General features: G+C 44.4%; 1 protein-coding gene and 2 long non-coding RNA genes across 5 annotated transcripts in view; 1 reads left to right on the plus strand and 2 right to left on the minus strand.

Annotated features, from left to right (window-relative positions):
* The first annotated feature begins 8329 nt into the window (after positions 1-8329).
* On the plus strand, positions 8330-67212 carry WDR11 (WD repeat domain 11). Of its 2 annotated transcripts, none has more exons than XM_059398712.1 (29): positions 8330-8867; positions 9846-9957; positions 14832-14985; positions 15911-16084; positions 18409-18595; positions 20918-21083; positions 21947-22061; positions 22896-23091; positions 23591-23694; positions 26916-27092; positions 30354-30438; positions 35257-35363; positions 37453-37528; positions 41828-41936; positions 44010-44134; positions 44819-44966; positions 48792-48898; positions 49762-49876; positions 50180-50351; positions 57951-58059; positions 59146-59208; positions 60680-60745; positions 61520-61697; positions 62297-62392; positions 62935-63100; positions 63392-63489; positions 63837-63982; positions 64925-65004; positions 66258-67212. In XM_059398712.1, the coding sequence occupies exons 1-29, from the start codon at positions 8782-8784 to the stop codon at positions 66413-66415; spliced, it is 3675 nt and encodes a 1224-aa protein (XP_059254695.1). In that variant the 5' UTR covers positions 8330-8781; the 3' UTR covers positions 66416-67212. The 2 variants fall into 2 exon arrangements, with proteins under 2 accessions (XP_059254695.1, XP_059254696.1); XM_059398713.1 differs by lacking the exon at positions 8330-8867 and adding an exon at positions 8992-9046.
* Positions 67213-74769: 7557 nt separating this feature from the next.
* Positions 74770-85546, minus strand: LOC132016834 (uncharacterized). Of its 2 annotated transcripts, none has more exons than XR_009404019.1 (3): positions 84647-85546; positions 78826-78978; positions 74770-77994 (listed from the first exon to the last, which is right to left on the minus strand). It is a non-coding gene; the product is annotated as an uncharacterized LOC132016834 (long non-coding RNA). The 2 variants fall into 2 exon arrangements; XR_009404018.1 differs by having other exon boundaries at positions 78826-79169.
* Positions 85547-101743: 16197 nt separating this feature from the next.
* The window catches only part of LOC132016836 (uncharacterized), an 82337-nt gene continuing 39901 nt past the window's right edge, over positions 101744-144179 (minus strand). The window contains exon 3 of the long non-coding RNA XR_009404021.1: positions 101744-102775. This is a non-coding gene — a long non-coding RNA (uncharacterized LOC132016836). The remainder of the gene's footprint in view (positions 102776-144179) is intronic.

Below are 144179 nucleotides of genomic sequence, written 5' to 3' on the forward strand. Positions count from 1 at the left end.
ACATTAAATTCCTGTATTTCAAAAAAATTCACCAGAAAAGGGCAGATTAAGTTAGTAAAATACTTGCAAATGACAGTATCTTGTTCCCTAGTGGAGTATATTTACAAATAATTACATCGGATTACTGAGTGGGAAAGAAGGGAGTAAAAATAGTGCTTATGGTATGACCTCAATTTTATAAAAAGTAAAACATGTATATGCATTTTGAAAGGAAGACACAGTCACTTAAAAGAAGCCCATCTGACCAGTGATCATATAATTGATTTTTTTGTATTTATGCTTTTCTAAAGCTTCCACACTTTCTGTGTAATGCATTCCCACATTTACTTATTTTGTGATTTAGTAATTTTTAGCAAAACAGAGATCGTTATACTCCCTCCTATGAATTATTTTAGGGAAGTAACCTAATAGGATGGAAACCAACTATAGGCATAAAGATATTTACAGCAGCTTTATCTTCATTATTTAAGAAACTGGAAATGACTTCTATATCAGGCAACAGCAGAGTAGCTAACTAAGTCCACTCTACCAACTACTGTGGAGTCATTCAAATGATAATTATGATGACTACCTACATATTTCAAAAATAATTTTGATAGACTGATCAAAGAAAAAGATTGACAAGATGTGGAATATTATGCAACTATGTAAAATACATCTTCATTTGAACAACTGGGAGTAAATGTGTCAAGGTGATAATGGATACACCAGCAAGTGAAGATTACAGACACATTTCTAAAAATTATATTGTTCTTCATATTTCAAAAGAGTGAAACAAGCATTCTGAATAAATGCTTTCGGTATAGGTCAGGGTGGTAGGAGCCCCCTTGGTTTTATGTTGGTATTTGAGTCTCCTGATTCAGTCCATCTGCATTCAAGCCTCATCACAGGGCAGATCTGACTTACAAGTCAGTCAGTCACCTACCCTGGGCAGAAAGACAAGTGCAACCTTAGAGATTCAAAGTTAACAGAGACAACCCGGCATTTATTTTTAATTACAACAATTAGTGGAGCCTGTGAAAGACCAGACAGCGTTATAGAGTCTGTAAACCTGTTAGAGCGGCTCACAATCTATCTCCACCCAAGTCCAAGCTTGTGAAGAGCAAGAAATCAATGGGATCATTTTCCCTCCCAGAAATCATGATCATGTACCAGATACAATCTTGTTAGGTTAATCTAATTTATGAAATGCTATTCTGTGAACACATTGTTAAAGCACTGTTTACTTGGACTAATAAAATCTGATGAAGAAATCAAAAAAGAAAGTCCTCTAGTTTATTCTTCCTTTAAAAACAGCCAATAGCTAGATAAACGTGCACTGACAGAACCCACGTGGCCCCAAGAATGAGATAGGCTGGCAGGTCAATTTTGTAGACTGGCTGGAAAGAGAGAAAGGGCCAGAATGGGATACTGAGAGGCAAAGGGAGACCTGGGTCCTCACCCTTAGTAGCCAGGACAGCCATTACACTGGAGAATCTCACATGCATTTTTATCCCCTAAAATCACCCGGAGTCACAGATCTCGTGTCTGTCCAACTGCAAAGCCCTCCCCATTTCTAGCAACACCCTTCTTCCCCTCCTGTGCTAAGGGTCTAAGAGAAGCACATCCCTCACGTGACCTACTTGGGAGAAATGCATTTTGCCATGACTGCTTTCCTCCAAAAACATCCTTTAGTCTAATAAACCTCTATTACCATGTCACAAAGTGCAGCAACTAATCCATTGCATTGATATAAGTACTTGCAGTTTGTACATATGAAAGGCCATCAGCAATGACAGCGACCAAATAACAAGTCAGCCTGATGGTCATTCCTAAGGAAGGAAGGGGTGGGCAGAAGGAAAAATCTGAGGAAAGACAAAAAAGATGCCAAGTCGAGGCTGTCAGTCCAGTGCTCCCTTTAATGTGGCACCCATGTAACTGGGGTAATTTCCTTTAAAATGTTTTGACTGTGCTAAGCGTGCTCTCCTGGTCCCCATATCATCCCCTGGGAGAATTTCACAGCTATTTCTGTGTCTCATGAGGAGTGACTCTGTGTCCTGGACAGAACCTTGGCTTTGGAGTGAGAAAACCTGGGGGATGGAGTTTCGCCTCTGCCTCTGGCTAGAAGTGGGATCTTGGGTCAGTCACTTAACCTGTCTGAGGTTAAGTTCCTTCATGAGAACATGGAGTTGGTGATACCTACCACTAAGAAAGCAGGTTGGGTTTGGAATTCAAGAGCTTTTGTTTAAATAATAGAGGACTGCCTGATTGAAAATACTAATGTGTTAAGAAAATAACAAATGCGGTTGATGTCTTGGCACATATTGATGCCATGGTTGGTGGGGAACTGAGCAACCAACATCCAGAGATTTTGAGGGAGGACACAGCCTGAGAAGAGAGGCTCGGAGGACCCAGGTCTGGAAGAGACATGCGGTAGCATCATCCTAAAGGCACTCAAGCCAGTCCCCGCAGCCACCCAAGGTGAGCCCCAAGCAGCATCTACTATAATAGTAGAGTGTGGTTCTCAGGACAGCCATCCCTGCCGGTGGCTCCTGGCAGAGCACCACACGGAGCTTGCCTGGCAGCTCTAACAGCCCATGTCTTTGGCTGTGGGAGGACAGCTTCATCTTTTAGAAAGTGCTGATTTGTTACTCCCACCCCAGGCCCACCTCAGCATGGTCTGTCCAGAACTGTGATTTCCAAACACTGCCTGTTGTGTTCACTGTTGGTGACCCTTAAGCCTTTTTTTTTAAATCGCTGGTTGCCATGGTTTTGGTATCCTTATGACTGATAACAAATTCAATGCCACTTTTACCCAAATCCTTTTTAGTACTTCTCTCTCTTTTTTAAAAAAAGATTTTATTTATTTATTTGACAGACACAGATCACAAGCAGGCAGAGAGGCAGGCGGGGGCAGTGGGAGAGGGGAGCAGGCTCCCTGCTGAGCAGAGAGCCCGATGTGGGGCTCAATCCCAGGACTCTGAGATCATGACCTGAGCTAAAGGCAGACGCTTAACCCACTGAACTACCCAGGTACTCCAATTAGTACTTCTCTTGCAGGCTGTCCTTTAAAGAGGGAAGACCTTTCTTTGCATTCAAGGTGTTATAGCTTAGATAGGCCAGTGCTGTCCAGGAGGTCTAGATTCATTCCCAGTTCTGTCAGTAAACAGGAAGGTGCTTAGGAATCTAAGTGCTACATTAGCCTTTTAAAATATATTGTCTATTGTAATGCTCTTAATCATCCACGGATAATTATTCCCCTGCCTCTAAATAATAGGAGAAAAAGAAGAGGTTTATGGAGGTCAAGTATTCTGTCTGTCCAAGGTCACAACAAATGCTTTTCTTTTACTGATGATAACTGTCCATGACTCCCCCAGGAGAGGAGGGTCAGGAGAAGAAAATCCAGAGCAAGGATTAAAAAGCTTAGCTAACTTGGAAAGTCCTTATCTCACTGCCTAACACATGATTAAATCCTCAAAAAATGAAACTTTGTATTAGTAATAGAAGGGCATTAAAAAGACCTGTAAAGGATTACATACCATGCTTGGTTTCCACGGACTCATGCACACAGGAGAGCTAGAAGACATTTGGACAAGTGTGAAGGTCAGAAATTGAGCATGATTACCAACAGTGTGCCTGAAGCTGTTCATTAGCCTGCCATTTCGAGTGAAATAAATTAAAAGAAAAACACAAATTAAAGCTGTACAAATAGTAAAATAAGAAAAATAAAATGAAGGAAGTAATAAGTGATCCACAGATTTTTTCTCTTCGATCAATTTCATTATTCCTGGCGGGGGTGTGTGTGTGCCCTGTTCTCATACACAGAATTATGTTCCCTTACCTTTCCACAATTAGTCCAGAACCAGGTCACTGCTATCTTTCTTAGTTTGGGGAATAAGATCTTGACTGCACTGCTTAAACTTATTGGCAATATTTGCTCAGCCAAGTGGCTCAAATCTATGTTGTCACCTACAGAATGGGAGAAAGTTTTTCAAGTCTAATTAGAGACAATGTATCTAGAGCATACAAAGAACTTTTATAACTCAATAGTAAAAGGACAATCAAACTTGAAAATGAGCAAAGGATCTGAATAGACATTTCTTCAAAGAAGATATATAAACAGGGATTGAGCACATAAAAAGATGCTCAGTATCATTAGCCATCTGGGAAATACAAATCAAAACCACTTCACACCCACTAGAATGACTATAATAATAATTAAAAAAAGACAGAGATAAATAATGTTGTGGTGTGGAGAAACTGGAATTTTTATATGCTGATGAGAATGTTTCCTCTTTGGAAAACAGTCCTGCAGTTCCTCAAGAAGTTCAATATAGAGTTACCATATGAGTCAGCAATTCCACTCCTTAATATAAACCCAAGAGAAATGAAAAGACATGTTCACACAAAAAAAGTGTACAGGAATGTTCCTAGCAGTGGCGTTTGTTATAACTGGAAAGTAGAGACAACACAAATGCTCATAAATGGGGGAGTGGATAAATAAAAGGTGGTATATCCAAACGATGAAATGTTATGCAGTAATGAAAAGGAATAGGGTACGGATGCATGCTTCAACACGAACAAATCTTGAAAACATTACGCTAAAAGAAAGAAGCCAGGCATAAAGGGCTATGTGGGATATGATTCCATTCATATGAAACATCTAGAAGAGACATGTTTATGGAGACAGGAGAGCAGTGGCTGCCTAAGGATGGGGAAGGGGCCAGGGAGGTCGGGAAGAAATGGGGAGTGACTGTTAATGGGGGCAAGGTTTCTTTATGAAGTGATTAAAAACATCCTAAAACTGATGGAGGTGATGGCTGCAAAACTCTGTGAACATCGCCAAATTGTGCATGTTCAGTAGATGAATTATAGGGTTTATGAATCCTATCTCTATAAATCTGTGTTCTTGATTAATCCTGTGCTTCCAGGCAGCTGGAGTTCACTGCATGTGGGCTGTGGAGTGGGTTGTGTTATGGAGGGCAGCATGCTGTGGCCGGTAGTTAACAGCTTGAGTTTTGGAATCAGACTCACCCGAGTTCCAACACTGGCTCTGCCTCCTGTTGGCCGCATAACTTTAGACAACTCTATGAATCTTCATTTTTGTCATCTATAGGACACTTGTGATCATGGTCTTGTGAATTTGAGTCAATTAAGGGAGCTGATACAGGTAAAGGGTAGATCATAGCACCTGACATTTCAGGAGTCTTCAGCAGTAAGGTATCGACTTCATCATCTTCATCCTCAACATCTCCATCATGTTCAAATCTCCATCATGTTCTATTTACCATCATTTTTTCTGACACAACCTTGGAAAGTTAATGAAGTAAGTGCTTTGTTCAGTTATCTATTATTTCCATCTTTATCCCTAAGCAGACTAGCAATCAGAAATATCACCATTGGGGTAGCTCAGGTCCTAGGATCTAACCCCCCACATTGGGCTCCCCACTCAGCAGGGAGTCTGCTTATCCCTCTCCCTCTGCCTCTCCACCCCTCACCCGTGTTCATACTCTCTCTTACTCATGCTCTCTCTTTCTCTCTCTCAAATAAATAAATAAAATCTTTTTTTTTTTTTAAAGAACTATCACCATTATACACTCTACACTTGAACAATGAGGGGTTTGGAGTGCCAACCCCCATGCAGTTGAAATTCTGCATATAAATTTTGGATCCTCCAAAACCTCACTACTGATAGCCCACTGTTGACTGGATGCCTTACCGATAACATAAGTAGTTTTTTTGTTTTATTTTTAAAGATTTTATTTATTTATTTGACAGGCAGAGATCACAAGTAAGCATAGAAGCAGGCAGAGAGAGAGAGGTGGAAGCAGACTCCCTGCTGAGCAGAGAGCCCGATTTGGGGCTCGATCCCAGGACCCCGGGATCATGACCTGAGCCGAAGGCAGAGGCTTTAACCCACTGAGCCACCCAGGAACCCCTAACATAAATAGTTGATTAACACATATTTTGTATGTTATATGTTATATACTGTTTTCTTACAATAAAGTAAGCTAGGGGAAAAAAAGAAAACCATGAGGAAGAGAAAATACATTTACAGTCCTATATTTACTGAAAAACATCTGCATATAAGTCGAGTCCAAACTCGTGTTGTTCAAGGGTCACTCATACTCTTATCTCCACCAATTTTAAAAGAAAGAGAGGAAAAAAAAGTCACTCTAATTTACGGATGCAAGTTATATAGCACTGGATAGATGCTCTGGGTCCCCATTACCATGATTTGGAGTTGATGTCTGCATAGGCATGAGGCAAAATAGTAGTTTTTCAAGAATGGAAGAGGAGTGTAGGTTCTGTCCTATTAAAGAGATCAATATTTCAGCCTGTTCAATAATCTGTCTCCACACCGGCCAAGACAGATGCTTCAGAGAAGGCCATAAATATCCATTAACATATTTAATTCATACTCTTGTACCATGGGAAACATACCCTTGTCCCAGTCCCAGCTGGTTATCCATCCTTGCCCTGAGTGCTCAACATTCATGTCCTCGAGGTAGCTTGCAGATTTAAACTAATTAATCCCTCTTCCTCCAAGAAGGTTACTTGCTGTTCTTCTCCATCTGTGAGCACCATCACTGACTCCTCGTTGTCACCTCAAACCTTGATTGACCTTATGCTTGTGGTCATTTAAAACTCCCACTCCTGGGGTGCCTGGGTGGCTCAGTGGGTTAAAGCCTCTGCCTTCAGCTCAGGTCGTGATCCCAGGATCCTGAGATCAAGCCCTGTATCAGGCTCTCTGCTGAGTAGGGAGTCTTCTTCCCCTCCTCTCTCTCTGCTTGCCTCTCTGCCTGTCAAATAAATAAATAAAGCCTTAAAAAAATAAAACTCCTGCTCCTTTAATCATTTATTGAGGACCAACTGCATATCAGGATGAATGGTTGGCATTGTGGACAAAGAAAGATTGGGATTTGGTTTCTTTCTGAAAGGAGTTCAAAGTCTAGAAGGGTGTACTTTTTCTCTGTTATTGCAGTTACCTAAAAATACATTAGTCTCCCTTTCTAGACATACATATATGCAGATAACAGTCAAGTAGGGTATGTATATTGAAATAACACAGTATAGCACAGGAGAGTGATTTCACAGAGGTCACTATAAAATATTTCCACTCATATCACATTGGCTAGAATTTAGTCCTATGGCTTGATCTAGTTGTAAGGGAAGCTGGGATATGTGTTCATTTCATAGAAGGACAATGTGCTCAGATACAATTGGTGCTTCTGTCCCTATGAAAGAAGGGGAAAATGAATTTGGGGAGCCAATTCATAAGCTCTGTCACAGGAAGCATCAAAGAGTTTTAATAAGGGAGTGATAAATTTAAACCTATGGTTATTGGCATCTCTGATTGCCCCAAAAGCAGTAGGGAAGGATGTGGAGCAGGACGGGAAAGGGAAGCAGCAGCAGTTGTCAGAGAACAATTAAGAGACAAAACGCACTCACTGACTTTAACTACTAAGACACTTTTGGAGATGATCTTTGAAAAAGCTGTTTTCTCAGAGTGAAAGGTGCACACACACACACACACACACACACACACACACACAACCCTGAAGTGACAACATCACCAATTATTTTGTCCTTTGTGTCAAATACATTGGGAAGAAACAGACATCTGCCAAAAATTATTGCTGGGAAAATATCATGGCAAGTGTTAACAGTAAAGGGTATTGTGAAAGATTCAAATGAGGTAAGGATTGTAAGAGTGTCCCTAAACAGAGTGGGGTGGATGCCCATGCAGAAGTAGTACGACCTCTGCCCCTCTCCTGCTTCAATCCTCCCAACACCAGGAACTTCTGACTTTTGTCAGTTCCAACTCCATCACTTCCTGGGATGCATCATTCTATTTTGAACCAAAATAAGGAGAATATAACACCTGTTAGCTAGATAGCTACACGTGTATCAGATGGTGACTGCAAACTCTGCCAGCACCAATCTTAAATCTTTCCCAACAAGTATGTAACCTTGCGGTTTTTGCCTTTTTCAGACTGAGCTCCCACTCCCTGGCAATTCAGAGAATACATTTGATTTCAGCGAACTCTGTGCTCCATGGATTACAACCCGTAAAATCCCAAATAAATGCTTTAGTTGCTTTACACACTCTTCTTATGGATCAACAGTGTAGATGATGCCCTGAGCACAGAGGAGAGAGACAGAGCAGAACGTGCAAAATGAAAGCTGCCCCCCCCCCGCCCCCCAGCAGCTGGCCTCAGGAGTCATGTATTTTTTCAAGTATTTTCAAGACCAGAAGTGGAGTGATCTCCAGATTTAGAAATTGTTTATTTTAGAGCCATTCATCTCATTCCTTCTATCCATTTCACCCCGTCATGTTCCTCTATTTGTTCTATAACTTCTTGAGAGCCGGGGTTCTCCGCTTCTCCTCTTCGCCTCACACCCGATGCCTACGACAGTGCCTGGCATTCGGTCGCTGTCCTGAGCTAACAGACCAAAGTCAGAAAGGCTAACTGGGGCTTTCAGCTCTTGCTTTTCAGGATTTCCTGCAGGGTACAGAGGCCTACGCAGTCCCAACGTGAAGAAAAGAGTGGAAAGCAGCACAGCCCCTCCCTGCTCGGGCTGGCAGCACCAAGTGGGCGGCGGGCGGACTTGGAAGGAGCCTGAACAGGCTGAGCCCGGAACCTGAAGAAGGCGGAATCCAAGGTGGTGGACACTTGCACCCGACGGAACCAAACGGCGGCGCTCACGGAGCCACCCGGACTCTGTTAGGAACGGAAGCGCAGGGGCCGCCGCTTCCTGGTTGCCGGTGGGCGCCGAGGGCCCGGCTGAGCTGAGGCGATGTTGCCCTTCACTGTGAACTTCAAGGTGTCGGCGCGCACCCTCACGGGGGCCCTCAATGCTCACAACAAGGCGGCGGTGGACTGGTGAGGGCGCCGGGCTTGGAGGCCGCCGGGCTGGGCCATGAGTGTGTAGGGGAAGGGGAACAAGAGGTTTCAGCCCCTGGCGCCTTTGGCCTCGCCAAGCCTGGGTGCTGCCCTCGCGCTAGAGGTTTTCTTCCAGTGCTGGGTTTTTGTTGTTACTGTGAAAACAGGAAATGCCCCAGGTGTGAACCTTCCCTGTGCGAATGGAGTGGCCCTGTTTCTCCCGGGCGTGTTTCTCTTTCCCCATCCCGTCCGCCCGTCTTCACCTGCGCTCCCCCCTCCAGGCTCCTCTCCCTCCACCGCCAGCTCCCCTGTCCCCGTCTCCTCCCCAGTTTATCTTTCCCTTTTCTCTCCTTCATATCCCCGCTGCTTACCTTTCGTCATTCCACAGCTTGCCCGGCCCCGTGCCAGGCGCCTGTCCCCGCACCTGTCCCCTCCCCTTGACCTTCTCACTGTAAGCTAGCACTGCACCTCTGGACGTTAGTGCTTGGATGGAAAGCGGAATTCTGCGGGGGGCGGGGGGGGGGCTGCTGGGAATGTTGGCCAGAGGGAGGAAACCTTCTGTCCAGTGTGTGTCCTTGTATCTGGTTGGAAGGGCCAGGACTAGTCACAGATGCTTACGGAACATGATCTCGGGGACTTTGGTGGTGGGTGCTCAGGGGTCCAAGTTGAATAAGACAAGGTGCGCGTCCCTAAAGACAAATAGACGGCAGGGGTTTGTCTATACGTCTTCAGGGGTGTATGTGCATGTCACTTAGAGCCTTTTTTTTTTTTTTTCTCCACATGAAAAACGAATGTCAGCATTTCTAGGTTAGCCGGACATTTTATTTAAAGGGATAAGGCAAAAAACTGGCCTGTATGCTTCGATAATGATTTTGTTCATGGTAGTACGTGTTAGATTTGTGATTGATTCTAGCATGCCTCTTGGCAAGAGAGAAGTCTTTGTTTTGTGCTTAAATTTTAATATCACTGTTTTGTTAGGGGCTGGCAAGGCTTAATTGCTTATGGATGTCACTCACTTGTGGTAGTGATCGATTCCAATACTGCCCAAACTCTTCAAGTTTTAGAAAAACATAAAGCTGATGTGGTCAAGGTAAGTCAAATCCCACTTTCATCCTATAACATGTTGCCTATTCTGAAGTTTTAAATATCACTAGATTCTTATTAAGTGATATATGTAAATGTTAAATAGCTTTTAAACATAATAATTCATTTGGGGTAGCCTCACAGTTCCATATAAATGATTTAATGACAATCCAGGATGAGCTATTAAATACTAGGTCTTAGGTGATTTTAAAGATGATGGATAACACCTGTTCTGCCATTTACCAGAACACTCATTCATTCATTAGTTTTGAGCACTTAGCATATGCTAAGGATATAGAGATGAAAGTCATCAAGCAATCCGTTGTCTAGTGAGGAACAATGAAGACACAGACATACAGTATGCTAAGTGAATGCATAGGGACAAAGGAGGCTACATAACACCTAGTTGTAGGGATCAGGGGAGGATCACAGGAGTCTTTCCAGTTTAGGGACTGGTAAACAGTAGTTAACCGAGTGAAGAATGGGAGGAGTACCACAGGTAAAAAGAAGACTGTACACAGTGGTAAGTAGTGGGGTATAAAGATGGCTAGAAGTTGGGATATGGCCAAAGGATGATAGAAGGGGAAGCATCCAGGGAAATTGATCTGTCCTAAAAGTGTTAGAAGGTTCTAAAGGAATTTGGATTTTTAACTAGGCAATTGATAAGGCTGTGTTTGTATTCTAGAAAAATTTACTCTGGCAGCAGTGGAGGATTTCTTGCAGAAAGGCAAGATGAGGCAGTGGGATCATTTAGGAGACTTCTGCAGAAATTTTGGCAGGAAATTCTAAGGGCCTAAAATAAAGCTGAGGCAGGAAGGAGTCATATTCAGGAGCTGCTGAAGAAATAAACTGGATAGCTTTTATAGTCATCAGCTTAAGGAGAGTCAGGGACTAGAATGATTCCAAGTTCTCTTTGAATAACCAAATGATAGCGTGGCTATGACAAGGGGAATAGGTGTGAAATCAGTGAGTTTAAGTTTTCAACATGCAAAGTCTGAGACGCCTGGTGCAATTGAATTACAGTGATCTGAAATCTTAGGGAAGATTAGAGATCAAGATCTGGGGGTTTTGGTTTATTTCTTTTTGATAACAGCTTTATTGAGATACAGCATAAAATTTACCAGCTTATAGTGTACAATTCCATGGTTCTTAATATAGTCAGAATTATGTAGCCAGCACTGCAGTTACATCACACTGAGAAGAAACCCTGCATCTGTTAGTAGCTGCTCCCCATCCCCTCATTCCCGTCATCCTTAGGTATCCAGTAAAATACTTTCTGTCTCTAGATTTGTCTATTCTAGACACTTCATATAAATGAAATGACACAATATGTGTCCTTTTGTGCCTAGCTTCCTTCCCCCTTCATTCAAGGTTCATTTGTGCATTAGCATGTGTCAGTACTCTGTACCTTTTTATTGGTGAATAATATTCTACTCTACCAGTATACCACATTCATGTATTAATGGACATTTAGATATTTCTCACTTTTTAGGCATTATGAATAATGTTGCTGTGAACATTAATTACAAGTTTTTGTGTGAACATGTGTTTTCATTTCTCTTGAGTATGTAAAGAGGAGTGAAATTTCTGATTCATATGGTAACTTTGTGTTTAGCTTTTTGAGAAACTTCCAGATTTTCCAAAGAGGCTATACCATTTTACGTTCCTACTAGCTGTATATGAGGATTCTAGTTTCTCCACATACTCACCAACATTTGTTATTATCTGTTCTTTTGATACTAGCCATCCTGTTGGATGTGAAGAGGTTCTCACTGTGGTTTTGGTTTCCATTTTCCTGGTGGCTAATGATGTTGGGCATCTTTTCATGTGTTAATTGGACATTTGTATATCTTCTTTGAAAAGTGTCTGTTCAGTCCTTGGCACATTTTAAATCGTCTTTTAATTATTGAGCTATTAGAATTCTTTATGTCTTTTACATAGAAGTCCTGTATGAGATGCATGCTTGGTAAATATTTTCTCTCATTCTGTAAGCTGTCTTATACTTTCTTGATGATGTCCAGTGAAACAGTAAAATTTTTAATTTTGATGTCCAATTTATCTATTTTTCTTCTTTTTCTTCCATTGTTAAGATTTACACCTTTGTTTTCTTCTAAGAATTTTATCATTTTAGCTCTTGCATTCAGGTTCTTGATCCATTTTGAGTTAATTTTTATATGTAATGTGAAGTAGGGAGAAATGCAGCTGATTTTTACATATTGACCTATGTCCTGTCGTCTTGCTAAACCCATTAGATCTAGTAACTTTTGAGGGGATTTTTTACATAGACAATTATGTTATCTGCAGATAATGACAGTTTAGTTTTTTTCATAATCTGTGTGCCTTCTATTTTTTTTTTCTTGTCATATTGCATTGGCTAGGGTTGATACTATAACATACAGGAGTAGTGAGATGATACTCTTGTCTTATTACTGAGCCTGGGGTGAAGGCATTCAGTCTCCTGCCATTAAGTAGACATAGGGATTTATTTTGAAAAAATATATTCTCCCTCCCCTCCATTTCCCTGATCTTTTTGGCATTTCTGGCATTTTTTTTTTTCTTTATGTGGATCCAAGTTTCAGTCTGGTATTATATTCCCTTTGCCTGAAGAATTTCCTTAAAGTTCTTGAGGTGTTTATCTAATATAGGTTGAGTCTCTTGGTTTTTATTTGCCTATGAAGATGTTTCACCCATTTTTGATCCTGTGATACTTGAAAGATATTCCACTGTCTTTCAGCTTGCATAATTTCTGTGAGAAATTCTTATCTTTATTTCTCTACCTGCAATGTATGTTTTCTTGTCTGACTGCCTTCAAGACTTTCTCTTTATCCTTAGTTTTCAGCAGTTTGATTATGATATATCTAGGTGATTAAAAAAATACCACACACACACACACACACACACACACACACTGCTTGGGGTTTACCTGAATGGAATTCAAGCACTTATATACATAGATGCAATCAGTTCTTATCCTTGATAGTTTTATTCTGTAAAGTTGCTGCAAACACTGAAATGTTGATTGCTCATAGGGGAAATACAGGTTAGGTTCCTGTTAGCCTCTTGTCACAAAATTTTCATCAACTGAGCAATTTTTAACTTTGTTTTGTGTTTGTTTTGTTAATTCATTAACATTGAACTCAGAGGCAGCAGCACTACAACTCCTGTCTGAACAGAGCTTATCCCCCATGTTTGTTCCATAACACACATCAGAACTTCTTGTGCTTGGGACCACTAGGCAGCACTTCACCATGTGCTTGGGGACCATTTTGAATTTGAACAGTGAAATCATCAGTAAAGAGCACAGAAATGCACCACCCCCCAAAAAAGTGGTGCTGTATAGACCACAAAAAAGATACTCGTTTGCATTATGAGAGCTGAAATAAGAACATTTTGTTTCACCTGGGAATACACATGTATGTTGGGTTACTGAAATTATTCACCACTCTGCATGTGTCTGATTGTGGAAGTACTGCAAGTATTACTTTTTTAAATGAAATCACAAATTTCAGTGAGTGGTCAAACACATCAGCAAAGAATGCAGATTGAATATACATACACTAAATATAAATGAACACACAAACACACATTCAAACATGTGCATGTGTGCATGTACACACTCTTACACATTTTATTTAAAAAAAATTCTGGCCTGAGGAAAAGATGTATTATAACAGAATCTTAAGGCTTATCAACACTGATGTTCAGAAAAATTTTTATTTCCATCTTTTTAATGAATTCTTTAGAAATACTATAAGAAAGGCACATGCTTCCTACCTTGGCATTACGTATGAGTGTGCGTTTACATATATGTACACACACGTCTGTATACATACATTTATATATGTATATATTTGAAGATTCTGTGGTGTTTGGGTTCATTTATTAAATATGTGCTCGTTGAGCACTAGCTTTGGTGGTGGATAGATCTGGGGATAGAAATGTGAACAAGGCCTGCGTGACCCTTCCCAGTGGAGCTTATAGTTCATGGTTGGTGATGGGTCTAAATGGGGTAAACAAAGCCATTACAAATTGTTGTTTGTTAAATGCTTTGAAGAAGACAAACTGGTTGCTGATCTAGAACAGAGGGAAGGTTGTGGCCATGGAAGGCGATGGCTTAGGGTGAAATGAAGACATGTGTTTTATTCATGACTCTGTCAATATTTAATGCTCAGGATTAACCTGATTGGTGCTGGAATCTTGTGGGTTTTGTTGTAAAAACTCTATTCTTATGATATTGCTAGAGGTATGAAGCATTTTTTTTTTTTTTTAAGATTTTATTTATTTGTTAGAGAGAGAGAGACAGAGCGTAAGCACAGGCAGAGTGGCAGGCTAGAAGCAGAGGGAGAAGCAGGCTCCCTGCCGAGCAAGGAGCCTGATGTGGGACTCGATCCCAGGACGCTGGGATCATGACCTGAGCCAAAGGCATCCGCTTAACCAACTGAGCCACCCAGGCATCCCGCATTTTTTTTTTTTTTAAGGAAAAAATTAACATCTTTTTTCCAGTTTCATGAGAAGGACAGCTAAAGGGCTTTTTGCTTGCTTTGTTTTTTCCATTTTTTTCCTCTGCAAGGCTTTGGTAGTTCGAAGTTGTCTCCTTTTAATTAGGAGAGCAGAATACAGAAAACCGTTCTGCTTAATAATTCAGGCTTTTAGATGTTTTGTCATGATTAGATTTTATGATTGTATTGCAACTTAAAAAAAATCACAAATAATGAAAGTCTGACTTTTGAGATGGAAAACAGTTTCCTCTTAATTCTTTCTAAATATTTTTATGACATAAGTGTAAAATGTAGTATGGGTTCTGGTTGATGTTTTATGAAAATTGTGTTTAGTTTCATTGAATACAAGTATTTACTTGATATGATTTGTTCTTGATACTAGGTTAAATGGGCCAGGGAAAACTATCACCATAACATTGGCTCGCCATATTCCTTGCGCTTAGCTTCTGCTGATGTCAATGGAAAGATCATCGTTTGGGATGTAGCAGCGGGAGTAGCTCAGTGTGAGATCCAAGAGCATGCCAAACCTATTCAGGGTGAGAAAAGACTGTGCTCTGCTAAGTGTTCATATTATCACACTTGCTCTTAGAATGGTTTTTTTCCCTTTTAATTTCATCACTTCCCAGTTAACTCTTGATTTTGGTTAGTGTGTTTTATTGATCTGTCTAGCTTTCTTATCAATATATTTCCATGCTTATTTCCTCAAATCTCAGCTGATTTTTGCTTTAGTAAATTGCATTAATTTTAGCGTTGGCCTCAATCAAGCATGATGAGAAAAATTAAGCTGCTGTAAAAGTCTTATAATCTAAGCTGTGATAAAGTATACTTGGCTGAATTGCTATTTTAAATTAACCCTCGATGCTTACTTTCCATTAGTAGAGATGATCCAGATTTTATTTTCATTTTCGTATAGATCATTTGCTTATGTTACTGACCTAAAACCAATACAGTATCTTTCGACTCAGAGCTTTGACTAAGTGGCTATCTTGACTGAGTGAATTTTTTAAATGACTGTTTAAAAAATATTTGTTGAGTACTTTGTACTAGGTACTGAACAAGATATTTATGGTGTTTATTATCATGTAAAAAACATGAAACTCTGCAAAGTTCCATTAAGTAATTTCACAAAGATGTTAGGAGAGTCTGACGTTGATCATGGCCAGCACAGTCTTTGATGCAAAGTTTTAAGTAAGGATTAGTGAAAATTGTCTTGTATTTTCTTTAAAGTAATTTGAAAATGTTTCTCTTGAGATTCTAATGTCCAGACAGCTCATCTTAACATAAAACTATACTTTTCCTGTGCAGTCTTGACATATATACACATATATGGAACATGGGGAGAGAAGTTAGGATTTTAAGAACTTTGGGGGGAAAAAACAAAACAAACCCTAAATGTCAAGTATTCATTAACCAAGTGTTCTGAAGTGATTTCTGAATTTTGCCTTCATCTGGTCTTTACAGATGTTCAGTGGTTATGGAATCAAGATGCTTCCCGAGATTTACTACTTGCTATCCACCCACCAAATTATATTGTGCTCTGGAATGCGGATACTGGCACCAAACTGTGGAAGAAGAGCTATGCAGATAACATCCTTTCTTTTTCTTTTGACCCTTTTGATCCCTCCCATTTAACTTGTGAGTAATAATACATCTAATACAGATACTAAATCATAATCCCATATCATTTGCAAGTATTTTGATGGCTAGAACTTTAAATGCACAAGCTGTACCTTCACTGTGTTGAATTTCTAAATAGACTTCGATTAGCTGGGGAGAGAGTTGCTGTGCTGTTCTAATTCTGGCTTAATGAAATTTGTTTTTCTAGGAACACATAAAGAACTTGAGTCAAAGGTTTCGTTTAGTATGTGGCCAAATTCAGTTCTTCCCTCTAAAAAATCATTTAAATTCATGCTTGTGTTTTGAGTGCCATAAACAGACGCATGTGTGGCACAGAATAAGCCCAAGGGAATTTTTTCTTGCAGAGGTTATTTTTGCCCGTGTGCTCTTAGTGTTTTCACTGAGCCGCTGATCTAAAAATGTGATTTGTTTTTAGACACATGTTTTGTTTTGTTTTGTTTTTTAATTTATTTTTTATTTATTTTCAGCATAACGGTATTCACTATTTTTGCACCACACCCAGTGCTCCATGCAATCCATGCCCTCTATAATACCCACCACCTGGTACCCGACCTCCCACCCCCCCACCCCTTCAAACCCTCAGATTGTTTTTCAGAGTCCATAGTCTCTCATGGTTCACCGCCCCTTCCAATTTCCCCCAACTCCCTTCTCCTCTCCATCTCCCCATGTCCTCCATGCCATTCTTTGGAGTATTATGCCTGCATCAGAAAGGACGAATACCCAACTTTTGTAGCAACATGGATGGGCCTGGGAGAGATTATGCTGAGTGAAATAAGTCAAGCAGAGAGAGTCAATTATCATATGGTTTCACTTATTGGTGGAGCATAACAAATAGACACATGTTTTTGTGATTAAATGATTTGGGAAATATTCTTCATTCAATTATCCAACGGGCATTCCTTGAGCTATTACTATATCCCAGGTATACAGAGAATGAAGGGGAATGGGAGGGACGGGAATGGGCAGGTTGTTGTAGTAGATGAAGTGGTCAGAGTAGGCTTGATTTTGATATTGGATCAAAAATTGGAAAGAGGTAAGGGAATTAGTTGCAGGAGAGAATGTTTCTCCTGAATTTGAATGACTCAGAATTCTAACTTTTATCTACCAGCATTTGTTATTACTGAGTGTATATTTGTGTGCTGAAGAAGGAAGAGAAATGCGTACCTGCAGAAACTAAAATGGGAAACCCAACTGTGGAGTTTCAGTGGTGTGTGGTTAGGTGTTGTGTCTATATACACGTATATGGTGTGTATGTGCACGTGTGCGTACGTGCACTTACTCCTTAGTGTGCTGTGAAGTGCAGTGCTGTGGGATCACAGAGGAGGGCTGCTTTAGCTGATCCACTGACTGAGGGAGGGCATCCCAAAAGAAGAGGAATGAGTGAGACCTTGGAAGGGAGTCCTGTCATCTGAAAAGGAGATAAGGCCTCAGGCTAACTTTACTGCATCTCTAATTTGGTTGATGAAAGCACAGTATATTTTAAAGCGTCCGTTCACCTAACATCTTTGATTTACTCATACTGAATATGCTAGGGCTGTCATAACTCTTGAATACTTCTTTGCTCCCTGTGCTTAAACCTAACTGCAGGGAGCCAGGAGAGATGAGATTTCCGTTATCCGTGTATTAGCCCCAGTTTTGAGGGAGATTATTTTCAGTCATAAAAAGGCAAAATTTGTTTTGCTAAATGTGGTGCTGCCTTGTTGAATACTTCTGTTTCCTGTACACATAGTAAGCCATTGTTGGCTCTCTATTTTTACTCTGGATATAAAGAGAAAAAGAACACACTCGTACTTCCTAAGGTTCAGTCTGATGCTCCAAAAGAAAAAAGGAAATGTATATTTAGACTGAGCAGTTCATGATACTTGTAAAAAATTAGTACCACATCAAATATTTGAACTCAGAACTAAATGTGATATGCAAAGCCTCTTAGTATGGGATTTTTTTTTTTTCTTCTGTGAATTTTATATTCTGAAAAGTCTTGGATTTGAAGTTACAGGATATAATGAGGAAAGGTTTTTAATGAAAGTCTGTGCACTGAATTTATTTGGAAGAACAAACATTTGTTCTTTCTGCTAGTAACCTTCTGATATCTTTTTAATATAAAACATTAATTTAGAAAGCTGAGTGTAGAGGCCTCTGATGAATTGTAATGAACCACCTGTTTCACTTCAACTTGGAGAACATTTCAGTTACGACTACATTATACTGCCAGTTCTATATTATTAAAATTATCATTACCTTGCTTTCAAAATTGTATTGGAATAAAACTCTGTGCTCAACTTGATTAAACTTTAATCAGAGTTTTGCTTCTCTCAATACAGTACTCACCAGCGAGGGTATTGTATTCATCTCAGACTTCTCTCCATCCAAGCCTCCTTCGGGCCCCGGGAAAAAAGTTTACATATCCAGCCCACATTCCAGCCCAGCTCATAATAAGCTGGCCGCAGCCACAGGGGCCAAGAAGGCTCTTAATAAAGTAAAAATCTTAATCACGCAGGAGAAACCTAGGTAAGTTACAAGTATAAAACTAACCATTTAGTTCATCTATTTATCATCCATTCAAGAAACGTCATTGTTGAAGATGTACGAATACGGATTTTATTCTTTACCTCACCCTTTCTCCTTTCCAGTTTTGAATTTATATGGAGGAGGAGAATATTCTCTCTGTCTCTTCCCCAAGGAGGAGGTACCACTTTGATGTGGCTCCTTTGTTTTCAGTTATTATGCTAACCTCTCCCTTACTGATTTTTGCAGATGACAGTTTCTGACTTCTGATTTTTAAATCTGAAAACAGAAAATGAAGATTCCACAGTTGGCAATTGAATACATTTAAAAAATTGGGGACAAAAGCTGGATTTTCATTTTAAATATGTTTTCCTGACTTAAGTGCTCCGTCTCATTAGCTAGTAAAATATGGGTGTTTTTCTTATGCATGTAAAGATGTTTCTCATACTGGTTAAGAGCCAAGATTCTAGGGGAAATTATAGCCGTGTGACTCAGAATTCTTTTTTTTTTTTAATATCTTATTTATTATTTATTTGACAGGCAGAGATCACAAGTAGGCAGAGAGGCAGGCAGAGAGAGAGGAGGAAGCAGGCTCCCTGCTAAGCAGAGAGCCTGATGTGGGGCTCCATCCCAGGACCCTGGGATCATGACCTGAACTAAAGGCAGAGGCTTAACCCACTGAGCCACCCAGGCATCCCAGAATTCTTTAATCTTGCATAAATTTCACTTCCCCAATCTCTAAAACAGCATTTTATAGGATTTTATATGGTTGTTGTAAGGCTTAACATACAGTAGCTTAGGTACTTAATGTAGTGGCTAATAATTTTAGTAACCATTTATTTGGTAAATGCTACCTATTATTGTTTATTTCAGAAATGGCAACTGAATAAAATTTTATTTTAAGTAACTAATCTTATGCATTGGAAATAGACTTCAGTTTTCTTTCCTAGAGAGCTATGATCTTATATTTTTATTGCTTTGGCAGTTTTTTGGCATTCATTTTAAAAAGACTCTTACTTTAAATATGCTAAGATTATTCTGTCTAGATTTTGTGGGTAATTATCTGAAAAATCTATGGTCAAATACAAATTGTTCTGCAAGTATATTCTGAATTTATATATAAATATCATCTTTATGTATTAAACCATAGGCTCATTAATTTCACCAAATTATCCCCCACCCTGTGCCATAATATTTGGATTGCTCCTTACGTATTTTAAGAGAATATTCTATTTATTTTTCATTGGTTCTATGTTATAGATAAATCTTTTAGAGTCTGAATTGTTTGAATTGTTTTATTTTATGATTTGTGTGTATTATATCTTCTCATATGAGTCATATGTTCATTTTGAGTTTTGGGGAAATGAATTATTAATCCCTTCAAATAGAACTGCTCCAGGTGTTTTACATTCATTATTACATGGGATCCTGCTGTAGTTCTGGGCAGTAATACTGTGTCTGTTTTATAAGTGAGGAAATTGAGCTGCACATTGTTTTAAATATGTTCCTCAAGCTTACCCAACTAGGAAGTGGCAGAGCCAAGATTTTAATGCAATCCATGTTCCTGTTTTTAGTCCTCTAATCTAACTTTATTTTATTTTATTTTTGGCACAAAGAGGTGGTTTTATTAAAGCCTGGGGACAGAACCCATGGGCAGAAAAGAGCTGCCTAACTTTATTCCTATTGAAATAGGTTTAAGAAGGTTATGACTGAATATATGCAAGTCACAAATGGCTGAAATGATTCTTGAGACTCTTGAACTATCTACAATCTTTATAAAGTTTTATCAATTTTATTTACATAGAAGAAAATACTGTGATAAGTGAATAAAATACCCCACTTTGTTTCAAAAAAGATTTAAGGTGGCTTAGAAGTGAATGAAGGCAGAGGGGAGGAAGTGACATGCCCAAGGTCAAACAGGTAATCCATTGACTCCTGGTCCAAGGGCCCTAATTGCCCAGATTGCTTTGTTCTGATGCTGAGTATTGATTTCAGCAATCTGTTTGGTACTTCTAATTGCAAAATAAAAATAAAACTACTGGTTTTGTCACTTTATAGCCTTACTACTTAAATTTTTAAAAAAAATTTAAATGTATCTCTATCCAATAGTCTGTGCATTACCATTTGTCATAATTTGGGTTTTGGCACATAGTAGAGATCTTAGTTTTAGATGCTAGTCCCTGTTGGTCATTTCAGGAAACAATTGTATCTTCTCATTGACAGTTATGTGGAAAGGACAAAGTTCAGTCCTTTATTAGCTTTTTCTGATATGAATAAAGTCTTTGACTTATTTCTTGATGCCTAAAGTATGTTTACTTTTTTCAGTGCTGAATTTATAACTCTAAATGATTGCCTTCAGTTGGCATATCTGCCTTCCAAGAGAAATCACATGTTGTTACTCTATCCTCGGGAGATTTTAATCCTTGATCTTGAGGTGAATCAAACAGTAGGTGTGATTGCAATAGAACGAACAGGAGTTCCATTTCTGCAGGTATGTTTGATCTAAAAGTTCTATCCCTCCAAGTTGGTCATGAATATTATAGACAGTAAAAACATAATCTTGCAGAAATCCTTAGTTCCACTTTCTCTTTTCTATTTATTTAAAAATTAACAATGTTGCCTGGGTGGCTCTGTTGGTTAAGTGCCTGCCTTTGGCTCAGGTCATGATCCCAGCGTCCTGGGATCAGGCCCCGCATTGAGCTTCCTGCCCAGCGGGGAGTCTGCTTCTGTCTCTCCCCTTTCCCCGCTCATGCTCACACTCTCAAATAAATAAAATCTAAATAAAAAAAATAAATTAACAGTGTTACTGTATTCCTATTTTTCTGCACTTTTGATTCATATGATTTACCTTAGAAATTCTTCTGACTGATCTGGAGATATTTATTGAACTATTTAAGTTTCCTGGATAAAGGCAAATTTTTATGATTATGAATGGATGGTTTTTCTTTGTTTTTTAGAGATTTATTTATTACAGAGAGAGTGAGCGTGCACACGCACATGCGTGTGAGTACGAGCAAGCCAAGGGGTGGGGGTTGGAGGGTACAGAGGCAGAGAGAACCCTGAAGCAGACTCCCTGCTGAGTGTGGAGCCTGATGGCAGGGCTTGATCCCAGGACCCTGAGATCGTGATCTGAGCTGAAATCAAGAGTTGGCTGCTCAAGGGACTGAGCACCTCCCAGGTGTGCCATAAATGGAATTTTTGAATAATTCATTTAATTTTCAAGCTTGGGGATTATGTGTGTATTTTTGTTTTTGTTTTTGTTTTTTTTTCTGTCCATATTCTCTAAATATGCTTCCCGGCATATACTTTTTAATCTATTGTGTTTTTTAAAATGAATACATTATCTGTTTAAAGGTAATACCCTGCTTTCAGCGTGATGGGTTATTTTGCCTACATGAAAATGGTTGTATAACTTTACGTGTTCGAAGATCTTATAATAGTGTTTTTACCACTTCAAATGAGGAACCAGGTGAGTTTATATCTTAGAATAATACTAGAATATTTTTCTCCAGAATTTCATAAGCCGTCATGTGGCGGATACCAGCCAAAGCATAGAGTTAATGGTAATCCTGGCTTTGGGAAAGTAGAATATGATTGTAAAAAAGCATAAAGCCATGGTTAATTTCATGGTTTTATAATAGTGCCCCTCCTATATGCAGCAAAGAAAGTAATATTTTGTAATTACTTAATTGTATCCATGAGCCAAGTAGATATTATCTTTGCGTCTTTTTCTTCAGCACAAGTGGAGCCTTTTAAAATACCTTTATTATTACACCCCTGACTTTTCTGCTTTAGGAACGTCCATTGTAAAATTACATAGGTTAGTAAGTCTCCAGGGTATTGTCAGTTTCCGTCTTATCCTGGAGAATGAAAGCACTGTGTTAAAATGATGTACTTCTAAAAGCAAAAGCGACTTTCATGACTTTTGTAGAGTACCATTATTTTCAGGCTTACTGAGGCCACTATAAATTCTGATGACCTCTAGTGTACTGTACATTATTTGGTCATATCACTGTTGATCCTTTATCAAAGCTGTTTTCTTTGTTTTAATAATATTAAAAAAATATTGATTGTAGTTTTTATTTTGGAAACTAAAGTTGGTGTGGACAGCCACTAAATGAATCATATTTATATTCTGAAGAAATTAGTAATACTTGTAAAAGGAGAAGGCATTTTTGACAAACTGTGTGCTAGTGAAGGAATGATATTCTTTTTAGTTGAGGTTTTATTTAAATTAAAGCAAATAGTAGTGATATTGCTGTGTTGCTTTCTGATATTTAAAAGAAAACAATACTATGTTAAGATCCAGATCCTGTCCAGGAGCTTACCTATGATTTACGAAGCCAGTGCGATGCAATCAGGGTGACAAAAACTGTCCGTCCCTTCAGTATGGTGTGTTGTCCTGTCAATGAGAATGCAGCCGCCCTCATAGTGAGTGACGGCAGGGTCATGATATGGGAACTCAAGTCCGCCATTTGTAATCGGAATTCACGGAGCAGGTAAGTGAGTGAATAGGATTGTTCTCTGGTTTGCTTTATTACCTCTTTTTAGAAAATTAACTAGAATCAGGGGCGCCTGGGGGATTCATTCGCCTTCTGCTCAGGTCATGATCTCAGGGTCCTGGGATCAAGCCCCATGTCAGGCACTCTGCTCAGTGGGGAGCCTGCTTCTACCTCTCCTTCTGCTCCTCTCCCCTGATGGTGCATGCTTGCTCGCTTGCTCTCTCAAATAAATAAATAAATAAATCTTTAAAAAAATTAGCAGAATCATGAAAATAGCAGGGACTTAAATTTTTTTTAAGTGAGAATTTAGATTATTAGGGAATTATGTAAACCTCCTGGAAATATTTCACTGTGGGCAAGATTAATAAATACTATAAGATTAATAAATACTATAAAAATGGATAGAATGCTATGATCTGAAACTAGTAATTTGAGTTACTAAACTGTGACAGAGGTTTTAAATATGTAAAAACATGTAATTATTATGTCTTTGCAGTAGTTCTGGTGTATCACCTTTATATTCACCCGTGTCTTTCTGTGGAATTCCTGTAGGAGTGCTACAGAATAAGCTCCCAGACCTCTCCTTAGATAATATGATTGGTAAGCTATTTTTTTCCTCTAACATTTATGTTAGGTATTTCTCTTGAAGGGCAAAATTAATAGTTACTGATTTGCAATTATTATAAAGTCAAAGTTAATATCTGAGAAAACTGGATTGTGGGATCATTTTTTTCCTCAATAAATCAGAGGATATGAAATATTTAAGCCAAAAAACATATATTGGCATTACAGTTACTGGTATTAGAAAATGTTCATTCATGAGAGACTCTTGATTTAAATGAAGGAGATGACATTAGGCATGTGAATACTAGATCTGTGCTGTGTCCAGCTATACCCCACTCCTCAGGGCCTTCCTGCAGTCTGGTCCCCGGTCTCAGAACTGAATATGTACTCCTCTTTCTCCCTTTCTGCTACTCCTAATTTAAAATTCAACTCAAGCGTTGCTTTCTTTAGTCTTGTAGCCTGACTTAAATGTTCTTCATTTGCAGTCCCTGATGGTTATCTGTTGTTGGAATGGTGATTCTGTTTGTTTCCTCCAGTGAATTATAAACTCTGTAAGTGTGGGACAGTGTTTGATTGCACTTTGTATCCCTAGCACCCAGCAAAGAGCCTTGTATATTCAAGATGTGCAATGAACATTTATTGAAGGAATAAAGTGACTGAGCAGTATTAGAAAAAGTAATTTTAACATCATGACGTGCATTTTTAAACTTTCGTGTTGGGGATTCAGCAAATTTATTTACAGATAAAATATTGTTTCAGAGGGGCACCTGAGTGGCTCAGTGGGTTAAAGCCTCTGCCTTCGGCTCGGGTCATGATCCCGGGGTGCTGGGATCAAGCCCCACATGGGGCTCTCTGCTCGGCAGGGAGCCTGCTTCCCTCCTTCTCTCTCTGCCTGCCTCTCTGCCTACTTGTGATCTCTGTCTGTCAAATAAATAAGTAAAATCTTTTTTTAAAATTTCATATTAAATTCATATATAAAAAATATATATATTAAAGGAAGAATGAAGATTTGTGATTTCAGATATTGTACAACTAGAAGTTGTAAATATGCCAAGCAATTTTGAAGTCTTAATTCTTTTAAAATTGTGGCCGTGGCTTATAAAGGATTTTCTTTGTCATTATTTGTTCTTTCATAATGTAATTGAAGATCAGTATTATTTTGTTTAAATGCTAGATTCATGATAATACTAGGAAAGGCATTACCTTATTAATCTTAATCATAAATGGCATTTATTGCGTACTTAGTACTGTGTTAAATACTGCACTAAATGCCCTATGTATTACCTTAATAACCCTGCGAAGTAGGTAATATTATTATTTGTTTTATAAAGTAGAAACCGAGATCCAGAGAGATTTAAAAAAACTTGCCCTATACCAGAGAGCCAAGAAAAGGTCGCCCTAATCTTGACCCTCCTTGGCCATGGCCTCTAGTCCTGGCTACTCCACTTTGATCTTAGACAAGACCTCACCTCTTCCAGGCCTTGGTTTTCTTGTGGTTCTTGCCATTTGTAAAATCCATCTGTTCAGTGATATTAACTTGTTTATTTAAAGTTCTTTCTCTTCACCTTCCAGACATAAATCTATATGAGGAAGTTTAGACACATACTTGTTTTGCAAAATTCATTTTATCAGTAATACAGTTTTCTGAGTTAATTGACCTTATCTCCACTTAATATAAAATATTAAAGTGAAAAGAATTATAAACAGTCATGCACAGAACTAATCAGTAATACAGAGCCCATGGGAGTTTGAAATTTCATGCTGTTTAAGTGTCTAAGTGATATAAATTACATTTTTTTAAAAGACAAGAGGATACAGATTGTATACAGTTCCTGACAATGTAGTTGATTTGAAAGCATTAAATAAATAAAGCTCTGTTACTCAAAAACATTTTAATTAAAACTTTTAATTAAACTTCTAATTTGATATTCACGATGTCCTTAGTGATAGTTGAAAGCAATTCAGCTAAATATAGAGGCCTGATTTATATTCATTGGGTACAGCCTACTGCTTTTTAAGGCCTAATCTGCCCTACCTTGTGAATTGCCTGTTATGGAAGAAGTTTGAAGAAAAATGATGGCCATTCCCGGGAGTCCATTCCAAGCTGTGGAGGGTTTGTAAATGTGGTACTTCTCTGTTGAACTCCATGTTCCTTTAGACTCCCATCTTCTGTTATCAAAGATTGACAGCAATCGTATGATATCATGGGATCTTCTTATTTGGATTAAATTGATGGCCATTTTTTTCTGTACATCTTATGAATTTCAAAATACCCGCAGTTTGCCGCAGTATTAAAACAACTTTATAGCCTCAGAAGGTTACAGTATTCACAACCCCATCACTTGCTTATGGTAATTACTGACATTTTTCCCTTTCACGGGTGTGTGTGTGTTGTGGGTACGTACACACTCAGGTATCCTTTATTATGTATTTTTGACGACTATATCCCAGTATTCAAAAATGGTTTATAGGCAGGAAATTTGTGTACCCTTTTTAGTGAACGGTCTGGGTTTTGTTGTACCCACATGTTCACATTTTGTTAGAATGGTTTTACTGAAGCCTTTTAGTTTGAAACTTAATAACCTGAGTATAATCGCTGTATCTGAAAATAATGCCCATTTAAGATTTAACTATCAGCAGTGAACTTATATATTCTTTATATTATGTATTTGTATATTCTTTTTTATGTGTAATTTATGTTACATACATTATTTTGTATGTTATATCATTTTGTATGTTGTTATATTATTTATCTATGAAGTATTTAATTATAAAGCTTAGATTTTGTAATTACATTGACACATTGAAAAGATTTCTGATTAGAAACCTAAATGAGTTCCTTGAGCCTACAGTTGGTGATCACCAGTGTTATGTATGGTTTAGAAAGTGCATTAGATTGAAAAGCGACCCTTTAGAAAGGTGGGTGTTAAGTTGGGAATGAGCTGCAGCGTCCCACTCCCCAGAAGCTGGTCTCTGACCTGGGTCCCCTGATGCGCCTTGTTTGGTGCCTCATACTGGGAACTTTGGCTGACAAAAGTCCCTGAGTTCTGGACAGCAGTCCTCCAGAGTAATCTGTGGTTTGAGGTGGCAGACAGTGCAGTTTCCGTCCGAGAGCCAAGTACAGAGCCATTCTTCAGCTGCGGCCCATGGAGTGCCACCGGATACCTTGTAGACCTGAAAAGGGTTGCCGCTGCAATTTTCTTTACATTTCAGAATACATTGTAATGAGTGTATTTGTACTTTTGCTTACCCCTCAGGACAAAGTGCCATTGCTGGGGAGGAGCATCCCAAAGGCCCCATTCTGCAGGAGGTACACCTCCGCTTCCTGCTGACGGGGCTGCTTTCAGGACTGCCCTCCCCGCAGTTTGCCATCCGTATGTGCCCGCCACTGACCACCAAAAACATCAAGGTGTATCAGCCACTGCTCGCCGTTGGTAAGCATTGGATCTATTCTTAATCCTTCGTGCCTGTTTTATGTTTTAGAAGACATTTAAGTGTGGTAGTGATTAGAAAATCCTTTATTTGAGGATAAGGAGGAAGAGGCCCCATGAAATCATATATATATACTCATCTGAAAATATTTTTCTTCTTTTGTTTTTCTGTCCTTTTAATCCATCCATCTTTTTATTTATTTTTTAAAATTTTTAAAATTTAATTTAATTTAATCTTTTCGTGTGTGTTCCAAAATTCATTGTTTATGCATCACACCCAGTGCTCCATGCAATATGTGCTCTCCTTAATTCCCACCACCAGGCTCACCCAACCCCCCACCTCCCTCCCCTCCAAAACCCTCAGTTTGTTTCTCAGAGTCCACAGTCTCTCATGGTTCGTCTCCCCCTCCGATTTCCCCCAACTCACTTCTCCTCTCCATCTCCCCATGTCCTCCGTGTTATTCCTTATGCTCCACAAGTAAGTGAAACCATAGGATAATTGACTCTCTCTGCTTGACTGACTTCACTCATCACAGTATTAACTCATCCACCTGACACTGGGTGATAGAGACACTGACCACAATGGGTACCTTTCTGAAATGTTAGGACAATAATCTCTGTGTGATGCTAAATCCAGATTCCTTGTGTTTTTTAGTCCTAGTTAGTAGTTTAGTAATAGCAATGTTCTTCATTTGCCAAGAATTGTATATTGAACGTTGTTTAAAATGGCTATGGTCTCTTTAAGATTTGCCTTTTGGGTTGAAATTACATAGTTTTATATTTTTGATAGAAAATTGGTCTTGGTTTCAACCTCCTGTCACATTAATTTCATAATAATGTGAGTAATCTTATCTCCTTCATAGATAAAAAAACAAATTTTATTTGCTATTATGTACAGAAGGTTAAAATGGATTTCTCAAAAATTTCAAAAAGTAGTATATTCATTTGAAATTGTCAACATTTTTTCTTAAGATGCTGTTCGTTGGCTTCTGGCTTTCTCTCTAGGTCTATAACATGGTTTTTGTTTTGTTTTGTTTTGTTTTTTCCTAAAATGAAAGCCTCATCCACATTTATTTTGTTGCTAGTAGGTCTTAGTTAGCTAACGGCCTACTCATGAGTACTAAAGGCTCATTTGACTAATCGGTTTTGGCAATATTCTGATTTTCCCAGTTTTTCCATTACTGTCTTCTGAATGTAGTTTGCATTTTAAAGTTTGGTAGTCTGTGTGTACATGTGTCCAGATTTATATAAAAGCAGATAAATATTTAGTTTTTGCTTTAGAAACTATTGACTTATATTAAACCTCTTAGAGAAATTTTAATTGAAATTTGCTAATGTACATTATAGTACATGTATATACAGTGTCCGTATACATAAATTGTCAGTTAGGATTTTGTCAGTTTCTTGGAGAAAAGTACTTCTTGCCATAGCTAGATAATTGAGAGCTAAGTCAGGGTCTGAGATTTCTGTTGTAGAATAAGCTGTATTTTACTTGTATGATGATCAAGTCATTTATTGAATTTAGTATAATCACAAAGTAAAAAGAAAAAATATAAAATTAGTTCCTAAATTTTTGCACTCACGAGGGCAAAGAGTCAGAGTTCCACTATGGAATTACTGCTCCTTGTAGAGCCCCTAGAATATTAGATCATAGGTTCAGCATCATTAAAACCTACAGAATGTAGGGGCACTTGGGTGGCTCAGTTGTTTAAGCATCTGACTCTTGATTTTAGGTTAAGTCATGATCTCACTGTCATGGAATCGAGCCCTGCATAGAGCTCTGTGCTGTTCATAAAACCTGCTTAAGATTCTCTTTACTTGGGGCACCTGGATGGCTCAGTTGGTTAAGCATCTTCCTTCAGCTGGGGTCATGGTTCCTGAGATCGAGACTGCATTGGGAATCCCTGCTCAGCGGGGAGCCTGCTTCTCCCTCTACCTCTGCTTGTGCTCTCTCACTCTCTCTGTCAAATAATAAAATACTGAAAAAACTTCTCTCTCCTTCTCCCTCTACCCCTTCCTTCCAGCCCCCCCCCAGTTGTGCAAGTGTGCAAACATGCACGCATGCTGTCTTTCAAAAAAAACTCCCAAAAACCAACCCCCTCAAAAAGCAAAAAGCTTGCAGAATGCAAAAATAATTTTATTATGATGATCTGTTAATTGAAAAGTTTTAGTAATTCTTTAGATATTGTCTCAGTAATAGAAGGTATTACTGTGGAATAGATGATAAATGTAAACAAGTCTAATACTGTATTTTTCTAGAATAGTTCTGTAAAATATTTAATAAAGCATTTAGCAGCAGGTACGCTAAAATTGAAACTTGCCTAGTGTTTTTATTTCTATTACTATTCTATCATTTCTACATTCTGTCATTCTGCGTGAATCCATTCATTTTTTTAAAGTCATGTGCAGTGAGAAAGTGATTGTCCAAGCAATTATATCGTTCCCTTTCTTGCTTAACTTATAAAAACATTTTGAAGACTAAAACATTACTTTTCCAAGAATGGCCGTGTTCCTCCAGATTAAATTATAGACACACACTCTACCTGAGGCCATGAAAAGCTTTAGACATAAAATAACTACAAACTGAATTACAACAATAATAGAAATAGTGATAAAAATGTGCTTAGTTTGTGCCAGGTACTATAGTAAATGTTTGAACTGTGTCTTCTCATTTACTCTTCAGCAAGTAGATTTTCTATTATTCCCATGTTAAAGGAATTAAAAACACAGATTTAGTGTTGGCAAGTAATTTGTACGAGTGTAAGACAGAGCTAGAGCTTAAACTCAGGCTAGTTTAACTGCAAAATCCATAGCTAACCACCACACTTGTCCATCTCTATGATTTCTAGAATATGAAGACAAAACAAAAATCTTTGGAAAGAAAAACAGAAAAGATCTGGTTTCTGAGTTCTGCTGAGGACTGAGGACTTGCTGTTGTAAACATTCAAAATCTGAAAAAGTAGAAGTTCCCATGTGTGAAAAAGCTTATTAGCAAAGTGCTTCTTCAGATTTTATGTGTATTGAGTTAGATGTTGAAGTCTTTCATAAAAATCTATCCCTGGATTTAGGAAGATCTCAGAGCACATGAGATTAGGCCCATTTTTGAAAAGAGAGTAGACCAGAGAAATTGACTCTTAACACATAGCTTGAGTCCCTTTTGTAAAAGATACATTTATAAAATTATTAAAATCCTGAGAAAAGACTTTTTGGAAAGATCTGGAACTACGGCTTGAGTAATTCTATTCTCTCACATCGTTTCGATAGGTACAAGTAACGGTTCTGTCCTGGTGTACCACCTCACCAGTGGGCTGCTGCATAAGGAGTTAAGTGTCCACTCCTGTGAAGTCAAGTGAGTATGCATTGTGACGTTGAGATCACAAACAAAGCATACTGAAAAGAAGTTCGGGACACTTTTCTACATTGAATATTATGCAGTGGTGATTATTTGCCTCAAAGTTTTGAATAATAAATATTCACATTTAAGTAATGGTTATGTTATTGAAGGCTGAACACTAATTGTTTGCTTTGTAAAAGGATATCGTGCAGTGGAAAATTTTGTCTGACTTCTGTTGCGGCATCTGATTGTGGAGGATATTTTCTCACTGGCTGTCCCTGCGTTCCTTTGTTCAGATGGATGTAGCTTGTTTTTCATTTCTATAAAGATCCATTGGTAGGACTATTCCTGACAAATTTGAATGAAGTCATGTTAATTATTAACTAATCTCATTTGTTTTTTGTTTAAGCACCATGAGAAAAGAACCCAACTGGATAGCATTTCTAGTTTCATTTTGAGGTGTTGTGTTTGATGAGTGCTGTGCGATCAGAGGGAGCTGAGGGGAAAAGTTGCTTGGTTTTGAAGCACATGCGTCTCCACAGCATTATTTTGTTCATGGCGGGGCTGCCCCCCCCTTCCTTTGTTCTAGTCATGGTTGATTGTGAAGTTACATGTGATAACACAAATTTATTACATCTCCCATATTTTTGGATGATCTTTTAACAAATGTACAAGAAAGGCCATTTTCTCTCCTCTGAACGTTATATAATCACAGGTCTATGCACATGTTAAAATTCGTAGTTAATCCTTCCTACATACTTTATTCTGAGTAATTGTATTTTCTGGATGGGGAAAGGTTAACCCTTTAAGTATGACAACTGATTGTGATGGAATTTCCAGAAGAGTCTACATTGCCTTATTCTGTCAAGTACATTGTTTGTGGTGCAGCCCAGGTAGCTGTTGGTCTCCACCTCCTGCTGAGCCCTCCAGTAGCTCTCTGAGTACTTCTGCGTGGCGTCCTAATGTCTTCAGAGTCACTAGTCCCCTGGGTGCAGTGACAGAGGTCTGTTTGGGCCATCTCAGACTGTTCATCTTTCTCTTCCTCCATGAGACCCTTCTGCCACTGCTGCTACCTGCTGTCTCCCTTTCTTTCCTGTCTACATTGCTTTTCTTTTCTTTTTTTTTTTTTTTTATTTTTTAAGATTTATTTATTTATTTGACGCAGAGAGAGAGAGAGAGATCATGATTAGGCAGAGAGGCAGGCAGAGAAAGGGGAAGCAGGCTCCCTGCTGAGCAGAGAGCCTGATATAGGGCTCATTCCAGGATTCTGGGATCTTGACCTGAGCCGAAGACAGAGGCTTAACCCACTGAGCCACCCAGGTCCTCTACATTGCTTTTCTTAACATTTCCTTTCACCCTTGGCTTAGTGTATAGTGTTTGCTTTTGTGGCCAACACCCACCAGTCAAATTCTTCATTTAGTCAGTACTTATTCCAGGGACGTGTTAAGTGTTAATACTTTACATGACCATTTCTTTGACTCCCCACTTCTCTATGTGGTAGGCACTATTTTTATTCCCAATTTATAGAAGAAACTCAGTATTGTAATCTGTGAAATTTAATCTGGGCCTTTCAGGCATCAGAACTGACCTTTCTACTTAAAGTGCATGTGCTCTATCTCCAGCTAAAAAAATGCACCTCAGGCACATTTTGGCAATAAAATGAAAATGTTGATTGAGCCAGGATTCATGCTAGAAATTTATACCTGCTTCTGGAAAATCAAGTACATTTTCATTTTTTTCTGAACACTGAAGTCTTTAATAAAGACTCAATAGCGAGTTTATCAGCAAGCTATTAGTTTTAAATAAGATTTGTTTTCCTGGAACATTCAGATGGTAGATGTCACTAAATACATGACTTACACATGCTGTGATAATATTTGTTATTGAGTAATACTTGAAATTATAGTGTTACTTGGGATACGAAATAATGGATATACTACAAAGGCTGATGTTGTGAATGATCACACAAATGTGCTCCATTTTTTTATGTGAATTTTCCCTCTTAATTACCATTTTGAAGATAATTCACATTTTATATTCAGAGATGATGCCCAAGAGGATGTTAAAATCCTGCCGTCTTTGTGTTTCAATTAATGTGATTATAATATTACAATTAAAAGCCATTACGAAAATTTCACAGATGTGTCATAAAAATTGCTGAACTTATTAGCAATAAACCCAACATATTCTAGATTTTCATACACAAATTTAAGGTCAACTTTTTAAAAAGTTGCTTTTACTTTGTACTAAACATGTTTTTTAAAGATCACTTACATACTTGAATCTTATGCGTATACATGGGCAGGGACTGCCTAACTGCAGCTGGTTTTGCTGTGGGTTGTTTTCAGAATCATGGTGCTTTAGCCAGTTTGATGTTACAAATACATACTGAGCAGCTTCTGTATTCCTGTAAACAAAACCTTTGATGCTTATAATCCAGTGGAAGATACCAAGGAATAAATAAATGGTATGTGGAGGTTTTCTTAGATTATTAGACTTTTTTAGATTATTAGTTTATGTCTTGTTCAGTAGGCTAAATTTACAATAATAAAGCACAATGTTCTTTTCAGTGTCAAACTTACTAAAATAGCAGTTTTCAGGGCTATCAGAACATTGACTGACTCAGTATTGCTTTTAGTAAATTGATTTGTGCAAAGTATAATAATCTCGGTTTTGTCTATAAATTTGCCGAGGTTATTTTCATAGAATTATAGAACTTCAAGGCCTTCCAGAGGTGGGTGCTTCCTGCAGCCCCCCAGGGTGGAGAAGTAGCATCTACAGCAGCCCCAGGAGAAATCAGCAGGGCCAGCCTGGGAACCTGTAGGAGTCAGAACCACAAATGCCTGCTGACAGTCTACGCTTATGGTTGTTCACTAGTTAAGAATCCAGCAGAGCGATCCTATATCGAGTCCTAAAATGAGCTGCTGTGATCACAAGTTTTTTGATAGATCTCAGTGTGTAGGTAAACCCAGACAATAGCTTTCTAATTCTGAGAGCCCTGGGTGAGTGCTGTGTTTGATGAGAGTTTTCATTCTTTTCTATAGAGGGATAATCCCACCCTTATTTAATCTTCTTTGAAGTCCGACTTGACTTTTATTTTCTTCAAGTCGATCAGTAGGACTCAGATAGGGAAACCGCTGCTGGAATCTGCTCGAAGACGGCATGCTAATAGTGCCGCACTACACATAAAAGCCACTCCACGTTCTGTTCTGTGCTCTGACCTTAGCAACGGGGATGCCTTTGTCTTACAGGCAGGGGGAAAGCAGGCTGAGTATGTGCGACACTAGAAATCATAAGGAGGAGTGCAAGGCTTTGCTCGGACATCATTCATTAAATCCAACCGAGTTTATTAAGTGCCTTTCACGTGCTGGAGAAGCATGATGTGGTACCTTCCTTCAAAGAGAATGCAGCCCAGTGTAGTGTTTCTCAGCCACACTATTTCCGCATGCTTTTTAGGCAACACCCTGCTTGCCCTTTGGGTCTCAGTGGGCCTCAGAGGCCAGATTTTGTGCTACTCTTACAAGTCCTGATTGAACTCTGTACCGGTGCTTTTGTAATAGGGAGTCCAGGACGCACTGGTGTAATGCCTTTTTTCTGCTAGATCATAAGCTGCAGAAGGATAGCAGTCAAATTGTTCACAGTGGTAGTCCTGGAGCCTTGCGCAGTCATGGGTATACAGTAGGTACTTCCCAGACAGATTTTTTTTTTTTAAAGATTTTATTCATCTATTTGACTGAGATCACAAGTAGGCAGAGAGGCAGGCAGAGAGAGGGAAGCAGGCTCCTTGCCGAGCAGAGAGCCGGATGCGGGACTCGATCCCAGGACTCCGAGACCATGACCTGAGCCGAAGGCAGAGGCTTAACCCACTGAGCCACCCAGGCGCCCCCCCAGATAGATTTTTAGAAATAATGAAGAATGGGTGGCGGGGATTCTTAGTGTCCAGAGATCCTGGCGTCACTGTGTAGAGCATAGGTGTGCAGATCAGCAGCTATAAGTCTTGGAGAGTATGTCTTGGGTTTCTGTGGGTACACAGATCTGACTGACGCTGCCAGACTTACATAGAGAGCACAGTGCAGAATGATTTTGTACAGTGTTCTCCTTTTTGTTTTGACTCTGATCAAACTGATGGTCGGTTTATCCTGTGTCTCTTTCTCTGCCCCCACCCACCGCCCCCGGCCTCGGTTCTCCACAAGCCATGGTGGTAGCACGTAGTTAACGTCAGCGGGAGAAACTGCAGACTGACTTGCTATCAGTCCTCATGAAGGAGACTCGCATCCGGCTGATAGGTTGCTTGCTGTCTTGTCATCATTTCTTTGAGATTTTTCTTTTGTGCTTTTCTCTAATTAAGACACCATTTTGAATGGTCAGCCACTTCCAAATCTCATTGCTCAGTTTGAATTGTTTACTTCAGGAATTTCTCCCTCCTAACCAAATAGGAAATTTGATAAATTCCTCAGTGTACCCATCTTTAAGCAGTCGGGCTCAGAATATTTTAATACCACTTTTTCTTAAGGAATGGAATTCTTGAACACTACTGCAACATGTGACTCTCTTCTCTGCCAGATTTTGATCGTCATGTTAATGCTGCTGTGAATCCTGGCAACTAAACTCTCTCGCCCCCCATTACATGTGGAGATAAAGTGGTTTGAATTAGAAATAATTTCATGTATATATTGGAAACATATGGTAATTTAGTCTCAAATGAAAGGTCATATTGATATTCTTAATTAACTTGTATAATAGAATTTAGATCGTAGGGAAAACTTATTTTTCAAATAAGTTGCTCAGAAAAAAAGGGTATTTGACTGAACTCTACTTAATTTCTCACTTTAGGGGTATCGAATGGACAAGTTTGACTGGTTTTCTTTCCTTTGCTACTTCAACACCGAACAATATGGGATTAGTGAGAAATGAACTTCAGCTGGTGGATCTTCCCACAGGTTTGTGTATTTAGGCTACTAAAAGATTGGAAAGGGTTTGCCATATTGGTCAAAGATGTTGCTATGTATAGAATGTATTCCAGAAAACTTTCTTTCAACTTGGAAGGTTTTTTTTAGATCTTCTTTGTATATTCATTTTGTTGTTGTTTTTCTGAAATATTTGCCCTGAAAAGAATCCTGGTGGTGGTTTGTATGCACATTATGTAAACCCGAGTGCGTGGCAAGTCGAGTACCATAAGCCTCAACAGACAGATTCATAAGTACGTAGGGTATCACTTCTAAGTACATTGTTACAGATAACCAGAAGCATGGTTTTTACACAAATCTTTGTGGTAGGCTTTGTTAGATTTCTCTTCTAAAACTTTTGGCCTTTGTTAGGAAAACCTTTATAAATTTTTAAGTAAGGACTGTCTTTAAGAGCTCTTAAAACTTTTGATAGTCTCTGTCTAAAGAGGGAAAGAGCTTAGAGACTTTCCAGGAGGAGGCATTCCAGTAAAGTAACTTGTTCAGAATTGTTTAAAAACCTACAACTCAATGAATTTCAAAACGAACTTTGAGATAGAATAAGGTGAGAGTTTCAAATTATTTTATGACACCTACATGACTTCAAATAGAATTTGTAACAAAATTGTAGTGAGTTTCTTTAAAATGGTGTAGCAATAAGAATATATGTAGATAGTTTGAATCCTAGGATATATGTGTGTGTGCACGTGTGTGTAGTAAATCAAATTATTTTCTCAATATGTATTTCCAATATATGGTTGTTCTTATTTACTGAGTATGTCACTAAACCTCAAGAATTAACCCCACTGAAATCAGTCCAGTGTTGTTCTGGTCTCATTGGAAGTGACCTGCCCTGTATTGGGGTCTCTCTGATGACATGGTAGCCCAGGGGCAAACTGCTGTTTTCTAGTATCATTCACTTCAAAATTTAAAAAAAAAAAAAAAATCCTTTTTATTTTTTCCAATCAGCTCAGACCTGTTAGATAACTTAAAATCTTTCTTTAACAGATTTATTTTTGAGCAACAAATTTGTAAACCATAGTTATTAACTTGCTTAACTTAAGTTAAATTAACTTGCTTAATATTTGAGTTCATAGGTTATAGACTTTTCTAGCCTGTCTTACAAGGATGTTCAGGAAAGGATGCGGGTGTTTGGCAAGGCCCCATTCGACAGCACTGTGGAGTGGGGAGGCGTGACTCAACCCCACTGAACTGAACGTGCTTTCTTTTGCATCATGTAAATAAAAATGCGGGAAAAGTTACAAAAATGTATTTGTTCAGACGTAAAGTAGAATTTGCCTTTTTTAATTAGAGAAGACCGTTTAGCTTCTTTGGTAGTTAGCTAATTCTTATCATTCCCTAGTTTCAGTCTGTGGAGACCTTTTGATAGGAACAGGTCAAAAGTATTTCAGTTGAGCAATTTGTACCTGGGAGAGAAAATCTTAAATATCTGTTTAAAGTGGGGCACCTGGGTGGCTCAGTGGGTTAAAGCCTCTGCCTTTGGCTTGGGTCATGATCCCAGGGTCCTGGGATCGAGCCCGCATCGGCTCTCTGCTCAGCAGGGAGCCTGCTTCCTCCTCTCTCTCTCTGCCTACTTGTAATCTCTGTCTGTCAAATAAATAAATAAATATTTTTAAAAAAAATATCTGTTTAAAGAGTGTTTTCCCTGCTGGTTAGTATTTATGAGCATGAGAGTGTTTCTGTCACTTTAAATATAGCAGTCGTTTCCCAGTAGACCATTTCTTTACCATAGATGTATTGAAACTCTGGAAATTGGTGTTTTTGAATTTCTAAAATATAACTATTTGAAAGAAACCACTGAAAATATTCAAGAAACTCTGTAACAAAGGAAGATAGCATTTTATAAGAGATATTTGAATACAAGTAGTATATTATTGGTCTTCGAGGATGATGCTTTTGAGAATACGTTTTGAATTTAGATAACTTGAAAGAGCTTAGAAGCAAGTAGAAGAATGAATGGGAGAGTAGAGGCAGCACTGGTCAGATTCCTTTGGTGTGTATAGCTTTTTGTGTCTTAGATGTTTCATCTGATATTTTACATTTTCTTTAATATTTGCAATTAAAGGTAGGAGCATTGCTTTTCGCGGTGAACGAGGCAATGATGAATCACCCATCGAAATGATTAAAGTATCTCATTTGAAGTAAGTGTGAATCAAAAAGAAATCTGTGGTGTTACCACAATAGAACCTTAAGGATATTTTTTAATCTTTAAGAAAGTAAGACTGTGCTAGAATGCATATAGAATTTCTTAGTGACAGTAAATGGTGCTTTGCAGCCATTCCCAAGAAAATACTTTGATCACAAAATTAAACTGCTATTGCTTTTAATTACTACTTTTTAGAAAGATGAGATAACTTTCGTATGAATCTTAATATTATACTGGGTGTGGTGCATAAACAGTGAATTTTGGAACCCTGAAAAGAAACAAAATAAAATGAAAAAAAAAATTTCATTATATTGGTAAAACCAGTAATGCTGTTTCATTCTACTATAGCAGTAGGAATATAAATGCCTGTCACCAAGAAGATTTGTTATCTAGTGAAATTCATATGCATTTCTATCTCAACATGGGTTTGTTGAATCAAGGAACTGATTTTCTTTGTTTATAATTTAGACCTATTTTAATTTCAGTAAGTTTCTGAGTTTTTCATTCCAAGGGAAAATACATGTAAAGCACGATTATTAAACAGAGACTGGATGAAAACCAATTGGAAGAACAAAGAAGGAAGGAGTAAGCTCTAAAAGAGTTTTCACAATTGCTTTAGCTTTTCTAGGATCTTTGCATTTCCATATAAATTTTAGAATTAGTTTATCAGTTTTACCAAAAAAGCTTCCTGGGGTTTTGAATCCATAGACCAATGTGGGAAAGAATTGATGCCTTAACAAGTGTTGTGATTTGTGAACATGGTGTATTGTTCCACCTATTTAGGGATTTAATGCCTTTCAGTAATTATTTCTTCATTGTCATTTGGTAATTATTTTTTGTTTTTTTTTTCTTCAGTGCTATTATACATGTATTTTTTCCTTTTTAAAATTTCAATTACCAATTACTCATTACTGGTATACTGAAATAGTTAATTTTTCGGTATTGACCTCATGACCATGCTAACTTAATTATTATTTCTAATTGCATTTTTCTTGATTTTTTAGTATCTTCTCTATAGACATACCATGTTGTCTGCCAGTAAAGACTCTTCTACATCTCTGTTTTCTAGACAGTAGGCCTTTTTCCCCTTGCTGTGCTATACTGAGTAGGATCACCAGTACAATGTTGAATAGAGCTGATGAGAACTGACATCTTTGTTCTATTCCTGGATCTTACTGCAAAAGTGTTGAGTCTTTGAACATTAAATATGTCCGTAGATTTTTTTGTAGGTGACTTTTTATTACGTTGAGGAAGTTTTCTATACCTAGTTCACTGAAACTTTGTATCGTTGAATAGCTGATAGATTTTGTCAGATGCTTTTTCTGCATTTAGGGACATCCTCATAATGATGGATTTTTGTTTAAGGTTGCCTAATGGGGTGAATTACATTGACCGATTTTTTGTATGTTAAACCAGCTTTCCATCCCTTGCATAAGTTCTTCTTGGTGATGATATATTACTAGATATGATTTGCTGATATTTTATTAGATCTGTGCTCATTAAGCATATTGATCCAGTTTTCATGTAATATCCTTGTCTGGCTTTGGAATCAGAGTAATGTTGACTTTGTAAAATGAGTTGTGAAATATTCCCTCCTCTTCTTTTTTTTTATGGAGGAGTTTGTGTAGAATTGGTATTATACCTTATTGAAATAGGAAGAATTCACCAGTGAACCTACCTGGGCCTAGAACTTGCTTTGTGGAACAGTTTTTAAGTGCGTACTCAGTTCTTTCATAGCTGCAGGACTATTAAGGTTTGGTTGGTTGGTTTCACTGAGTTTCGTTAGTGTCTTTCAAGTAATCTGTCCATTTCATCAGAATTGTTGAATTTATTGATTAAAAACTTGTTCATGGTATTCTCTTAATCTTTTAAGGTCAGTTTCATCTGACCTTATTTTATTATATTTTATTTCTCATATCAGTAAATTATATTGGTCAGTTTTGTTGATTTTTTCAAAGAAACTCTTTTAGTTTCTCTCATTTTTCTTTATGGTTTTCTATTTTCTTTTCATTGAATGCCATAGGTGTCTTTTTTTCTTTTTCTTGCTTACTTCTGGTTTAATATGTTTTTCTTTTTCTAGTTTCTTAAGATAGAACTTTAGATGATTGAATTAGGCTTTTCTTTAAAATTTAATATAAGCACTTAATGTCACATAAGCACTACTCTTTGTACCTACATGTTTTGATATGGTGAGTTTTCATTTTAATTCACTTTATAATAATTTTAAATTTTCATGAAATATTTATAGATACTTTGTTTAATTTCAAAATGTTTAGGGGTTTTCCAGATACCTTTCTGTTAATTTATGGTTTCCATTAGAGTCAGAGAGCATATTTTATGTTATTTTTGTCCTTTTAAATTTAAAGTGATTGTTATATGGCCCAGACTGTAGTCTTAGTGAATGTTCCATATGCACTGGTAAAGATTGTGTATTCTGCTGTTAGTGATTAGAATATTTCATAATTGTCAGTTCAGATCGGTTGGTAGTTATTCAGATCTCATATTCATACTGATTTTCTGCCTGCTTTCCTGTCTATTACTGAATGATGAGTGTTGAAATTAACTTTATTCTGGGCTTCATTTGAAGAGCTCATGTTCTTGCTTTGGGTATTTTAAAGCTCTTTTATTAGGTATGTACATATCTGGTATTGTTATGTCCTTTAGATTGACTTCTTTATCATTGTGAAATATCCTCTTTATTTTTGGTACTGTTCTTTATTCAGGAGTAAGTTGGATTTGTCTAATTTGTATAGCCATTCAGCTTTCTTTGGATTAGTGTTTGCATAGTACATCTTTTTCTTACCTTTTACTTGTGTCTGATCTATGTCTTCACATTTAAAGTTGGTATCTTCTAGAAGGCATGTAGTTGGGGCTTGTTTTCCTATTTGGTCATCTGTGTTTCAAATTGTAGTGTTTAAACTATTCATGGTGAGTATAATTATCAGTGTGGCTTATATTTAAATCTACCATCTTGCTAGTTATTTTCTTTAATTTAAAATGAATTAATAAGCATAGTTTTTAATTTATTAGACTTAATTTCTAATATGCAAAATGTCAGTTGTTATAAACCACATAAACAAAAGTTCTTTGGGGGAGGTCCTCAGTAATTTTTAAAAATGTGAAAGAGTTTTGAGATTACAGGGTTTGAGAGTTGCTCAAATCATTTGGATTCCAGTCTCTTCTGTTTCCAGTCAGTCTTGACTTTACACACACCTGCTATGTTAATACCTCGAAAGCAACTGAGCACTTTATCCCGCCTACTTTACAACCTTCAGTGATCCACTGTTCTCTGCAGAGTGAATCTCTGCACAACCTAGCATGGCATATTCATAATGCGATCCCAAATTCACACTTCGATCTTCTTTCTCATGGTGAATGCTCTTACATGCTCTACATTTTCAGGTAGCAGGTTCCCCCACTCTGTGTCCTTTCTTGTCTTGGCCATTTGTCACATTTGTAACTCTGCCTAGAATGCCATTGCCCAGTTGTCAAAATAAATCTCCTCTTTCGTAGTGAATCTTTGTAGCATTTACCGGATTCTGTCTTACATTAGTTATTTACGTATAAGCCATTAGATTCCTTTATGTTAGCTTTAATAAAAAATGTAACATACTGCCTTTGTATAATCCATAATGATAGAATAAAATTCTTTCATGTGTGCTATTCCCTCCCTTTTTTTATTCTTAGAGCATTTAGTGAGGGAGTAAGACAGATGTTATGAACACCATTATAAAAATAAGTAGAATAAAACTCAAAAAGATTACGTGGTTTATCTGAGGCCACATAATTATCAAGTGGCAGACTTTGTCCTGAGTGAGAGAACCTAAGGCCTTTGGTACACTGAGGATATAGGGATCTTCCTGCTCAGTCACATTTCCTTGGTGTCAGCATGATAGGAACTTTGTGAAAACCTTTATCTTCTCATTTAATTTTTACCAGAACCTGCACACCAATCCATTGGGATAGATAGTGGTGTTCTCATGTCATGTATGAGAAAATGAAGCCCTGGGACAGTTACTGTAAATTGATAAATTTACAGTGAAATGTGGACTTGTGCCTTTTCTCATTTTTCTTACCTGGCTCCTTGCTTAATTGTGGCTCTATGGCTCTCAAAGGTCGTCTTAGGGTTTTACCTTCTTAATGACTATTAATAATGAGAACTAAATATTAATTTATATGGTCTGTGTTTAGAATAAATCATGTGACTTTTCTGATTTACTTAACTGTTTATTTATATTACTTATGGCAAAAATTTTGCAAAAGGGGGTGTATTTAATAATGTTGTTTATTTTAGGCAGTATTTGGCAGTTGTATTCAAAGATAAACCCCTGGAGTTATGGGATGTGAGGACTTGTACCATTCTTAGAGAAATGTCCAAAAACTTCCCTGCAGTAACTGCTTTGGTAAGTTACAACTGAACAACTAGTGTATCTAGGCATGTTCGTATGTGGTGAATATTTTTCTTTAGCTTGAGTTGAAATCATTATTATCATTTATTTCCTTGCTAAAAATGTGTGTTGAGAGAAAGAAGATGATCTAAGTACCTGGTGATAACCCTTATTTTCTTGGATGGGTTAAGCAAATATTGCATTAGTGCGATTCCAGTTAAGCTTTTACTTCGATATTTTAAGGAACATGATAAACATATGCATGTTTAAACATGATAATCATAAAAAGATTTGTGAAAGAATAAAGGTCATAAGAGCTACCTCAACCTTAAAAAAAAGGAGAGGACAATACTGAGAAAATGGTCTCACTTTATGGAGAAAAATACTGGATCTCTACCTAATACCATATTCAGAAGTGGGCTCCATGGGATTAAAGACCTAAATGTAAAAATATAAAGCTATATAATTAATATAGTAAAAAATAGGAGATATTTTTCTGTTCTGGAGCAGGAAAGGACATTAGAAGCTCAAACCAAATGGCAAAAAAAGAAAAAATGTATTTGATTAATCAATATTGATGCTTTCTATTCAATGAAGGACCCCAATGTCAAAGTTAAATAGAGAAGACAAGTTGAGGACACCTGGATGATTCAGTCAGTTAAGCGCCTGCCTTTGGCTCAGGTCATGATGCCACAGTCATGGGATCAAGTCCCACATCACAGTCCCTGCTCAGCGGGGAACCTGCTTCTCCTTCTCCCACTGCCTGCTGTTCTGCCTACTTGTGCACGCTATCAAATTAATTAATTAATTAATTCAGTCTCTTTTAAAAAAGAGAGAGAAGACAAGTTGGAAAAAGAAATTTGCCAATATCTGAAACCAGCAAAGGACTAATCCCTATAGGGAGTTAGGATTATGGGAACTCCTGCACATACACAGTGAAAAGACCAACCCCAGTAGAAAGAGGGCCCAAGTACACGAACAGTTCGCGAATGGTGGAGAAACCTAAAAGGCCAACAAGGATATGAAGAAATAGTCAAACTCAGCAGTTTTTAGAGATGGGCAAAATAAAATAACCATAAAATAACTAGGATGTAACTTTGAAACTAACAGAAACTGGGAAGCCAGATAGCATCAGATGAGGGTTTAGTGCAGGTAGATGAGGTAGTAGAGGGTGTAGTGCAGGCTGCAGGAATCGTTATGCACTGCGGGGAGGAATACAGACTGGTGAGGTGCTCTGCAGAGCAGACTGACAGCGCCTGGGCAAACAGACATCCCCTGGGCGCCAGCTCTTTAGCCCCTGGTCCCAAAGGAGCTTCCAAGGGGCTATTGACTGCAGTGTTGTTTGTCCAAGAGTTTGGAGGCGATCAAGGTGTTCTCTGCTGGGAGAACAGGTAGACTACAGGCTGGCGGATGCTCTTGCAGTGTTCGGTAGCAGACACAAGCAACAGAGATGGGCCTGCCCCTGTGCTGAATGAAAAGAGTTAGAGACGGTGGGATATGAGGAAGCCTTATTTATGTAAGTTACGAATACAGGCATGTAAAATAACTACTGGGAAGAGTTGATGCATATGAGAGGATGTTAGATTGAATGCATTAGAATGGGAGGGAAGATAAAAGAATAAATCAATCAAGTGAGAGATATGAGATGCCTCTGGAGGACAGTGAGCCGTGGTTGGAGGAATGTGATCATCTCACCCTGTGCACCTATGGGGGACGGCTAGAGATAGGGAAGAGAAGATACCATAATTGCATTTATTATTTTTGTTTTGTAAAAAAGAAACCAAAAAACAAGGCATCAAAAAGTTAGAGCTTTTGGAAGTTTGTCATTAAACTCTTCTACCTTAAGCTCTCATTAAAGATTAGAAGTAGAAGGAGGTGGAGGGTAGAGTATTAAAATCTGCCTTAAGCACTAATTAAAATGCATTTGTGCAGCCTTTCTATAAATAGATAAAACCTAAGAACAAATTATAAATTCTTGTGCAGTAATAAGTGATGCCAAGCAGTGGCGAGAATGCCCAGCTGTTCTGGAAAGACTGTTGGACAGGAGTAAACTGAGCACTTGTAGGTGTGCCTATCTTTGCTTCTCAGGAGTGGTCCCCATCTCACAACTTGAAGAGCCTGAGAAAGAAACAATTGGCCACCCGAGAGGCCATGGCCCGCCAGACTGTGGTGTCAGACACAGAGCTGAGCATCGTGGAGTCCTCCGTAATCAGGTGCGGTGTGCTGGTTCCTGCCTCTCTCATTCGTGATACCAGTGTCCTTGTGGGGAACTTGCCAAGTGCCATCCAAAGGCATCAGTAGTACCTTGTATTTCAGTCCATACCTGGACAACTGAAGAGCTAATTTTATTATTTCACTGCTTAGCGCAGTCAGTAATGTGTACAGTAATAACCTCATGTCAGCGTCCATTAACAAGCATGACTATTCTTACTACCCTTCTGTTCCCTAAACTTCAGCTTCTGGAATTCAAATGAATGTTGCGTGAACATCCAGGTAGATCATATTGTCATTTAGACACAAAAGCAAATGTGTAGCAAAAGCTAGATTTACATGGACTGTCCTCATTTCTATCCCCACCAGTGTTATAAATAAACCTCAGCGAGAATGATGGGTAAAGGTAAGGCCTCTCTTTCTGCAGCAGAAACAGTGAACAAGTTTCTTGTGTGAAGTCTAGATGACTACATCTCTCTGTCTGGGGTATATGACCTGTTGGGTGTAGTTTGTGCTTTCCTATTATTAGTTGGGCAAAGATTAGTGTCAGTGCTTTTTTTTTTCTCTTTTTAGGCAAATAGTTTTGGACCTTTTGTTAATTCATCTGTATTTTGGGCAAGTTAATTAATGTGTGTGTCGCTCTAGGGAAAAGAAATATCTTTATCTTATTCCTCTCTATTCCGAAGCTTGTTGCAGGAGGCAGAAAGTAAATCTGAACTCAGTCAGAACATCTCTGCCCGGGAGCATTTTGTGTTTACTGATAATGACGGCCAAGTCTATCATCTCACAGTGGAAGGAAACTCGGTGAAAGATAGTGCTCGGATTCCACCAGATGTGAGTCCAACTCTTGATTACATCTTCATGAAGGGTTCTTATCCAAGATTTTGTTGATTCCATTTCCAGTGAAGCCATAGTTAAGTTGTGAAGCTATTCCAGGAAGGTTTAATGTAAATAATAAACTTGATTATTTAAGGAGATATTATCATTGATTAAACTGTTAGAGAATAACATTGTGACTACTTAGATTAAATACTTACCATGTGCTACTTATTTTTTATCCCCTTAATAATCCATGAGGAATTCTTTCCGTTTCAACCATGAGAGAATCAAGGGAGAATCAGTAACTCTCTCGGTGTTACCCAGCTTAGTGACACGACAGTTTTAAACTGAGGTCTGGCTGTTGGATTCCATGGTCTCTCCTCTTTCCACTTCAGGCATTACCTTGGAGGATTTGACTTACAGTCTAGCATCATTTTGGGGTAATAGTAATCGGGTTGTAGGTGCCGTAGCACAAGTCCTTCTAGGACCTTGTGAAGTCCTCTGATTGAGGTTCTCTAGTTCGTAATTTGTGTACACATGTATCTTATAGGTTGTTTCTAATGGATAGAGAAGATGTTTTTGTTAACTAGTACTGTTATAATGGTTAAGTGGAGGCATGAGATGATCTCATAAATGTATTTATTTAAAATGTCATCTAAAAATAGACAGTTTTAGTTGAATGCTAACCCCTGAATCTTGCAGGTGGCTCAGGACGGTGGCTGGGGTGGGAGGGTCCACTTCCAGGGCGGCTGACTCACCTGGCCATAAGTAATGCTGGCTCTTGGTGGGTGGCCTCAGTTCTTCCTCGCAGGGACAGTCTCCATAGGGCTGTCTGAGTGTCGTCACCACATGGCAGCTGGCTTCCCCCACAGTGAGTCATCCAGGAGAACACAGAGAAAGCTGCAGTGTCTTTTAGAACCCAGTCTGAGAAATCACACTTTGTCGTTCCCTCAGTGCTGCTGGTTCACGGGTCAGTCCTGTTCATTTGGGAGGTGATGCCAAGGGACATGAATATCACAAGGCAGGATCAGTGGGGGGTCTGTTAGAGGCTGCTGCCACATCGTCCTTAAAAACAACATGAGAAGAGTTGAGGCCATCCAAACCACCTTCTCTACTAAAAATGGAAATTAACATGTGAAAGTTTCATTTTTACTATTTTTTTTTTTTTACCATTATATAGAACAACTCATACCTGAGACTTAGTAATGTCTGTTTTGAACTTTCTCTAATGTCATTAGTTTGAAAGGTGAAAGTAGTAATGCAAATATGAAAGGTTGGTATTTGGTCATAATAGGAAAAGGAACTTACTTTAAGTGTATCGGAAGAAAAACTGCTAAGGAGAGCAGACCTGTGAGTTGCAGTGTTAGTGTAGCTGTCCTTTGAAATACGATTTGCTGTCTTGGGAATATAGAGAGTTCCTGCTCTAGAACAGCGGAGAAGGCCTTACCTGAAGTCTTCCAGCACCTCGCACAGGCAGCTCTGTCTGTTTCTGATCACTTTACACTTGCGATTAGGATGTAGAAACAAATCTAGTAATTTTTTGAGATGCCAATTCCTCCTTATCCCAGAAAAAGTTTAAAGCTTTTAGACCGTAGATCCTACTTTTCCTTTTTATAGAAGTTTCTTTCGGGATGGTAATTGTGCCTCACAGCCTTTAAGATTCTGTCTCTTTTTGTGGAGGTCCAAAGTCAGGGTATAGCAGGTCTCTAGCTGCCTGCCAGAGCCTTTTATTCCACAGCTGGAAACAGCTTTCCTTTCTCAGGGAATGAGCAGCCTAATATAGATGCAGTCTCCAGTGAAAGTAGTGCATAGGGAAAATTCCTTCCCCTAAAACCAGCTAGGTTGCTTTTAGGGAAAGGTGTTTGAACAGCTACTGAATAATACACGAGAAATTGGCTTTGGTTCATTATTTTTATTTTCTGTAATTTAAATATTTCCTAGGGACTGTCATATAGAATTTAGGCAGAGGTTTTGTTTGATCATTTTAATCCAGTATTTATCTTACTCTCCTCCCAAACATAAAGTATTAAACATTTGCTTTGACTTGACTCCCTCTGCATTATGGCCCCAGAGCTATAGAGTATATAAAAATGATAAAAAGAAAAGGAAAACTTGGCATATTTTAAATTTTGGAGCATCTGTAGTTGACTGTCTTTATTCAGAAAACTGAAACAGTAGGAGGGAATGAGTATCTCGATGTTGCTGTCAGCCTTCTGATCTTTTGAACATCACATTTTATATACAGAAACATAACAGTGTCAGCTAATAATACTCTGTTGAGTTTTAATCTTAAATTGATTCTCTTGGGATTATTTGGAGCCACAAAGCGACTTTATGCCACATCCTCTGAAAGCTCCTTGGTGTCTGCATATGGTTTGTATCCTATCAACAAACCCTCAGGTAGAAAGGTCTGGATTGTTTAATTATATAAGTCTTATTAATATGTCACTTACAAGCTGACTTCTGAGCTTATTTAAGCTTTAGTTTTTAGTTTTAGAGGTTAGGAAGTAAGATTATAAAATGTGGAAGTTTTCAAGGCTAAAAAAAGTAAACTGAAAGGCCAATTCTGAATTAAACATTCTGTTAATGTGGTCAGGAAAATGGAAATAACATCTTGAAGTGTGGCTTCATATTATATAGAACTCTATTTAACATAATTTTCTAAGTTTTTTATTATTGAGTTCTTTAAAATACTCATTTTTAATCCAGTTTTTTTCTTTAATTTCTTGACTACCACGAGGATTTGTGTAATATTTGATGCATGGACCGGTCTATTAACAGTCTGTTTGGCCATCCTGGAGCTTTCCCACTATGAACTGAGCATGTGGATTTTTATTTTTATTTTGTTTTATAAATGCAACAAACAAGATTTCTGTTAATAAGTAAAAAAGTAATTGAGCAATATTATTTAATAATGAGCAATTTATTGACTGCTGTGTAGCACGCGTTGTTTTGAGCCCTTTCCTGTATAAATGTATTAATACTAATAGGAACTCCCCAAGTTTCATGAGCTTAACTTTCTTTATTGATAACAAGTCTAAGACTCAGAAAGATTAAGTAAATGTGCCCCAAGCCACACAACAAATATACAGGATGAAGTCCAGATCTGAGCCCCAGTAGCTGACTATAGAGCCCAGGCTCTTAAGGTCTTCGTCACGTTATCTCTGTGCATTTGTTAGATAGAGCTGCAAGCTCCTTTCTCCCCTCCTTACCCCCCCTCCTCCCCTTGGACTTACCTCAGTACTGTTTCATTCTTATACTCCGGTTTCCATATGTCTTTGCAGCGTCTTCTGTGCATTCAGATTGTGCAGATGCCTTTAATCTACAGTATCTTTTTACTGTCATTATTCCAGAAGGTATCAGGGAAGCTTTGGATCCTCTTTTCAGTAGAAAAACTGCTGCACAGTTAATTATGGAACAGCTCTGAGTTTCTTCTGGAACAGACTGATTTATCCTTTTGCAGTGAGTGAGAAGTTAGAGACAAGGGCCCTTTAGAAAGGGTTTTCTTTTCTTCTCTTTATTGCTTTTAATTTGCTTTCTTTAAGGTATTTCTTCCTCAAAAAGCACCTCTTCTCTACAAATTTAGTTCAGATAACTTAATGGCCATCAAACTGAAATCTCCGGTTTCTTTATGGTTGAAATTGATAAGCTAGGTAGCTCTTTTAGTGTCCCAAGTCTGTTAGTATTTTATGGCATACATACCAAAGCAAAACCATTTATAATTAAGTTTTATTAAAATATCTTTATTATTTTATCACATTTATTAAGTAAAAACATTACTCTGCTATGATGACTTATAAGTGGTGAAAACTATGTGTATCTATTGCTTTTGTTTTCTAGGGAAGTATGGGTAGTATTACCTGCATCGCTTGGAAGGGTGACACATTAGTTCTTGGAGATATGGATGGAAATTTAAATTTTTGGGATTTGAAAGGCAGAGTATCCAGGTATGAATTAAGAATTCAGTATTATTTGGGGGCACCTGGGTGGCTCAGCGAGTTAAACCTCTGCCTTCGGCTCAGGTCATGATCGCAGGGTCCTGGGATAGAACCTCACATCGGGCTCTCTGCTCTCAGCAAGGAGCCTGCTTCCCCCTCTCTCTCTGCAGGCTTCTCTGCCTACTTGTGATCTCTCTCTGTCAAATAAATAAATAAGATCTTAAAAAAAAAAAAGAAGAAGAATGCAGTATTATTTGGGGCACCTGGGTGTCTCCGTTGTTTAAGCCTCTGACTCTTGGATTTAGCTCAGGTCATGATCTCAGGGTCCTGAGATCAAGCTCTTTGTCAGGCTTTCTGCTCAGCGAGGTGTCTGCTTCTCTCCCTCTCCCTCTGCCCCTACCCGTGCTCCTGCTTGTTCTCTCTCTCTCACTCTCTAAATAAAATAAATAAAATCTTTTAAAAAGATGCAATATTATTTGTTTAAAAAAAAAAAAGGAACTTCTTGATATGGTTGCATTGGAGGCTCATGACCCTGCTAAAGTAGGATCATTAAACATGACCAAGTATAGCTCAGACCCTGGGTCTCTTGTCCCTCAACTTGGGAGGAAGAGCCTTGAGCCAGGCTCTGGGTCATTCATAAGAGACACTTCCCTGCAAGTGGCTCATGCAGAAGTGTTGGGGCATTATTCCCTCATCATTAAAAGGCTGACCCTTTCTGTCATATTGGACCCCTCTCCCTGAAAGCAAAATGGTTCTCACGTCACCAGACCTTGTCAAAAGCAGACCTAGAAAAAGTCATCGGACATCGTTTCCAGTGACCAGGTATTACTCTATGTCATATTGGCATCTTGTTTTTGTTTGTCTGTTTTCAGAGGAATACCTACACACCGAAGCTGGGTGAGGAAGATTCGTTTTGCTCCCGGTAAAGGAAACCAGAAATTAATAGCCATGTACAACGATGGCGCTGAAGTGTGGGATACTAAAGAGGTAGGCCCAGCTCCCTGAGGGGACACTCAAACCGAGCTGCTGGTCACAGGAGCTGTAATTCTTTTCTTCCTTCTGATTTAGAAATGAAGCCTATGAAATGGGTTTGTCAAACTTCTTAAAATGATTTTCTGGCTTTTAATGGTCTCACTGTCTTTGGGATCTTCGGAATGCAGTCTGCATGTGGAAGAGAGATTGCCAAAGGCTGTTCAGGTTTAACTGGCACTGGGTCTTTGCCAATGGCATTGTCTGTGATAAACATCTTCCTTTTCTTTCTGAAAATGACCACCAAATTCACTCTTGAAGGTTCAGATGGTGAGCAGTTTAAGAAGCGGAAGAAATGTGACCTTTCGGATATTGGATGTGGACTGGTGTACATCAGATAAAGTGATCTTGGCGTCAGATGATGGGTGTATCAGAGTCCTGGAGATGTCCATGAAGTCCACTTGCTTTAGAATGGATGAACAAGAGTTAACCGGTACGGAGTGCCAATGAAAGGCTCAGTGACGCCTTCTTTATTTTGCACAGACTGCTCTCTTCTGTTTCATTTTAGTCTTACTTTCTAACAATCTGCGTTTAAGGAAATAGATTAACTTCAAGCTTGAGGGTTTTTAACCGCTGAGATGCTGGACTCTGTAACTGCAGATGTCTGTCATTCTCCGTCTCCAGGTTGGCAAGTGCTCCTTGAGGAGTGCTTTGTCAAAGATCAGAGGTGTTTACATAAAAACGATTCACTTAGAATTTAAGGAGAACTCAGGGCTGCCTGGGTGGCTCAGTTGGTTAAGTGCCTGCCTTCAGCTCAGGTCATCATCCCAGGGTCCTGGATCAAGGCCCACATTGGGCTCCTTGCACAGTAGGGAGTCTGCTTCTTGGCCTTCCTCTGCCCCTCCCCCTCCAGCTCATGCACATTCTCTGTCTCTCAAATAAATAAAATCTTTTCTTTTTTTTTAAATTCTTAAAAAACAGGATTTAGGAGAACTCTGATATCAGAGGACATGAATCTAGTGATAAGGTGCCACTCTTATTTTAATAATGTGCTTTCTATCTTTTGCAATTCGCTGGGTTCACCCGGCTGGCTCAGTCAGAAGAGTGTGCAACTCTTCCTTTCAGGGTTGTGTGTTGGAGCCCCACATTGGCAGTAGGATTACTTAAATTAAAAAAAGAAAAGGGCAAGCATCTGTCACTGAAAAGTCACTTTGGAAAGTGTTCTCAGTATCGTGAATGTTGATGCCTATCTTAAGACTTGTTAAATGGCCCCATCAAAATAAAATTAGATGATTGTGCTATTGTACCTTTTTTGTAAGGTTGTTTTGAGATTTTTTACCAGAATGAAGAACATTTTAGTAAATGTAACCTTGTATGTGACTTAAAAAAAAAAAAAGAATAGGATTGTGAACGCACCCATCAGTCATTTTGAAAGTCAGCTTTTGTCTGATGAAATGCAGTGTCCATCCTTGCAAGATCCTTTTGGGTAGAGACAGACATTCTGACCCTCATGGGAGTGAAGCAAGAAACTTCCTTTATTAAGTATTCTCCAGGCATCCCTTTGGGGGTACACACCAGCCTGCTGAAAATTTTCAGAAGAAACTTGTTTAGTCACTTACTGGGTTTCAGTATAGAGCTTTCCTCTCTGGAACTGTGTGTACCTTTGTTGGATTGGTCTTTGGCACCTTCAGGGGCAGTAACATTTTAGAAACCCGTGTTTCCCCTTGTGTATGTATTCAAGGCATTCCCAAGTCACTGCCGATGCCGGCTGGGCTCCCTTGAAGCTGTGGTAGATACGCGTTTGTTTTTGTCGTTGTCCCAGCTCTGCTGGCAGCTTTGGGACCGCCACTTCCCCCTCTGTGACCTTGACCACCACTCGCCGAAGCCAGAAGCTGTGTGATGCTTTCCTGTGTCTGTGCCCGAGATGCTCAAAGGTGCTGTGGAAGTGGCAGCATCTCCTCCTTCTGAAGCACACTTAGTTATTAAGGAAATGGAGGGAACTTCAAGGGTGGTTTTCCTTTTAAATTAGCTACTGGTTCAGGGTTAAAGAGGTGTGTGAATGTAATCAAAATGTTTGGAAAGCTTTTCTACCCCTTTTAATTTAAAATTTCAATCTACCAAGGCCAGGGTAGCTTTTTCTTAAAGTGACTACAGAATTGGAGCCCATCATTAACACCATACTTGAACATCTGACCTGCAGATGGATTTTAGATTACATTTTCTTTTCACCTTTAAAAAAAAATCATTCCTACCCAGTCTGTAGTGCTGCAGCCTCATCCAGAAAGGGAAAATTTTTGAAATAGTAACAGGGAAGTTCCATATTGACCTTTCAACTCAGAATAACATTTGATACATATGAAAGAATAAAAACTGGTGGTATGTGTAACTACGGAGTTAGCATACAGATGTCTCTGTGTTCAGTTACATGCTGACTTGATCTTAGAAAGATATGTTCAATATATTTTTATTCTGGGGAATTAGAAATAGAGTTTAGACTTACTAAACTTATCACATATGGGGTAAAAATCATTTTAGGTCATATGCAGTGATACATTTAATAAATTTTCTTTAATTCTCCTTAATAACAAGTAGAAAATATCCTAAAATACTGGGTCAAGTCTGTCAGTTTTCTTAGAACAGCTTAGATGTCCTGTTCCTCCCCCTCTGCCCTGTGTTGACATCTGTCTCAACCCTCCTCCAGCTCCAGTAACCGGGAAGGTCAGACACATGTAGATGAGGATCCCTGTTTTTGAGTTGGAGAACCCTTCTTGTCTGCTACCTTACTTATCAGGGTCATAAAACAGCATAAAAAAATCATAATACTTTTTTTTTGTAGCAGCCTCTGGAAGGAATCCGAGAGGGTGAGACTTGTTTAATAGCATTCAAGTTGCAGTTTCCACACACTTTACATCGTATCCACAGGGTGTTAGACACTGTCCGGTGCAGCTTCCTCGCAGCTGCTCGGGCCATTGCCTAACAACACGCCCCCACAGAAAGAAGCTTTCTACAGTCCGGTTTATATGCACAGCTTGCCTCTTCGTCTGCCTCTGCTTTCCACTCATTTCCACTGGTTTTCATCTGGGCTGTCTGGAGATGTGTCAGGATGTACAGGTGTTGGGGCGGAGGGACATCTGGGGTTACTAAGCCGAGTGCAGTGCAGGGAACAACCTGAACAATGAGAAATGGTCTTGCCCAAAACATCAGGTGTGTACCTTATCTCCCCTCCTCCCTCCCGCCACCCGCATTGTACCACAGCGACGAAATTACCCAAGCAGGGTCCTCTCCTTCCCAGACTGCCTGCTTACTGTGCCGTGGGCCACCTCCAGGTGCTGGAGGAGCAGTTTTCCTACTGTTCTTCTTGGCTGTTCGGTTCCTGATTTTCTGCATGGCTATCACATAGGCAGCCAACAGTCTGGGTGTGTTTCTGCTTAACACCTCAGAGAGCTATAGCCCAGACTAAGCAGAGTCTGTGGGAGAGAAGTAACAGTGATGCCAACTGCCTTTTTATTCGAATTGTAATGTCCAGAAGTGAATGAGCGTTTGTAGGTGAGTTTCTCCAACTGGAAGATGATCACCTATTATTTTTTCATGGCTGATCTTTGCCTTTGAGGAGAAAGATCTAAATTCATTTGAAGGTAGGAGGGAATAGGGTTCACTCTCAGTTTGTTCATGCTCATTGGGGTGCTATCAGCAATGTTTTGTTTTGGAGAAATAACACATTTGTTTTTAAAGATCAGGTGTTTCCCTCAGTTTACCCTGGCTTGGTCATTGCTGTCTTGCTCATGTTATGTAAAAACTCTGGAGTGCTGCTTTCTAAGAACATTCTTGTGTCTTTTCACTGTCTGTTGATTAAGAAACTACACATAGCACAGAAACTTTCTCTGTTTCCAAGCTTAATTTGTACCATTAAGTTTTTGTCCCCTCATACTATTTCCAAACATTTTGTAAGCTAACGCTAGCAGCCACTGTCATCTTGAGAGCTGGAGAGCTCCTTGGTTCTCATCTAGTAAGGATGACTAGAGAGAAAGTGCTAAGTAAACCTGCCTTTATCCTTTCCAGTGCTGGTTTTAATGGTTCTGTAGGTATGTAGGTGAGTCTCATTCTTACCAGGTATATTCTTCCCTTTATAACCTGAATGTAAAAGATAAATTTGACTGAATAGAAAATGGAAAAAAAAAAAAAACCAGCAAACAACCAACAAACCAAAAAACCTTTCATAGCACAGAAACTATAAGCAAAGCAAAATACATATGATAACCTGGGAGAAGGTATTTGTAAGTCTTTAGTAGATTGTCCACAGAGAAGAAAAAAATACATACAAATGGCCCTTAAACATATGAAAAGATGCTCAACTTTATTCATAATAAGAAAAATACAAATGAAAACTACACTAGGAAACTGCTTCTCAACTATCAGATTAATAAAAATTCAGGAGCTTGAAAACATGCTCTTGCAAGTCTAAGAAAACATCCAGTGTTCATGAAGGAGTTCCTGTAGGAAGGAATCTGGCATTACTTAGCAAAGCAGTCTGTATATTTACCTTTTATATTAATCGATTCCAATACCAAGAATTTACATTAACTTGGGCATCCATATATGTGACCATAGCAAAATTGGGGAAAGAATAAATCTGGAAACATCCACACAATGGAGTAGTCTGCAGCACTTAAATAGAATGAGGAATGTCTCTGTGAACCGTGGAATGCTAGGGTATGAATAGGTGAGAAATGCAAGTGTTCAAGTATGTATAGTCTGCAAAGGTGTTTGCTTATTTTACAAAACAAGACAATTTAAAAAACCCAGAATAATCCAAGAACTAAGGAAAATGATTATTTATAAAAGGTAGACAGATTAAAAGAATGAAGATGAGGTGAAACTTCAATGAATACACTAATATATAGTTTCAGCTTTTGAGTCATTTAAATGTTGCACATATTAAAAAAAATACAGACTTGAACAACATGGGGGTTACAGCTGATGAGGTTACATCAGGCTACTACTGCTCCTGATGGCCTACCATTGCCGGAAGCCTTACCGATGATGTATATAGCTGACGAATACATATTTTGTATGTTACATGTATTACATGCTGTATTCTTAGAAAGTAAGGTAGAGAAAAGAAAATGTTATTAAAATCATAAGGGGTTTTCATAAAATCATCATAATTTGAAATTATAACAAAATACATTTATAGTACTGCGCTGTATTTATTGAAAAAAAATTGTCTGTAAGTGGACCTGTATAGTTCAAACCCATATTGTTCAAGGGTCAACTGTATAATGAAAATAAGAAGGATCAAAGAAAAAATAAACCCTAAAATTGGACAAAGAGACCATTGAACCTCACCGTATTAACAAATTGGTAAGAAGCGTTCTCATAACTGAAATGCAGGATTCTCACAGTGCCCCTTAGTGGTTCATACTTTGAGGATGAAAAAAAGCTGTCTGCGGTTTTCAGCTTCAGTAGTTGGCAGTAGTCGTTGTGAAACGGTTTTGTGCATATTGTTGACTGGAACAAACTAGTAAATAAATTACAATTTAGGGGAACCAGAGTTCCTACTGAGGGAAGCGGGAGACACAGATGTGGGGGTGAGGGGTGTGGGGAGGAAGAGCTCTTCAGGGTGGGTCTGAATTGACTTTAAATGTTATTTATTTCCTGGCTGTGTGTACTAATTTCAGGCATAGAAGCAATGACATTTCAGTGGCAGGAAACTCTCTTAGCACCCAGATTTGGTTTATAAATTCTGTTTCTTGACCTAAAAGAACCAGGGCTCCTTGGGCAGTTTGCGCCAGGACAGAGGCAAGAAAGCTGCAAGATGAGTTTGGGGCGTTTTGTGGTGCCGGCAACTAAGGAAGGAGTTGAAAAACCAGTGAGGGCCCGTCACAAACATACAGAAATGAGCATTTAGAAGCTTCTGCTGCCAAAGCTGGGGCAGTCTGAGCATCGTCAAGAATAACATTTGTATCGATAGCAGTGTTGGACTTCTTTTTTTTTTTAATCCATTATTCCGTAGTAATATTCCCAGCGAAAGAGGAAGGGGCCTGGGCAGGAAGGGAAAGCTCATGTTTACAGAAGAATGCCAGTTGATAAATGTAGACAGAGTGATAGAATTAGAGAATCACCAATTCCCATTCCTAATGTAAGAGTTGATTCAAGCCAGGATCACTGGTGGGTGTTAGATCACTGGGTGGAAGGGCGTTGACGAATAGGAAATTCAGCCTCACAGTATCTCGCCGTAATTGTGAAGGGGAGAAAGGTGCCTTGACTTTGAGAGAGCCCATGAGTTCATCTTAACCAGATGACCACATTTCGTGTTACCCGGAGGCTAGCTAACATGCCCCCTCTGCCCGGATGCAGTAGGAAGTACGCAACATCCCTTGTGTCCGCTTCTTGCCCAGAATGTTTAGCCTGAGTCTGATGCTCAGTGGAGATCATTTCCTACGACACTGAAAGATAAAAAGATGAGAGGACTGTTCTAAATTAAGGGAGACTCAGGAGACATGAGAAGCCAGTGCAGGCAGAATATAGCCCTCAGGATAGGGAGTAACAGAGGACCTCTGAAAGTGGACTGCAGTTTAAGTGATTTTAATGAATCAGTCTTAAAACTCTTGGGTGCAGAAAAAAAATAATATTGGAAATATTTCTGGCCATTTTATGACTCTGAAAAGTCCACATAAGATATTTTATCTAAGATGTAATACTTAGCTAACTACATACAATGATAGTTTCTAAAGCAGTAGTCTCTAACAGAAACGTAATGTAAGCCACATATGTTTACATTTTCTGGTACTCAGTGTTAAAAAGTGAAAAATGGATGAAATTAATTTTAATAGAAATTTTATTTAACCCAGTATATCCAGAGTTTTATCATTTTCAACCTGTAGTCAGTATTAAACATTACTGATGAGAAATTTCAGTTTTGCATGCTCAGTTTTCAGAACCCAGGGTGTACTTAACATTGGAACATGGATCATGGGGCGCCGGGGTGGCTCAGTTGTTAGGTGGCTTCCTTCATCTGGGGTCATGATCCCAGGGTCCTGGGATTGAGCCCTGTGTCAGGCGTCCTGCTCAATGGGGTGCCTGCTTCCCCCTCTCCCTCTGCCTGCTGCTTCCCCTGCTTCTGCTCTCTCTCTCTCTCTGTCAGATAAATAAATGAAATCTTTAAAAAAAAAAAAGGATCAATTTAGGGGATGCATTTTTTCAACAGAAATACTTAAGCTGCATTTATATTTTATAAAATTGACAACTGAAAAAACAGTTATGTATCCCTGAGTAGATATAAAAGTTATCCAATGACTGAATCAAGTATTTTCAAATTTGAGTTAGTTAAAATTAATTAAGGTTAATTAGTTAAAATTAATTAATGAAGTCCTGAAGAACTCTACTGGTTGAGCGTTTGACCAGGTCGGGCTGTGTTAGGTAGTCACGACACGGTTGCCTGGGCACTGGGACCTTTGGGCCTTCGGCTTCCTTGAATTAGAATATGTTATTAAAAAAAAAAAAAAGAAGAAGCAAATCTTGTTTATTATGTCCTAAGTAAGCCCACTGCTGCATGTAGGGGATGCTAGGGCCCATGGTCTCGGGGGATAGGAGCTGCCCTTGTGAGTAAGACCTAGGATGCCTTTGCTGAGCAGGGTGACCTGATACCTCTAGTGACAAGCTCAGGGTTGTTGGGCTGTGTTAGTTGAATAGTCTCAGAAAAGCAAAGACATCAAATGGTGTAAGAGGATACAAGTAAATATTATTTTTAGTATTTTAAAATAATGAGCTTTATTAGTGTCTGTTGAGTCATTGCATTAAACCTTTTCACGTAGGATCAGTGTTTTTATACCATACAGAACACTTAAATTTTAAGAAGGGGAAGAAAGAGCTATTCATCAGTTTGAATGAAGAGAATCTCTGCACTCTTAGCCCGTTTGTCTTTAAGCAGCGATGACATTGAATATACTCTCTGCTGCCACCAGATTTATGCCTCGCTGTCTGTTGACTTTTCCGTAAACTGCTATAGCTGAAGCTTCACAGCAAAACAATAAAATTCTATTTTATTAAAAGAAAAAACTTACTTAATTTTTTTTTTCTAATTTTTATCCAGAGCCTGTGTGGTGCCCCTATCTCCTTGTTCCAAGGGCCTCCCTTGCCTTGAAAGCTTTCTTACTACACCAGCCGTGGAATGGACAGTATTCTTTGGACATTTCTCAGGTGTAAGTTTTTACCATTTTTATTTTCCTTTCTTAATTTGCTTGGGGTTAAAAGGCACCCACGAAAACCAGCAGGCGCCTGTATTCTGGGATTTAAAAGGATTGGAAAAAAAAAACAAGCTGAGGCAGAAATAGTAGATGCACTGAAAGATCCTTCATCCTGCCTTGCTGGGGTCTTTGGGAGCGGGCAGGTGTGGGGCTGGGGTTCGTGAGCTGCTCTCAGCAGTTGTAGTCAGAACATGGGGATGCCACAGTGAGTGCGAAGAGAGCCAGTTAGGCCAAGAGGAAGTTTAGGCCAGGCTTCAGATTCTTTTTAAAAGCAGTAAGAGGGGTACCCAGATGGCTCAGTCGGTTAAGGAACCAGCTCTTGATTTCGGCTCAAACTATGATCTCCGGGTCCTGGGAATGGAGCCCCATTTCAGGCTCCATGGAGTCTGCTTGTCCCTCTACCTGTGTGCCTTCCTCCCACGCTCTCTTTCTCTCAAATAAATAAAATATATAGAAGAGAAAAGCAGCAAGAATGAGCTTATTACAGAGATATTTTCTGTTTTATGAATCTTACTGCCTGCCTCATTACAAAAATATATTCACAGTAACTATTATTAGTAGTTATTAGTTAAACCGACAAGCGTTACTGAACTTAGGCCATGTGGAGAGCACAGATAGGCATGGGTTAGGGGAATACAACAAATAATGGGGTGAGTATCTGGATACTTCAGGAAGTATCTACTTAGAGAAAGGTACGTCCATTTTGCAGAGCAGAAGAGCACATCCCTTCAGTCATTGCTGGGTTTCTTATTAACGTGAATCTAAGCATGATGGTTTTTAGAGCCCGCTGATAAATTTTCTGGTTTCTTGAAAGCCAGAGAGACGTTCATTACTCATTCCTTTGTTTTACCTAAAGGAGGTGAAAGCAGACATGAAAGGTGGTTGGTGGGTTCTTGAGTAATTGCTGTTTGGTCTATAACCAGCTTTTTAAACCAGGGACTGCAGAGAGGTTATTTCTCTATTGGTACAACTTTTTTTCTGGTGAAGAAATGTGGTTGTAAGTGAAAGAGAATGAGCTTATTCAAAATCTTTTCTGCACAGTGATTATCCAGAAAATGAAGAAATAAAGAATCTCCTTCAAGAGCAGCTGAATTCATTATCAAAGTAAGCATCCCAGCTATGTTTTAATAAAGGGTATGACTATGAAAAAGAAAATAAAGTCATTTAGGCTTTTTGAAATTAGAGTAGGTTTTGTTTCAGAAAATGTTAGTAGCCCAAGGAGAAAGGTTCTATTCAGAACCATTCTGTTTGGAAGCTTATTTCCCTTGAGAATCTTTCTGTTGTAGAAAACATAATTATTTAGTAGTTACGGTGACAGCATCTACCTTCACCAAGATCCTAATAAGTGATAGACGGCTGTGGTCCCGTATCAGTGCAGGAATGGAAGCTGTGGTGTGAGCTTCATCGTAGCTCAGCCCGCCTCGACCACAGATGCCCCACGAAGCTCCTCAGGTTAGAGGCCATTCACAGCACGGTTCTTCTGTGGCAGCTGCCTTTTCTAAAATAAATTCTTCGCATCAGGTGCTATGTGTGCACAGTTCTAAGAAATTAATATGTTCCCTTGAGCCAACAGCATTTAAAAGGATATATTGGGAATAATATTGCAAAGGAAGTAGAAACATATGGGTCCATCAGTTCTTGGTTAAATAGAATACATTTTTGCAATCTTAGAATCTATCACATGTAACCACAATATTTAATACATTTTCCATGTTTTATTGATGCCAAATTCAAAATAATTATTGTTTTCTGTATCCAAAAAGTAACATTTGTATTTAAGGAGAAAATATTTAAAGAGCATCTTTCCCCCTCCCGATTTATGAATATTCTGTATGTGGCTATTTTAGGAATACCAGTTTATAAAATCGTGTCTTTCTTCCTTAAATAGTTTTTGGAATAGTTTCTGAATCTCTCTCTTTTCTAAAGTACATAGTGTTTCTGATGAGTAGCAAAGTCATTTTGCCAACAGTGACATTGTAATTCCTATAGTGAGATAGCTGTTCATGTTTTCAAAACCATGAGTTAAACTCTTGCAGGACTATAAGCCAGAATCAGAGCCCTCACCCCCTGTGATGGTTGACAGGTACCAGTTCTCCAGGCCTAGACCCACTGTGAGCCTTTTAAAACATTTGTCATTTCAGGGTCACGGCAAAGTAACTTCCTTTGTCAGTTCTAAGCATACTAACTAGTTCAAAAAGAACAAAATATTTCAGGAATAGCAAAACTTGGGCGCCTAGGTGGCTCAGTTATTAAGCCACCTTCGGCTTGGTCATGACCTTCGGCTCGGGTCATGATCCCAGGGTCCTGGGATTGAGCCCTTCATCAGGCTCCCTCCTCCTTGCTCCGCAGGAAGCCTGCTTCTCCCTCTCCCATTCTCCCCTGCTTGTGTTCCTTCTGTCTGTGTCTGTGTCTCTGTCAAATAAGAAATAAAATCCTTAAAAAAAAAAAAGAATAGCAAAACTTTAAGTAGATTAACAATTTTGAGTGGATTTCCCCTTTCAAGAGTATACTGATTTATCTCCTTTATGTTTGATTAAAAATTTTGCCTTCCCTTTGTCTGGATTCCTGTTTACAGTGACATCAAGAAGCTCTTGCTTGATCCAGAATTCACTCTCCTGCAGAGATGCCTGCTGGTTTCAAGGTAACAGTCAGTGTTCTGTGTAAGAGACAGAATTTCAGATGAACTCATTTCTCTTATTGAGGGTTCTCAGTTAACACCAAACAAACCCTTTTAGATTTTAGAACAACGTATCAGTTCATCCTTTATATTTGCTTTACAGTTAATTTTGAAACTAGTAATACAAATAGGAAAAAAAATTCACATTTTTAATGTGAGATCTAGGCCTTCTCTATTGAAAAGGCTACCTTCTACAGACAACTTTTTAAAATTTGTGTTTCAAAATATCAGTTACAAAGAGCATGTCCTTAGTTATACCAGTAAATTATATTTAGAGGCAATAATCTGTACTTCCTCTTTGAATGGTCAAGTCACTTACCAAAAAGAAATTTCCATCCATTATGCCCCAAAGAATAAATTGCAGATATTTCTATACCTTATTTAGCCAATTTTCCCAGAGGAACTTCTTCCTTAATGTGAAGCTGTGGTCCAGATTAAAAGGTGTGTGTGCTCCTGACAAAGCCGGTGAATCAGAGCCCAGGCCTTGGAACCATCATGCTGCTCTTAACACAGCACAGGGGGGTTTGGGTGTGAAGGGGCTGTGCCCTCAGGCTCTTGGGTTGTCTGAGACAACCCACTTAGGGCTGGAGAATGGGCTGCTTCCTCTGTCACCCTGCCAGGCACAGGCCAGCATCCCAGATGCTATGCTCCTGGTCCCTGAGGCTTTCGTGGAGAGCCCCTGTCCACGCCCAAGTCTGCTGTGTGCGCTCAGTGGGACTCTGGTGTCACCCTTCTCAGGCTTTATGGCGATGAGTCAGAGCTACACTTCTGGACTGTTGCTGCCCACTACCTGCACAGCTTGTCCCACGAAAAGCCAGCAGGCACCCCAGCCTCTAAAGAAACTGTGCCTCGGGACAAAGTGAATAACCCGCTGGATATATGTTATGATATTCTCTGTGAAAATGCCTATTTCCAGGTACTGTGTTGCATATATTAAACTCTTTAAAGCTCCCATCTTGTTGACTTACGTCTTTGTAAGAAGTATCTTAAATTTGGGAAACTTTCCAGCTAAATGAAGGTGCACATAATAGAAATAAGTCTGTTGGCGCCACTGCATTAAAAAAGGCCTGACTCGGGACTTGAAAAGCTCACAAATGCTCATTGAGTTTTTTAATACACATTAGAATTTTACTATTAAGTCCTTATTTTTTTCTTTGTCTTAAAATTGTTAACTTAGAAGATTCACTATTATTCTCTAATTTTATTTTCTATAAATAACAAACATTTCTTTCACTCAATTTGAATTTGTTATTCTGAAAAGGTACTTTCACCATGTTTTCACTGCAGGAGAGTCCTTCAGTATGTGGAGGGCCGGCTTCTGTAAGCGGGCAGACTCGCACACAGATGAGAGTTCGTTTCAACATTTCTCTAATCAAACTCTTATTATGTTGTGAAGTTGATTAGCTAATAACTTCAGAAGGCAAAATAATATTTATAAAAGGATTTTATTATAGTAAAATTTAACTCAAGTCTTAGATTGACTCAATTTTTTCTTTTTTTCTTTTCCTACTCTAGAAATTTCAGCTGGAAAGGGTGAATCTACAGGAAGTAAAGCGGTCAACTTATGATCATACAAGGAAATGCACAGACCAACTACTTCTCTTGGGTCAAGTATGCCAGTCTTTACAATTCCATTCACGTTTCCCGGAATCGCTAGCTGATGAGTGTTTCAGAGCATCATGTACATTATGCACACACACGCGCACACACACACATATACACATGCTTGCACAGATAGTAGATCATAGTATTTCCCTGAATGAATACATGTAAATTTCAGCTTTATTTCAAAAGACCAACAAATCTTGTGAGAAAACAAAAATCTATGGTTGACTAGATTAGAATTTTGGCTTGCGTAATGTCAGATGAGACCTGACTAGTTTGGTTTGTTGTAGTTTTGTGTCTCTGAATTGATGCAGAGCTAGAGTAAGCAGTTTCTTGAGTGTCTGTGTTAACCAGACTGTGGTTTTACCTTTATTTCAAAGAAGCAGGCAGACACGCTGTGGTCACTATATATAAGCAAAGCATTGACAAGCAAATTTTGAAAGTGAAAGTCTTCTCTAAGCTATTAATTTCAGTGTACAAATCATAAATTCACTAAGATTATGGTGGAAGAAAATGGTCTCATAATTAGAAAAACTCTTTCTCATTAGACAGACAGAGCTGTGCAGTTGCTGTTGGAAACAAGTGCGGATAACCAGCATTATTATTGTGACTCCCTGAAAGCCTGTTTGGTCACAACTGTCACCTCCTCGGGCCCCTCCCAGAGCACCATTAAGCTGGTGGCCACTAACATGATCGCCAATGGCAAGCTGGCAGGTGAGGCACGCTTTGTGGTAAGTTTGTGCGTCCTCTGGACAATCAGGCCTGTTCCCAGCAAAGCATTTGATTATATAGTAGTTGTTCCTTTTTTTCTGTATGAACCCGTTGTCACACTGTCCAAGAGCACAGGCCCGAGGGGACGCAGCCAGGCCGGCTGACACGGCGAGAGCACTGAGCCCACGCTCTCCCACTTTGTTGTTGGGCTGAGGCGGTGCCGCCTCCACTCCTGACTCCGCGGGGCCGTGGTGTCACCTGGCCGTGGTGACAGGCTATCGTTCTGTCTTCCAGAGGGAGTGCAGCTGCTCTGCCTGATAGACAAGGCCGCGGATGCCTGCCGCTACCTGCAGACGTACGGCGAGTGGAACCGGGCCGCTTGGCTGGCGAAGGTAGGTGATTTCCTGAGGCTCCTTGAGCATGTGGGGTAGAGTTCAGTCTTGAGCTTGGACTTGTGATTGAGAAGCGTGTTTTGGCTGCAAAGCTGCTATGCAGATACTTTCTTGCAACTCTAAGGCTCCCGTTCTTTATGAAGAAATTACATTTCTTCTTATGGAGTGTCGGATGTCTTTGGTAACAAGTAAGTGAAAGCAGCTGGCCCCTTTCCCTTCTGGGGTGCTGGGATGTGAGCCCAGACTCTGGCCTTGGTCGCACAGGCGCAGAGCCCATGTTGATCCCATTACGGTTTTCTTTACGTAGTGCAGGACGTCTTTGTTTTTGATGTGGGCATCTCTCTCAGGTCCGTTTAAGCTCTGAAGAGTGCGCCGATGTTTTAAAGCGCTGGGTGGACCACCTTTGCTCTCCACAAGTCAACCAGAAGTCAAAGGCCCTCCTGGTCCTCCTCTCCCTGGGCTGCTTTTTCACGGTGGCCGAGACACTTCACAGGTACACCCAGAGTGCTCCGCGCCTTGGTCGGGGGACGGACTGCTTCGTGCTCTCTTGAGTAGTCTCTGCTGGGTGGATGGAGCACTCTGTGTAGAGCGAATGGAAAACTTACCTTTTAGGGTTATTTCAAAACAAAACAAAACAAAAAAAATACCTCTACAGAGAATGGAACAGTCATAGTCCAGGTTAAGTCGTCTTCATTGGGCCTAGGAGCTCTGTTTTCCTACCAGTATATTCACCAAAACTAACAGGTGTCTATTTAAAAAGAATGTAAACGAAGACTTCAGGAGCAGTTGCGAGGAAGGGGAGAGAGCAGTGGGAAGGATGGTGGAGTGCTGCCGGTGGGAGACGTCCCCTCTGAAAGTCATACCTAGAACCGAGGGGATATTTTATTTTATTTTTCTAAAACTAAGGGATGTTGAGGCATATGGCGAAAGACTCTGTGTTAAATGTGGACAGTGGGTATGTGGATACTTGTCCTATCTCTGGATTTGTGTATATTTAAGTATGTTACAGTTTTTGTAAATATTAGTTAGAAAGAGCCTGGGGCTGGGGTACCAGGTGGCTCAGTCAATTAAGCATAGGACTCTTAATTTCAGCTCAGGTCATGGTCTCAGGGTGGTGAGATCGAGCCCCGCATCAGGCTCTGCACTCAGCATGGAGTCTGGTTGTCCCTCTCCCTCTGCTCCTTCCCCAGCTCTCTCAGATAAATAAAAAATAAAATCTTTAAAAAAGAAGAAAGAGCCTGGGGTTAGGGACATGAGTATTGTCCCCTGCTTTCTTCTGTGAGCCAGGGCTTGGAAAGGTGCTCGTGTAACTTACTGGCACTCAGGTTTCCAGGGAGAATGGGTACCACTCTTTATTTGGAGATACGCCCTCGGGTGGGTCTTCCCCCAAACGCGGTAAATCACGAAGCCTGACTCCCTGTGTTCTCTTGAGCAGCATGAGATACTTCGATAGAGCTGCCTTGTTTGTGGAGGCCTGTCTCAAGTACGGCGCGGTCGGGGTCACTGAGGACACGGATATCCTTTGTTGGGATGGTTATGCCAAGGAGGAGACAGATGGCACCGTGGGTTCCTCTTAGTCGTACTGCCTGGGCAAGAACTGTGTCATATCAGGGACGAGCCACACTCAGATTTGCCAAAGTCACTGAAGAGCGAGAAATGACCGAGAATCAGGAAGAAAATGAGTGCGTTGCTGGCCTCAGGTCTAAGACGGATGGGGAGGCAGCAGAGGCTGTAAAGGAATGGGACTCTGAATTTTGTGAAGGTTTGTTTGAATGTCAAAAAAGATAAAGGAAATAATTTAGGAAAGGTGTAGGAGCCTGATACTTCAAAACAGTACTATTTAAGAGAATGCACTCCATGGAATAAAATATATAAAATGTATATAAATATATATAATACAATATATAAAAATTTATATATTTATCTGGAATATACATTCTGGAATAAATAAAAAAGCCATTGTTATCCACAGTGACAGTCTAATGTGGGACCAGACGCAGCACTTCAAAGATACGTGTCACGCAGGCAGGTCCCGGTGGCTGGCTGCCAGTACCTCTTGAGTCCCACATTCTCTTTGAAAGGGTCGGGCTTGAGGACGCAGCCCCCAGTCGCTTGAGTTTGCTGAGTCTCGCTTGTTCACATCACATCTTCATTTCCACAGGTCAGATACTTGCTCTTCTGTGTGTATGTTGTTTTGTTTGTTATAGAAAATGAAACAACTTGAATTTCGTCAGTGTCCCATATGTAGGCACTGGTGGAGCTGCCTCTAGTTGGAAGGGGCTGCTTGGAACCTCGGGGAAACAGGGCTGCCCGAAACTCCATGCCTCCAGGCAGGCTTTGTCTTCAGAACCTCTCGCTGAGCGCTGAGCAGTGTCTGCCCCCAGACCACCCACCGCTCAGCCTTTCCCATGCCAGACGGTGTGCACGTGAGTCCTCTTTCTTTGTGTAGTCTTTAGTTGTGTTAGGCTTTGAGGTAGTCTAGGAGGATGTTAGCTGGATTTTCTAGAAGGAGGTGCTTTGTACTCAGCTTCTGCAAAGTGTAGTGGGTGACACTGCAGACTGAGACCTCGCCTCCCCCAACCAGGAATCACCCTCCCCCAGGAAGGGTGCCCGTGCTCAGCTGTGTTGTGCTCGTCTCCTGCTGCCTTCCTGTGGGCCCCCTTGTCCCTCAGAGTAGCCCCACAGAGCTGGTTTTTTCCTGCCTGTGGGAACGTGGTGGCATGTAATCACATCTCTCTCTGGCCTTCTTTTCCTTAACTGTGGCTTACAGAAACTCATCTCTGCTATATACGCAGATTATGCCCGAAGTTTGAAGAACCTCGGTTTTAAACAGGGAGCGGTTCTTTTTGCTTCAAAAGCTGGAGCAGCCGGCAGAGATTTATTGAGTGAGCTGGAGTCCCCCAAGCAAAAACGGACCGAAGAGTGACAGGTCAATATGTGCTGGGGAACCTGGCCTTGCAAGCAGGACGGGGGCCAGTCTGGCGGTGGTCAAGGTCATGGTGTGGGCTGCTGAAGATGCCGTCCCTGCCAGGGTCCCCGTGAGCTGCTCCCCACTTTTCTGAGGCTGCTATGGACAGCAGCAAACGAGCATTTACAGAGTTAGGAGCAAGTCCCATGTCCTGTGTCTATCTCCGGAAAAAACACGAATGTTTCGGATTTTGAAAGGGTAGAACATTTTACACTTTTGGAGACAGCTTTAAGAGTCCCTGGAAATACTTTTAATTTTTTTAAACAAAATTCAGGTGACTGAATTTTTTTCTCATTGACTGACTGAAAAGATATTTGAAAAATCGAATAGTGAGAGAAGTTTGTGAGATTTACTCTCAAATCTGTGCTGTGCCTGTGTTATATACAATCATTCAAAAGGTCACAGACATATTTCAGTAGTAAAGATGATTTACCAAAGCATTCCTTGTTTCTTACCTTGAGAACATAGAACTCATGATTCTCTGTTTTAGGCAGTTGCTAAATTTTGTAATTTCAGGCTCGTAGGCTCATAGGGAAATTTTAAACTTTATGTTTTGTTCTAATATGTGGGGTCTTGGGTATTTTGAATTTTAACTCTTGATGTATTATAGTAACCATCTTTTTGAATTCTCTGTGCTTTAATTTTCTGTCTTTGTGTTTGTCCAACAACTGAAGTATCTGAGATGTGACTATTATAAATTATTCCTGTCTATAACTTACCAAAATGATAAATAAAAAGGAAATTCCAGCCAGGCATTTGTGTTCCACAAGCTGCTGTGCAGGAAGTCAGTCAGGAGCCATGCTGGCTTCTCAGGAGTCATTCCAGCTTCTTACCCTCAGAAGGAGTCCCAGGATTGGACCAAACGCCCCCACCGTGGGCAGATCTGCCTCAGTTCCCAAGGGAGCAGGGCTCTTGGAGGGAGGTGAGGGAGTGGCATTCCGGTCTCCCCTCCTGGATGTCCAGGGTGGTGCATCTCCTCACACCCACCAGGAGCTAGGATTTTTGAATAGAGTCATGGCCTCTGCCCTTAGGCATCAATCATCCACTCTGACAAAGAACTGAGATCCACGGAGGGGATGGGCTTACTCTAGAAGGCCTGTTCCGAGGCTGGCACTTTGGCTGAAGTTGTTGAAGAAATCCAGGATGCATTCATTAGTCCTGTAACTGGCTCACTTTTCTTGTCCTTTCTGTGCCTTCGCGGGTTACCGTGGAATTCTGAGGGCCATGGACAAACACAGCCCTCTGTATTGCTTGTGGTTAAATGATTGCTCATGTATATTTTGTTTATGCAGCCATCAGCTACCTAAAGGGAAAAAGAATGTCGGCCTTAGTAAGCAGAGAGGAAAAAAGAAATCTTACTCTAGAGTGGAGTATTTTGAAAATTAAATATGTTTGGATTCGAGGCCAACAACTAAGCAGTGAGGCACCGCCTGCTGGGGTTGGAGGTGGGAACCTGCTCCGTGCCTGACGCCAAGGCCCTTAAGTGTGTCACAGCCCAGCTGGGTAGGACAGTGGTCACTGCTCGTCACCACAAGACAGAGACCCGGTCTGTCAAAGTACAACTGGAAGTCCCATCCAGACAACCTGGGAGCCCCTCTCCCTGGTGACCTTGTGGGCCGGAAGCTGAGCGTGCAGGGACAGAGGCTAACGAGGATGAACCACATTCCCGGCTGCGCCTCAGCCGGTCTTTTCATGAAGGATCGTTAGGAACCTCGTGTTATTAGTGCATGAGCAAAGAAGGCTTCCCAGGGTGAAACCCACAGCCAGAACTGGGATGAGAGTGACAGTGACTTTGGAGCAGCATGGCCCCCTCTGTGGCCGTACCCATGGGAGTGCTGTCAGGGTCCTGGGCCCTCCCTTGGCAGCCAGTCTAGCGGATCTTGAAGACGTGGTGTGGAGGGGGGTTGCTGGGTGACCCCCTCCTCCTCGCTGGTCTCGCTTTAAGTATTTTCATTGCTTTGAAAGTGGTAGCAGGACCTTCTGTTCTAAAATAGAGCAAATCAGAGCAGCGTCTGTACAAGCCAATCCCGCGCTGCTTCTCCCGATCAGCTTGTCCATGGAACAGACCCTGGTACCAAAGCAGTTCCCCTCTCAGCTGTTTGCTGCCTGGAGACGTCACCTGGCACGAGGACAGTGTTCGGTGCCGGTGATTACCCCCCGCATCACCTTCTCCTCAGCAGTGGGGCAGGATGGAAGGGGAGTGTGGAGGCGCAAACTCGTAGCTTGTGCAGCAGTGAAGCTCTGGCAGGCCTAGGTGCTCCGGGAGCATATTGTAGCAGCCAGCAGGCCTCCAGTTCCCGTTCTGCGTGCAGTCAAGGTGACTGGTCCTAAACAATACGTGCAAGAGAGAACCCTTGCCATTCAAAGGAAAAAGCATTTTGAGTTGATGACACTTGAAGGTGTTACTGTTTTAAAAGAAAGGAAGGGAAGAAGCTGGGCTCTGGGACTCACGTCTGAGACCTGCGGGAATCAGACCAGCTGGGCGGGCCGGAGGGAACTTGGGGAAGCAGATCGTCCTGTTGTCTTTCCTGTCCTTAAAGGATCCTTCTGTGTGTTTGCTTTTCCAGCTGTGCAGGACCCACCGAAAACAACCCCGGAAAGCCCCTCTTTTCTCTCACTCAGGATGTCCCGTGATTCTGAAGCTCTCACATGAGTCCCTTCAGGCAGTTTCAAGTATTTTCTAGCGTTTGGCTCTCTTCCATAAAAAGTCCAAATAAACACTTCTACCACCCTTTACTTTTGGGGGGACACTGAGAAGAAAGACAGAGTCAAGCTAACTGTTCTAAATACCAGAGAAGGAGAGACATTCTGGGTTCCATAGGCAATTTGGGTGGTTTTAGCTTTCCCTTCTTCCATATTTATTTGACAGAGAGAGAGAGCACGAGCAGGGGGAGCGACAGGGGGAGCGACAGGAGGAGGAGGAGGAGGAGCAGGCTCCTCGCGGAGCAGAGAGCCTGGCCTGAGCCACCCGGGCACCCTCCCTTCTTGCGTGTTTATATGTAGCACAACCAAGCGCAGTTAGGGAAGAGGGCTGTTCCAGACCCTGAGATGCACTACTTAAGAAAGACTGGGCCAGAACAGGTAGTTGAAAATTTAAGATCAGATAAAAAGACATTCCTCATCACTGCCTCTAAAATGTAGTCCATTTTCTCCGCAGTTAAACGGTATTTTTAAAGCTGACGTGAAGTGGGCTGATGTGGAGGCAGAGGGGGGACGCATAGTGGCGCAGGAAGGGGCCTCTTCACTGTGACCATCCCTCTAGGTTAAGGGTCTGCAGACAGACCTGGGGAGCGAATCCCAGCTCACTGCCCATTTTCTAAATAAAGTTTTACTGAAACACAGTCATGCCCATCTGTTCTTTGTGGCTGTTTTCATTCAGCAGGGACAAGTAGATGCAGCAGAGACCATATGGCCTGAAAAGCCTAAAATACTTAAATGTCTGGCTCTTACAGGAAGGTTTACACACTCCTGCTCAAGGTCCCACGTGCTTGCTTGGGATGACATTTCACATGTCCGGCTGCCCTGTTGGGTGCAGATCGGTACGGAGCCCTTTGCGGTTTGCCTGTAAGCAGGTGCACTTGGACCAGCCTCTTTCCAGAAAGAGGTTGTTTCAGTGCCACCTGGCTCCCTGTGGAGGCCCAATTTCCCATGGCGCTGGGTCTAGGAAACTACGTATAACGTGAACCACCCGGGGTGACCTTAATTGTATTCCTGACAATTCTGAGATAAAAGGCACTAGTAGATGATAGAAAAACTTAAATCCAAGAGCTGTTTCATATTAACACGTTAAAGCAAATGTCAGTTTTATTCCAGACACCTCCTAACCCGTTCTGCTGTGATAAAACCCTCGTTGTGTTCCAGTCTTCTGACCTCTGAGCAGCATCTTTAAGCCCTCCTACTTCAGGCAGGTAGAAGCCTCAGAATACTAATGTCCTAAGCCAGTGGTGGGCCGTGCCGTCGCTGATGTGAATCCGTAGGACCACACTGGGGAGAGAATCCTGGGCCGGGGAGCTCGGTCTGATGCACGGAATCCAGCTGGAGGACCCGGGAAGTGGAACAGAGACCGGAAGTGAAGGATGGACGAGTCTGAGTGTATGATCGCATGGAAGAGCTCGGGAGGAAACTGGCAAAGTGCTGCTTGCTGAGACCTGGGAGTGAGGGAGGAACGGAGGAGGCAGGCGTGAGTCGGGGATGGGAATACCTGGGCGGCCCTGGTGCGGCTGCTCTGGTGAGTGAGCCCCGTCCTGGGAGCCCACGCGTCTCGGCTCCCAGAAGCCACTTGCACATCCACACGCCCTGCCACACCGGGTGTCGCTCGATTTTTACGGCTTCGTGGCTGACAGTCTTGCCCCCGCTCACAGAAGAGGAAACTAAGGTTCAGAGATGTTGGGGACAACTGGGGTGACCCTCTGTCTTGGACTGTCCCCAAATGAGGAATTTCCTGCAACTCTGGATTTGGGATGTGAAAGCCAGAATGGTGTCAGGCGACACGGGTCCTCGTAAGTGACAGACCCGGGAGGTAAGACACAGGCCTGCCTGACGCCTCAGCCTGCATGGCCTCCACCGGCCGTGTAAACGTGCAATCGGGGACATTTCCCTCTGCAGCTGAGCTGCAGTCCTGAGCGCCCTCCTCATCTGGGGTGAGGCCGGCCTCAGTCCGCAAGCTAGGTGCAGCAAGGCCCGGCCGTCAGCGGGGCCAAGATTTAAAGAGCTGTCTTCTTAGCCATCGGGTACTCGAAAGAATGTGATTTACAAAACATTATTTTAAAAACCTGTTGAATGTTTGGATGCTCCGAGTTGCTTTATCGGTTTGAAAGAGGTTATACCGTTTGGGCTGGGGACACTCTCCTTTCGTAAGGAAACTGCCAAAGGATGCTATTGCTCTATTTTCTGTCCTTTTTTTTTTTTTTTTTTTTAAGGAATAGGAGGTCCTCTGGGGGAACTGAAACCTCACCTGTCGGCTGAATCTAAACATCCATGTGCAAAACCCGCTCCGTCCATCACGGGCTTTGGGACAGACGTGGCTTCCTTCTGCCACCTCGGAGGTGGCTCTGTTTCCAGGTATGATGCAGGCAGGGGACAGCGTTTGCTCCTTGTCCTGGCAGGGCAGGACCTGGGATGGCTGGTCCTTGGAACCCTGGTCTCGGTGATTCTCCTGTTCAGGCCAGCTCCCACTGCTTGGTCTGCTTGGGAGTCCTGGTGGGATTCAAGTCAACAACCTTGTGGGCCCATGTGTTCTGAACAAAGACTAAAACCAGGCAGGGCTTCTGATGAGTGGTGGGGCCGCAGTGTGCATTTGCAGAGGGAGAGGAGACCCCGGAGACCATTCCACAGACATTGTCCCTTTCACTGGCATTTGCCTGCACACCTTCCTCCTTCCCCTCCTCCCCGGTCCCAGTAACTTGGCAGCTGGCCCTTTTAGGTGAGAATTGAGCCTTAGGAAGCTGCTGGACGCCACTAGGACACTGAACAGAGAAGCAGGTCCCTACTGAGGCAGAGTGACTGGAGCTCACTGCCCCGTTCCCAGAGCAGGGCAAAGGCTAGTTTGATCGTCCATGAAGACCCAGTTCCCATCCGAAGACACAGGGCGGGAGCAGCTCACTTCTGCCCTTGGAGAACCAGTGGCCAGATGGGGGGCCAGGGAAAACCTCCCTCTGTGAGCCTGGGTCTGGTCCAAGCATTTGCTGCTTTGTCCCTTTGAGCATGACACTGACCTCTCAGTCTTTTGGCCTTGAACTGTCAATGGTTGTGGCAACTTGATCCTTACACCACGGATGCAGTGGAGGGAAGTGGAAGGGCCTTGTTTGGGAGGTGAGCAGCCGGTGGCTTTTTACAGAGTAGTAGCCATGCTTGGAGAGTCTCGGGGCTGCGTGGGCAGCCCAGCCCCTGAGCTCTGGACCCTCGGACCGGGATTGAACCCAGTGGATCCCGGCAGAGAGAGAGCCTACGGCTGAGACACGCACAGAGCCCGCAGAGGGGACTGCTGGCTCTCCTGTAGGGGCTGAATGGTGAGTGGCTGAATTCTGGGAGAGGCATGTCCGTCCCCCTGGAATCTCAGAACCTGTCCTTATGTGGAAATAGGGTGTGCGTAGACCTTGATGATTAGATGATCAAGCCACGTCTGGTGTCCCTAAGAGGAGAGGACACAGAGACACACAGAGAAGGTGGCCCTGAGAAGAGATTAGATGGATGCAACAGACAGCCTCGGAACACCAAGGAGGGCTGGAAGCCTCCGGAAGCCAGGCAGCCAGCCTCCAGAGCTGAGAGAATACATTTCTGCTGCTTTCGGCCCCCAGGTGTGAGGTGATCTGTTACAGTGGTCCTAGGCCCCGAACATGCTGCCACTGACCAAAACCGAGGACCCAGAATTCCTCAGGTCCTCCCCGTGGCAGGGCCTGTACTCCTCCTCTCCTCCCAGAATAGTAGGAGTTCCAACTCCACTCCCCTGGTGGAGAGGGCCTTTGGCTTGCATTTGTTTTTCTCGGGCCTGCTTTCCCAGTTGTACCTCTGGACCCAGAAAGTTCCTTTTTAAGCAACTTTACCGAGCCAAGCTCTCTGCCTTCTGTGTTCTGCCCCTGGTCTCAGCAGCTCTCACCACACGTTGCTGGCTCGTCTTTCCGCTGCCTGCTGCTGATCGGAGGGAACTACAGTTCCAACATTTCCTAAGCCCACAGCCCAGGAAAGTCCTGTGTGGCCGTCAAAACCATCCAGACCCATGACTGTGGCTTGGGGAAGATTCCAGAGGTGGGACTCTGGTGGTTTTACTTTTCCAGGCTTCTGAAGCCAAGAGTTTTTTTTTTTTTCCCCCAATATATCGCAATCTGTGTTCCTTGGAACCATAATGTCCTGCAAAATATTAATAAACATTTTTAAAGCATCATAATCAAGTAAGTTTGGGAAATGCCAAAATAAATACAGTTAAATAAGTTCTTTTTTATTGTAGACCTTCAAGGCCTTTAATATGCCAGATACATGTTGTACCCTCTAAGCCAAGGATTATGGAATTTAAGATTCCTAGAGCTATTTGATCACAGTCCTTACCGCGTTCTGCCCGCTCCTGCCTGAGCGCGCTCTTCTGCACTTGGGCAGTGCGGACCTCCCCGCTCCCTGCCTTCCTGCCAAGGCTTTCTCTTCCAAGTGCAAAAAAACCAAACCAAAACAAAAAAACAAAAACAAACAACCCCCCACCCCCGCTCCTCCAGCCTGCCCCATAAGTGAGTGGACGATGCCATTTTCCAGCTGGGAACCCTTCGCCAAGTCTCTCCCTGCAAACAGTTCCCTTTCAAATGACACAAAAGGTCCTCAGTGAGCCTCTCCCACTCAGCACCTGCCATTTGCACCCTGTGACTTAACCAACCGGCCGACATACTGGTCATTTCTGCCACCACTGCGTCGCTCTTGCCGTCTCCCACGCCCCCTGCCACAGCCGCCCCCTCCCCATCTCACGCCTCTGAGCGTACCGCAAGATCTCCCGCTCAGCTCCGTAATGCCCCGTTCTTCAGTCGGTCTCCTCTCCCGGGCTGGAGGTCCCAGGAGGGCAAGACGGGTCTCCTCCAGACGGCATCTCTAGCATTTGCTACAGGTGTCCATACACGTGATGGGTCGGGGTCCGGGCCGGCCACGGGCCATGTGTTACCAGAGGGCGAGGTTCCTGCCATGACAGGCTGTTGGGTCGATAGCCTACGGTTCTGGGCCCCTTCGCTTCTTGCTCTACGGGTCCCCTGTGCTGGTGGTGAGTACGACCGCATTGCTTTTCGTGTCCCCCGAGCCCGGAGAGTTTTATGTTGAAGGAGTGTCCCTCCTAAGCACCATGGACTTGCGTTTTTTATTTTTTTACTCTTTCAGTCGGAGTCCTAGACCCCTCACACACAGCGGCGTGACTCCGTGCGATGCAGTGGGTATCCGCCATCTTCACGGCTTTCACCTTTCCCTTTTATTTGATATCTTCCCCCCCACTCCCTGGACTTTGGGATGAGTATTTTTTAATATCGCATTTCCCCACTATTATCTTGTTACTTATATGTTCTATTCTATTCATTTCACAATTATCTGGGGGATTACAACACTCATCCCAACTCGTTATTAAAGTCTAACATAAATTAGTATTCTTTCCACTTTCCGGACAGTGAAAAGGACTTTAGAACGTGCTAATTCTGCTGATCCTTCTTCTGGCTCAGGAGATATTGTTACCATGTATTTTAATTCTTTGTATTTGCAGACCTCCTCGAGACATAATTACTGTTTTACGTGGTCAGTATCCATTTAGACTTGCCCACGTCAGGATGGGCTCTTCCTGTCTTACCCAACTGCCCTCTGGACCCCTCTCCCTCTCCCTGAAGAACACCTTCCACTGGGGTCTTGACTCTGTATCTGCCGGTGATGTCTCTCCGCTTCCCTCTGTCTTCACTGTCTTCATTTTGCTTCCATTTCTTTGGGGGAACATTTCAGGCATACAAAAATAGAGAAAACAATGGAATGAACCTCTGTGTACCCATATCCCAGCTTAAACAATCATCTCTGAGCTCCGTTATTTTGAGGATATTTTCACTGCATAGTCCAGCCTGGTGATCATTTTCTTTCTGAAGACCCTCCATCATCTTCCTGCGGCCACAATTTCTACGGAGAAGCCCACTGTCAGTCTCTGATATACCTGATAATCTTTGATGGTCAGATGTTCTATATAAAAAACTTCATGTAGTTTGAAGCTTTGGATGGGGCTGTCTTCCTCCGGGGGCTTTCCTTAGCCTTTCACAGGCAGCCAAGGGAGATGCCCTAGCAGTCCTGGGTTATGTTGATCCGGCTGTGGACTGAGATGATCCTAAATGGGCTTTGACCTTTGGGAGGGCTGGTCTATTTCTAGTTGACTCTATTTTTAGTGTAAGGAGCCTTTCAGGGTCCCTAACCCCACTCTGTCCACTGAAAGGTCCACGTAGGTTCACAGCCTTTCCGTCACCTCTTAAACACAGAAAAAACCATTTTAGACCATTCTTAAAGAAGGGGGTAAGTTTCCAGTGTCCCTGGGACCTGCACTGAGCGGGCCACAGCCCACAGCTGGCTGGGCGGGAACTGGCAGGCAAGGCACCTTCCCCACTCAGCAAAAGCGTGTCGTGATCCGATCTTCCCCCAGGTCCCACGATGCTCCCCTTCCACTCCTCCTCGTGGCGTCTAACAGGGCACTAGGGCACTCGGAAATGACCCATAGTGTTGAGGTCTATGGCTTTTTCCCCCCTAGATTTGTGGCCATCATATTTAAAAGATGAGACCATACAGTGTCGCAGGCTCAGGGGTGGGATGGAATGTGCATGTGTTTCTGCTGCAGCTTGATTTGGGTGGTTTGATTTTAGTATAGATTGAGTTCAGATGCACCATAACTTTTTATTTTACAGATAACATGCTCTAGAACAAATCAGAAAATCAAATGCTGCCAAGGAGGCGGGGAGGAGGTCAGTCATAAGCATGAGTGAGACGGGCAGGGTGCGGTTGTGAGGGGTCTGGGGGCCCCAGGCTCAGGAAGGAAGGTTCGTAGCAGGAGACGGAGGCTCCGGGTGTCAGATCTGAAGTTTCAAAAGAAGCTGAAAGTCCAAATAACTTCACAGAATATCCAGACTTAAATTTAAGTGTTGGCTTGATTTAGAAAAAAAAAAAAAAAAAAAAAAATCTCGTACAAGCTGAACAAAATACACCCCTGAGCCAAAATTGGCTCTGGTGCCAACAGTCTGTGACTCTCACAGTCGTAAAACCAGGAAAATACCAGCACTGGGCTTTACTTGGTAACTTCCCTATGTTTATAGGCAAAGCAAAGAGCTGGAAGATACTCAGCTCTTGGGAACACCTTAGTCTTACTGCGCTGCCTGCGGGGCACGGTCTCCGGCCCCCCGCCCCCCGCCACGCTTGGGCAGCTTGCTAGCCTGCGTCCCAGGTGTTTCTGCCCGGTCACCTGAGCTGTAGGTGCAATTGTAACAATATGCACGACCCTGCAGCCTTGTGCACTTGGAGGACCGAGGGGCGGGGTGTGAGCGTCTGAGGTCCGCACGGTGCCCAGACCATTTTGTCCTGCTGTCAGGGTTGAGGGTACTTTGCTTCTCCCTCTCCTGTCCTCCTGTTGGAGTGAGAGCGGATGTGCCCATGCCGACCTCTCCATTCCTCACAGGGCCCCCCCACCGGCTTAGAAGGGGCCGCCTTCCCAACATCAGGGTGCATTGGCCCCTCCACAGCCTCGAGGGCCCATTCTCCAGGCTCACTGCAGGGATGGGGTGGGGGAGGAGAGAGCACGGGACGCGGCGTCGGGAGTCAGTATGGAGTCAGTGCTTCCTGTCACTCGCTGGCGGAATCAGGCATTTTGCTCTACAATCTGAAATTATGCGCTTTCAGCATCGGGGTGCAGCGAATGCTGATGGAGTGCAGCAGACTGCAGAGTGCAGTGCAGACCGACGCTGGCTGTCTGGGTGTTCTCCTGCCCCCAGACCTGTCTGTGTGTCTGAGCTCACCCCGCCCGCTGCTCCCCAGCAAATGCTCCACGCTGCTTCCTGCTAGCCCTTCACCGATGATGATCGGCACAGCCTGTGGGGAGGAGGCTTTGGTCCTTGTTACTGACGGAGACACCTTGAACGCCCCTCAGAGTGGTCCTGGGTGTGAAAGCCTCGCCCCCACCTCTCGGCTCCCTCCCAGGCTCCCCAGATCTGGCTCTCCCAGTGCAGCCGCACCTCCCCACCCTCCCCTCCCAGTCGCTGCCCTTGCCCTGGACCTCAGAGATCCAAACTCTCTGCTCTCCTGGCCCTCGGGGCATTGTTCTCTCTGAGCATAGGATCATTTTCACTTCAAAACCCCCAGGGCACTGCCACTGTCTTCTTAGAGTGACTATACGGTCTTCTTTTTATTTTATTTTTTTTTAAGATTTTATTTATTTATTTGACAGAGATCACAAGTAGGCAGAGAGAGAGGAGGGAAGCAGGCTCCCCAACTGAGCAGAGAGCCCAATGCGGGGCTCGATCCCAGGACCCTGAGATCATGACCTGAGCCGAAGGCAGAGGCTTAACCCACTGAGCCACCCAGGCTCCCCGAGTCTTCTTTTTTAAAAAGAGATTTTATTTGTTTATTTGAGAGAGTGAGAGAGAGAGCACAAGCAGAAGTAGGGACAGAGGGAGAAGCATGCTCCCCGCTGAGCAGGGAGCCCAACGAGGGACTTGATCCCGCGACCCTGGGATCATGACCTGAGCTGAAAGCAGCCGCTTTACCATGACTGAATCACCCAGGCGCCCCAAAGGGACCCTACTTTCAATAAGGAAAATCCCTCCAGTCCAGACTATGCTCGGGAGCTGTGGGAGGACAACCTGGCAGGTATCAGAAGGGAATGACACTGGAGGCACCTGCATGGCCGGTGCCACAGACTGGTGTCCGCAGGGGAACAGCGGGCGGAAGGAAGTCTTCATGCTCTTCACTTACAAAGCGAACGACTAGGCGGGTGTCGGGCGTGAAGGAGGCCGCGCGGTTAATGAGCACCAGGTGTCCTTGAAGACATGGATCCCAGGTCTGTACCTCTGAAACCAACAATATATCGCATATTAATTAGTTGAATTAAAATTTAAAAAAAATTTAAATGTGAATTACTGTGGTGCCTGGGTGGCTCAGTCGATTAAGTGTTGGATTCTTGATTATTGGCTCAGGTCGTGATATTGGGGTGATGAGGTCAAGCCCCGTGTTGGGCTCCATGCGGAGTGTGGAGCCTGCTTACGAGTCTCTCTGCCTCGGGGCGCCTGGGTGGCTCAGTGGGCTAAAGCCTCTGCCTTCGGCTCAGTCATGGTCCCAGGGTCCTGGGATCGAGCCCAACATCTGGCTCTCTGCTCAGCGGGGAGCCTGCTTCCTCCTCTCTCTCTGCCTGCCTCTCTGCCTACTTGTGATCTCTCTCTCTGTCAAATAAATAAAATCTTCAGGAAAAAAAAAAGAGTCTCTCTGCCTCTGCCCCTCCCCCCACTTATGTAATTAATCCAATGTAATGTAGTATCACATATAACGACATCAAAAAAAAAATCAAACCTCTACAACAAATTCTTGTTGGCAGTTATGTCTACATGGTGGGATTCTGGGTGGTTTAAAATGTTCACCTTATCAGTATTATCTATATTTTCTGGATTTTTTAACAATAAAAATTTTCTCATAATTAGTAACACTGTATTGTTTAATTCTGATGACAAAAAGATCCAGCCCACCAATCCCCAACCTGTGCAGGCCACGGGGTGGGGGAGGGGGAAGGTGAAGTCTCCCGTGTCCCACGCTCCCCACAGCCCCAGGACCACCTCCCTGAGAGGCTGTGCCATCCATCACAGGGCTTTACAAGCCTCCCTCCCGCTCGGCGGTGCCCTCCTGCCTACCAGCACCTGCAGAACATCCTCGTCACAGTGCCGATTACAGCAGGGACCCGTTCGTGTCCACTTTCTCAGGTGCAGTTTCTGGTCTACCGTCTGTCTTCCCCACTGCGCTGCCTCCACAAGGGTAGGAATCCAGTGCCCCAGGGTTAGCTCTGTCTTGAGAACACATGGTGAGTGCTGAGTAAAGTCACTAAGTGCGCAGGTGAATGCACTCGAATCAGGACTGTCTGAAAGTCCAAATCCCTGTCCCTGATGTCGTTGGCCATCAGATGCAGCCCGTTGAAATGCAGAAACCCTGCCAGACCGCGGAGGCTCTTTCTCACCGGCTGGAGCAGCACACCCATCATCTAGATCAGAGAAGAACTTCTTACACGTTTGTCCCCGAGGAGTCTTGCTCTCTGCAAAAGCTCCAACCGAGCCCACCTGTGTGATGTGGGGACCCTGATGTTCTCAGAGCACTGGTCTTCCCAAATATGAAAATAAGCTCCTACATTTTTTCATGTCTTATTTTAATTTTGAAGGTGCACCATTCAGTTAAAATACATATATACTATTTCCCCTCCGGACTTCGGTTTCCAAAGAGAGAGCAAAAGTTCTTCTCTAGCCTGTGCGTCAGCATCACCAGGAGGGCTTACTAAAATGCTGAGCCCCGAGCCCTATCCACAGTTTCTAACTGAGAAGATGTCAGCAGGAGGCTGAGCCCGCCGCCTTCCTAGTCCATTCCCTGGGGCGGCTGACGCTGCTGGTCCTGGCATCCCCTGTGAAGGATCGTGGAGCCATCCACTCTGCCCCGCCGATTGGGGGAGGGGAGCAGCAGCCCTGGAGGAAATCCCGGGCCCCTTTTAAGAACTGCCTGGGAAGGGGGGCACCTGGGTAGCTCAGTGGGTAAAAGCCTCTGCCTTCAGCTCAGGTCATGTTCCCAGGTTCCTGGGATCGAGCCCCCCATCGGCCTCTCTGCTCAACAGGGAGCCTGCTTCCTCCTCTCTCTCTTTGCCTGCCTCTCCGTCTACTTGTGATCTCTATCTGTCAAATAAATAAATAAAAATTAAAAAAAAAAAAAAAAGAACTGCCTGGGAAGGTGGCCGGGGCGGCCCTGTCAGCATGTCCTAGCCAGCACTAGACAGCAGAGGGCAGCAGAGATTGGGAAATGGAGTTCCTTGGGCGCCTCAACCCCTCCACTGAACTCTGTAGGCCACTGGAGTGTCTTCTGTTGGGTCTCCCATCTGGCAGCTCAGCACTCCGAAAGACATTAACCAAAGGACCAAAGAAAAAAAAAAAAAAAAAGTCCTAATCCATTTGCGCGAGCGGTAAATTGATGCTTCACATGGAAACCTATGTAGTAGTCAGGTGATCGTAAACCACCTTTACAGTCCTGCACACCGGGAAGAATGAGGCGCGGAGAAGGAGAAAGGGCCCCTGGCCGCACACTGCCACGGGCTCAGGATAAGGCCCAAGCCGATCACTCTGTCCCATTGTGAGTTTTGCATTTGCTCTTAGAACCCAGCCAGGTGGCCTTAAAGGCTAGTTTTCTGAGTTTTCTGCCATGGGTCTCGGGGGCGGGGTGCGGGGGCTCCAGAAGAGGCCTGGGTGTGGAAAGGATGTGAGTGGTTTGAGTTGGGCCCCATGAGTTTAAACCCCCTCCATGTGCAGTTGGAAAAGAGGTCCCTACAAGTATTTGCCCCGGGGTCCCCAAACATCTAGTCAGAGACTGCTCAGGATTCTGGTCTGGCTCCCGTACAGCAGGTCTTCAAACAGAGCGCCCCGTGCTCACTTCCCAAGTGTGGATCTGCTGGTGTGGGCCCACTCCCCAGGCACTCTGAGTCCCCTGACCCCACTCATCAGGTCTGGCGGTGGCCCTGGGATGTGTGTGTTAGGCTCCCATGAGACTCAGGCCAGTCTTCCCCAGCCACATCTGGAGGAGCAGTGCATCGAGGTTAAACCTGGGTGCAGAGAAGACCAGAGCCCAGGCCAAGACTGGAAATCTCCTGTCTCTGTCCTCAGAATCACTCACCCTCTGGAAGGAGCATTCCTTGTTTCTGGTAACTTCCTCCAACTGTCTCTGACTGTCCTGATGTTTGGGAGGCCCAAGAGCAAAACATGTGTGCCTGTTACTAAAAAGGCATTAATAGAGATAACAAGCTGGTAGATGAGACATAAGTTATTTTTCTACCTTGACAACTACGTCTTCCTCATCATCTGGAAGGCCAGTTTTAAATTTAGAAATCTTACGAGTCGCCTCTCAAAACAAGCAGTGCAGAGAGCTGGACTTTGACCCGCCTCGTTTGAGGTTCACCCCCAGCGCTCTGCTGGGCCACCAGGGGCCACGTGAACGCGTGTGACTGCTCACGCATGTGTACCCGCAGCCCCACACATCCAAGTCCTGCCCATCCCCACCACTCACACAGCCGGCTGTGCTGCCACGCACAGGAGAGAAGGCCACACAGGCCTGGGGTCGGGTCAAGGCTCCAGATACCCAAGACAAACTCTGGGAGGTCAGGATGAAGGGCCCGGGAGGCGCGTCCCTGTCCTGGGAGGCCTTACCCTGGAAGCAGGCACATCCTCCCCCTCTGGCTGGGGTCTCCAGCCAAGCCCACCTCAGGGGTCCCACGCTGCCTGCTCCTCCCTTGAAGACACCGTGCTCGGTGCCCATCAGCACACTGCACTCCTCGAAGGCCCAGCCTCTCCCCTGCACGCCTTGGGGTCCCTGCGTGTGGGCATGTCCTCCTCAGCCCCCCGGGGCTCCCAGCTGCTGCCCTGATTCCAAGGTGCGCTTCTCAGTTCTTTCTGAGAGGAAAAGGATGTGAGGTCAGAGCCCCAGGGCTCAGAGGGCCCCATGAGGCTTTAGGAAGTCTCTGGGAGGGGTGGTGGTTGGCAGGACCATTCAGTGGCCCTCCAGCTCTGCCCCCAGCCCTAGGAGGCTTCCAGAGACCCCTCCAGCTCTGCCCCCAGCCCTAGGAGGCTTCCAGAGACCCCTCCCCGGCCCCTTTAGGAGAAGGCCAGATGCATTTGTCATTTCCAAGGCAGCTGGGGCTACAGACCTTGGGTGGGCTCGTGTCTTGGCCACGCTGAGGCTGGGATGTGCCCCCGCCGGTCCCAGACCGGGCCTGGGTGCTCTCGGCAGGGTGGGAGGTGAAGGCCCGGGTTATGAAAAGCTCCCAGCGCAGCCTGCTGAAGGCGGCACTGGCTTTGGGCACCCCCAGCCATGCAAGGGCTTTCTCGAGTCTCTGGCAGCCTGGTGAGTATTTTAACAAGTGCCTGAGAAGATTCAGATGTGCACTAAAGGGTGAGAGGCACAGCTTGGAAATCGTTTTCTATTTATCCAGTCAACTGGTCTTCACCAAGCGTTCCTGCCCCAGACACCACCAGACTCCTGTCTCCCAGGGCTGAGGAACGGCCAGCTCTCCCCGGCTCTCCCCACGCAGATCCCCTCTCTCCCTGGGTCCCAACTGCAATTTCAGGGATGCCCCTTCCAAAATGGCTGCCACCTCCAGGCCCTCTCCACCGCATCCCCTCCTCTACCTTCTTGGCCTTTACCACAGGCACCAGCTAGCTCATTCTTGTATTTATTTTACTCACGGCTCTGCCTCCCTCTGGAATGTAAGCCCCCCTCCACGGCCCCCAGGCAAGGGCCTGATGTGTCAAGACCACTCCTCCCTCGCCAGTGTCGCTGGCATTTAATGGGCTCGGTGAGTATCTGCTGGATGATGAATGGGGCCACCACGACTCAGCGGATGCCTGTCACTTCCCGGACTGAGACAACGGGACACGGGCGCCTGCTGGACAAAGAGGGTGTTTGAAAGGCCAGGTGTAGGTGGCGGAAGCCTCAGGTCTTGAAGCCCGGGCATGGTGGGCGGCCAGCCCCTCTCTGGGCCATGCGCTCGTGAAAGGCAGAGAGGAAGAGAGACCGAGAGGCTCCCAGACAGGGCGTCCCCCTCGCGAGGAAGGATTCAGGGCTCAACACGCTTCCTGGGGTCGGGTCTGTACAGGTAGAAGGAAGAGGCCCCAGCTGGCTCCCAGGCTGGGCCAGCCCAAGGCCTGGCAAGAGACTTCGCTGCAGAACCTGCTTGTACGTACTTGCTCGCTGGCACGCCTTGTTTTTTGGCTGCCTTGTTAACAGATGAAGCTTTCTTTTTAAAAGATGAAGAAGAAGAAGAGAAAAGAACCTCGAGCGAGGGCTTGACTGGAGCTGACCCCGGAGGAGGCGGAGGCCGTTACTGATGGGCGCTACATTGGTCTAATTAATCTTCTTGTCAACAAAGTTGTTCGCTGCCAGTGCCAGCCCCTGACATCACCCCGCAAGCTTGCCACACTGGTTCATACCCAACTACAAAGGCCGTCTCTGACCCGGCCCTAAGCTCACCAGCCCCCATACAAATGCCCCCTGGACTGGACCTGAGGAGGAGAGCAGAGGTCTCGCACCCGCCAATGTAGGGGGTCCCCAAGGAATCACAAACCTGGAAGGCTCAGGGGGTTCTGCAAACCTTAAGGAGCCTGATTCCCAAAGAAAGTCAGAGATCCTGGGTTTCAGATTACGTTCGGGACCTCTGCTAACCGCCCTATGGAACTGAACCCAGGCTTTAGGAATTCGGGGCACTGCGGTCAAAGGGTGGAGACCAGTCCTGCCGGCGGGAGTCCATGGTGCAGACTGTGTGGTTTGTGGGTTTACCTGCGCCCCCTGGTGGCCACTGCCCGCCACTGCAAGAGTCTCTTATGAATTCTCCTGCGGGCCCTCCCGGGACCACCGCCCCCTGCTGTCACGGTCTGGATCCCCCTGCTGATTTCCCGCAAAGCGTCCAGCACCGTCTACACTCACCTGTTTGTTTACTTGTTAATCAAGCTGCTCACCCACCAGCTTCTTCACCAAGTCGTCCCTGGATGAAATCCAGGGACTCTGTGATTCCTTTCCCTAACCTCTCATAGAAACTTAACATTTTCTTCAATTATGAACACAGGCAATTCGTCACAGCCTATCCGCAAAGCCTGTGACTTTGTCACTGGCAGAAATCATGGCTATTTGCACATCACATCCCTGTTGGTGCACTTGTCTCGAAATACCACGTGCGCATCACCATACGGAATAGCAATAGTTCGCATTCTGGTCTGTAGATCTTGCTACATGGCGTATTAACAGAGAACACGACTATGTCACAATTTAAGAAGATATTTTGGGGGACTGTGTTTTCGTATAATTGGTGGCTTCGTAATTCTGTGTGCCTTATTTTATGTGTTTGCCGATGTTTTGAGAAGGAGCCCAGGGGCTTCCCCGACCGCTAAAGGGTTCTCGGGATCCTTTGCCCCCTTTGCTCCTTTCTTCAGGAGAAATAAATCCATTGCCCCACGTGGGGGCGGGGGTGGGGGGCTTGCTTCTTCCACGGAAGACTTCAGGACTGACCAAAGTGTCCCCTCTGAGCAGCACCCCACCGCGCAGTTCCTCCTGCTGTTACAGCCACACGGACCGCCTGAGCCTAGAGCTGGAGATCAAGGGATGTTCCCAAAAGAACGGTTTGGTCCTTCCCCGACCAGGCATCACCCAACTAACTCACTGGTCCCTGAGAGGGTTTGAGAGCGCGGTCCCAGCTGCGCTTCCCATTCCAGCCACGCGATGGCGCTGTGCGCCCGGCCGCGGGCTCCGCGTGTCCAGGCCTGCAGCGCCCTAGCTGCGGACTCCCGGGCCCGATTCCACGCCCAGGATTCCCAGTTCGGTTCCCGCCTCCGAAGGGCCGTGGGACTCCTCCCCCCGCCCCGCCCCAGCTCTGGGAGGAATGCTCGCCGAAACCTCGCTGAGGTTAACCAGCAGCAGGTCAGTTACCCATCAGCAACTCACCTGTCACGGATCAGTTACCATCAGTTCCGCGGAGCTGGAGATCAGCCCCAGGGCTGGAGGCCTGGGAACTCCGGAGCAGCGGCCCTGGCCTGGCAGAAGGTGCGAGAGGAGCCGGGTTCTCACTGCCCTCGGGCTGAAACTCCAGGAGCCGGGCTTTGAGAACCTCTAACTCACTGCCCAGCACACCCCGTGCCCTCAGAGGGGGCCATGGCGTAGAGGCCACAGCCCTGGCGTGGGAGCGGGGGTGGACTTGAGTTCCAATTCCGTCTCCGCCTTTGCTTCCCTTTCCCCTTTTGCAAAGCGAGGATACGAGTCCCGACCAGTTGGCAGGATGAGGGAGATGATGCTAGAAAAGTCTTACTGGGGCGGACGCCCTGGGCTCAAGTCCCGGGGGATCTGAAATCATCATCCCTTTGTGGCCAGGCAGGCCTCTGTGTCGTCTTCCCAAACAGGAAGAACCTCCTGGTTGTGGAATTCAGTGAGGGGCATGCAGAGCTCCAATGGTGATGGGACAGGTCATGCTGATGTCGTTCCTGAAAGAGGACTGAAGTGCCCGCCGGTCCACGTCCACTCTGATAACACAGCCCCTCGGGCCCTAGTTCATGCCAGGGAGAAGGCCTGCACAGGCTCTCCCGTTTCTAGAGAGGACTGGGGCTGTGGGGATTGCTGCTTCTAGAAAGGAAACTCACTAGAAATGAACAGGGAGATGGGTCCTTTGGAAACTGGTTTCTGGTCAGAGAGGGTCAGTACAAACCCAGCTGAAGTGTTTCAGGAAAGTCGTGGGGTGACCTTGTTCCGGTTGCTGCCCTGGCCCTGTCCTGAGGCCCGTTTCCTTGCGTGGTGTCCCCAGCAGACAGCCCCTGACCTGTGCCTGTGCCTGCAGTCAGTGGGCCGTGCTGGCCTGAGCCAGGCCCTCTCTGAATCGGCCAGGGCCCAGGGTGTCCATAATTAAGAGACACAGGTCAAGAATGTAAATTCCTGTGGTTCCCAGCCTAGAAAGGGTTCATTTGGTGCCTCGGGACAATTACAGGCTGAGAGAGTCTGAAAGAGCCAGTGTTACTGTTTAAAGTGTTATCAGTTTAATGAACTGCTTATGAAGTGTTAATGCGAGCGTAAACACGGCATCTGCACTTGCATTTTATTTGTAGACTTCAAACCTGGTGCTTAATGTTTTGAAAATGCCCATTAATGGTGTAAAATCAAGAATTCCTAGTAGGGAAGAAGGAGATTCTTTTGTCGTGTGTCCCCAAACTATCTCAAAACATGTGTAACACACACACACACACACGATCTGAACACAAAGACCAAAAAGATTTTTTTTTTTTTTTTTTAATTATAGAAGCAGGAATTTGCAACTCTGTTCTGTGTTGTTGCAATGACTTGGTGTGTTTTTGCTGGAAGAAAGAATGAAGAACTTAAAATCAGAGGTACCATCAACACAAATTTCCCAAAAGTTGTTCTAGGAAATCTGTCATTTCTACCCACGTCTTCCAGGCCAGAAAACAGTCTACAGTAATATTTACTGCGTTTTCATGAGAAGAATTTCCAAGCTACCCCTTGAAGCAATGAAGTTGGATTTGGAGCAAATTGAAACGTTTTGAAATTGCTTATTTTCTTCCAAAATTTGTATTTTTCTCCTTATTTCCTGTTAAATCAATGGCACTCATTAGCAACCATATTTTTGCATTATATACTCAGCAGAATTTTCTCTCCATGACTGTATTCCAAATTAAACTTCTAAGTTTCCAGGAAAAGTGTAACAAATGTTTGAATCAGTCAGAAGTCATACTAATGAGTGAGAGAGAGAAACATACACACAAATTTCTTCTTCTTTTGGATAGCTATTCCTTTTTATCTGCTTCACGTTTGGGGGTGCTTTTCTTCCTTGGATCTTGAAAGGACTGTTCACCAAGCAAGAAGGCTCTGGAAAATGTGAAGATGTCTGAACTCAGAACCATTGAACAGTTCTGACAGATGCTGGCTTCAGGGAAACAAAGGCAGGATTTAGATGGGGCCGCCTATGACCAGTTGCACAGCATTACAGCAGGAAGGCAGTCCGGTCTGGAAGCCTCATTTTACAGATGGTGTGGCACAATTCCAGAGTACGACAGCAGTGTGTCCGAGATAATTTCATGATAAAGTTGCAAGTAAAGCCTAGTCCCTTTGCTGACTGTTCTTGAATGAGCAGCTACTATTCTCAATTTTGGGTGTCTCGCTGCTGGGAGACGGCAGAGACAAAGCTAAATGCAAGTTGTTGCATTTTAGCAACAACAGGCACATGACCCTTAATAAGAAGAAGGTGACAACTCAAATGAATTTCCTGTCAAGGTGACTTCATGAGGCCCAAGCTCTCTCTTTACTCACTCTTGTTTGCTTCTCCATCCCAAAGCCCAAGACCAGGATGAGCAGGGAAAAATTAAAAGAGTGGTTTCTCAGGGAAAAGTTGTCACTTGCTCTGATCAACAAGAATTTAATGGGAGGAGGCCTGAAGCAGGAAGTTTTTGTAGCTTGATCGAGAATATTTTGAGAAGGAACCATAGTAAACGTATTATATTGTTGAGGGGAAAGAAGAAAAACAAAGATATTATAAAAATTTCAACAGCCCAATCAGCAGATGGAGGGGGTAACAGAGTCTCAAACACAAACCCTAATAGAAATACTATAGATAAAAAATTAGTACATGGTTAAGATCCGTGAGGAAAGGGAGGTCAGTCCACAAATGATGTTAGGACCAACCATGTGGAAAAGATTAAAGATAATTCCTAGTTCTCCCCATATATCAAAATTAAGTCTATAGGCATTTTTAACATACAATCGAAGATGTACATAAACTTCAGATCTTGAGAGGGAAGGACCACGTAGGAATAAAGGTTTAGATGTGAGTTAAAAAGTAAGAGATGATTGCGACGGACCACAGAAACTGGAACTCAGTGTAGCTGTCCGTAACACTGGGAAGATATGCTAAATATCACAAAGAATTGTATTTTGATGTGGAACGCTATTGCAAAAACTCGTAAAAGGGCTGAGATATCTGTAAGGAAAGGGACAGAGAATGTGAGTCAATGGCAGAAACACACATGGTCAGCAGACATGTACAATGCTTCTGTATTCATCAAAAGTGGAGATTCCAAGCCAATCATGCAAATTCACGTTGCCCCTTTCACTGTTGTTGGACCTGCGCCGGTCCGCCTCCCGGGTGGGAGCTCACACTGGAGAGCAGCCTTCTGCAAAACAGTGATGTTTCTCAAGAGCCTTAACAATGACGCTGTCATTCCACCATGTTCTCCTATTGCTCCAAGTGCGCCACAGTCTGCTAAGAGCACGAGACGGACGTATGAGGTTTTCCATCATGGAAAAACAGAGTTAGCCTCTACAGCTGGAAATAAAAGTTGTTTTCTTCCAAATGATGGAATATTATGCACCATTATTATTTTTAAATTTTTTGTTTATTTTTGGGGGGGCACGAACAGAGAGAGAGGGACAAGCAGACCCCGCACTGAACGTGGAGCCCAACACGGGGCTCGATCCATAGCCCCGAGATCATGACCTGAGCCAAAACCAAGAGTCAGATACTCAGGTGACAGAGCCACCCTGGCACAGCCCCCAACGTTATTTTTTAAGATTTAAGGGCATGGGGAGATGACCATGGTGTGATCAATGCTACAGGAAAGACTTTTGAGTATAAAACCTGTACAGACTGCATATTCTAAAAGACTATAAACAAAGCCAGAATTTTTAATGGGCAGCGCGAGGGATTGGGTACAATTTTAATATTCTTCTTTTATGAGTTCCGCCCCCCCCCCAAATGCAATGTATTAATTTAAGATAGAAACCATGTCATTGCAAAGAGCACGGCCTTCTCTGTCTGACCCCCTCATGCAGACTCGGGTGTCGGTGGGAGGGGGTGGGTATTGTCCCAGGCAGTGGGTGCGGGCACGTGGTCTCAGTAGAAACTGGGCTATGCTGTCACAAAGTGGGCCCAGTCCTCCCATGGCTCCTTGCCCACCAAATGTGTTCCATGCTAGCCAAATACCTCAGGACAGGTTTTCTTAGCCCCATTAGGGAGGCAGGGCCTTCAGAACCCCAGAGAGCTGAGGCCCCAAGCTGCCCACGGCTGTCTGCGTGTCACCCCTCAGGAGGCCGGCCACTGTCCACAACACTCTTCTGTATCATGGGAAGAGAGTGCCCAATTAGGGGTCCTTTTGGATGGCTTAGAGGTTCAGTTCTGTTTGTCCACTGTGAAGCCAGAAGTGTCTCGTTCTCTACCTTGGCCAGAGGCAAGCACAGATAAACCCCACAGATTTCAGTGCTACCTGGCTCTGGGCTGCATCCCATAAACAGGAAGGAACTTTGAAACACACCAAGGAGCACCTGTTGGCCCCACAGAGCTGACCTCCTCCAGGCTCTGCCACAGCTCTGGCTAGGGGCTTATACTGGGGACAGTATAACCCTTGTGTGCGTCTCTTTCCAATTCTATGTTCACCACACTGACGGGTGTAGGGGTATTTATACCCCAGAAGTGGTCAAGGTCCTTACATGGTGATCTGGGGGCTCCGGTGAGGGTGTTTGACTCACATGGCAGAACCAAATTCCCTTTTATGACCCCACACTGAAGTCCGACAGCATCGCTTCCCTGCCTTCTGCTGATGACGAGTCAGAAACTCACCTACTTGCAAGGGAAGGGGATTAGACTCCACATATCAGTGGGAGAGTGTCAAGTTTCTTGAAAAGTAATGGGATAAGAAATAGGAGGAGAAGTACAGCTTTTGGAAAATATAATTTGTCGTAGAGTTTTGAAGTGTAATTAAGGATTTGCCTTTAGAGGCTATGGCACATTTTTTCTAGATATTCCATAGGCATGGTTACTCTTTCTCTCTCTGCTGAGCATGTATCTGATTTCTGAGAACACACAAAATGTATTGAAAGCCAATGCTAGTGAACTAATGGATAACAACAGTACCAGAAAAGACATTAGAGCGGTCGTGGGGTCAACTTTCAGATACTATCCTTACCCAGGGCCTAAAGATATTTCCAAAAGAGGATGTCAAGACAACATCTCAGAAATAAGCACACGGGGCGCTGGGTGACTCAGTCGGTCGTGCATCTGACTCTTGATTTCACTCAGGTCATGATCTCAGGGTCATGAGATCGAGCCCCACATCAGGCTCCACACCGGTTAAAATTCCCTCTCTCTCCATCTCCCTCTGCCTGTCCCCACCCCTCCCCACATCACTCCCTTCTCCACGCTCTAAAATAAATAAATAAAATCTTTAAAAAAGAAAGAAAGAAAGATAGAAAGAAAGAAAGAAGCATGTAAACTTCTAAAAAGACTTTGAAGAGTGAGGTTTTCTGGGCTATTTGTAAATATTACCCAAGTGGCATGTTTGACTATAAAACTTGTCTTGTTGCCTTGAGTGCATTGCACTGTTCCTTCACAAACATGCAAGTATTCATTATTCATTAGCGTTGTACCATGCACATGCTAGGGACAACGTAAATATCTGAGAGACTGATTTGCCATCCAGAGCAAAAACAGGCCAGCCCCTGGTTCAACTAGATCCTTGGTACTAATTGGAATTGGCCAACTATAAAAGAGAGAAGCTGACCATTCCTCTAGTCTAACTTCTAGATAAAATCTAATGTGTTTAGACTGGAGGACTCAGGATATAAATAATGATCTACATTTCTCTTGATTCATATTCTTGAGTCCATCTCTTTCCAAAGTCCAAATTCCAAATCTGTGTGTGCATTTGCTCTCAACCTTATGGGAGGACTGGAGTGGGTAGAAGAGTGGGCAGGGGCCACAGGAGCTGCCCAAGGTTTCCCGGTGGCTGGAAGTCAGAACCGGATGGATCAATAGCCTTATTTCTTCTTGGGCCACTATCTTTTTTATTTTTTTTCTTCTTTCTTTTTTTAAAATTTATTTATTTGACAGACAGAGATCACAAATAGGCAGAGAGACAGGCAGTTGGCGGGGGGAGCAGGCTCCCTGCTGAGCAGAGAGCCTGACGCAGGACTCAATCCCAGGACCCTGGGATCATGACCTGAGCTGAAGGCAGAAGCTTTAACCCACTGAGCCACACAGGTGCCCCTACGTATCCTCTTTTAATTCTCAGGCACCACTTGCCTAACTGCTCCTAACCATCAAATATTAAAATCCTAACCCATTCTGTCACTTGGCCAGAAATGCCCATGGAAGTCCTTCTGCGTCTGTGCTTTCCCATTAACTGGAGCTTAGAAATGTCCACCAGCATCCACCAGAGATTAAGGAAAGAACTCAGAATATTTTTTAGGAGGACTCATGACTGTAGACATGTTGATGCTTGCACGAGATGGCAAAGACCTCCAGCTTACCGTACACCTATCAAGAGTCCACGTCCAGCCCCCTGGAAGATCGTTGGGGTCATGTGACCAGTTCTGCCCAATGGGTTGTGAGCGGAAGTGACCTGTTCCTTCTGGGTTGAAGCACAAAACAGAAGAGGGTGGGATATCCAAGGGTTCTCTTCCCTTTCCATGGTATCAAGGAGGTTCGACGTTCCAGAGAGTATGATCCCAAATTATAGGATCGGTTTGTGGGTTTAGGATCATGATCAGTGTGTAGAGAGTCTAAAAGCCAATGTCTGAGCAGCGAGGAAGACCCCCAGCATTTCATTTGAGATTGATACGTACCATTAGCATTTGCGTGTGTGTGTGTGTGTGTGTGTGTGTGTGTAAGTTCCCTTATAATAAATAAGGGTATTATTGCCCCATTTGTAGTTGGCAACCCAGTGGCCCTACTCTAGAAGCTAGTATCAAGCAGTGGATTTTTATAAACAGGAAATGAAGGAAGTCAGAAAAACCAACTTCAAAAGGAAGAAGGCCAGTCATTTATTGAAATAGTGGGGAGAAAAGTATATTATTAAAAGCACAGGATTGGAATGCCGAGTGCCCAGGCTACAGTCTTTGTTTCAGCCTTCCTTGGCTACACGGCCTTGGGTTTGTTACATGATCTCTATCGGCCTCGCCTGGAAAGTGTTCATGTCACACTGTTGTTACTAGGTTCAAGAGAAATGACTCTTAAAGATCTTCATTGTGAATCTATTCAACCATAACAGAAGACAGTGGTTTAAAACAAAAGAAAGATAGTTATTTCCTTCAAAAGACGACGGCCAGGCCATCCAGGCTGGTGTATTCCCACTGTCAGGCTCCTTCTCACCTGTCGCTCCAACTCCTTCGACAAGTTGCTTCCACCGCTCGGCCCCCTATGGTCACCAAGCCCGGAGTCATCAGAACCTCACTGCGACTAGCAGGAAGGAACGGGAGAGAGAAACAGAGGCACAGGGCTCATCTGTACCTCTCACTGACCCAACATTAGTCCTGAGGCCACACCTGGATACAAGGGAGGCACGTAGATGTTGTCTCTATACTGGGAAGCCACGTGCCTCACTGACAACTGTGGCTTCTAGAAGGAAAGGAAAGGGGAAAAGCAGATGGCGGGGTGTGCAATCTGCGGTCTCAGGGTTTGACATTGTACTTGGTACTTAGTGAGTGGACGGTACAGGCAGACTCATGCTCTCATCAGAATCCCGCCAAGCTGGAAGCAGCAATCTGCTTCTAGCCCGTCTTAGACCTCCCCTTCATGCTCAGGACACTTTACTTCTGTGCTCAGGGTCTGTAGACAGACTGTGCTGTCTTTGCACAATAGTAACAACAATTTAAAAATGAAAAAAGAGCAAAAAGCAAGCTGGGAAATTGACTGACTCTCACGTACCATGTGAGAGAAGTTGGGATCGTGAAGATGCTGGTGCAGCTGGCGCCTGGGGAGCCCCAGGAAGGGGCTGGCGTGCAGGCTCTGGGGAAGGGCCCCCCCGCTGAAGGAAGGATCCGTGGGAAATGCAAACTGACCTGGTCCTCCCCAATGACACAAAGGGGGGCGTGTCACCTGGCTTCTCTCCCCCAGCTCATGGAGAGGGTAGAGAGGAGGAGAAATCAGGAGGAAGACGGAGGAAGCCTGTGGAAAGGCTGGGACCGGGGGAGGAGGAGTGGTCACCTCTGTAGCCCTGCCTGCTTCTCTCACGACTTTGGCTGCTGGGGCTGCAAGTGAGCAGCTGTCCCCAGCCCAGGTGTGAGGGGATAGCCCGGGTTGTCCTAACCTTTTCCATCTCCGAGACTCTGCTTACCTTGTTGGGAGCAGGGGCAAAGGTGTGCTCTTGGCTCCAGCTCAGTCAGCCCTCTTACAGAGACTTCACCCTGCGAACACTGTTTCTAAAGCAGTGGTTCTCAAAGTGTGGCCCAGGCGCCCCCTGGGGCTCACCAAGAAACTTTCAGAGGATCCACTATATCAAAACTTTTTTTTTAAAAGATTTTATTTATTTATTTGACAGACAGATCACAAGTAGGCATAGAGGCAGGCAGAGAGAGAGAGGAGGAAGCAGGCTCCCTGCTGAGCAGAGAGCTCGATTCGGGGCCCGATCCCAGGACCCTGGGACCATGTCCCGAGCCATGTCCCGAGGCAGAGGCTTAACCCACTCAGCCACCCAGGTGCCCCAAAACTATTTTTTATAGTACTACTAAGATGTTATTTTTCTTTTTTTTGCCCTCATGGTAGAGTTTTCCACAGGCTGTGTCACATGTTAGGTTTCAATGGAGTGACCCCAGAAGGAGTGATGAGAATCTCACTGTCTTCTATTTACCCAGATTTCAAAGAGATTTGCAAATACTTAAAATTATGCCACTCCTCTCCACTGACATTTTTGCTCTGGAAAATATAGGGGTTTTTTTGTTTTCATTAAAAATATGGTACATATATTAATATGATGTGGGATTATTGTGTTATTTTCAGTGAATTAATCAATTTTTAAGTGCTTCGTAGATTTAATTTCAAATACGGCAGATATCAATAGATACAACCCACATTTAGCAAAAGCTCTCTTAGGTCTGCAGTGTTTTTCAAGATGGAAAAGGATTCTGAGGCCAAGTAGTTGGAGGACCGCTTTTCTCAACAAAAGCGTTTTTGCACTACTCGTGTCTCTGTGTGCACACACATACAATTAAAGTATGCTGTCACCAAGTAGCCTACCTCTAGGCGAGAAGCCGGCAAACTTTCCTGTAAGGACCAGGGAGTAAATGTTTTAGGTTTTGGGGCTGTCCCTTTCCCATAGCTACTACTCCACTCCGTGGTAAAACAGCGGAATCAGCCATAGCCGATCGGGAACAAATGGGCGTGGCTGCATTCCAACCCCATTTTTATGGACACTGAAATTTGAACTCTGCATAATCTGCACGTGTCACAAAATATTATTCTTCTGCAAATATTTTTCTTCTTCCACATAAATAGATTTATAAATCAGATAACATCGTTGTTTCCTACTTTTCAGTTGGGAAAATACGATTATCCATGCTACATCAATGCCACTGGTGGCCTTACGATTTAATGAGTGGTAAAAGATCAAGGGTGACATCTGGAGTTTGCTTTTCTGGGAGGGGTGTTTCTGCCTCCGAGAGATGCCTGTGAGAACCAGCTGAAGGCAGGACAGGGAAAGATACCGGTTAAAAAAAGAGAAAACAAAACCCCAGGATCTTGGCCCGGGGTCCAAACTGTATAACCACCTCTGACTTTCTTCCTATTCATCCAAGATGCACTGCATTTATTGAGTGTTTACTATGTACCAGGGGGATCACAGGTGAAAAGATAAAAAGTTTGGGTTGTCTTCTCTATAGAGACTTTTTGGACCAATTCTTGTGAATACAAAAACTCAGAACCCATGAATAGTGAGGATCAATGCATGTCAAGGTGTTGTTGACACCCGAAAAGATGTCAGGAGGGAAACTGGTGTGCTCCTTCTGGAGGACAGTTGGACACCGCGTCCCTAAAATCTTTAACTCTGACAGCCCAATTGCTGGGAATTATCCAGAGAAAATCATCAGGCAAGAGATTGAAGGCTGGACAAGGATGTGCGTCCTTGTGCAAGGATGCTCATCGGAGAGCTGTTATGTTATTACAGAATGCTTGTTACCACCAAGAGGGGTTTATGGAAGGACGCACAGCGGAACTGGAGTCAAACAGCACCTACGCCGCGATCCCATCTTTGCGAGTAGATCTGTTCCACTTACGGTGTGTGATATCGACGTACCAAGTCTATATGATCGATACATTGAGTTTACAGGTAGAAAAAGATCTGGAAGGAGATAGATCCACAAGGTGCCGTGTCTGGGAGTTTGGATTATAGATGAGTTTAATGACGTCTTTGTACGTCTCAGGGTTTTACAAGTTTGTTTACAATGAGAGAGCTACCTTGATAGCCAGAAACGTACTCTTTTGATAATGACAACTTTGGGGGCGCTTACTTGATGCCAGGGACCGGGCTGTGTTCCTCAACTCTTCAATTCACAGTAAAGCTTGATGAAAAATTAGTTGTTTCTCCTTTATGATTTGTAGTAAAAATAGAAAAAAGTCTCAAGATTCCCGAGCTTTGCTCCGGGGACTTGGAAGGCTCTGGAGGGCCGGCTCCCGCTGACGTGCCTTGTGGCCGCTCTGGGAACCAGAATCATGGGAGGAGATTCTGGCCCAAATCCCCGTTTCTCAGAAAAGTGCTGAGGTCTGTCTGAATCTTCCCCGCCAGGGCAGAATTCCCGGGGCTTGGCCGCAGGGGCAGGGTGAACGGATTCAGGCAGGAATTCTGTCTGTCTCCTTCTTTGTTTTTAGAAGAAATAGTCGCTGCCTAAACTGGGTTGAGCCCAGTATTATCTGGTTTTCTTCAAAGGTTGAGCCCAGATGAGCTGCTGCTATTTAGTTATGTGGGACTGTCTGGGGAAAGGGGTTTCTGGAGGAACCTGTGCTCAGCCCAGACCCGAGTCAGTTGTCCGCAGGGCCAGTTGCTGCGCGAGAGGATGGGCTTAACAGATGCCAGCGTATCGGCGTGAGAGTTTCTGCTTGTAATTTATCCTTTGTAGCAAGGCTACGTCCCCAGCCTGGATTTTTTCTAACAATCAACAAATCGAAAAATGACCAAAGGTGATCATGGAAGCCGACTTCGGGCTCCTGCCGTTTGTGGATCGAAGCCTTCCCCAGTCCCGGCCTCTGCAGGACGATGCTTGACAAGTCCTCAGCATTCCAGCTTCTTCTTTTTCACTCAGCTTCTTAGAAACTGCAGAGTCTGCTAGATTTGAAGCCAGACTTGGCTGCCGTTCCCGCTCTGCCACCTTTCTGCCTGTGTGCTCTCGAACGAGGTCCCCAGCTCTTTCGGGTCCTCAGTTTACCCACAGGAAAAAATCAGACCTAAGTATTAGATCGTGTTTTGATTTGTTGACTGTTCAAAAAAAGAGGACAGGTTGGGACTACCGCAATGTGGTCCCACCCTTAAAACTGGGTTACTCTCCTTCCCACTGAGGTGCAGCGTGGGGAAGGCAAGCCACTATATTTGGGTTTTGGCAATGTTAAAAGCACCAGAATTAAACAGCTATACGATTTTCAGCACCAGTGCGCTGAGCTGGGGTATTTCCGTGGGCAGGAGCAAGGGAGGGGGGGCTTCCAAAATCATACCACACAGGGGTCCCCTGACCTACATAAAACAAGTCAGGACCCCCTGGGGCCGGCCGATTGGAGCTCCTCAGATCACGTGGCAGAATTAGGCATGGTTTATGGTTCTTTTCAGGGAGCAGATTCTCCAAGAACGGTGTAAATGTCAGTTTCATGAAAATCCATTCTCAAAGCCCTGATGAACTTCTCAATCATCGGCTCCCCCTTCCTCCCCCCACCCCAAGCTCTCCCGGAGTGCCCGAGGGGCTTCTGAGATCAGAGAGCGTAATTACAAATGCACTGGGGCTCTGGGGATGGTTTACAGCTTAATTAGCTCCGTCCCTACACTCTCTCTGCTTCTCGGCCTTACGCACGGTGCCCGAGTCCTGACTGCCAAAGCGTTCAGAGCAGGAGCCTCCCGGCTTGTTAACACGCTCTCCCTGGACCCTCCCGACACACACATTCAGGTTGCAATTACGCTCAGTTGAGGAGAGGGAGAGGCCTCTGTTTGGGCATCCGGAGCTGGTGGGGGATGGGGGTAGCGGCTTGTCTGAGCCAGCCCGGAGGTGAGGCGCGGTGGAATGTGGAGTGGCGGGGCGCCGGGAGCACGCACCTGCCTGGCCCAGCCCAGGTCAGGAGGCTGCAGGCTGCAGGTGTGTTTCCTGGGGCGCCGGGCAGGGGCCGGGCATTGAAGACACCTGGGGTTAGAGGGACTCATACACTTGCGGGTGGGGTGGGGGCCGACAGCCCCCCCGGCATGAGCACTCTGGCCAGCACCAGCCAGGCCCCTGGAAGGGGCTTTGGGCTGTACAACACCCAGGATCAGTTGTATAATCGCCCCCGGAGGGCCGCTGTCAAACAGTATGTTGATTTCTTGGTCAGGACTTCCCCGTGGTTGTCCCTGAGCTCCTGGCTTGAGCTACCCTGAAGGGAACTCCCTTCCCTCTGGGAGAGGAGGGAGCTGGAGGAAGAGGTCAGCTCGGAGGCAGGAAAGAGAAGCCACTAGCTGCTCTAGACGGGCACATTGCTGCTCCACTGAGAAGACAACGGAAGAGGAGAAAAGGCTTCCCTCCCTGCCCCTGAGCCCCCACAGCCCCCCGGCCCCCGATCCCCAGCCTGGGGGTGTCTGCAGGACCTCTAGAGGGACTGGGCTTACTTAGGACCCGGACCCTAGGGAAAGTCTTAAGCCACACCCCTCCTTCAAAGAGAGGGAGTAAAAGAACTACAAGGAATTCCTGCTGAATTTAACGCCTACAGACCATTTCACATTGAGAATCAACCCTCACTTGACTTCAGTATTCATACAGAGACGTGTTCCAACATGAGCGGTCTGGCCTCACTGTTGGGGACACGCATCCTCGTCAAGGGACCCTCAGCATCAGGTTCCCACCAACTGGCCCCGCTCATGGGACTGGCTGCAGACATGGGGCTTCTTCCTTGAGGAAGGAGCAGGGGGAGTGTCAGAGTGAGCGCGAGAGCTGGACATCCCCTCCACTCCGGGCAGTAACTCTCCACCCTGCCCGCTGGGCCCCCTTGAGCTAAACCGGGTGGCACTTCCCTGTCTCGTTAGGATGTCCGTCTTGAGCAGGCATCGGCTGGATGCCGGCCACAGGCCTGGCGGGTGGTCTTCTTGAGGTGCCCAGAGGCTGGCAGGGGAGACAGGGACAGCACCCCAAGGAAAGCTCCAGAGATGGGCAGGGGTACGAAGCATTCTGAGACCCGGAGAGCACAAGAGTTCTAGCCGAAGTTGGGGAGACCACACAGAGGAAGTGTCTGTGGCTGGGGCTCTGAGATGACGGGGTGTCCCTGGGCTCGGGCCTGAGAGCGGGTGGGAGGCCAGCCAGGGGCTCAGGCCGGACAGGTGGTCCATCCCCTGATGGAGGGTTGCTCCAGCCTCTGGGAGAGGATGGCCTCGCCTCCGGGAGCCACAGAGCGAGCCGACAAGGGAACAGACTCTGGTTTCCCTGCTGCACAGTAGAGTCTGGCAAGGAGGGCAGGGAGGTGGGAGGTCGCCTCTGCTGATGGCTTTTTGGCAACATCATTGCTACCCGCGAGCCACAGCGTGCGGGGACAGCCGCTATGCATCCCTCCACGCACTCTAGGGCTCCTCTTCCCGCCTCTACACTAGAGATGTTTCCATGGAAGCTCTAGCTGGGCTGGGACCCAGCTCTAGAGCCGGTCAGAGCCGACCCCCCCCCCCCCCACCCCAGGCCCTACTGTCTCTCAGTGTGGTTCACCCCAGAGCAGGCAGCGTCAGCAGCCCCCGATGGGCTTGTTCGGAACACGGAACCTCAGGCCCTAGACCCACTGGATCCGATTTCTCTGGCTCACCAGAGCAATGTGACTTCCCCAGGATTTCTGGGCCAACAGTGGTCCCTCCCTGGGGCAGCGTGATCTCAAGGACAGACCATCCCATGCTTGGGCTCGCACCCCAGAGGATGGGTTGGGGGGTGCAAACCAGGAACTGTCTCCAGGTGCGACGCAAGCCTTCCGCTGAGGTTTTCCTGTACTCTAGGCCGGAGGCCAGGTGGGAAGCGCTCGGTCCCCGCTGGGCACACGGCGGCTTCAGGCGCGCAGTCAAGACACACATCGGCCCAGGCATGCAGGTGAGCTCATGGGCCATGGAGCAGCGGCCATTCGTGCCTGGACAAGTTTCCTGGGCTTCCCTGAGGAGGCGGCCCGTGCAGGCGGAGTCCTGAGCCCCTGCCGGCGCACTGACATTACCCACGATTATCCGGATTTGCTTTCCATTTGGCCCCAGAGAAGGAGCCGCCACACGAAGAGTTTAGCTGGGTGAAGTCACTGGCCTCGCGCTGGAACAGTATCCACAGATGCAAAGAATCACCAGTTTCATGTGTATGTGTGCGGGGGGCAGGGGGCACCCCTTGTGGAAGGGGAACTGGCAGGGAAACCCTGCTCTTCTGCAGGTCAGAGCAGGGGAGAAATTTCGCATCGCATTGAGGGCCTTGAGCATTTGAAAATAATAAAAAGGAAAAGTTTTGAATTAAAATTTATGGTTGAGCCTGCCTGTCTGGGAGGAGCTGGCTTAGCGGGCAAACTGACGCCAGCCAGGCTGCAGGGGCTGGAGAAATCGGACACCGGAGTCCCCCAGAGTGAGGGGGACAACTCTCCCGCATGGCCCATGAGTGAGGTGGCTTCTCTTGGCCAGCTCCCCCCCGCCCCCCCAACCCCCCCAGCCCCCCCCAGCCCCTCCACCTCCCCCCGCTCCCCCACCTCCCCTAGCACCCCCCAGCCCCCCAGCTCCCCCCAGCTCTCTCCAGCTCTCCCCAGCCCCCCGCAAGCTCTCCCCATACTGGCCGCTGCTGCCGGAGTGTTTACAAGGTGCTCGGGGCCAGGCCGCCCCACAGACCAGGCCAATCGGTGTCTCCGAGGTGGGGGCCCGCTCACTGGCAGGCTTCCAAAGGTCTCTGGGTGCTTTTAATGTGACACCAGGGTTGAGAACCTCTGGCTAAGGCCAAGGACCCCAGCTGTCCCGAGGCCCTCCCCTCTGCTGGGGACGAAGTTACGTGCCTCAGTGGGTGCAGGAGGGGTGACGTTGGACACCGAGGTCTCTGCGAGTTTTCTCCATCCGGAGAGGAGCCTAAACAAAGAGGGAGGGCGAGTCTGACACGTTCATCTGTGGGGATGTGGTGTCGACTCGGCGGATGTCCCCAGCCCTCCAGGCCTCTGAGCAACAGGGACCCTTCCGGTTTCCATCTAGACAGCGCTTGTCAAAGAACTCGTACACCCATGATCCTAACCCGTATATTAGTTTTCTGTTGGTGAGGTAACAAATAGTCCCAATGTCCTGGCTTGAAACAACACTAGCCTGTCTCACGGTTCTGTGGGTGAGAAGCCCAACACAGGCATCCCAGGCTAAACTCAAGCTGGTGCCGGGGGGCATTCCTTCTGGAAGCTCTTGGGGAGAATAGGCAGAGGCCCTCAGCTCTTCCCTCCACCGCTGCAGCGCCCCCCAGAAGGAGAGGGCCATTTCAAGCACCACCAACGCTTATCAATGGAGCCCAAACCGAGAGCTCAGAAAACTCTTAACTTTGCTTCCCTGGAGCATGTAGGGCTCTCACTCCATCTCCAACCCGGAGGTTCAAAGAGGACCAATTTCAATTATTAGACCACCCTAGCAAAATGAGGACAATTACTCTTTCCCGCTTTTGCTTGCATATTTTTGGATTTTGAGATCAAATAATAGCGTGCCAAGCCAAATCCTTGGGTGTGTTTTGGACGGGTCTGAGCCCTGTTGGCTGTACCACTGGCCCACTGGAGCCAAGGGACAGGAAGGAGCCCACACATGGAGGTGCTGGGAGGCGATCACCATCATCACGGGTGTCTCAGGGGAGGTTCCTTCTTCTCGCTAGTCTCCACAGACCCCTGAGGTGCCAGGTGAGGCTGGGACCACCACTACCTGCAGAAGGTCTGAAATATGGAAACAGGACTTGCCTCTTTCCTCACAGCCTCCAGTTCCGAGGTCAAAAGTGCTCACCGCAAGACCTAAGATATCCTCAGAACGTTCCAGGCCCCAGTCAATATTTATGACCCGGGACTTCGACTCAGGTGGCTTTGGGATAGTGTTTGAGCTGCACTTGAGTTCTGCACACGGATTGTCTGCAGGAGACTTTTTACCCACTGGCCCCTCTCTCGTTATTATACTGTGCAATTGGGAATACACTTGACTTTCAAAGCCTCAACTTGTGCCATTCAAAGGAAACGTGCCCACCTCGTTCTTAAACCCTATCTTGTTCCCCTGCGGTCTGAATAAACATTACTCAACAGCCAAAGTTACTCAAGCATCAATCACTTCCACTTCAAGGAGAAGGTAAAGGGAACAAAGATGTAACAGCACAAAAAGATTGAAATTTAACCACCGCTGGGTGCTTTCCAAGCTTGTTCAGATTAGTTCTTCAAAAAGAAGCCCCAGAGAATGGGTTACCTCAAGTTCGCTGAAATTCTCTTCCTTTCAAGGATTACACTTGAGCGTGAAGCGAGTCATTCCGGAAGACCCAGGCAGGTGGCAAACTTGACCAGGATGTGTTTGTTCTCTCTCCCCTCTGGAGAAATTTCCACACACCTCTGACGTTCCTTTTCTCTTTGATGTGCCCTCCCGTGAGCGGCTCTCTGACCCGGCCCCCCACAGCATCTCCCTCCGACACACCTCCCGGCCCATGAGCTTCCGTGTCTCTCTCTTTCTGCTTCCTTCCTTTCCCTCTGCTCACCTGCGTGCTCACCGACGAAGGTCCGTGGCGAGCTGTGAGGCGCAGAGCCAGGGACCATGGTTGTCCAGCCGCGGCCGCAGACCACCTGCCCTCCACCCAGTGGGATGTTTTTAAGCATGGAGCACCCCCCACCCCACTCCCAGCCTCACTGCCTCGACTCAACTGGACACAGTGGACCGGGGAATCTGTGTGACAAGCTCACTGGATGACCCTCCTACCCAGTTAGGCAATTTGCTTTTCCTGAGGGGGAGCACGGTTTTGGAGTCAGGACAACCCTGGCTGGCTTTTGTGCTTGGCTTACTGTGTGTGGCATGATTTTTTTTTAAATTATTATTATTTTATTTATTTGTCAGAGGGAGAGAGAGAGGGAACACAGCAGGAGGACCGGGAGAGGGAGAAGCTGGCATCTTGCTGAGCAGGGAGCCCGATGCAGGGCTCGATCCCAGGACCCCAGGATCATGACCTGAGCCTGAGGCAGATGCCTAACGACTGAGCCGCCCAGGCACCCTGGCATGATTTTTTAAAAACAGCTTTGTTGAGATACATGCAGCACGCAATCCACCCATGTAATTTGTACACGCAGTCCGCTGGGTTCTAGTACATTCACAGAGTTGTGCTATTATCTGTACAATCAATTGTAGAACATTTTTATTACCCCAAGTGAAAAAACCTTTGCCCATTAGCAGTTGTTCTCCATTCATCCTTAACCCTTCAGCCCTAAGCAACCACTAGTCTGTTTTCTGTCTCCATAGATTTGCGGGCAATAGTTGTTTCATGTCGAGAGAACTGTAACTTAGGCAGACATTTGTGTCCGGCTTCTTTCATGTAGCCTCATTTTTTCAAGGTTCTTCTACGTTGTTGCCTGTCACTTCTCCCTTCTTTTCTATGGCTGAGTAATATTCCAGTGCACTGATATACCATCTTACATTTACCCATTTATTCATTGACAGATGTTTGGGTTGGCCCCATTGTTCGGCTCTGGCACATAAGGCGGCTAAAAACATTTGTGTGCTACATTTCACTTGGATACACTTATATTTCTCCTGTCCCTGGAAGTCCAGTGGCTGGGTCATATGCTAACTCAATGCATATACCATTTTGAGGAACTGCCAGATTGTTTTTCAAAGCAGTAGTCCCACTTTACTTTCCCTCCAGCTGTGCACGGAGGTTGTGACTTCTCTACAGCCTTCCCAATACAGGGTTTGTCCATCTATTTTTTCTTTTTTTAATTACAACCATCCTAGTGGGTGTGAAAAGGCCTCTCACTGTGGTTTTGATTTGCCTCTCTCTAGTAGATAAGGACACTGAGCATCTTCTCATGCTCCTATTGGCCATTTGTGTATCTTCTTTGGAGTAGCTACATGATGTGGGAAGGTCTGTCCTCCTGACCTGTGGTTTCCTTGCCTGTGAAACAGACATAATCACAAGGTGATTGAATGACATAACGGAGTGGGGGTCTGCAAAGCATTAATAAATGCTTACCCTTTCACACCACTGATTTGAAACATACTAACCTACCTAGACTCAACCATGATTCCCACAAGTCCCTTTTCTATATGGCTCTGCGTTCAGATTGACCACAGGACACATCTGTAGGAAATTTGGGAGACACAATGGAGCAGTGGCCATGTTATGCCCTTGAAGGTTGGTATAGGGCACTCTGTTGGTCTGGGGCAGCTTTGTCAGTGCCCTCTGGGTCTCCTCATTCAATGTCTTCCAGTCCTGGACTGGGTGCCTATGACTTCTGTGGCTCAGTGTCCAGTTCCTCTGACAGGGCACCCATGTCCTCAAAGTTGCATGGGAGACAGGTTTGGGTTCCAGCTCCCTTGTTGGATTCCAGCTGATTCCTTCTCTCCTACACCTCACATCAGCTTTCCTCCCTCCCTGCTGGTTTGGTTAACCTAAAATCCACTTCAGGCTCAACACCAGAGGCAACAGCTTGCACAGAATTTTCTACCAGATTCTGTAAAACCCAATTCCTAGACTAAATCTCTGAATCTCTATCCCTCAGAGGAAATTTACTCTCTGAGTGAATTCTGGGTAATTCGATCACCAAGGACAGTTACGGTGCCTTCCCCTCTAGAGAAAGCAGCGACCAAGACTTGTGAAATGCCGTCTTCTCAGAGAAGGTAAATGTGGTCGCCTGGAGTCCTTCTAGGACTGGTGACCCCAGGTCTCCCCAGGCAGAGGGAGGGACACAGAAACGCCACCTGCCCCTCCCACATTAGTTATTACTGCCAGAAGAAATTATTGCAAACTTAATAGCTTAAATCAACACGTATTTATTATCCTACAGTTCTCGAGGTCTTAAGTCCAAAGTGGGTCTCATTGGGTTAAAATTATGGAGTCCTCAGGGCCACGTTCCTTCTGAAGGTTCTAAGGAAGAATCTGTTTTCTTGACTTTTTAGCTTCTAGAGGCCTCCCACACTCTTTGGGTCATGACATTTTTCTCCATCTCCAAGGCAGTAGCATCTTCAAACTCTTACAGTGACCTTCCTGCCCTCCCTTATAAGGACTCTTGTAATTACATTATGCCAACCCAGAACAATCAGTCCATCTCAAGCTCCTTAAGCACAGCGGCAATGTATTCATGGGCTCTGAGGATTAGGACCACCAGATCTTTGGAGGCTATGATCTCGCTAGCCAACCCCCCCCACCCCGCGCCCGGATTTTATACTCCTCACCTCCTCCAAACTGCTCATTGCCCCTGGAGGTTGACCCATAGCAATTGCATCTAGTGTCTCCCTTGTCCTTTCCTTTCTGGTGGGGCTTAACCATTGGAAGTATCAGCCAAGATCAGAAAACAGAGAAGATCCCCCAGTTTCTCTCGGTGGTGGGCTGTGGTTGGGTGCATCCCTCTCCCAGATCACACGGCGCCTGGCTGTCTGTCCCTTCCCCTCTTCAGTTGCAGACTCGGCTCCACTGGTCCTCTCCCTCTTCTGTCCCCAGATTTAGAGATCGTAACAGTGCCCCTGGCTGCCTTGCCCTAAGGTCCTGTTCCCTTCCTCACTGGTTTCCCTTAACACTGCACACACCTCTTGAAAAAGTTCCTGTCAGGGATGCCTGAGTGTCTTATAGGTTAAGCATCTGGCTTTGGCTCAGGTCATGATCTCAGGGTTCTGGGATAGAGTCCCACACTGGGTTCCTTGCTCAACAGGGAGCCTGCTTCTCCCTTTGCCTGCTGCTTTCCCGGCTTGTGCTCTCTCTCTCTGACAAATAAATAAATAAAAATCTTTTAAAAAATTAAAAAAAAAGAAGAAAAGAAAAAGTTCCTGTCAGACATAACTATATAGCTGCTAAAACTATAAAACCCTTAGGGGCAAGTCTTCGTGCCTTTGGATTTATCAGTAGACTCGTAGATGACCCAAACAAAACAAAACAAAACAAAACAACCCCAAACAAAAAACACACACACAATTGACAGAAGGAAAAAAATAGATAAATGGATTTCATCAAAATGAAAAACTTTGGCTCATCAAAGAACACTAATAGGAAAGTGAAAAGACACCCTATAAAGCAGGAGAAAGCATCTGCAAATTAGATATCTGAGAAGAGCCTCATATCCAGAGTATATGAAGAACTGTTACAATTCAATAATAAAAAGGAAAGGAACCCAATTAATTAATGGGCAAAGGATCTGAGTAGGCATTTTTCCAAAGAAAATATGGCCAGCAGACCCATGAAATGATGCTTACCATCCTTATCCGAAGGGAGATGCAAATCAAAACAGAGTGAGATACACGCACTAGGATGGCTATCATGGAAACAAAATGAAAAAACCAAGCATGGGTGACAATGTAGAGAAAGTGGAACCCTCATTCCTTGCCAGTGGGAACGTCCAATGGAATGGCCACTGCGGAGAACTGTCTAGTAGTTCCTCAACAAGTTAAATATAGATTTGCCATATGACCCAGCACTTGTATTGCTAGGTATATATCCCAAAGAATTAAAGACAAGCATTCAAATAAAAACTAGAATGAATGTTTACTAGTAGAATTATTCGCGACAGCCAAAGGGTGGAGGCAACTCAAATGTACGTCAATGAATGAAAGGATGAACAAAACGTGTGCTGGCTATACAGTGCGATATCACTGGGCAATTAAAAGACATGAAGTCCTTGTAGATGCTACACAGAGATGAGCCCTGGAAAGGGGTGCTAAGTCAAAGAAGGCAGACAGATGTGGCCACATACTGCTATTATATGATTTCACCTATATGGAATGTCCAGAATAGGCTAGTCCATAGAGACAAGAAGCAGATAAGTGGTTTTTAGGGGCTGTGGGGAGATAGAATGGGAGTGATTGCTTAATACATACATGGTTTCCTTTCGGGGGGATGAAAAGGTTCTGGAACTAGATAGTGGTAATGGTTGCACAATGTTGTGAACATACTAAATACCAATGAATCACACACTTTAAAATGGTTTATATGGTAGTTTTATGGTATGTATAAAAAAATTCCTTTTTAAAGGAATATTTAAATATTTAAATTTAAATATGCCGATGATTCCTGCCAGGGAGAAGTTCCCCGGGACTCTGGAGATTCTGCTAAGGTGACCTCAACTCCAATAGCCAAAGCCTCTACGTCAGCTGGTCTGGCCCCTGAGAAGAGCCGCTGCTGTTTACTTCCGGAAGGATCCTTCCTGTAAAAATACGTCTTCTCTTGGAAATGTCAATAAATCCTCTGCAGAAGATGGTCAGTTCATCTCAGCAGCCTTTGCTTACCAGAGCATGACATGGAGAACAGAGCAGCTGGTTTGAGGCACAGATTCCAGAAACTTCTTGAGTAACATTGGAAACATACTTGAGGCCACCCTGGGCACTTTGGACATCCCCACCGGGGATGAGGACAGTCTGTTCTGTATTCCCCTTCAGGGTCAGGGGTGAGTAAACAAGTAATCTCACACTACCCCCAGATAATCTGCCCAGAGGAAAGATTGTTTTGCTAGAGATGAGGCCTGGGCGGAAGGTTCCAGAGGTCAGCTTAACGGAAAGCTCTTGTTTTCTAAGTCGTGTGGGATTCCTTGTCCAGGACAGCCTTCCCTCACTCCTTACCCACTCTATGCTCCCCCACCCCCTGCCAATAAGGACACCAGGCCCTTCCTGGCTGGTCATTCAGGTGGAGGCCCTGGATCTACGCTGATGTGGCTCCTTGGGCAGGGTCTTGTCTGTCACCTCTCCTTGCTGACTCACTTACCCAGAATCTCCAGAAACACCCTCTCCTCCCAGGCTCAGGTTAGGCCAATCTTTCCTTGTTTTAAAACATTCATCTCCGGCCATTCACCATTCACTCCATTTTGCTTCCTCACTATCAGTTCCCTTTTCTTTCTTTCTTTCTTTCTTTTCTTTTTTTTTTTTTTTTTAAGATTTTATTTATTTATTTGACAAAGAGAGAGAGCACAAGCAGAGGGAACGGGAGAGGGAGAAGCAGTCTCACTGCCAAGCAGGGAGCCCGATGTGGGGCTCCATCCCAAGACCCTGGGATCATGACCTGAGCTGAAGGCAGATGCTTAACCAACCGAGCCGCCCAGGCGCCCCTCTCACTGTCATTTCTGACCTGTAGTCAACTATATTTCTATTTCCTTGCTCCCTGGCTAAGAGGGCTAATCCCTCAGTTCATTACCCATGGATTCTATCAACCAGCTCCATTATGGAGCAGAAAACACCTGCTTCTAGATGCTTCTCACAGTACATAATGCTTGTGTCCTGCAAAAGAGCCAATGCGCAGAGCATACAGAGTGGAGGCCTGTGCATTATCCAGGGCTGTTTATCACAATGTGACACAGAGTTCAAGGTTTCTGCCAACTGGGCTACTTCCCAGTGTGCTGGAGGAGGGGTGCACTTCAAATGCCTAGAGAGACCTCCAATTTATGGGGGTCTAAGATCAAAACAACATCAGAGGAAAATTGGCCAACGTGTTGTGAATCCAAACTGATTTCAACTCAAATAGGTAGAGGAGAAGGGTTCACAGAAAAGGGAATTCCAGATTTAGTGTCTGATGTTCCATCTCCCCAAAACAGCCAACCTCCTGGGCTCTAGTTGTGGATTTTTCTTTGCATTGTCTCTCTTGGAGCTCACTGTGCAGATGTTTCTATACTAAATTTCTAACTGACTACCGCAAAGCCTCTGTTGAGAGGCACAGCACACTTGAAATGCAGCGTATCCCTAACTGAATTCATTCATTCATTCATTCATTCATTCATTCATTCACAGGGATTCACTCATCTTCCTCATTTCCAAACTTCTCTGCATTCTGAGCCCTTCTATTTCCTGCCTCCAATGACTACACTCCCCAGCTGCGGGCCAACACCAACAGATCCTTGAGTCCTGGTTCTGCTCCAGTCTACCCAAAACCCAAAGTCCAATGTCCCTGCTGCCGGCCTTCAGTTCATCAGCATGAAAAGCCCAGTACATTCATTCTGCATCTGATATTTCTTAAATATAATAATAATAGTACGTGCCAGACATCGTGTTAGGAGTTAGGATTGGAACAGTGAACAAGGCTCTGGGGGCTCACGATCCAATAGGGGAGACAAACAGGGTGCTGCACTGTGGGGTAAGAAGTTCGGTAATACGGAGGGAGGGATTGGGTACGCTGGGGCCACAAATAAGAACACAGCTGCAGACTCGGTGGGTCAAGGAAGGTTCCAGTAACTGGCAGGACTGAGTCCCGTTTCCTCAGTGAGTGCACAGGACTGTTCATCCTGGCCTGGGCTCCTGTTCCTAACCTCTGGTCTCCTCCCATGTTCCAAGAAGCACCTGTTAAGAGCTCCTGCCTCCTTCCAAACAGGCCAACCTTCCTACTGCTAAGCTTCTTTTCTTCTCATTCTTCTCTCTTTCTGGATTATCCTCACTCCTCCCCTCTCCACGGTGAGCCACTACTGAGTCCTCAAGAGGCTTAGAAATGCCACCTGCTCCCTGAAGCCTTCCCTGGTTTCTGGATTTGTGCATGTTCTCTCCCTCTCTTTACTGCCCTTATCTGCTTCTCTGTGGCCTACTGGAGGGCTCTGGATACTTCTCCATGCCAAGAACTCAGGCCAGAACCGTATCTTGTTCATTTCCGAGAGCACCGGAGGACCTACCTACCAGAATGCTCGGCACTCAGGTGAAGATGCAGACAAATTAAGGAAGAAGCCCGGCGGGATCCTTGTTGTAGCCCCACCGAAACATGAATGGGCCACATAGGGTCGATCTGGAAGGTTCTGCGGGCGCTGCTTGCTTGTTCCGAGACCCTCTGCCAACTCGTCTGCTCCCGCACTAGTCTCGGAAAAAGTCAAGGGCAGGTCACATGCACCCGTGTGTCTAGAGGGGCCTCAGCCCGTGCTTTGCAGGCCCGCAGGAAACCCATCCTGCCCATGACTGAGCAGATACTTCAAAGTCTGTTGCTTTACCACGCGCGCTCTCTCCTGTGCCCACGCTGACACACAACTCAAGTCTACAGAGAAGCGCACTTTTCTCTACAGAGAAGCGCAGATACTACAGATAAGCACGCCTTTCTCTCTCACGCAGACGGTGAAGGAGAGCTTGCTTGCATTCTGGGCTCAGCACTCTCCGTCACCCTCTCAGCCCTTCCTTCTCCGCTTCTCCACACGCTGGCAAACCTTCGCTCCTAACGCAGTTTGACCAGACCTGGCCCAAAGCCCAGTCCGGGAGCCCTTCATTCCCTCCCCACCGCTTGCACTTGGGCCCCTTACCTTGGGTTGGCTTTGGAAAAAGTTTAAAAGGCTAGTTTCTTCCATCTTCTTTAATTCTATTTGATTATTTTGATCAGCATTTTTATTGTGTATTAAGCATTCTGCCTTGAACTCTGACTTCATGGGGGGAGGGGAGAGGCCCGGAAAGAGGACTGTTGGGGATGGCTTTATTTGACTACGTGCGATGGTCATGAGTTAGACATGCAGTTCATCAGGCTGGGGGCTGGGGGTGCGGAGGGGGAGGAGGGCACGAAATACCATAAAGTCACAGTGCAAAATATTTTTGAAGGAGACATCAAAGCCTTTTTCCATGGTGCCTTGCCTTGACCCCGTTTTACACTGGCAAAACACAAACTCAAGTTAAAATAAAAATACCAGGCTGGCTCCATTTCGCCAGTTGGGCCGTTGGGCTAAGTGACCGATTTTATTAAAGGCACCAAATGCAAACATTCCAAGATTTATTTTCCTTGCTTATAATTTTTCTGCCCTTCCACTGGTGGGCTGTTTATTTCTAATAATTTGGTAGGAAAAAACATGCGCTCATACCACTGGAGGTCTTGTATGCCAAGCTGCAAACCAGAGCACATTTTATTGTGGAATAAAACCCTTGGAAAACAGGTTCCAGGGGGGCCTGCCGAGGGCAAGTTTACAAGCATAGTACAATTGACGCCATTATAATTAGTTCCCCCCAAAAGTCTTATTTTTTAGGGCAGAGATCTGAATCTTTCTCTTTGCACATGAATATCTCTGGACTAGAGCAAAAACATTAAAGGGAGTGAGTCATAGACCAGCTTTGGGCTTTAAAGACTAACGCAGATCCTATAAATCTAACCCACATTCTTTTACTGGGAATGACTGACTTTTATGAAAACGGAGGATTGTAAATCAGAAACCTAAATAGCTTACTTTGCAGCAGATAAACACAGATTTATGTAGTGGCTGAGTCCTAATTTAACCCTTTTGTGGGGCCACAGTGGACCTGGTGGGGGTAGGTCTGCCAGGAGTGGGGGTGGGGGGTTTCTTACACAGAGCGCTGGTGTTTCTGCCAAAATGTTGGCCTGTGGAGATGAGAGGTCTCATCTGTCTGGAGCGGCTGCAGGTGGGGGCCTCGAGGACCATGTGTCTCTCTGGCCAAGTGTGTTCCGACTCATTCATCTCAACTGGGTACACTCCTAGCCTCCAGGAGTCCGTCTCTGGTTAATCCAAAGGACAGTCCCCAACTTGATATGGCGCATGCAGTCAAGCTAACTGGAAGGGCTTTCTGCGTGGGGGCTTGTATGCGAGGCTGTCCCAGCTCGGGCTTCTGATCCTCCCGCATGTGACTTGTGGAAGTCACCACATCTCCCTGAACCTCACTCAACCTTGGCATCCACAAAATGGTCTATCCGGCACGTTGCAAGGATGAAACAGAATCAATTATGCTAAGTGCTTAGAACGATGCTGGCCCCTGACAAACGCTCAAGACGCGTTAGCCCATATTGTTAGTCCTATGACCAGCACCTCTGGTTATGCGGGTAAGACGGCCTTCTCCGACCGCAGGGCACGCAGCACTCGCCTGGGAATCTGAAGAAAGCGCAGGTTCTGATTCAGCGACCAGAGATCCCGCCTTTCTAACAAGCTCGCCCGTGGTGCCAGTGTCGCCGTCCCTGGACCCCTCTCTGTGCGGCAGTGGTGCAGAACTCGGAATTCACCAACCCAACCGTGTCTACACCCTTTCTCATTCAATGCTCATTCCGGCGCTCTGCCCTGTGGACGGGTCAAGCTTTCTTCTGCAGCGGAGCGTGTTACTGTTACCGCCGTGCACGTGATCCCAGGCTGAGAGGCAGGGCCGGCCCTAAGCCGGGCGTGATCTGGCCAGAGGGGGCTGCCCTGGTTCCCGCGTCAGATCCTTGCGGCTAAGTCCCCGCGCAGCCCACTCCTTCGCTTGCTTCTGGCCCGGGCAGTGCCTGGCCTGCACGGCCCAGGTGGCCTCGCGCTTCTGTGCTTAAGCTGGGCGCGCCTGACTTAAACTTTAAAGGGAAAGAGGGCCTGGCGATCCGATCCCGGGAGGGAGGAAGAGAGCATCTATCATTTTTATGTGGCATTTCAGAGGAGGAGGCTCCTAGGCGGCCTGGGGACAAAGGCTGGCGGCAGGGTTAATGGAGAACCCCGGATTTAATCATTAACGCTTAATACTAAAGCAGCTTCAGGAGGCCCGCCCAAGCGGGGGTGGAGGGCGCCCCAGAGGCTCTGGCTCAGCGCTTGGGGGTGGGAGCTCTCCGGGCTTCCCACAGAGTCAGGGCTTCCACGGAGGCAGTGTCTATGCGGCCTCCTGCTGACGCCCAGGGTAGGTAGATGCATCCCTTAGGTTCCAAGCGCTTGGGAATCTAGACTGAATGTGGGGCACGGAGGTGGCACCGACCTGGGAAACTGGATCCTTTCCACCAGCTGGCCTAGCCCTGGGAGGGCGGAGGCATTAGCCCACTTTTTAGGCCAGACCTGAGATACGGGTGCTGGTGCGGAAGCAGCCCAAAGCCAAGACCTGGTTGCTCCAAGACACCCAGAAGTCCTCAAAGCCAGCAACCCCTGTGGGGCCTGGTGCACCTCCCCCACCCCACCCGGCTAGCTCCCAGCACTGTGGCTCCTGCTCTGACATCTACTGGTCCCCCAGGCCCCATCCTTCTACTTGCCACCTGCCGGGCACTCACTGTCTCCAGCTCCCTACCCAGACCTTACGGCAACCATTTACCTGGAGCCGAGGGTAGGTTGCCTCCTTCCGTGTCTTCCCAAGGACTAGAACTTGAAATCTGGCCTTTGACCCTCCTTCTTGACAACAGGGAGCCGTGGTGCTGGGCTCAGAGCTCCTAGCCCAGCATCCTTTCCCCTAGACTTTAATGAGCACCTTCTCTGGTTCACTGTGTTTCCACTGACTTTTAAGTTTTTTAAATATTGAAGTTTAGCACCATAAGTGGTGTTCAACTGCACGAATTAGCACAGACTGAATGATCTGTGAAACCAGCAGTCAGATAATTCTGAACTCAGAAAACAAAATTTTCTGGGCTCCCTGAAGCCCCCTCCCCCGTTCCCTTTCAGGTCACCACCTCCCTCCCCAAAGAGCGTAGGTTACCCCTGCCTGTTTTTCACAACATTCGTACAAATGGAACCGCCCGGGCCCAGCTCCTGCACAGAAGCTTTCTGTTGGTGAAACTGATCTGCGTTATTGTGTGTCTGTGTAAGTTGCTCATCTGTGTGGCCAGCAGTGTTCATCATTATTTTTCTTTATGGTGACTTTCTATGTATAATACATGGATACTGGTTCCACGGACCTCTGTTGATACTTTTAAAAATGACTAAGGAATAAAATAATAGACTTAAGAATAAAATAATAGACTTAAGTAAAAATTGAAGCAACACTACTGGTGGAATGCAGATGTGGCAGAAATTGCAAATACGGTATATGGATTATGAAGAGGTGGCCCTTCAGACCTGCTCCTTGACAGAGATGGAGTTTCTCATCCTGCACCCATGTTCCAGTTGGAGCCAAGTGAACCTTGCCAGAGGAGAGCTTAATAAACCTGACAATGATTTTCAGCTACTGGCGGGACAGGTACCACATTGATAACCCCCACTCAGAACTCCCTGGTGTGCCTTAGAAGGACACAGGGGCCCGAGTGGGTGGAGCTCTGGGACAAACGTGGCGGCTCCAGGACCTCTGCCACAGCCTCTCTGCAACAGATGGGATTCAGCCTACTCAAGGCTCCGGGGGACACACAGATGACCTTTCCCACCTCCCTGTGGGAAAATTCCCCAGGAGGAGATAAGATCAGTGTAGCTAGGACCTGCAGGGGGCCTCCTGCCTGGGGAGCAAGACCCAGGTAAACAGTTCAGATCTGGCTTAAGCCAAGTACCCCCAGGGCTCTCCCTCCATCCGGAGGTCCTGTCAACCTGCACTAGTTTCCCTGCCAAGCGGGGTGGGGGGGACCCTCCTGAGAATAGCACCTAGCCAGGATCCCCAGGGGGTGGGAAGCAAGGTGGCCCCAGGAGAAACCTGAGCCCCTGCCTTGTGCTCCTTTAGGTATAGATTTGCCCCCTTGCTCTCCCAAGGGAGGAAAACTCACTCACAAACCCTAAGCGGGAGGTGATCCTGACTTGTTTACCTTCAGATAGTGCTTTGAGAGTCCTGATGACTCATTAATCTTGGAGACCTGATCACCCACCCAGCAGTTGATGGCTCACACTTAGGAGGCCAAGAAGAAAGGCCCGTGGTTCTCTCTCAGTGAACCCACATTGGAATCCGAGCTCCCCTGTCCCTTCTGCTGTGTGACCTTTTGCTAGCACCTAACCCCTCCCAACCTTAATTTCCTGGTCTGGAAAGCGGAGGTAGCAATACCCTCAGCTCCTCACAGGGCAGTGGTGAGAATTACATGGGCCAGTGCCCGCCAAGCCGTTAGCAGAGAAATTCAGTAAGCTGGCAAGTGGTGTTGGTCTCCATCTGGGGAAAGAGGAATCGGGGAGATGTCTAACGCTGCAGCCTACGGCCTTTTTTTTTGCTGTGTAATTGACATACAATATTATGTTGCTTCAGGAAAACATGATTCAGAATTTGCATATATTGTGAAATGATCACAATAAGTCTAGTTAACACCTGCCACTACACACACAGAATTTTTTCTTGTGATGAGAACTTTTAAGACTTACTCCATTAGCAACTGTCAAATATGCAATACTGTGTTATTAGCTATGGCCACCAAGCTGTACATCACATCCCACTGACTTATTTGTTTTATAACTGGAAGTTTCTACTGTTTGACCCCCTTCACTCCAACCTCTGGAAACCACAAATCTATTCTCTTAATCTATGAGCTTATTTTTTTCTAATTTTTGTTTTGTAAGGTCCACATACAGTGAGATCATACAGTAGCTATCTTTATCGTATTTCAGTTAGCATAATGCCCTCAAGGGCCATCCATGTCTTTGCAAATGGCAAAACTTTTATTCTTTTTTATGGCTGAATGGTATTCCATCTGTGTGTGTGTGTGTGTGTGTGTGTGTGTGTGTGTGTGTGTGATCTTCTTTATCCATTAACCCATCAATGGACACTTAGGTTGTTTCCTGTATATCTTGGCTATTGCCAATAATGTTACAGTAAACATAGGGGTGCATGTATCTTCAAATTGATGCTTTCATTTTCTGTGGTTAAATACCCAGAAGTGGAATTGCTGGATCATATGGTATTTCTATTTTTTATATACTTTTTTTAAAAGATTTTATTTATTTGAGAGAGAGAGAGCATGAGAGGGGAGGAGGTCAGAGGGAGAAGCAGACTCCCCATACATGGGACTCAATCCCAGGACCTTGGAATCATGACCTGAGCTGAAGGCAGTTGCTTACCCAACTGAGCCACACAAGCACCCATGGTATTTCTAATTTTTTGAGGAACCTTCATATTGTGTTCCATAATGGCTACACTAGTTTGCATTTCCACCAATTGTGCAAAAGGGCTTTTCTCTACATCCTTGCCAACACTTGTTATTTCTTGTCTTTTTGATACTAGCCATTCTAACAGGTGTGTGGTAATATCTCATTGTGGTTTTGATTTGCATTTCCCTGATGATTAGTGATGTCGGACATCTTTTCATGAGTCTGTTGGCCATCTGCATGATTTCTTTGGAAAAGAAGCCAGTTGCTTTATTTTTAACCCCAATTATGGGCATTTCTTCACTCAGATCCAGTTTTTCCTTTGAACAGAAGAGAGAAATGAAGGAAGCAGAGCTCTACCTATGATGCCAAGGGTGTCTCTGGTTGGTTTAGGATCTCAGACTCTCCCCTCAGCATGATCCCCTCAGGGCCTTTTTCTTTCCCGTGCAGGATCTCCAGGAGGAGCTGGGGTGCTTCCAAAGGGCTGTCTTAGCATCCTCAGTGAGGACCCCAAAGCTAAAATCTAGCAAAGGCTTGCTGAGGGATAGAGCCTTTGCTACTCAGGAGACCCTACTCTCTATTCACTAAGGCCTTCCTTTGTACTCTGTGACTTGTAAACAAACTTTATGTAACACACTTCAAGTTTTTTTTTTTTTTTTTAAAGTGCCCCCACGTTGATGCATGTTGATGGCAGCATTAGTCCCAATAACCAAGAGGTGGAAGCCACTGACAGAAGAATGGCTGGCTGTACAAACCTCGGGGTAGCCCTGCAGCGGGGTGCCGGTCAGCCTTAAAAAGGAATGAAGTTCTGACACTGGCAGATGCCACATCAATGCAACCTGAAAGCATTCTGCTAAGTCACAAAAAGACAAACATTGTAGAATTCCACACACAGGAGGTGCCAAGAATAGTCAAATTCCTATAGACAGAAAGCAAAAGGGTGGTTGCCAGCGGATGGTTGCGGGGAGATGTTTTGGTTTCAAAGCTGAAAGTTGGGATCCTGGAAACCCCCTCAGCCTAAGACAAACAGGGGACTGGTCACCCTAGCAAAACTGCCTTATCATATTCTGCTCTAGAACTGTCTGCCTCTCCCTAATTAGCGAGTATGTTGGGTTCCTGGGTGGCTCAGTCATTAAGTGTCTGCCTTTGGCTTAGGTCATGGTCCTAGGGTCCTGGGATCGAGTCCATCATGGGGCTCCCTGCTTGACAGGAATCTGCTTCTCCCTCTCCCACTCCCCCTGCTTGTGTTCCTTCTCTTGCTGTGTCCTTCTGTCAAATAAATAAAATCTTAAAAAAATAAATAAAAACATGTTATTGGGTAGAGGTTGTCTTAAGCACAGATTCTACATGATTTCCCTTGATTTCTCCAGTGATCCTATGGGCTATTACTATAATTGATGCCAATTAACTGTACCGTTCCTGTGCCAGACAATACTGGAACAAAGCATACTTTCTGGGTTTTGTGCTAGGAAAAAACAGGACTATGCAAAACAATTCAGCTGCCCACTCCAGGAAGTACTTGAGGCTGGCAGTAGGTTATAGATTGATTTTCTTTCTTCTTTTTAAAAAATTTTTCTTTTTTTCCTTTTTAAGATTTTATTTATTCATCTGATAGAGAGAGCAGAGGCATGGGGAGCTGGAAAGGGAGAATCAGTCTCCCTACTGAGCAGGGAGCCCAAGGCGGGTCTTGATCCTCAGACCCTGGGGTCATGACCTGAGCTGAAGACAGAGCTTAAGGAACTCAGCCACCCAGGTGCCCTGACTCTTCTTCTTCCTCTTTTTTACAGATTTTATCGATTCATTTGAGAGAGAGCACGTGCACGCCCATGAGCTGGGGGGAGGGCAGAGGGAGAGGAAGCTGAGCAGGGAGTCCCAATGAGGGGCTCGAGCCCAGAAACCTGAGTCAAAAGCAGACACTTAACTGACTGAGCCACCCAGGCGGCCCCTGCCCCCTGACTTTCTTATCCAGACCACATGCTTGCTCATCGATACTCACCTCAAGACCCTCGCCTCACCGTGCTCACCAGTCAAGAAATATTGTTATAAATTCTGTTTTTCCAGTCCTCCCAGAACTGCCTTAAAATCACCCGGGACTTCAAACCCTGTCACTCCACTCCCCTGACTTCTCCCCTTCGGAGACGCCACTAAGAGCCACTAAGATCGTCAAGGTGGCATGCTCCCTCAAAAACTCTCCTGGTGTTTGTTTTGAGAAACTCGACAGCTGGCGTTATTTTGCTGTAGACTGAAGCGGCTGAAGCTCAGAGATACTACGCTTCTTTTCGGATGAGCAATGAGTATTTATTTACTCTTGTGAGGGCCTGACTTGTGCTGGATAAGGTGAACAGCTAAGGTGGTATTTCATTTGATAGTGACAAGAATTCTGAGAGTATTAACTGCAAGTGTTAATCCCTATTTTGTAGATGAGGCTACTGAGGACCAGAGAGGCTAAGCAACTTGCAGAAGGTAGAACAGCTCGTAAGTGATAGAACAGGGGATTAAAACCTCCATCCAGTTGGCTTGAAAGCCTCTTCAGTTATCCCCAGTGGCTCCCTCGTATGCCAGAATATGGCTCTTGTTCCTCCCGTGCTGTCTGAAGCTGTCCTCAGCCCATCCTCTTCACCGCAGTACCTCCCTCCCGCTCCCTGCACCCCTAACCCGCACCCCCGTCCACGGATCCCAGCTGCTTACTGTCCCAGCCCGTCTCCTGGGAGCCAGCGTGCTCCCACCTGCAACACCTTCCGAAGTCCGCCCGACCACTTCAGCTGTCCAGAACCTTCCCACTCTCCAGATTCCATTCATTCCTTGTATGCTCTACATTAGCCTTTTCACATGCTCGTGACCGATTTTTCCCAAGAAAGCTGTGACCTTCCAGGCTTCCAGAGGCTGCTTGTCTCGGGCCACCTGTGCCTCAGCCACACCTCGGTGCCCCTGAGCATGGCTCACAGGTTAGCTATAAACCTGGGTCAGTCCCTTCACACCTCTGAGCCTCAGTTTCGCATCTGTGAAATGGGGATGATAATATCACCTCATGAATCGACTGTGGGACTGCCAGCTGCTATCTGTGAAAATACATTCGATTTTAACAGACATTTTCATGAGGTTTCTCTCTCACAGCAAAACCCCACAAGGATGGGACAGCCTTACCATTTGTCTACACTCACAAACACCTTCGAGAAAATCCTGGTCCCTCTAGGTACGGCTCTCTCAAATGCCTGTGTGGCCAGCTCCAGGGTGAGGTCAGGGGCAACGGGAAAACTTGTCTGTGGGGTGTCCTGGAAGACAGGCTGAGAGAGCCCTAGCACCTGGCTGAGTATCTGGGGGCGGGCTGTTGCTAACAGGCCTTTTATTCTGTACTTTTCATGGTTTGACAGATTGCAGACCTTGCTAACCCTGGAGGGTTTGTGCCTCCCCGGCTGGCCCGATCTCGGAGACTGCAAACAACTGGCCCCCACAGGTGCCCAATCAGCTCCTTTACTGAGCTCCACACTCCCACCCCCCTTCCCCGCCCTAGTCACTGGGACAGCCCCTACACCGTGGAGCCCCCTGAAATGATTCCAACCAGCCACTGCCAAACTGCTGACCTTTTGTCACCTATTCCTTTTCATGGAAAGCACGAGAAAGTCTCTTGCTTGTGTCTAACCACCCCCTGCCCCCACATGGGCAGCCAGAGCAGTGCCCTCTGTCCTCTGTCACACTGCTGGGCTGAGCCCAGCTGGACTCTGAGGGCAAGGACCCCTCCCTGCGAAACCAAGCACTGCCCAGGCAGGGGCGGGGGTGGGTGGGTGGGTTGTGAGCTGCTTGTCTGCCCGGGTCCGAAAAGACCAAAACCCTCGACCACTTTTCGATTCTGCCCCCGGCTGATGAGCACGAAACACTGCCAGGGCCCAGCACACCTGACTCAGTTCCTCCCTCAGGGCACCGCCGGTCCAAGGGACCCCAGGCAGCAGCGTCAACCCCCGTGTTTCCCGTGTCTCTCCTGGGCTCCAGGGAGCTGTCATGTCTGGACTATGAGTGAGAACGGCCTGGATCGCCAAGGTGCCGATCCTGAGGATGGATCTCCAACCTCTTTGTTGCTGCCTCTGTGACAGGAGACAACTCTGCCCGGTGCCTTGCCTGAGGGGATGACAGACCGTCAAAGAGAGTATGCTCAGGACGAGCACTAGACAGGAAGAGGCTGCTATCCACTTTCTACTCTTCCTGGCCCTGCAGGTTTGGTTTGATTTTTTTTTAACTGTAGCCATATTTTTATTCACTTAAAGGAATGGTGTGCATTTCCATACAGTTACATACACTTCTTAGTGTACATTTCTACGTCGCCACCGTCACAATGAAGACACAAAAGAGTTGCTCCAGCCCCAAAGATTTCCTTCTCCTCCTGTCTCAAGTCCGCCCCCCACTCCCAACCCCGAGACAATCACTGATCGGTGTTCGAGTCCCAGAATTTTGCCTTTTCCTCCATAATGCACAAGTAGAAGCATACAGTAGGGCTCTATGCGATACGAGTGAAATGTAAACGGGTGGTTTATAAATGGAATCACAACATATGAGCCTCTGGACGCCAGTTTTGTCCCCACAGCCTTACACATCTGAGATACACCCAAGTGGTTGTGGACCAACAAGCTGCTGGGTTTTACTGTTGTGCAAGGCTCCCACAGCACGGACGTAACACACGAGATTTGCACCAGCTGAAGGACATTTGGCTCGTTGTCAGGGTGAATGGATGAGGAACATGTATGTTTGGGCTTTTGTGTGAGCATAAATGTCACTGAACTGGCGTAAACGCCAGGAGGTAGAATCGCTGGGTCACACAGGTGCGTTAACTTGATATGAAACTGTCCAAAGTGGTTTTATCATCGTGCATTTCCCTCGCTGCCCCAACAACGTGTGAGAATTCTAGTCACTCTGCTTCCTTCTCAACCCTTGGTAATGTCCTCTTCCTCCTGCCCTCCCTTCTTTTTTCTTCCTAGACATTCTCTTAATTTTTGAGAGAAAGAGAAGGGAGGGGCAGAGAGAGAGAGAGAGAATCTTAAGCAGTCTCCACGCCCAGCAGGGAGCCTGATGTGGGGCTCGATCTCACAACCCTGAGATCACGACCTGAGCCGAAATTAAGGGTCAGATTCTCAACCGCCTGAGCTGCCCAAGCACCCCTACTCCTAGCCATTCTAATAGGTGCATATGGCCATGTAACTTAAGGTTGGGGTCCTGTGTTAGTTTGCTCCTGTTGCCATAATGAAATTGTCGAGCTGCGTGGTTTAAACAACAGATTTTTCTTCTCACCATTTTGGAGGCTGGAAGTCTGAAATCAGGGTGTCAAGAGATTTGATTTCTTCTGAGGTCTTTCTGCTTGGCTCGGAAATGGCCACCTTCTCACTGTATCTTCACACAAGCAACTCTCTGCATGTGCACATTTCTAGTATCTTCCATGTGTCTAAATTTCTTCTTTGTAGGACACCATCATACTGGATTAAGGCCCACCGTAAATACCTTATTTTAATAAAATCACTTTTTTTAAGACCATTGTATTCTGAAGCACTGGGAGTTAGAACTTCAACCTAGGAATTGGAGCGGGACACAATCTAGCCCATGTGTAGATTCATCTCAGCCCAAGCCCATGGAATGAGAACCCTTGTGTGCAAGTGGCCTTGACGTAGGAAAGGGAGAGAAAGGGCTCAGAGTTGGATCCACCACCTTGGGACAAAACGCTGGAAGCATCCTTCCACTGGGAGCGTGAGAAAAACCTAGGTTCTAGAATCAGACTGCCGCTCTGCTCTTTCCTGGCCACATGGATCCAGAGCTGCCTTTGAGCAGACGCCTTATGTTAGGGACACTTCGGTCATCTGTAACAGCAGGAGATGACCTGGCAGGGCAGATTTACAAGGAGAAGCCCTGCGCAGCAGTTCTACCAGCTGAGCCGCGTGGAAACTACAATTGGCTTTATTATTATTTCTCTGATTCATTTTTGCTTCTCTTTAGCTGAGCTGTAGGGAAACTTCTGGCATTTTCCCTACCTCCTGGGGTTTGTATTAAGGTCCAAGTGCTTAGTAAATGTCAGCAGTTGGATTTAAAGATTTGGTGAAATTGGCTACTGGAGACTCACAAGGCGCTAGCACATTTGTACATGATTAGAAAACTGTCAAGTGCTCTAGAAAGTTATCCATTGGGATTATTTGCCAAAGGTCTAAGATGTCTCCAGCTCCCTGACTTTTTCTACGGGTCACCTAAGTTCCCCTTTCCACCTGCATTTCTCAAAGACATATGCATATGCTCAGTGAAGATGTGTGAGATGCATCCTTGTCCCTAAGGGGTCTGAGAGGCTAGGGGAGAGAGGATGGATGGAACAATAGGCAGAAGCCGGGCGAGAACATGCCAGCATCTCCTCCCCCTTGCTGGGCAGGGATGGGCCACTGCAGAGAGGCGGCACTTCTCCGTCCCCACCTGGATGGAGCTGATGCCCAAGCTTGGGGGGCTCGCCGCCAGCTCCAGGATTCCCCAACATGCCAAGAGTTCACAACAGAGAGATGGTTTCCTTAGGATGAGACCGAAGCTTCAGTGTGTTCCCCAAGCCAAATCAGAGGGTGTTTTCTTTCTCAGTCTCAGGATCAAGAAACGTGAAATTAATGCCGAGACCTCAGCCCTGACCACACTGTCCGATGTCTTTGTCCCCGACTACACACAAATGCCTCCTTACTTGCTTACCCTGGGGCCTGCCAGGGCTGTATCCTGAGCCCTTGGAGTTAGCAGCCCAAGGTGGCAAGATAAACATGCACGGTTCTGCACAGAAGAGCCGCCTACGGCTTCGGGCCCAGATTTGATTTGAAGGAATGAGGGGGAAGCCATGGCACCTTCCCCAAATTCCTGCGTAGCATCCGTAGCTGAGAAGACCAGAATGGGGCCAAGTCACTTCTCCAGGGCCACGTGCCACTTTGCTCCTGTGGGGACTCTTAGCTCCAAGAAAAACAGGCACTCTCATCACCTGTAAGCCTGGTCTTCTCCCTCCTCTGCTCATCTCTTTCCCTCCCTACAGCTCAATAAACGTTCCCTAAACACTTGTGATCTTCTTAGCCCAGGCTGAGAAATGAGGATGTAGATGTGAGTGAGAATCGGTGACCCCACAGCCCAGGGGAGGAGGCTGGGCCCTCTACAGACCAATACAGCACAAGACCAGGTGGCAGGGCACAGGCACTTTGAGAAAGCAATGCCCTACCCAGCCTGGAGGCAATCAGGGGACGCTTCCTGAAGGAGGTGAGTTCTGAACAGAATAGGAGGTCAACCAGACAGAAGGAGTTGAAGGCATTGTAGACAGAGGGGATGGGGGAGGCACTGGCCTTTCCCCCCTCAAGGAGACCATTCTTCCCTAATCTCCTGGCGGAACTCAAATCTCTCTTAGTACCCATGGCTCTATGGGGTCACGTGTTCATCGGAGACTGTTGTGTGTGTGACAGTATCTATGTGTGTCAGAGAGAGATCTGTAGTCCCCTTCTAGCCTCCGTGCCTCCCGCAGGAAAGCTGGTGGAGCGAATGTAAATGAGCGTGTCTGCAGGGTGGGCCTCGCAGCCTCACACCCCAGCCCCGCAGGCTCTGCCCCCACCCAGCTGTGTTTCTTCAACGGGAATGTGGATAATCGCCGGCATCCCCCTCCAGGATTCCCAGGGCGATGGTATAAAGTGATGGGTATGTACACAGCATTTAGCAAGTGCCTGGCACACACAGAGGGCTAACTACAGGGTGGCTGGTGTTCTGGGAGGTTCCTAGAGCTGTTGCACCGGGCGCTGGCTGCCGCTCTGGAAGCCCCAGGGCGCAGTGAGAATAGCTCATGTGTGAGGGCCAGGTGCTGGGGGGAGTCCAGCCCTAGCTTTGCCACCTCGGACTGGCACCCAGGACCTCCACCATGGCGTGGCCGCCCAGTCCCAGTGCTCTTGGAGTTTCCCCCAGAGCAGTGAGCTGCCCTTGTCCCCAGGGCCAAGCACCGCCCTCAGGTCCTGCATTGGCTCCCTGCTTTGGAGTCATGGAGGCTGGCCGGGTGCACCTGATTTGTGGACCCACAGCCCTCTTCCTCCCTGGCCAGGGGCCTCCCCTCCTCCTCCGCATGCCCAACACCAGCCTGCAGAAGGGGCTATGGAATTTCCGGGCTGGTTTCCACCCCAGCCTCACTGGAAGTGCTCCCTCAGCGGTAGCCTCTCCTTGACAGGGCACACAACCTGGGAGAGGGGCATGATGGTGGCAGAAACTGGGGCAGACCTGGAGAACTGCATTGCAAGGACACCACCTGCAGGGCTCAGTGTGGCTCCCGACCCTCCCCTGTAACTCCTGGAGGACATGGCAGGGGGCGGGGCGGGTTTCCACCCCCAGATTCAGGGCGTGTCTGCTTGCTCCTGCCCAGCCAGGACACTGTGGCACCCCCCCTCCCAACCCTCTCGCCACAGCTCAGCTGTGCCCACCTCATCACAGAGCTTCATGCCTTCTCTTCCAGGCTCCTGGCTAAGCACCCAGGCTTTCAGATTCTGCTTTTTCTGCAAGCCAAGTCTCTGTGGCTGGCATCAACCATTGCAGCCACAGGACCTCTCAGAGGCTAGGAGTATCCAGTACAGGCATTCCGGCCTCAGGAACGTGTTCGCGATGCCGTCTGCAGAGCCTCCAGAGGTTCTGATTCTAGAAAGCTAACCAGAAATTTGCAGGAACCCAGGAATTTGCATGTGAACAGGCTCCCCAGGTGACTGATGCTGGTGGTCTGGACTCTGCACCTTGAGAAATTCTGAAGGACACTGAAGGACTGGCAGGTCTTCCAATGGCTTAACGCTCGACAGAGAAAATGCTTTGGAAAAAGAGGTGTGCGAGCTGCTCAGAACTGTGCTGGAGCTGGGCAGGCGTGCGGAGTGGGCTCACAACCAACAAGCCGGGAGCTCCAACTTGGAGCTGGTTGTTTTAAATAATTCATCACCTGTGGCCCCCACAGTAGCCCTGCAAGATCAACTTGATTAGCCTTTTGCACCAAGGAGGGATACTGGGGCTCGGGGAGGTTCAGAACGTGCCCAGATTTTCACAGCAATCAGTACAGACCCAGAATCTGAAGCCACGTCTGACTAATTCCGGAAGACTTATTTACAAATATTGCTCTGTTGGTCACTGAGAAGGTATCAGGTGCCGAGACCTTTATGCAGGGCCTGCCACAGAGTTGGTGTGAAAAGCTGTTAAGTGATGGAAGAAAGCATGAAGGAAGGAATGCATCAATGAGAAAACAAAACGGCTTTGAGATTAAGGAAACCAGCCTAAGTAAGAGGTTCCCTCTATGACTCATGCCCAAACATCCCCTCCCCTAGATTCTTTAATCTGGAAAGTGACCGGGCTAAGTTTGCCCAGTTGATAAGGCCAAGCAACTCACCTGCACCTTTAATCTGCAACCTGAACCCAAACAGGAAGCTGGGGCCCAAGATAAGGTTGAGGAGGGCCATGTCTGGCATCATTACCAGACTGGAATCAGCCATCTAACTTGATGGCTCATAGAGGAGGGGGTTGGGCACCTCCCAAGTGCCACGCTGGGCACTGGGCGCTAAGGACAAGGCAGGAAACCAGGCGGTGCCTGCCCTCAAGAGGCTCGTGTTCTGCCGGGAGGCCGAGGTCAGAGATGCACTTGTGTGGGCATGCGTGATGCTGAGGGGGAGGGGACCGACGGGTGGCAAACGAAGGGGTGGCCTTCAGGCTAGGTCCACAGAGGTGAGAAGCTTCGAGGCAGGAGTTAGCAATGCAAAGAGGGCGCAATCCCTCTATGCCAAACCACCCTAGGGCAAACTGGTGCTCCCTGGGTTTCGCTTTCCTGGTTTTGGTCAAGATGGCTTTCTGCAAGCCACGGTCCATTCCCCACAGCTTAGCGCACTCTCGGCACCTGCTCCCCCAGCTGGGTCTCAGCTCTGCCTCCAGGAGCAGTGGCCTAGCCTGGCCTTTTCCCTCAGGCCTCCTGCCAGTCTTCCCACCCCCTCAGCCAGTGTGCAGTGGAGGCCCCCCTGCCCGGGACCACTAGTCGGTCCTAGGTTTTCAAGAATTTGGTGATCCGGCTAAAGAAAATCATATGAAAAATTAAGGTATATGTAAAATGCATTCTAGTCTTACAGTCAAAGGTAATAAATACTCAAAACCCATTACTTCCTAGCTCTTTTACACTTCATCCACAATTATATATTTACTTTTACTATTTATAAATTTATTCTTTAATATTATTTATATTTGCATCTATTGTATCTGTTTGGGGGAAATATAGTGTAACGGTAGTGCTGGGCATCACTGAGCGATGTCATTTGAGTAGCCTGAAATGGCCATGACAAGAGTATTTACAACACAGGAACCAGTGTGAGCTACTGTTGTTGTCCTGATGTACGAGAATGCCTGAGAAAATGTTAGTAATACAGTTAAATGTGAGGTTGTTGTATTTAACACTTACATTGTGAATAGTATAAAAGAATCAACAAAATTCTCTCGCAGTATTAGAAAACTATTATTTGATTCAGCAAAGGAGTTGGTCACATCACTGACAAATGAGTGAAGTTCCACTAGGTGTCTTCATGGTGTCCCGTCTGTCTCATGGAAAACAGCAACCAGCATGCGTTGTTGGATGGTCACTGGAAGTACGCTCATCATCGGTGACACAGCAGACTTTGCTGATTCAAACTGTATTTGAGTGTTTATTCATAGTCTGATTTTGAGACACTCTTGAATAATAAATTACAAAGACTGGATTTTGCAATAAACGAAGGTCACCTTGAAAGTGTAAGGTGTAAGGGATTTACAATTAAGACTACTGAATATTTTATCTTTCATAAATTGTGTGCTGTATTCCTTTCTATTGTTCCAGTCATAATGAACTTATGTACATACACTTGCACACTTTTGTTGGAGCGCTGGGTTGCCTTCAGCTTGTGGCCTACTGTCTTTGGAGAATTCCATCCATTTATCATTTTAAGATTTCACTTATTTATTTATCTGAGAGAAGGAGGGAGAGAGAGCGTGTGCATACGAGCAAGGGGAGGGGCAGAGGGACAAGCAGGCTCCCTGCTGAGCAAGGACTCCAGATCCCAGGACCCTGGGATCATGACCTGAGCCGAAGGCAAACGTTTAACTGACCGCCACTGACTGCCGCTCAGGTGCCCCTTCATCAGTTTATCTTACTCAAAGACATACTTCTCCACCAGGCAGTTCTCAATCCCTTTCCAATCTTTCCCTTCGTGGATTCACAAAACATGTTTTCATTTTAAAGATAAGCTCTCTCTCCCCTCACTCATAACATTTGAGAAGAAACAAGAGAAAGATATAAGTAAGACCTTCTGGAGAAGCCCCATCCCACAGGCCTTTGCAACAAGCAGACCTCAAGTGCCCTGGATAGAGGCCTTTCAAAGCCACCCTTGTCCCTTACCCGGAGACATGCCGGCCTGTGACCCAGACCCATGTCTAGGCCTTCACTCACACTGTCATCAGGAAAGATGACATGGCCATTCTTCTGCAGTGTTTGCTTCAAGGCCCTGCTTACTTCTTTAGGAGTTTCTAGACAATCTAGAAAAGACGGAGGGGGTTGGATGCCCCGGGGCTCAAATTTACCACCATGGAACTGAACTGGAGGGAGGCAGCCCCCTACCCACCATTTTTTATATCCTGGACATAACGGACTTTTCCTACTGTGAGGTTAGATGATATAATTAGGCCTCTGCAGAAATCACCAAAAGTGGCCTGAGTCTTGTGTGGGTCAGGAGTCCCTATTGGCTAAGGTAAGGCTTAGAGCTCTTAACTCAGTGACTCAGAGAGCTACCAGGCACCTGGCACCATGCTAAGACATTTCATGCCTCCCTGAAAGTATACTTAGTCCTCCCTGAGGCCCCAAGAGATGGACCCTACTGTTATCCCTGGTAAACAGACGAGGACAATGGCTCAGAGAAGCTACCCTCTCGCTGAGCTCCCACAGCAGGTAAGTGGAGACTCGGGCTATAAGCCTGCTATGTCTCCCAGCCCCGATGCCTCACTGCCAGCTGGCCTTACCCTCTGGTCTGTTCCCCTTCCTGTCGTGGCCCAAAGTGCCATTCTGTAGGTACAGGGCCCAGCTGGGGCACAGGGCTTGAAAGCAAGCACTCTGCCAGCTGTTAAAAAAACATGATCGAAACACAAACAAATGAAAGCAAATTAGTCAACTTCTCTGACTTAGTTTTTCTGTCTATAAAATCGGTTATTGAGAAGCCTAAATGAGAAAAATCTGTGAAAAGTGCCTGGCACACAGAAAGAACTCAGTAGGGTCAACTCTAATTAATAACACACAAGATGACTCATAGAAACCACCCAGAAGACAGGCTGGCATATACAGCGTGGTCAATAAATAATATTACTTATCATTACTAATATTTTCTTTCCCTTACGAGAGCTAGAGCAAGCCTCCTGCTTCGAGAACACCCGTTTGCAGTGGCCATTCCGCTATCTGTCCTGCCTTTTCCAGGACACTTTGGGTAACAAACAGACTTCTATGGACCTGTTTGGGGTCCCTCGTGTGATCTTTAATATTGATTCTGGGAGAGGGGAAAAGTGTGCTGGGTTCCAAGTAACTGACATCGTTTGAAAACAGGCTCCATCTGCAGTGATGGCTGAGCTTCTCCTGGTTTTCAAACATCTTTTTTTTCAGCTACAGCCACCTTTGTTCAAGGTGGCCCCAGATATAAAACAGATTTTACTACCAATAAGTGCTGTTGAGATGGAGGGTTCAGAGGTGGCCTACAGCCTGCCCCCCGCAGCAGGCTTTGGCAAGCACGGGATAAACCCCCAGTCTATACTGTCATCAGTGGGCACTTTGGTAGACCAGCTGGATTATTCAGTTTATCGAGAATGGTTTTTGTCCACCACATGGGATGGTTTAGGATGCATGAGATGCCTTTGGTGGAAGGCTTCTGTCTCGTTTTAAATATGCCTCTGCTTAAGCAGAAGTAATCATTTCACTGTGATGTCAGGTTAATGGGGTACTCCGCTGAACCCTGAGATATTGACGATATTGCTTCTCCATGGATCAAACACGGCAGATCAAAGTCCAGATTTTCAGAATTCTCCTGTAGAAGGAAATTCCTCCAGGCAAAACTTTGAGGTTTTCGTAGTCTTAAAAACCAGCCTTGACTTTCTTCTGGCAACAAAAAAGATCCTTTTACTTGTGCCAAGCAGGAATAGATTTCTTCTCAGAAACTATTTTATAGATTACGTGTCATTTCCTACTTTCCTTTTCGTTCTCATAGTAATTATCTTCCCTTAGGAGAATGCCTGTGCAGTATACAGTAGGCATGTTTCAGCAGATAAGTCTGTGAGCCAACCCAGCGGGGAGCACCATTGTTTCTGTAACCCTTCTAAATCCCGGACCCCACGTGGGCAGCATCTCATTCAAAGAACCATAGTCTCTCGGCCAAGAAAGTAATTACAAAAAAAAGAATTCCAAACCTTATCCGGACTTCGCAAAACTGTGAAAAGGATCCAAATTTGGAGTCTATGGCAATAACGTCAAGTGGCATGTCCCTCACCAGCCCTCACGTCCACCCTGCCAGGTGTCTGGAACAACTTGCTCTCTGCTGGTCTCCCAAGACTTTCTCACACCAGCCCGGTGCCAGGATGGCAATTTTGGGATTATCTTGGGAGGGCAGAGAGGAGGTGGTGGGGAGGGAAAATCTGGAGACTCTCTTTTCATCTTCATGACTTTGGGTTTGAGGTTTGCTGCATGTTATTGTTTGATTTTGTGCATAGCGCAAATAGGTGATCCCGTCTGAATGTACTGTGGGATCTATGCCAATTGGCTCAATGGAGCTATAATTCTGAGTTAGAGGAGTTTCTTTTCTTACTTTATGAGTTTCTTGTAGCCTGTATGGCAAAGAAAACCTCACCCCTCTATCATGATTATGGCCACTTTTTCTCATAGGGCAAATGAGAGCCTTCATGAGTACTTTTATTTGCACCTGGTTAACCTATTGTAATTAAGGTTACATAAAGTGGAGGAAGTGATTTCTCTGAAAATCCATTGCAAGGCAGATGCTTGATGGTAAAATTAGAAGTCCCTCCCTTTGCTCTGATCATGGGAAGTTAGTGAAATTGTGGGCAATTGACAATGATTAGAGTAAGAAAGATCTACTGAATTTGTTAAGGACAGACCCTTAAAAATCAGAAAAGTGTTCAGAAAACAACTCAATGGAAAAGGAAACCCTTATGAACAGGTCTGAGACCACCCTTGACAATCATGCTCTTATTCATTTTGAAATGAGACTTTCTCATGTAGCAGCACCAGAGACACGAAAGAACTGATGACACTGACGACATCTCTGTCTTCAGGAAGGGCCTACTCCAGAGGGAGTCATGGTCAAAGGCAAGCAGACCCTGACCAGATGCAGTGGTCTAAGTAGGTGAGGCTTTTACTGATCTAGAAGCTCACACTGTGGAAGCACAAAGCAAGGGTGACCAAAACTCCCTGTGGGTCATGAGGGCAGCGAAAGCCACATGAAGCAAAGAGGATCGGGAAGGATGTGCCAGACAGAGGGAACGGCATGCAGAAAGGGTCGAACGCATGAGTGTCCACAGTGGGTTTAGGAAACGGAGTACTCCCATGAAGCCGGAGTATGGGAAGCAGAGAAATAAGCATATGCGTGGAGGTGAGGATGTACAGATGTCTAGAGGACAGAAGCACAGTAACCTGGCTGCAGGAAAAGGCTAAGGTTAAACAAACAGGGAAGACTGACCTTGAGCATTCATCCTGTGTAACAGAGGCACCCAGTTGGTAGACTGGACTCAACCATGACCACCTGAAGCCTTACTTTCTAGCCTTGCAAGCGAAACCTCACCTCCACCAAGCCCTTCCTCCTTCATCTATTATGATGGGGCTCAGATATCGAAGACTTTAGCAGAGATCCCAGGTTTCTAGGAAACACAAACCAATACCTTCTAATCAAAGGTTGAACGATTTGGGCAAGATGGCGTGGGACTGCATAAAACTGCGTGATCTAATGGAAGAGGCCCAGAGCTGTGTGTGCAGTTCAGGCCAGAGCAGGGAAACAGGCAAAGCAGCAGGAGGAATAATTCAAGAGAGAAGCTCATGAGAAACTTAACCTCTTTAGATAGAAACTTAGATGATAGATATGTAGATAGATGATGATGATGATGATAGATTGATAGAAAGATAAACAGACTGAGCCATGCAATTTGTGCCAGCTACTTGTCTCTTAGAATGTGACTCAGGAGTCCCTTGTGTTGCTTTTCTACTATGTAGTTAAAAGCAAATGTGCGCCTTTCGCAGCAAAGGCCTTCTTCTCTGGTTCCTTCCAAAGGGGTGCTAGATCCAATTCAGAGCAGAATGGCTTTCATCTGTGAATAACGGACCACTGTCAACACACCATGCCCCACAACACTCAACATAAAAATACAGGAAGGTAATGGTAAGAAATTCTTTTAAGAATTCCATACAACAGCACCTCCAAGCCAGAGATCCACAGACCCTGGAGTAGTATACCATTTCCAAGTGGTGAGAAAAGCCATAAACAGTCCAAATTCCTTCCTCATATTGAATTCCTTGATGTTTGTGAAGTTTCACCTATCCTTTAAAAATGTTAAGATTTGAAAAAAATAAATACTCAAGTCTCTATGTACATAGAATATCCTTTTCAATGGTAGAACAATAATCTCCACAAGACATTTTATAAGGAACTGAGGTCATACAAAGTACTATTTATTAAAAATCGCCCCCTACCTTTTGACTAACTGAATTGTTTTCTTTTTAATATCCGATTACCTTTTATTCCACTGCGCTTTTTAAAGACAGATTAGAATAAGTGCGATGAAGTCAACCACATATAACAACGCTTGAGTACGTTAAGAGCTTAGATTTTTCTTCTGGCTTTGCCACCAGCTGGTGTTTGAAATTGAGCAAAGGTTTTGACATCACGGAGTTTTTATTTCTCTATCTGGAAATTGATGAAAATGATCTCTAAGGTCCTTTCTGCTCAGGTAACCTATGGTCTTACCCATCTTGGCATCCTCTTTGTCATACAGCAGGTGTCTACTAAGTGTGTTGAATGGATGAGTGTGGAGTGATTCTCTGCTTTGCTTAACGAAGATAATGTAGTTTGAGCTGCTTTGCTGCCATTTATGTTGGTGTGTGGTAGTTGGGGTGAGCACATGCTCTGGCTAAAGGGAACATTCACTGCTATTGCCTTGCAGGCACTTGAGACTGATTTTCCAGCAACCAATTAAAATCTTTAAAAAAATACCATGTGGGCCAAACAAAATATTTCTACGACCTGTCTACAGATTTGTCCTGCAAGATGTGTGATTGGACCTGTGCTTTAGATGTTCCATATGTAGCTTGAATTTAGACATGGGGACCTGGTCCCCCCCACCCCCGTCCCAACAATTGTCCTACTTTGTGCAGACTCATGTGTGCACCTGTGGACTCTTACCTGATAAGCACCAAAATCGACAACCAAAAAGTTATGAGGGGGCAGTGATAATTTCCTCTGAGGCACACTGGAGTCTGGCAGAAATGATCCTTGGAACAGTTATGCTAAAACACCAGCAGGATATTCCAGGGCGAAGACTCACATTTAAATAGAGCGCCCTGTTGGTGATATTCCTTCCCTTGAACTCATATATGCTTGCCTCTTAGAGACTAAAATCCTAACAGATCAAACAGTGACTGTGTAGATCTGCCTTGGGAGCTAAAAGAGCAAAGCCACAGGGAGGGGCAAAGTGTAGTAAGTCAGAGATTTGACACAGGAACTCAGAAATCAAGGCAAGGGATGATAAGACCGCCAAGTGGTAAATATGTGTGGAGGGACTTGTAAAAAATGTGAGAACTTATTATATCTTAAATGCATGGAAAAACAGAATAAGCACAGAGCCAATTCTTTAAGGAAGTTGAAGCACTTTTTTTTAAGTCTTATAAACCTTCAGGGAAGTCCCAGAATATGATTCCGTGGCACCTTTGAATCTGAAGACTTGTGTCTCTTCTTAAGCTCTGGGAAATTTGAAATAATAACTCAGATTATTTTTCTCCTCTCTGGTTTGCTTTTTCTGCGAATCTCTTAAAAGAATGAGATGTGAGAATCTGGCCTCTAAGACTCTTTCCTTTCGTACCTTCTCCCTTCGTGTCCTTTGGAACTGTGTTCTGGAGAAAAGAAATCCTTGGTTTGATCCTTGAGCTCAATCATTCAAACTTAGGGTGGGCTTGTCACTTGGTCCTTTTAATTGTGATTGTTACAGTTAACTTCTAAGATCCCTAATTATACCAGCATGTTCTTGTTTGTAGAGGAGTAAGGCCCACTCTTAAGCCTCTGATGATTATACCTTTTAAATAAGTCTTGCTCTATGCTCGTAACTCAATTTACTTGGATTTTAGCCTTCTCCCTTGTTGAGTCTATGGCCTCTCTTGCAGGGTATTGGTGTTCTTCCAGTGTGACGGGGGCCTTGCTTGCCTGTGAGGTCTTGCGGAGATGCTGGGCAGCCAAGGGGGAGGCAGCTGGGCCCTCCTCCTGGAGCAGTGCCCGCAGCAGGCCGGGTGTTCCCCTCTGAGAGGGGAGAGGCCCAGGTGGAAACCAGCAGGGAAATCCTACAGCCACTGTCGCCCTACTGGAGGTGGGCCTAGAGAGGAGGCAGAGAAGCTCCTGGCCAGCAGGGACGTCAGCTCCCGGGTCCACAGGCCAGGCGCAGCAGGCCAGCCTCTGTGACTCCAAAGCAGGGGACCGAGCGGGGACCCGAGGGCAGCGTGATAGCTCACCGCCCCGGGGATAGGAAGCATATGTTGACTGGAAGCTCTGAGCCTGAGGGTGAAGTCTGAGAACCGCAGGCTTCTGGCGGGACGGCAGGTCTTCCTCTCTTGGGCCGGGCGCATCCTCTACAGCAGGGCCTTCCATCTCCCACCTGGAGGCAGGACTTCTGTCCGCCACGGTTCTGTGGACTGATGACAATGGGGCATTCCAAAAGGTGAAAGCTCACTTGTCCTCCGGCCCCCTGCCCGGAACGGCAGCCCCGTGCTCAGCCCTGCCTGGTGCGCCCCCACTTACCCTGCCTCTGGCTGGGGCTCTGCATTTCCGCCTGGTGCTCAATGGCGGAGGCAGCTTCCCAGACACCCATTTCTTTTGGGTTGGTTTGGGTTTTGCGCTACCTTCATTCCTCCTCTAGAGGCATCTGATGCTGCCTTAGAGAGTCTTCCAGTGTAGAGCAGGTCTGGCTTCCCCCTCCCCCACCGGGACCAGCTCAATTATTACTCTTTTTTGTTGTGATGAGGATTTTTTTTTTTTTAAGATTTTATTTATTTGACAGAGAGAGAGAAATCACAAGTAGGCAGAGAGGTAGGCAGAGAGAGAGAGAGAGAAGGAAGCAGGCTTCCTGCAGAGCAGAGAGCCCGATGCAGGGCTCAATCCCAGGACCTTGGGATCATGACCTGAGCTGAAGGCAGAGGCTTTAACCCACTGAGCCACCCAGGCGCCCCTGTGATGAGGATTTTAAAGATCTACCCTTTTGGCGACTTTCAAATATGCACTACAGTATTAATTAACTATAGCTACTGTAGGGTACATCCCAGGTCTTATTTATTTCCTAACTGGAAGTCGGTACCTTTTGACACCCTTCACCTATTTTGCCCCTCCCCTAACCCCTGCATCCAGTAACCACCAATCTGTTCTCTGTAGTCATCAATCTCGGCCTAAGAGAGGAAGACCCATAAGCTTTTTATTTTTTTAACTTTAAAAATTCACATATTAGTGAAATCATAGTCTTGTACTTATCTCACTTTGCATAATGCCCTCAAGTTCCATCCATGTTGCTACAAATGGCAAGATTTCATTCCTTTTTGTAGCTGAATAATATCCCACTATAGATATTAGACCATCTCTTTTTACCCATTCATCCATCATGGATGCTTAGGTTGTTTCCATACCTTGGCTCTTGTAAATAATGCTGTAATGAACATGAGAATTCATATAGCTTTTTGCATTGGCATTTTCATTTTCTTCGTGTAAATACCCAGAAGTGGGATTGCTGGATCATAGGAAAGTTTTATTTTCAATTTTTTGAGGAACTTCCATACTGTTTTCCACAGTGGCTACACAAGTTTACATCCTACTTACAGTGCAGAAGGGTTTCCCTTTCTCCACATTCTTGCCAATACTTGTTGAGCATCTTTTCATGTACCTGTTGGCCATCTGTATGTCTTCTCTTATTTTTTTAAAAAATACTTTATTTATTTATTTGCCAGAGAGAGAGAGAGAGAGAGAGGACACAAGCAAGGAAGCAGCAGGCAGAGGGAGAAGCAGGCTCCTCGCTGAGCAAGGAGCCGGATGGAGGACTTGAACCCAGGACCCTGGGATCATGACCCAAGCTGAAGGCAGATGCTTAACGGACTGAACCACCCAGGCATCCTTATATGTCTTCCTTTAAAAAAAGTCTATGTAGATCCTCAGTTAATTTTTAAATTAACCAGTAAATTGGACAACCTGGAAGAAATGGGTAAACTCCTAAAAATATACAACCTCCCAACCTCAATCATGAAAAAATAGAAAATCTGAAGAGAGTGATTAATAGTAAGAAGGTTAAATCAGTAATCAAAAACCTCCCAGCAAATACAAGTCCAGGAGCAAATGGCTTCACTGATGAATTCTGCCAAACATTCAAAGAATTAATACCAATCCTCTCAAAATCTTCCAAAAAATGGAGAAGAAGGAAATACTTTAAAACTCATTTTACACAGCCATTATTACTCTGATACCAAAACCAGACAGACACCACTAAAACAAAGAAACAAATTATACGTCAATATCCACGATGAACATAGATGCAAAAATCATCAACAAAATATTGGCAGAACAAATTCACCAATACATTAAAAGAATCATATGCCATGATCAAGTGAGATTTATTACAGAGATGCAAGAAAGCTTCGACATTTGCAAATCAGTGTGATACACTACATTCGCAAAATGAAGGATAAAAATAATACGACAATTTCAGTACATGCAGAAAAAAAATTGTTAAAATTCAACATTCACTAATGATGAAAATTCTCAACAAAATGAGTATAGAGGGAATGTGTGTCCAAATGATAAAGGCCATATATGACAAGCTCATAACTAACATCATACTGAAAGGTGAAAAAGTAAACGCTTTTCCTCTAAGTTCAGGAACAAGACAGGGTTGGCCACTCTCACCACTTTTATTCAACATAGTTTTGGAAGTCCTAACCAGAGCCATTAGACAAGAAAAAGAATACAGATATCCAAATTAAAAAGAAAAGAGTAAAACTGTCAATATTTGCAGATTATATGATAAATATAGAAAGCCCTAAAGACGTCACCAAAACATTATTAGAACTAATAGAACTATAGTTCTATTATAGAACTACTAGAACTACATAGAAAAAAATATATATATATGAACTATATAGAGCTATTAGAACAAATTCAGTAAAGTAGAAAATACAAAAACACTAACCAAAAATTTGTTGCATTTCTACACATTAATAATGATCAGAAAGAGAAATTAAGAAAACAATTCCATTTACAATTGCATTGAAAATAGTAAAATAACTAGAAAAAAACTAGTCGAGCAGATGAAAGACCTATACGTTAAAAACTATAAAACACAGATTAAAGAAATTGAAGGAGACACAAATAAGTGGAAAGATATGCTGTGCTCACAGGTTGAAAGAGTAAATATTGTTAAAATGTCCATACTACCCACAATAATCTACAGATTCAATGTCAATCAAAATTCCAATGATATTTTTCATAGGAATAGGATGAACAATCCTAAAATTTGGATGGAATCACAAAAAACCCCAAGAAGACAAGACAATCTTGAGAAAGAAGAACAAAGCTGAAGGCATCATGTTCCCTGATTTCAAACTGTAGTGAAAAGCTATGGTAATCAAAACAGAGTGGTATTGGCACAACAACAAACACATAGATCAATAAAATAGAAGAGAGATCCTAGAAATAAACTCATGTAGGTATTGTCCATTAATTCACAACAAAGGAGCCAAGAATATATGGTGGGGAAAGGACAGTCTCCACAACAAATGGCACTGGAAAACTGGTCGGCCACACACAAAAGAATGAAGCTGAACCACATCTTGCACCATACACAAAAATGAACTCAAAATGGATTAGAGACTTGATTATAAGACCTGAAACCAGAAAAGTCCTAGAAGAAAATATAGGTGAGAAACTCTTTGACATAGGTCTTAGTGATGATTTTAAAAATCTGACTCCGTGGGTGCCTGGGTGGCTCAGTGGGTTAAAACCTCTGCCTCCAGCTCAGGTCATGATCCAGGTGAATCCTGGGATCGAGCCCAACATCGGGCTCTCTGCTCAGTGGGGAGCCCGCTTCCCCCTCTCTCTCTGCCTGTCTCTCTGCCTACTTGTGATCTCTCTCTGTCAAATAAATAAAATCTTTAAAAAAAATCTGACTCCAAAATCAAAGGCAATAAGAGAAAAAAAATAATAAACAGGTAGAACTACATCAAACTAAAAAGCTTCTGCACAGTAAAGTAAACCAACAAAGTGAAAAGGCAACCTCATGGATGGCAGGAAATATTTGCAAATTATATATCTGATAAGGAGTTAATACCCAAAATATATAAAGCATTCCTACAACTCAACAGGAAAAAACCCCGAACAATTTAACACTTCTTTTTAGCTCTGTCTTGGCCATCAGTACAAATTTATTCTATTAAATATATTTTTAATAATTTGGGCAAATTAAAGAATCCCCTTGGAATCTGGGAGTGCTTGAATTTAATTTTACAGATTTGTTTACCCAACACTGGCATTTTAATAATTATAAACCATATTTCAGCCTCGTGGATGAATTTATATTATGCAGCCAGCTGAAGTAATCGTTTACTTTAAGATGTAATGAAATTGTCTCAACACGCCATCTCACGCCTGATAGAGTCCCAACATGCTTCTCAGTTTCTCTGGGGTTTTGGGGCAGTGGAGGGGTTTGGTGTTTATTTTTCCCCAAGCCAGTTCCACTTTTCGGCTGCCATGGAATTTTTGATCTCTGCTCTGGCTCTGACCCGTGCACATTTGTCCCTGCTCCAGTCCACGGCACCCCACTGGAGACCATCTGATCTTTTCGCTGGCACTAACTCAAGGCCATGAGCCCACTAGATAGACGGCTTCGGGGTAGTGTTACAGTCTGAGCTCTCAAGTTGGAATGTCTGGGTCAACAGCTCAACTCCACTGGCAAGCTGGGCACTTGGTCAAGTTACTTAAGTTCTCTCTGCCTGAGTTCCTCATCTGTGATGGGAAATAGATTTCTCTGATAATTAAATGATATAAACAGTTTAAATGCTTAGTGCATTGTGTAGAAAGTAGATGCTCAATAAACATGGGCCATTATCATCATCACCCCAACCACCACTGCTACTTTCATCATCAAAGATGCAGAGGGTACACAAACGGCTCACATGATAATGAAATAGAACCAATGACTTTCAACTAAATATTGGACATAGTTACAGGCTTACTTCTTTTCTTTTTAAGATTTTTATTTATTTATTTTAGAGAGAGAGAGAGAGAGAGCCAGTGAGAGGAGAGGCAGAGGGAGAAGCTGACTCCCCGCTGAGCAAGAAGTCTGATGCAAAACTCAATCCCAGGACCCCAGGATCACGAGCTGAGCCGAAGGCAGACACCTAACCGACTGAGTCACCCATGCGCCCCTTCCATGTTTACTCTTAAAAGCCTTTACTTGTACTCTCACAGGAAGAGGGTTCTCACTTTCTTGTTAAGTTCCAGCTGGGCCCCTTTGATCTCTCCCCTTCCTGGCTTACTCTCCTCCAACCCCATCTCACCATCTTAACTACCCTTTATAGCAAAGTACAGGCACTACCTTTCCAAAGGTGTTGGCTTAACAAAAGCACTCTTCTCTCCCAGGAGAAATTCTGTTGTCAAGTCTTAGAATTCTAACACCTGCTTTTTTTCCTGACTTCACAAAGACAGTGTATCTGCCAGGCCTGCCTCTCCAGTCTCTTTATTGTCCATCTAAAGGCTTTGTTGTTGAAATATTTATAGAGATTCTCTATAGAGAATACTTATATATATATTTCTTTATAGAGAATATCTATATATATACACACATATACATATAAATTGCTATTATGAATAGAATTGTTTAGTCACTATACTTTCTAACTGGTTCTTATGAAAGTTACTACTTTTTCCTATTTGTTTTGGAATTAGAGTCATGTTATTGTTTTGAATAGTTTTCTGTTTACTTTCGAGTTTTCTCTGGTATATCATCATCTTTTTTTCGAGTAATGACAGTTTTGCTTGCTACTCTCTAATACATACACCTTTTGTTTTGGTTTATCGGGCTGGCTTGGCCAGATGTTACGGATCACAATGACAAAGACCGGCCGGTCATTGGTATGGCTGGATTTTCTACTCACTAATACATTGTTTAGGATTTACAGGTGAAATGAAGTCTATGGTTTTCTTTCTCTTTTTGGGGAATCTTTGATAGGTTTTGTCACAGTGCTTTTCTGGCTTTGTAAAAACAATAGAGCATTGAGAAACAGTCCTTCTTTCTGAGTTCTGCAACAATTTAAATAGTTTCTGTGTTCTCTGTTCTTTGACGGTTGGAGCCAAGGAGGCTCTATGGGCCCGGCCTCCCTAGGGATGGGCTCCTTCATGTTCATCTTGTGGCTTATTTTAGCTGTCCTGTTTCTTCCTCATGGAGGAAAGGTTTTAATCCTAGAATCATGGTCCATGTCAGTTTGTAAATTTATTTCCACAGCTTTACAAAGTATCTTCTAATACTTTGAGCTCTTTCCCTTGCATCTGTGACTTCTGGCTTTCTCTTTGGTCTAATCTTGGATATTTGCATTTTTCTACTCTTTCTGCTTCTTTGATTCAGGTAGATTATGACTTGTCTTTTTTCTCCTTTCTGTCTCTTGAGTTAATCAATTCTACTGCTCTTAGGTTTTTTAGTTTCAATTCAGCTTCATGCTTTTTATGTTTAATTCCTTCTGCTCTAGGTTTGATATTCTTTTCCCAAATTTTTGAGTTCTGTAGCTCTTTGGTGTCATTCTTCTTCATTAGTCATGGGAGAATTTACAGCTATAGATTTTCCCCTGAGAACACCGTAGCTTTAATACAGTACATTTTGGTGTGCAGCAATCTCATCATTGTTGTTTTAGCAAATATGTATTGAGAGAGAGAGAGAGAGAGAGAGAGTGATATATTTCCCAAGTGGCTGGGATGTTATCATCATTAATTTCCACTCATTCATTTCTAGATTTATTGCATTTTGGGCAGAAAATGTGATCAATCCCTTTTCTACTATTAAAAATATGTTGAGGGAAAAAAATATGTTGAGGGGTGCCTGGGTTGTTCAACTGGTTAAGTGTCAGACTCGATTTCGGATAAGGTCATGATCTCAGGGTCATAAGATCGAGCCCTGCATCAGGCTCCACACTGGGCATGGAACCTGCTTAAGATTCTCTCTTTCCCCCTCTCTCTGCCCCTCCTCCCTCCTCAAAATATATATTGAGGTTGCCTTTATGGTAATGTGGACCTTATGCTTAAGATACCATTAAGATCTGTAATCCTTTCAAAAGTACACAAAAAGAACATACGTTCTGTAATACAATTACGTAACACATAAATTTCTATAAGTACATAATAAACAATATATTAATCATACTATTAAGGTAATCTATCTCCATGAGTTTTACACTCTTGATGTGTCACGGATTGAGAGATACTTGATTCTTTTTTTCATTCACCCTTTGTATTTTTCTAGAGTTGGTTGTATGAGGGATTGTTTCTCAAGGTGTGATTCTTGGACAATCTGTGTTTGAAGAAACCCTCCAGGGGATTTGGATGTACACTCATGCTTAAGGACCACAGGATGAGGTATGAGATGCGGTTCTCACTTCATCCTGAGAAACTGTCCTTTTTTGCCCACTGATTTGTGATGCTACATTTTTCAAGAACTTTTTTCTATTTCTGAAATACTTATTCTGTACGATTAACCTCTAACATATTGTTTTGATTTTTATAGTTAAGGAAAATAGGCAAATCAGAAGTAGGCATCATGAGTTTCTCATTAAATCTGCAAAGATTTAAAAACTCAATACCTTTCAGTGTTAACAAGAATTGAATGAACTAGACACTCCTTAACACATTGGTGGTATGTAAAGTGGTACTTTTTTTTCCTGTAAAGAAATCATTGTACTATGTGTATAATATCTTAACCTTTGTTTCAGTAATTCTACTCTTACAAATTCAACAGAAGAAAATATGGGGTGCCTGGGTGGCTCAGTCATTAAGCATCTACCTTGGGCTCAGGTCATGATCCCCAGGGTCCTGGGATAGAGTCTCACATTGTGCTCCCTGCTCAGCCAGGGGCCTGCTTCTTCCTCTCCCTCTGGCTGCTTTTGTATGCACTCTCTCTCTGTCGCACAAATAAAATCTTTTTTTAAAAAAAGAAAAGAATCAGAACTGGTGAGAAGTTTATATTTAAGTTGCTTTTTGTTTGCTTGTTTGTTTAGACTGTTGATCAATTAATTTTAATGAATAGAATATTTTATGAAAAAGTTTTATGTCTGGAGAAAAACTGAGCAGAACCAAGATACTGCTGTCCTCCAGTTTCTCTGATCATTAATAACTTGCACGGACGTGGTGTGTTTGTTACAACTAAGGACACAATATTAAGACATTATTACTGACTAAAGTACATAGCTTACATTAGAGTTCACTCTTTTTGTGGAATAGTCTATGGGCTTTGACAAATGCCAGACGTGTTATCCCCCCCCGCCAATTTCACTTGCCTTAAAAATCTACTTGCTCCACCTATTTTCTTTTTTAAAAACAGTATCGATCTCCTGAAGGTCCAACAGTCCAAGGATGTGTAAATAAACTATGCTATATTCATTCAGATGGAATATCATGCAGCCATTAAAAATAATGTTCCTATGGGGCACCTGGGTGGCTCAGTGGGTTAAGCCTCAGGTCATGATCTCAGGGTTCTGGGATCGAGTCCCGCATTGGGCTCTCTGCTCAGCAGGGAGCCTGCTTCCTCCTCTCTCTCTGCCTGCCTCTCTGCGACTTGTGATCTCTCTCTGTCAAATAAATAAAATCTTAGTGGTGCCTGGGTGGCTCAGTGGGTTAAGCCGCTGCCTTCGGCTCAGGTCATGATCTCAGAGTCCTGGGATCGAGTCCCGCATCGGGCTCTCTGCTTAGCGGGGGGCCTGCTTCCTCCTCTCTCTCTGCCTGCCTCTCTGCCTGCTTGTGATCTCTGTCAAATAAATAAATTAAAAAATTTTATAAATAAATAAAATCTTTAAAAAAAATGATGTTCCTATGAAATACTTCATGACTTGGGGAAATGTCCATAATCTATTACTAAGTTAAAAATCTACATAAACCAGATATATAATATTATCCCAATTTTGCAAAAGAATAATTAGATAGGCTCATGAGGAAAAGCTTTTGTTCCTCGAAAGGGAGGAAGAGACTGAGGTTTCCACAACAGGCCTAGCAGATCTGTGAGAGGCCACAGCAGGTGGCAGGCTGAGGCACTCAGCCTCGGGCGGCGGCCAGCCCCGGTCGGAATCGCGGCTCAGCCACCCGAGAGCTGTGTGGTCCTGGGAAAGTTGCTGTCTCTTCCTTTTTGTGTTTATGAAATTGTCTAAAATAAGTATACTTTGCTTTTAAAATGAGAAAATACGTGAAAAGACGCAGTGTTCAGAAGCCAGAGTAGACACTGGGGCCATAGAGGGCCCTAAATGGCAAAAATTCCCCACCCGCAGAAAAGGGACGCTGCTGACTCACAGAACCGGAGAGTCCGCAGGAGGGCTGGCTGGGGCCGGATGGCCAGAGGAAGGCCCGAAGACCTCGTTCCACTACTTGCCTCTTCCCAGCCCATGGCTTCCTTCTTTAGTCGCCTCAGCCCTCACCTGGTTCTCACATCCCTCTCATTTCACAGCCAATGAGAGTTTCCCAGAATTCCCTTGGAAAACCTCATTGGCTCTGTAGGAGTCACATGCCCATCTCTCAACCAATCAGTGGCTGGGGAAAATAAGAGCTGATTGGCTTAGACCTGGATCATTCAACCTCTAGAATCAAGAACGGAGTCCACTTCCGCAGAACCATGGGGACGGACAGACAGCAAGTGAAGGGGTGATTCTCTAATGGGAAATACTGGCTGGCAGTAAACAAAAGATGCTTTTTGTCTTTGAAAGGAGGTGGTTTTACAACTCGGCCAGCTGTTTCAGGTGCATCTCTTTAACGTCCCTGACCTTGGGGTATAATTTTTGGGGGGGGGTGGGTCACTGTTTTTGTGTCCACAGTGAGATGGCTGTATTGGTTTGTCCTGAACCAAGCCTGAACCAGGTGGTCAGCGAGTGGTTCTCAGGACACTGGACCCCAGGCTTATTGCTAATATCCTTCAGTTGATGCTTTCAGCATTTCATGTCGAAAGGATTTCATTAAATGCCCTTTCTACACAGTCCAAGACTATTATTTGTCTGAGCATCACTGGGAGTCCTAAAGAAGGCACCCCTGAGTCAGGGATCAGGGGATAAGGGAATCTTCGTTTTATTGTAACTCAAACACAGTGTCTTGGATGTCTTTCCTGACTTCTCCAAGAAGACAAAAGACTGGTATAACAATGCTCTTGCCAATTTGCTGAGAAGTTTATCATCCTTCGTCTCACAGCTGGAGCTCTTCACCCCAGTTCAATATCCTTGAGCTAAACAGAGTCCTCATTTTATGGCTGTTATGAAACTGTATTCTTGGAACAATGACAAACTCTGACTCCTCTAAAACCATGGTCAGTTGAACTCACTCCTGTCATTGGGATTGGCAATAAAAACAGGTTGGACATTAAGCAGATACACCTGCTCCCAGGCATCTCTCAGGTGCCAAAAGATAGACTGATTGTGTGGACCAAGCTCTTGCTCGGGGAAGAAAGGAATGGAGAGGAATTCCCTTGGGAAACTGGGGCCTTAGGGAGTATGGATCAAATAAACCTCCCTTCTGAGCAGGCTGCGCTTCTATCTGACAGTGAAATAATCCAGTTTTCTTGGACTATGAATATGGAAAGACCTTTAGCCTCACCTTAGTCAACACATGAACACATGGCAGGAGCCCATAAAGAAGAAGGTACTAGACCAGGCCATATGCACCTTGTCATTTCCTTAATAAAATGGGATCTCATGACCTTGGCCCTGTCATCACTTTTATCTTGCCTGCTGCCTTTCTCTGTTTCCTGGACTCGTGGTGAGTTGCCCGGTTACTTGAAAAGAGTTTTTCAAAGCAAAATACTGCCTTGCCATTATGAATGTCACAGTTTATACCTTGTCTTTGCTGTGTTGGTCACTGTGCTGAGTGCATTCTGTACACTACCTCGAATCTTCTCCAAGGCTCTCTGTAGTAGGTTCCATAACTACCATTGTAAACAGGAGGAAACTAAAGCTCTGTCTGGGTAGTAACTTGCCCCAAATCATCTCTCTGTTGATGAAACTAGAGTTTTGAAATGAAACCTGTCAATGCTAAATACTGTGTTTCTTCCCTCATTATCAATAGCTAGCACAAATGTATTTCCTTCAAATTGTTTTCAGCAAAATTTAGCCTGATTCCATTTTAATCTCTTTTTTCTGCATCTAGCAGTGCTGGTTGTGTTACAAGCCTAATCCTCTGGGTGACTGGTCCTCTGAGGGATGCCAGTCTTCTCAATTCATAACCATGCCACAGTAGCCTTCCAGAACCTTTCATGGGTATGTGTGTCAGAGACAGGGGTCCTTGACCTGGGGTCTTAGCAAAACCACCTAAGAATGAATTCTCCCCCCTTCCTTCATCAAAACATTTCTGTCCAATCTTTGGCCTCTTTTGGCTCAGCAGTGTTGATGACCAGAACAAGACAAGCGCATGCCTTGACCCATTGTTTGCACTTATCCTATGTGAGATACTAATAATCGTTCTGGAATTTTACATTTTGATGCGAACGAGGTTGGAACCAGCTGTTTTAAAAACAAATAGCTTTAAGCCCTGTTGTGAAGGGATGACCTCATGCAGGAAACTGGTTGGGTTTCTGCCCTTGGAGAGGATGGCGGTGGGTTCCTGTAGACAAGCTGCTCTCTATAAGCCACACAGCGGCTGGTTCTAAGAGAGCAGCTGGGATGTGCTATGAGAGCTACATCTGTTTGTAAATCTTCAAGAGGCATGGGGTTGGGTTTTCCATTCTTCAACTACAGAGAAAAAGAAAAGAAAAGGAATCACTTCCTCTCAGCGAAGTCCTGTGTTTCTAGCTTTGTTAACTTCTCTCTCACTGAAAAAATGCTTTTCAAGAACCATTCCACAGGGACCATTCTCAGTATTTGGAATTGGCATTTGAAATTGTTGCCTCCAGGGAAAAACTCATAAAGCCACCAATTAGTTTGTGGACTCTATCTGGCTCTGTCCCTTTATCTGGGCAATTTCTCACACCCCTGTAGCTTTAGCAGCTGAGGACAGGTCCTTTTGCTCCCTCATTTCCATCCTACAAGAGGTGAAGTATGGACTCTGGTCTGTCATCTCAATGGAACACTTTAAACTCCTTGAAAAAGAAACCTGATTGAAAATGATAGTTTTCCTGTGGTGGTCAAATTTTCCAAACTCATTCAGTAACTGGTTCGCTCAAACTAACCACTTTTGAGTCCCTACTACATGCCAAATACTGCCATAGGTTCTG

This window comes from Mustela nigripes, chromosome 4, assembly GCF_022355385.1.
Source record: "Mustela nigripes isolate SB6536 chromosome 4, MUSNIG.SB6536, whole genome shotgun sequence".
Taxonomy (NCBI): domain Eukaryota; kingdom Metazoa; phylum Chordata; class Mammalia; order Carnivora; family Mustelidae; genus Mustela; species Mustela nigripes.

What these genes read in the sequence shown, in the direction of transcription:
- WDR11 (XM_059398712.1), top strand. Translation starts at nt 8,782, where the DNA reads ATGTTGCCCTTCACTGTGAACTTCAAGGTGTCGGCGCGCACCCTCACG. An exon ending in AAGTGTGGGATACTAAAGAG is followed by an intron (nt 49,877 to 50,179) that starts GTAGGCCCAGCT and finishes TCACTCTTGAAG; the next exon opens with GTTCAGATGGTGAGCAGTTT. An exon ending in GTGAAAATGCCTATTTCCAG is followed by an intron (nt 61,698 to 62,296) that starts GTACTGTGTTGC and finishes TTCCTACTCTAG; the next exon opens with AAATTTCAGCTGGAAAGGGT.